General features: G+C 43.3%; 4 protein-coding genes across 21 annotated transcripts; all 4 read right to left on the minus strand.

Annotated features, from left to right (window-relative positions):
• Window positions 1-16,230: 16,230 nt before the first annotated feature.
• LOC118380704 (histone-lysine N-trimethyltransferase SMYD5-like) lies at window positions 16,231-35,168 on the minus strand. Its single transcript, XM_035767687.2, is given in 13 exon segments — window positions 16,231-17,758; window positions 19,820-19,890; window positions 20,209-20,303; window positions 20,462-20,541; window positions 20,790-20,894; window positions 21,037-21,107; window positions 21,334-21,396; window positions 29,197-29,301; window positions 29,747-29,816; window positions 30,507-30,628; window positions 33,185-33,324; window positions 34,102-34,210; window positions 35,007-35,168. Coding segments are annotated over 13 exon segments (1,176 nt in total). The 5' UTR covers window positions 35,100-35,168; the 3' UTR covers window positions 16,231-17,706.
• A 172-nt stretch (window positions 35,169-35,340) lies between these two features.
• Window positions 35,341-77,826, minus strand: sfxn5a (sideroflexin 5a). 18 transcript variants are annotated; one of them, XM_035767696.2, is made up of 14 exons: window positions 77,659-77,826; window positions 64,739-64,807; window positions 64,220-64,297; window positions 56,530-56,556; window positions 56,335-56,389; window positions 56,216-56,241; window positions 55,886-55,939; window positions 55,690-55,746; window positions 54,104-54,169; window positions 53,798-53,888; window positions 43,038-43,153; window positions 42,400-42,485; window positions 42,121-42,238; window positions 35,341-41,904 (listed from the first exon to the last, which is right to left on the minus strand). In XM_035767696.2, the coding sequence occupies exons 1-14, from the start codon at window positions 77,713-77,715 to the stop codon at window positions 41,827-41,829; spliced, it is 978 nt and encodes a 325-aa protein (XP_035623589.2). In that variant the 5' UTR covers window positions 77,716-77,826; the 3' UTR covers window positions 35,341-41,826. The 18 variants fall into 18 exon arrangements, with proteins under 18 accessions (XP_035623589.2, XP_035623596.2, XP_052368631.1 ...); XM_035767703.2 differs by lacking the exon at window positions 55,886-55,939; XM_052512671.1 differs by lacking the exons at window positions 64,220-64,297; window positions 64,739-64,807; window positions 77,659-77,826 and adding an exon at window positions 64,171-64,181.
• A 6,286-nt stretch (window positions 77,827-84,112) lies between these two features.
• Window positions 84,113-90,803, minus strand: LOC118384048 (mucin-4-like). Its single transcript, XM_035770403.2, has 3 exons — window positions 87,690-90,803; window positions 86,567-86,711; window positions 84,113-86,232 (listed from the first exon to the last, which is right to left on the minus strand). Exons 1-3 carry the CDS (start codon window positions 90,041-90,043, stop codon window positions 85,972-85,974), a joined length of 2,760 nt encoding a protein of 919 aa, XP_035626296.2. The 5' UTR covers window positions 90,044-90,803; the 3' UTR covers window positions 84,113-85,971.
• Window positions 90,804-91,426: 623 nt separating this feature from the next.
• Window positions 91,427-93,590, minus strand: LOC127929810 (rab11 family-interacting protein 5-like). Its single transcript, XM_052518255.1, has 2 exons — window positions 92,303-93,590; window positions 91,427-92,049 (listed from the first exon to the last, which is right to left on the minus strand). Exons 1-2 carry the CDS (start codon window positions 92,751-92,753, stop codon window positions 91,427-91,429), a joined length of 1,074 nt encoding a protein of 357 aa, XP_052374215.1. The 5' UTR covers window positions 92,754-93,590.
• Window positions 93,591-120,403: the final 26,813 nt, after the last annotated feature.

Genomic DNA, 120,403 nt, shown 5'->3' on the forward strand with positions numbered 1-120,403 from the left:
ATGAAGGTCCCCAAGAACATAGTGGCCTCCATCATTCTTAAATGGAAGCAGTTTGGAACCACCAAGAGTCTTCCTAGAGCTGGCCTCCGGGCAGCTGAGCCATCGGAGGAAAAGGGCCTTGGTCAGGGAGGTGACCAAAAACCCGATGGTTACTCTGACAGAGCTCCAGAGTTCTGTGGAGATAGGAGAACCTTGCAGCACTCCACCAATCAGGACTTTATGGTAGAGTGGCGGAAGCCACTACTCTGTAAAAAGGCACATGACAGCCCGCTTGCAGTTTGCCAAAAGGCACCTAAAGACTCTCATACCATGAGAAACAAGAGAAACAAGATTGAGAAACAAGATTCTCTGGTCTGATGAAACCAAGATTGAACTCTTTGGCCTGAATGCCAAGTGTCACATCTGGACCCTGGCACCATCTCTACAGTGAAGCATGGTGGTGGCAGCATCATGCTGTGGGGATGTTTTTCAGCGGCAGGGATTGGGAGAATAGTCAGGATCGAGGGAAAGAGGAGCGGAGCAAAGTACAGAAAGATGCTTGATGAAAACCTGCTCCAGAGCGCTCAGGACCTCAGACTAGGGCGAAGGTTCACTTTCCAACAGGACAACGACCCTAAGCACACAGCCAAGACAACGCACGAGTGGCTTCGTGACAAGTCTCTGAATGTCCTGAGTGGCCCAGACAGAGCCCGGACGTGAACCCGATCGAACATCTCTGGAGAGACCTGAAAATAGCTGTGCAGCGACGCTCCCCATCCAACCTGACAGAGCTGGAGAGGATCTGCTGAGAAGAATTGGAGAATCTCCTCAAATACAGGTGTGCCAAGCATGTAGCTTTATACCCAAGAAGACTCGAGGATGTAATCGCTGCCAAAGGTGCTTCAACAAAGTACTGAGTACTTATGTAAATGTGATATTTCAGATTTGATCCAATTTTTTAAAAAAAATTGCTTTGTCATTATGGGATATTGTGACTAGATTGATGAAGTAAAAAAACAATTTAATCAATTTTAGAACAAGACTGTAAAGTAACAAAAACATTTTTTAAATCAAGGGGTCTTAATACTTTTCGAATGCACTGTAAAATTAAAATATTACTACTAATACCAATACTATTACTACTACTAATACTACTAGTATTACTACTACTATTATTACTACTACTACTTCTATTACTTCTGTTACTACTACTACTACTACAACTACTACTATTATTATTAGGGAATGAAGATCTGGTCACATATTATACCATATATATTAGTATAATATTGATAAAACCTCCCACTGCATCTTGTAGTACATTTGTCATTCTGTCTATGACACAATAGGAGTGGATGTAAGAGATCCTGTAGGGATTCAGCTTTGATCTGTCCCATTAGGGCCACCGTAGTCCTCACAACTTATCAGATAAATACGTGTGTCAAACATGAGATGAAACCACAGGCAGTTCCCACTACATACTAGGACATACTCATACTGAAACCCAGGTCTCATGCTACCCTGAACCATTTACTGTGGATTCACTCTCCTCTTTTTTCTGCATAGTAATTCAATGATAGAAAATCAACTGAACCCACTGACCGCTCCTAGTGACTTCTGTTTATATGAACTGCTTGTTTGTTTGTTGAAACCATCATGTTGCTTAGTACAGTCATTTCCTGAGTAAATTGTGACAATTCTAATGACTAAACTTCAGTTACTAAAGGATATGTCATTCAGCTGCACATAACAGTATCAACACAGATTATGCTTTGTCTTGTCTCACTCAAACTGTAAATGTTTGAAGACCCACATTTGACAAAAGCCCAAACTTCAAATCATCAGTATGGTTGTTTGTGAATAAACAGAACATCCATACTCTCCCTCCAACCTGATAATTACAATAAAGGTTTTTAATAAACCTTGATAATTACAATAAAAGTTTTTAATAAACCTTGATAATTACAATAAGAGTTTTTAGTAAACCTTGATAATTACAATAAGAGTTTTTAATAAACCATACTGTTGCTGCATGAACGACAGACAAATAAAGACCTTTGTTTTACTTTTGCGGGCCAAAGCAAAGAAGAGGGATCATGTGAAACCAGTCACCCTATGTGGTCTCTGATCAATGGAAATTGTGGGACCCACGAATAACTGCTCAAAGCGCTGGTATTTTTAATGGTATGAACTTCCTCTCTCCTCCCCCGTGGTGGTCAAAGCATGACTGGAGGGTATGCTGATGGGGGTGTGGGTGCTGCTCACTTTCACTCACAGGCTTTCATTTGAGACCACTGAATATTTACAGAAGAAGGGATCTGTTTCTTTTGGATCCGAAAAACGGACGCCATACATCTTGAAAGGGTCTGTTCCCAGCGGCACTCAAGCCTCTTAAGGGCATTTCCATTCAAGATTGACAGGAACAAGAAGTTCCCATGGGACCCACAAAATGGCAGCTGAGCAGGACTGGGTGATTGGAAAAAGTGAATGGGGGTAGGCTTACACACAAATAACAGAAGTAGAATTTACACGCCTAGTATTAGAATCAATTATTGTGGGTTATTGTCAAATCAACAGGTACTCCTTTCTATATAATCATATTAATTCTGATCCAAAACTGATCCTATATCAGCACTCCTACTCTCATATGCTTCCTGAATACGGGCCCAGATTTCTGAATATTCACATACAAAAAATAATAATAAACAATATTGAATACAAGCAACATCTACATGGTGTTTTCAGTATAATACACCAATTGCATATTGTAGAAATTAATAGAGACCTTTTCTCCATGATGAGCTCTCCTGACATCAGTAAGACTCGCAAACAGATGGTATTTGTCCATGTTGACTAGATCTACTGTCTAATGGAAAATCTAATGGTAAACGACCAAGTCTTCTGAAGTCACCGGCCTGCCTCCATTGTGTAGCTACTGGTTAATATTCGTAACCAGGAAGGAGCACGCTCACATCATAGCACCAAATCAGCGAGACGTCTGAGGGCTTTTCTCAGTCAGTTTCATGACATAAAGGCTTTGGCATTCAATGCCATGGAAACCTTTTATTAACGTTGCTTATCACCACCACCTCTCCACTTGAGCTCCTTGCAACCACTGAGCTCAATCCACAGAACCCAAATCCATGCTAATTAAGGTGACTAGGTGAAAGTTAGAACATTCAGTTGGTGTCATTTTTTTTAGATCACTGAAGTGCAATTAATCAGTGGCAAATTCACAGCAAACACAACGGAATCAATTAAAAAGTCTAAAGTCTACTTCACTACTTTATGTTTTGAAAGTGAGGCTTAAATTGAGTGGCTATTATTTTTCAGCAAGTCTCTCTCTCTAATGAGCTCATAAATGGGTATTAAAATGAGACGTTTTATTGTGCTGTATGCTAGGAGAGTGCCACATTGTTTGGGCCCAAGTATCCTGGTCCAGCTAATGAACATGTTTGATTTTCAAATTCACTTTCTTTTTATTTCAGCCTTTCCTATTGGTTTCAGTTCCAAGCCTCTGGGGTGAGGTTGTGACCATAGAAGAGAGATGCAGGTCTTATCAAAAGATAACCCCAGTGAGCACAATTTGGCATAATAACATCATACTATAGTAGTAAACCTTTTTTCATGATGTCAAAAAATATACATCATATGTCATATTTTTGTTGTTATCTTTCAGTTAACCAGTTAAAGCTATAATTTTCTGGTTTCAACTAGCAAACACCATTACAATGACCACACAAAATAACACATTTTTCCCACTGGGAATTAAGTATCAATAAACTACTAGACTGTAAAGCCAAGTTTTCAATCACCAAAGATCAGATCTATGCATTCACAAGTGCCATAGGCTCATCCTTACTTACACTGTACTGTTATTGAATACAATCATATACAGAGCATTGGAAAATAATTCAGAACCCTTGGATTTCTTCACATTTTATTGTGTTACAAAGAAGTATTAAAATGTATTTAATTGTCAATAATCTACACAAAATACTCTAATGTCAAAGTGGAAAAACATTTCCAAAAAACATTTAAGAGGAATACAAATGAAATAACTAAAATATATTAATCTCAATAGTATTCAGAAACACCTTTGGCATCGATTACAGCTGTGAGTCTTCTTGGGTAAGTCTATAAGAGCTGTACACACCTGGATTCTGCAATATTTGCACATTATTCTTTAAAAAATTATTCAATCTCTGTCAATGGCTAGACAGGCATTTTCAAGTCTTGCCATAGATTTTCAAGCAAATTTAGGTCAAAACTGTAACTTGGCCACTCAGGAACATTCACGGTCTTCTTGGTAAGCAACTCCAGTGTACATTTGGCCTTGTTCTGTAGGCTATTGTTCTGCTGAAAGGTGAATTCCTCTACCAGTCTCTGGTGTAAAGCAGACTGAAGCAGGGTTTTCTCTAGGATTTTGAATGTGCTTAGCTCCATCCCATTAACTTGTATCCTGAGAAACTCCCCAGTATTTGCAGATGTCAAGCACACCCATACCATGATGCAACCTCGACAATGCTTGAAAATAAGGAGGCAGTTACTCAGTGATGTGTTGTGTTGGATTTGCCCCAAACATAAGGCTTTGCATTTAGGCCAAAAAGTGTATTCCGTTGCTGTTTTTCCCCCTCAGTATTACTTTATTGCCTTGTGGCATACAGAATGCATGTTTTGGAATATTTTTATTCTGTATATTTGTATTATTTTCACTCTGTCCTTTAAGTCATTATTGTGGAGTCACTATATTAATCCATCCTCAGGTTTCTCCCTTTACAGCCATTGAACTAGAGTAGCTGTTTTTAAAATCACCAAAATGGCCTCACGGTAACAGCCCTGAGCAGTTTCCTTCCTGTCCTGCAGCTTAGTTCAGAAGAACAACTGTATTTTTGATATGTCTGGGTGGTTTAATACATCATCTCCAGCATAATTATGAACTTGACCATGCTTAAAGAGACACGCAATGTCTAATTTTATATTTTTACCGATCTACCAATTTCCAATCACTGCCATTCTTTATGATTCTTTCGAAAAGCTCCCTGGCTATTTTAGATTAATCTGTGCTTTAAATTCAACACTTGACTGAGGGACCTTACAGATGTTGTATTTATGGGGGACAGAGAACGAGGTAGTCATTCAAAAATCATGTCAACCCCTATTATTTCACACAGACTGAGTCCATAGAACTTATGTGATTTGTAAAGCAACATTTTACTCCTAAACTAATTTAGGCTTGCGTAAACAAAGGGTCTGAGTACTTATGCATCGACCATATTTTAGCTATGATTTTTTTTAGTGTAGATTGTTGAGAATTCTTTGCAATTAAATCTATTTTAATACCACTTTGTAACACAATAAAATGTGAAGAAATCCAAGGGGTCTCAACACTTTTGCAAAGCACTGTATCTCATTGCATACAATGGTGTTCATTTCAATTATAGATGATTCGGACTGGAAACCATGTGCTGGTAAAATAACAGGATTGTCTTATAGAGTTCTACAAGTCTATTTTGTTGGAGTCCCAAAAATTATTCTGATATAATTGCTTCATGAATGTGACCTTTTGTATGATAACCAGCCCATCAGAAAGCTACCCGCAGGATTTGAGGGAAGCTCTTGATATTGAAAAATGTTTTATCTAGCGGAGCCATCTCGCTAGCCTGCAAAATATTCTGACTACTAGCATTGGCTGGACATAATTGGATACTGTTCATCCTTTTGTATCCCAGATTTTTTAAATGCCACAGTGAAAAGAAAGCATCAGCTTTATCCAACAAGGACGTGTAGAATGTCCAACAGAAAAGGATCTGAAATCGAGATAGTAGATAAAGCTGAATAGCTGGAGTGTTTCAAAAGTCTCATTTGCACTTTGTGACTCCAACCACATTTTGGTCTCTATGGGACTGCCTGGTCTGGCCTTCGAGAAACAATTCATCTGGACATCCACGCTTCGCTTCTTTCAAAAGAAAGTTGGGCGGTTTTATTTTGATTGTCTACAACTCAAAATTGGAAAGGGTTGGAGAAATTCGGAAATGTCAACAAGTTCGAAAGGTCCCAAACCACCAGCGGGGAGAAATAATAAAGGAGAACTTCAACTGACCGTGTTGAAGAGTTAAAAACACTCAAACCAGTTCCTAATACAAATAAACACCCGTCATTTTGTAGCGATATCATAGGCCTAATATTATTTCAGGTTCAAGTATGGCTTATTCAGAAGACTTTGACTTAATCACAAAAATATGTCTGTCCGCACAAATGTTAGTTCTCTATTCCTGCAGCCTGTACTCCATCTGCTGCAGAATAAACTAATGATGCAGTAAATATGTTCTTGAGTGATCCCATTCTCTTGCTCTGGGCTAGACCTGTACATGACTTCTGATGGAGTTCATGTTCTCTTGCTCTGGGCTAGACCTGTACATGACTTCTGATGGAGTTCCTGTTCTCTTGCTCTGGGCTAGACCTGTACATGACTTCTGATGGAGCTCCTGTTCTCTTGCTCTGGGCTAGACCTGTACATGACTTCTGATGGAGTTCCTGTTCTCTTGCTCTGGGCTAGACCTGTACATGACTTCTGATGGAGTTCCTGTTATCTTGCTCTGGGCTAGACCTGTACATGACTTCTGATGGAGTTCCTATTCTCTTGTTCTGGGCTAGACCTGTACATGACTTCTCCAGATGACTTTCCACCATGGAAGAGGTTGCTGAACTAAGATTATAAGATCCTAAACACATGACAACCTGACACTCTCCAAACACATGGAGTAAACTGAAAACAAAGGACATTATTGCAGAATGATAACTTTACAAAATGTTGCATTTTGACGAATTTGAATAAGCAGACACTGATAAAAATCAAAACAAACATACCTTCTTTGAACACTCGACCACACTCCAAACATTTCTTCAAAACAGCAACAACACAGCTCATAGCACACATGCCCTTCAGGCAGTGGTGTATAGTGCTTAAGTGAAAATATTTTAAAGTACGTAAATCATTTTTTGGGGGTATCTGTACTTTAACTTGACTATTTATATTTTTGACAACTTTTACTCCAATACGTTCCTAAAAAAAAAAAAAAATGTACTTTTGACTCCATACATTCTCCTTGACACCCAAAAGTACTTTTTACATTTTGAACAATTAGCAGGACAGGAAAATGTTCAAATTCACACATTTATCAAAAGAAAATCCCTGGTTATACTTACTGCCTCTGATCTGGCAAAATCACTAAACACACATCCCTCATTTGCAAATGATGTTGGAGAGTCCCTGGCTATCCATAAATTAAAAAACAAGAAAATCATGCTGTCTGGTTTGCTTAATATAAATAATGTGAAATGATTTATACTTTTGATACTTAAGTATGTTTTAGCAATTACATGTACTTTGATACTTAAGCATTTTTATAACCAAATACTTTGACTTTTACTCAAGTAGTATTTTTCAATTTTCTATTAAGATCCACTATATACAGTGCCTTGCAAAAGTATTCGGCCCCCTTGAACTTTGCGACCTTTTGCCACATTTCAGGCTTCAAACATAAAGATATAAAACTGTATTTTTTTGTGAAGAATCAACGACAAGTGGGACACAATCATGAAGTGGAACGACATTTATTGGATATTTCAAACCTTTAACAAATCAAAAACTGAAAAATTGGGCGTGCAAAATTATTCAGCCCCCTTAAGTTAATACTTTGTAGCGCCACCTTTTGCTGCGATTACAGCTGTAAGTCGCTTGGGGTATGTCTATCAGTTTTGCACATCGAGAGACTGAAATGTTTTCCCATTCCTCCTTGCAAAACAGCTCGAGCTCAGTGAGGTTGGATGGAGAGCATTTGTGAACAGCAGTTTTCAGTTCTTTCCACAGATTCTCGATTGGATTCAGGTCTGGACTTTGACTTGGCCATTCTAACACCTGGATATGTTTATTTTTGAACCATTCCATTGTAGATTTTGCTTTATGTTTTGGATAATTGTCTTGTTGGAAGACAAATCTCCGTCCCAGTCTCAGGTCTTTTGCAGACTCCATCAGGTTCTTCCAGAATGGTCCTGTATTTGGCTCCATCCATCTTCCCATCAATTTTAACCATCTTCCCTGTCCCTGCTGAAGAAAAGCAGGCCCAAACCATGATGCTGCCACCACCATGTTTGACAGTGGGGATGGTGTGTTCAGGGTGATGAGCTGTGTTGCTTTTACGCCAAACATAACGTTTTGCATTGTTGCCAAAAAGTTCAATTTTGGTTTCATCTGACCAGAGCACCTTCTTCCACATGTTTGGTGTGTCTCCCAGGTGGCTTGTGGCAAACTTTAAACTACACTTTTATGGATATCTTTAAGAAATGGCTTTCTTCTTGCCACTCTTCCATAAAGGCCAGATTTGTGCAATATACGACTGATTGTTGTCCTATGGACAGAGTCTCCCACCTCAGCTGTAGATCTCTGCAGTTCATCCAGAGTGATCATGGGCCTCTTGGCTGCATCTCTGATCAGTCTTTTCCTTGTATGAGCTGAAAGTTTAGAGGGACGGCCAGGTCTTGGTAGATTTGCAGTGGTCTGATACTCCTTCCATTTCAATATTATCGCTTGCACAGTGCTCCTTGGGATGTTTAAAGCTTGGGAAATCTTTTTGTATCCAAATCCGGCTTTAAACTTCTTCACAACAGTATCTCGGACCTGCCTGGTGTGTTCCTTGTTCTTCATGATGCTATCTGCGCTTTTAACGGACCTCGGAGACTATCACAGTGCAGGTGCATTTATACGGAGACTTGATTACACACAGGTGGATTGTATTTATCATCATTAGTCATTTAGGTCAACATTGGATCATTCAGAGATCCTCACTGAACTCCTGGAGAGAGTTTGCTGCACTGAAAGTAAAGGGGCTGAATAATTTTGCACGCCCAATTTTTCAGTTTTTGATTTGTTAAAAAAGTTTGAAATATCCAATAAATGTCGTTCCACTTCATGATTGTGTCCCACTTGTTGTTGATTCTTCACAAAAAAATACAGTTTTATATCTTTATGTTTGAAGCCTGAAATGTGGCAAAAGGTCGCAAAGTTCAAGGGGGCCGAATACTTTCGCAAGGCACTGTATACAAAAGTATGTGGACACCCCTTCAAATAACTAGATTCAGCTATTTCAGCCACACCCGTTGCTGACAGGTGTATCGAATTGAGCTCACAACCATGCAATCGCCATAGAATTGGCAGTAGAAGGGCCTTACTGAACATCTCAGTGACTTTCAACGTGGCACCTTCTTCACAGGATGTCACCATTCAACGTGGCACCTTCACAGGATGTCACCATTCCAACAGATCAGTTCATCATATTTCCTCAAAGTGGTAGGCCACACAAGCTCACAGAACGGGACCGCCGAGTGCTGAAACGCGTAAGCGCTTAAAATCAGAATGCTACCTGCCCCAATGCATGGTGCCAGTGAAGGGAAATCTTAATGCTACAGCATACAATTGTATTCTAGATGATTCTGTGCTTCCAACTTTGTGGAAACTATTTGGGTAAGGTCCTTTCCTGTTCCAGCATGACAATGCCCCCATTCACAAAGTGAGGTCCATACAGAAATGGTTTGTCAAGAGCGGTGTGGAAGAGCTTGACTGGCCTGCACAGAGCCCTGACCTTAACCCCATTGAACACCTTTGGGATGAATTTGAATACCGACTGCGAGCCTAATCGCCCAACATCAGTGCCCGACCTCGAATGGAAGCAAGTCCCCGCAGCAATGTTCCAACATCTAGTGGAAAGCCTTCCCAGAAGGGTAGAGGCTGTTATAACAGCAAAGGGGGGGACCAACTCCATATTATGATTTTTGATGAGCAAATGTCTACGTACTTTTGGTCATGAAGTATATCTTTACTTTTACTCAAGTGTGACAATTGTGTACTTTTTCCACCACTGCCTTCAGGGACAAAAGCTCTCACCTGGACAAGTTTAAGGGGTAGTTTTATCAGAGAGGAAGAGGCAACGCAAGAGGGTTTACTCCGACCAAAATCTGCAGCAAAAATAATCCCGGGATCATGTGCTAGTCGGAACTAGGAAACTCTGACATTTCCAGCTTGCTAACTGGTTGAACGAGTCACATGTTTAACTACAACCAGCTAGGAAGTCTGGAATTTCTGAGTTTCCTAGTTCCTACATGAAATACTCTATAATGTAAAATTCAACGAAAATTATATCATTTGTAAAAAAAATATAAATACAAAAAAATACTAAAATATTAAGAATATTTCTTGATTAGATAAGAATTCAACCCGAGTCTCCTTTGGCAACGATTACAGCTGTGAGTCTCGAAGAGCGTTCCACAACTGGATTGTGCAACATTTGCCCATTATTCTTTTCAAAATTGTTAAGCTCTGTGAAATTGGTTTTTGATCATTGTTAGACAAGCCTTTCAGGTCTTGCAATAGATTTCCAAGCAGATTTAAGGCAAAACTGTAACTCGGCCACTTCATTCACTCCCTCCTTGGTAAGAAACAACAGCGAAGATTTGGCCTTGTGTTTTAAGTTATTGTACTGCTGAAAGATACATTTATCTCCCAGTGTCTTGTGGAAAGCAGACAGAACTAGGTTTTCCTCTAGGATTTTGACTGTGCTTAGCTCTATTCCATGTATTTATTTATTTTAAATACATTTTTACCCCCTGTTCTCCCCAATTTCGTGGTCTCCAATTGTTACAAATTACTATCTTGTCTCATCGCTACAACTCCCGTACGGGCTCGTGAGAGACGAAGGTCGAAAGCCATGCATCCTCCGAAACACAACCCAACCAAGCTGCACTGCTTCTTAACACAGAGCACATCCAACCCGGAAGCCAGCCGCACCAATGTGTCGGAGCACATGGCTACCGGCCAAACCCTCCCTAGCGCTGCGATGCTGTCCTCTAGACCACTGCGCCATCCAGGAGGCCCCCTATCCCATTTATTTTTTATCCTGAAAAACTCACAGTCATTAATGATTACAAGAATACACATAACATGATGTAGCCACCACTATGCTTGAAAATATGAAGTGGCACTCAGCAATGTGTTGAATTCGATTTGCCCCAAACATAACACTTTGTATTCAGGACAAAAAGTGAATTGCTTTGCCACATTCTTTTGCAGTATTACAGTACAGTCATAGCCAAAAGTTTTGAGAATGACACAAATATTAATTTTCACACAGTTTGCTTTAGATATTTTTGTTAGATGTTACTATGGAATACTGAAGTATAGTTACAAGCATTTCATTAGTGTCAAAAGCTTTTGACAATTACATGAAGTTGATGCAAATAGTAAATATTTAGTGTTGACCCTTCTTTTTCAAGACCTCTGCAATCCGCCCTGGCATGCTGTCAATTAACTTCTGGGCCACATCCTGACTGACGGCAGGGGAGTTTCCTGGCCATGGACCCAAATATCAATGTTTTGTTCCCCGAGCCACTTAGTTATCACTTTTGCCTTATGGCAAGCTGCTCCATCATGCTGGAAAAGGCATTGTTCGTCACCAAACTGTTCCTGGATGGTTGGGAGAAGTTGCTCACGGAGGATGTGTTGGTACCATTCTTTATTCATGGCTGTGTTCTTAGGCAAAATTGTAAGTGAACCCACTCCCTTGGCTGAGAAGCAACCCCACACATGAATGGTCTCAGGATGCTTTACTGTTGGCATGACACAGGACTGATGGTAAGCACTCACCTTGTCTTCTCCGGACAAGCTTTTTTCCGGATGACCCAAACAATCGGAAAGGGGATTCACCAGAGAAAATGACTTTACCCCAGTCCTCAGCAGTCTAATCCCTGTACCTTTTGCAGAATATCAGTCTGTCCCTGATGTTTTTCCTGGAGAGAAGTGGCTTCTTTGCTACCTTCTTGACACCAGGCCATCCTGCAAAAGTCTTCGCCTCACTGTGTGTGCAGATGCAGTCACACCTGCCTGCTTCCATTCCTGAGCAAGCTCTGTACTGGTGGTGCACCAATCCCGCAGCTGAATCAACTTTAGGAGACGGTCCAGGCGCTTGCTGGACTTTCTTGGGCACCCTGAAGCCTTCTTCACAACAATTGAACCGCTCTCCTTGAAGTTCTTGATGATCCGATAAATGGTTGATTTAGGTGCAATCTTACTGGCAGCAATAGCCTTGCCTGTGAAGCCCTTTCTGTGCAAAGCAATGATGACGGCACGTGTTTCCTTGCAGGTAACCATGTTTGACAGAGGAAGAACAATTATTCCAAGCACCACCCTCCTTTTGAAGCTTCCAGTCTGTTATTCGAACTAAATCAGCATGACAGAGTGATCTCTGACATGATGTCAGCTCGTCCTATTGTGGCAGGGCTGAAATGCAGTGGAAATGTTTTTTGGGGGGATTCAGTTCATTTGCATGGCAAATAGGGACTTTGCAATTCATCTGATCACTCTCCATAACATTCTGGAGTATATGCAAATTGCCATCATATAAACTGAGGCAGCAGACTTTGTGAAAATTAATATTTGTGTCATTCTCAACTTTTGGCCACGACTGTAGTGCCTTGTTGCAAACAGGATGCATGTTTCGGAAAATTTGTTATTCTTTTTGCTCTGTCAATTACATTAGTATTGTGGCGTAACTACAATATTGTTGATCCAACACCAGTTTCCTCCTATCACCAGCATAAAACTTTATAACTGTTTTAAAGTCATCATTGGGCTCATGGTGAAATCCCTAAGCAGTTTCCTTCCTCTCTGGCAACTGAGTTAGAAAGAACACCTGCCTGTATCTTTGTAGTGACAGTGTGTTTTGATACACCATCACCATGCTCAAAAGGATTTCATGTCTGCTTTTTTGTACCAATCTACCACTAGGTGCCCTTCGACAATTAATGTGAGGCAATTGGGCAGCCCACAATGTTTCCACAAGATAAAGTTAGTCCTGATGACTTTGCAGTAAAGGTACTTGTGACACACTTCCAACCCCCTTTTGACTTTGCCAGGGAAATGGTTATGGAAAACTGACCACAGATATCCAATGCATTCTATCTAAATCCTAAAAGTGTTATTTTAATAAGGTACTGATCATGATATTGCTGTCCATCATGTTTGTTTTCATACATGCTTAGCTATGGTGCAACGACCCTCCCTCAGGTTGGCTGGTCACAACTCAAGTGGCCATCTATCACTCAACCTTGGAGTAACCCTCCAAGGCAGTCATGGTATCCATTGCAGTAACCGATTTGGACGGGCCTAATGTAGATTGTAGATTGTTTCCATATGGTACCCATTTCAACCCCAGTGACTCGTTCTGGTCTTGAAACGGCTTCCATTTCAACACTGCCCCGTCAATCATGGTGTGCCCACATTAAACACGTTTTGGAATAAATCTATAATATTGGTAAGTATTAGCAATATCACTCTCCACCTAGAGGAAAGGGACTGACAAAAGAGAAACTGTTGGACCAAAATAAAACAAAAAGTAATCTGATGCCTCCAAGATGAGAACGTAATACAAGTAGGTGCAAATTCAGTCAAATAAGACTGGGAAACATAATGCCTATATTTGTAACTGATGACTTTGAATGTTTGTCATTACTTGTGGGGGACTCCTGGTAATTGAAAATGTCAGTTATATTCAGAAGTCAGTTGGGTAGATGTGGCACTGAACCCCATAAAATAAAAATGTATTTCAGTGTGACAATCAGAGTGGTGCCATGTTTTTCATATTGTGATGCTTATTATGGAATTTGGCTACATGTTAAAATTGATTACATTTCGATTTTGTGTCACTGATCTACACACAATACCGCATAAAGAAAAGTGGAATTGTGTTAGAACATTTTAGAATTTAATAAATGAAAAGCTAAAATGTCTTGAGTCAATAAGTATTCAACCCATTTGTTATGGCCAGCCTAAATAAGTTCTGTAGTAAAAATGTGCTGCAAGGACTCACTGTGTTCAATAGTGGTGAACATGATTTTTTAATGACTACCCCATCTCTGTACCCCACACATACAATTATCTATAAGGTCCCTTAATCAAGTAGTGAATTTTAACAGATTCAACCAAAGACCAGAGAGGTTTTTCACTGCCTCACAAAGAAGGGCCTCTATTGGCAGATGGGTAAAAATACAAAAAGCAGACATTGAATATCCCTTTCAGCATGGTGAAGTTATTAATTAAGCTTTGGATGGTGTATGAATACAACCAGTCACTACAAAGATACAGATGTCTTTCCTCTAACTCAGTTTCCAGAGAGGAAGGAAAATGCTCAGGGATTTCACCATGAGGCCAATGTTGACTTTAAAACAGTTACAGAGTAATGGTTGTGATGTGAGAAAAATGAGGATGGATCAACAACACTGTAGCTACTCGACAGCACTAACCTAAACGACAGAATGAAAAGAAGGAAGCCTGTTCAGAATACAAATATTACAAAACATGCATCCTGTTTGCAACAAAGCACTTAGTAATACTGCAAAAACAATTTAAAAAAAATGTTTTGTCATGAATTCAAAGCATTATGTTTAGGGCAAATCCAACACATCACTGAGTACCACTCTCCAAATGTTAAAGCATGGTGGTGGCTGCATCATGTTATGGGTATGCTTGTCATTGGCAAGGACTGGGGAGTTAAGGATAAAAATAAACATAATAGAGCTAACTATGCACAGGCAAAATCCTAGAGGAAATCCTGGTTCAGTTATCTTTCCAACAGTCACAGATGAATTCACCTTTCAGAAGGACAATAAACTAAAACACAAGGCCAAATCTACTCTGGAGTTGCTTACCAAGACAACGAATGTTCTTGAGTGGCGTATATAGTTTTGACTTAAATCGGCTTGAAAATCTAGCAATGATCAACAACTTGAGAGCTTTAAAAAATAATAAATGGCCAAATATTGTACAATCCAGATGTGCAAAGCTCTGAGACAAATTACAATCAAATCTATTTGAATCTCACTTTGTAACAACAAAATGTGGAAAAAAGTCAAGGTGTGCGGATACCTGTCAATATGAGACTGTATATGAATATTTAATCAGATACTGAAGGTTTTGTATTATAAATCACAGTGTGAACGTCAAACCTGCACATCTAAGTCTGACATGATTTGATCTGATTTTACCGTTTTAAATCATGAGATGCTAATTTTATAATTTCTCTCCATCTGCATGTCTTGGCAATGATTATAATGTACCAACTTTTTCCCCCTTCCAATCTCATTACTGAAATATAGATTGTGAGTGTTTTGGCCTTGGTGAGATAGAATAAAAGCCTCTTTCTCTAGACGCGTATAATTGCCTTTTATTTAGACACCGCCACCGCCCTCAACCCACTTCCTGTCCCCTTCCATCTTCAAATGAGGCTCTGGGTCAGCCCCTTTCTCCTGGGGTGTGACATTTGACCTTCACACTTTCTCCATTTGAAGGGAGTGCAGTGTGTGGAAAACTGCACTCGACCCCTACTGTGGACCGCTCCGCTAAAAGCAGCCACATTCCAGAACTGCAGAGGCCCCGTGGGGATGCTGGCATGAGCTCAGACGATGACGGCCGATGGGTGTTGGACTTCACTCCAAGACGCGTCCAGAGGTCCAGCCTCCCGCCAGATCCCAGGTGTGCATCCTCTCATGGAAGTAAAAATATGTTCCCTTTCATCTCTCATGTGAATGTCCAGCGTAAATTTGCATTTGACTCTTCTAAACCAATCCCATAGGGAAGATAGGCTGACACTGATGATGTCCACAGAGAAAAATTTGCTTCACTGAAAAAATTGGGGGCAGGTGTGAAATCACAAAATAGGTCATTTAGCCACATTTTCTATCAGATTTTTTTCTTCCTATTCTAAAGATGTGCCGTTTTCTCGCTTCCTGAATCGGCATCTTAACATCCAAGCAGAGTGGGAACAGCAAACACATGTTCACTGCTCCAATAAGATGTAGATGTATTTGCAAGGCTGTTCTTGAGTTACAATCTAGTATCAATAGAAAAGAGCCTATATAGCAAAGTCAAGGTCGCTTGAAGAGTCAACAGGCACAAATGAAACGTTCATTAAAATACCCATCGAGGTAGAAAATGTGACTAGGAAGGAATACTTGTCAAATCTTCATGGTCTCACAGATGTTGGCAATAACTCACAAATAAGATTTACTGACTTCCCAAATATCCAGTTATCCACAGGGTATCTGTCTGCTTCAAGGCAATGCTGACGTGGTCATAGTTGGTAAAGACTGCCAGTTGGCTTAACTTCTGCATACAATCAAATTGCACTAAGCAGAATACAAATAAAGAAAATAAGAGAACACATTTTAATCTCAATGGTTTATGCCAGTGGTAAAAATTACAATTGCTAGGATTCTCATACAGTGTTTGCTGCCGTTCTTATGCTGCAGCATGTCCTTGTGACATCAAAAGCAATTTGTTCTCATGCACCAGTGCTCTGAATGCCAACTGAGATAATTGAGGTTAGTCATTTGATGTTAGCCATATTTGTTCGGTAACATTGAAAACATTGGCATTGAAGATTACGGTCATTGTAGTTCTATTGATTCACGAGTGGGCAGTAGCAGCAATTTCACTCATGTGGAAATAACAGTTCTCAATAAACAGGGAAATAGTTAACAGACAATAGCTTTCTACTGCTCAAGGTTATTCTGGCTGATGGTTAACTCCTAGGTTGCAATGTTTCTAACGTTCCTTGATAGATCGATGTACTTAATTTGGCCTGGTTACTTCAGCTACACTGTAGATACTTTAATGTTATCACTACTAGATTGGCCAGGTGCATTATCCTTCTCAGAACATACTCACCGGACAGTTTATTAGATACACATCTAGTACCGGGTCGGACCTTCCTTTTCATGAACAGCAGCCTGAATTCTTAGGGGCATTCTACAAGGTGTCAAAAGTGTTCCACAGGGATTTTGGTCCATGCTGATGCAATGGCATTACACAGTTGACACAAATTGTACTACAACAGTCATGCTGAGAACAGCCTGTGAAAGCTATGATCCCTTATTGATGTCACTTGTTAAATCCACTTCAAATCAGTGTAGATGAAGGGGAGGAGACAGGTTAAAGAAGGATTTTTAAGCCTTGAGACAATTTAGACATGGATTGTGTATGTGTGCATTTCAGTGAGTTTAGTAGTAGGCGCAAGGCACACTGGTTTGTGTCAAGAACTGCAATGCTGCAGTTTCCCGTGGGTATCAAGAATTCTCCCATTGGAGTCAACATGGGACAGCATCCGTGTAACGCTTTGATACCTTGCAGAGTCCATGCCACAACGAATTGAGGCTGTTCTGAGGGCAAAGGTGCAAGCAACACCTAAGGAATAAATTACATCTTGCCTATTTAATGATTTCTACCATTCTAGAGGTACTAAACTGTGATAAATTCAATCTGGGTGTCTTTAATGTAAACGTTTCCAATAAGCAGAAGCTACACGAGAGGTTAGAGACGACGGCTGATACTGCAGAGTCATGTGACCAAATGCTTTTCAACCGGGAGATCCAAAGCTTCAGGCCATTGAGTGACTTTTTCCTTGAAAAATTATATTTTGGTACACAACTGAAGTTGATATGCTTGGAGTTTGATATGTCGTCTTTGAAATTGGTCTTCACTGGGCAGAGATGCAGTTAGCTAGCGTGGCTGAGAATGGGATTGCGAGGGGGTGAGTAGGAGGGAGGGAGCTGGTCTTTGTTCCCCCGCAGACATCCGTTATCTCCTCCTCCATGTCATCTGACGACGACGTCAGATCCAGCTCATCCATCTGAGACACACATTTTGGACACGAGCAGACGAACAGGTAGTTCTCTGGGAAGACAATAACGTTGTTACATAAGTCACACAGTTGCCTGTCTCATTCTGGAGAGCAAGAAAGATGATAATGCGGACTGATAGAATGCATTTGCGTCAATCTATCATTACTTCTCTGTTAAAAAGAAATGCCATTATTCAACACTCATACTGTAAACACTATGTATATAACATAATAAAACAGTATATTTGCATAATACACAGTGGGTCTGAATTGTTATCATTTGCTGAGAAAAAAAAGAGACAGAGGCCAGTCTTTGTTCACGCTTCACTACCTCCAGTTTCTGGGAGTTACGGCATTTCCAAGGTAAAATGCCTTTCAACAGGATACAGTGAATGTGAATCAAAAGTGGGCTTACAGAACAAGCCTGCCCTGGGTTTAAAGTGCGACTGAACCAAAAAAAGCTACTACTTTTGAAAATGGCACATGTGGCATCGATATGAGTCAGAACTACATTTTGACACTAGAATAAATGTTTCTAAGTGTAAATAGAATCATTTTGGTCTTGAAGACGGTCTGAGATTTGCGAGATAAATAGGGAAAGAAATTGTGACAAATGAAGTATACCCTAAATTACAGTAGAGTTGGGTTTATTTCAATCCTGCCCACAGCTGGCAGCACCCAAGTAATCATCAATTCGGAGCTCAGCTGCATACGAGCCAATTGTGACGCACATGGTCAATTTGGTTAGACATTCAATATCCCTATGGGGCAAGTTAAGGACCATCCATCAGTACATTACAAAACGTACATGAGAATTTTTAAAAAAATGTCAATGACTCCAAATTTCATTGATTTAAAAACCTAAAACCAACTACAAATTGCAGAAATCCACACAAATATTGAAAGCATTTAATGAAACTAAAATATTGTCCCATTTACATTATGCAATTTATTGACGGCACCAACTATCTCCACAGATGGGCTATCCAAAGACAAACCAATTTTGCCACAGTCGCCTGAAGCGAATAGGTGAAAGAAATTGTCTTGCTACTTCCAGACACAAGACCCGGTTAGACTGTTTCCAGTTACCTACACTGAACAAAAACAAACGCAACAATTTTACTGACTTACAATTCATATAAGGAAATCAGTCAATTGAAATAAATACATTAGGCCCAAATCTATGGATTTCACTAGACTGGGCAGGGGCGCAGCCATGGGTGGGCATAGGTCCACCTACTTGGGAGCCATGACAACCCACTGGAGAGCCAGGCCCAGCCAATCAGAATGTAATAAAGCCTTTTTGTGGGGAAAAGCTCAGACAGATCCCGCAGGTGAAGAAGCCGGATGTGGAGGTCCTGGGCTGGCGTGGTTACACATGGTCTGCGTTTGAGGCCAGTTGAACATACTGTCAAATTCTCTAAAACGACATTATAGGAAGCTTATGGGAGAGAAAAGAACATTATCTGGCAAAAGCTCTGGTGGACATTCCTGCAATCAGCATGCCAATTGCATGCTCCCTCAAAACTTGAGACTTCTGTGGTACTGTATTGTGAGACAAAACTACACATTTTGGAGTGGCCTTTTATTGGATGGATTATTTTAGCAAAGGAGAAATGCTCAGTAACAAGGATGTAAACAAATTTGTGCACACAATTTGAGTGAAATACGTATATTTTGCATATGGAACATTTTGGGGATCTATTATTTCAGCTCATGAAACCAAGACTTTACATGTTGCGTTTATATTTTTGTTCAGTGTAGAAGGGTGAGTTACTAACTGTACTGTTTTGGCAATGAACGTACAAACGCTTCCAACGTTCAAACAAACACGCCTCCAAAACCCGAAATCTCGTTCTCAGTCGCATTTCCCAATGAGAAGAATTAAAACAGAGGCTAAATCAGGAAGTTCAGCCCCCCTTTAAGGGGGTAAAAAATAGGTAGTGGATTGACAGTTTGCTAATCGATCAAGAGCGTTGTTCGGCACCGGAATAACCACCAGAACCCCTCGGCTGCGCTGGCCAAGGACTGACTGTTATTACCTGGGAGGGTGGCCATTGAACTGGGAACAGTTTGAGTCTGTCAAAGGGACACAGGGGATTTCAGTTGTTTACCTCAGGATTTTCTGTCTGCTATGACAGCTCCGGTCACGCTGACAGCAGTCCAAGTAACTGAGGCAGATCTCCTGGATATGTGAGGAAACAAAAGTTAGCAGATGAGGACATTCACATCAAAAGACCTCCCATTACTGCTACTATATTTACACAACAATGCGCTATTATTTTGGTGCCAGAATTCAATCGATGGCTGGCAAAACATTTCTCTGGCCTCCTCACACTAGATTTACAGGCAGATGCAAGCCTTCTCAATATCTGATAGCTTGACACATCAGCCTCAATCTTCAGTCTCTGACTGCTAAAACTGACTGACAACTGAGCACAAAGTTCTCTCCAGTTTATCCATGGCCAGAATGTATCCCCCCAACCCAGCATCCTCTTCTGACCTCTCCAAGGCTGATGTCACTAAGGGCGCTGAGGTGAAGCAAGAAGTTGTTGTTCGGGAAAGATGCCTCCGCTTTCGGTATGCAGCTGTGGTTACCTAGAGTAGACAACACAACCAAAACAAAAGTATTTGATAACGACTGTAAACATGGCCTTTTGACCAGGGCAGTAGTTCATTTAATTTATCCTGTATGATGTGTGTGTTTGTGGATTATGGAAGCTGAGGTCAGAAGCCACCTGATTGTGACGACTCACATGAGCTCTGAAGTAGGAAGAGCCCAGAACCCTCACAGTTCAGGAAGTCACCGGTCTCTGCGGAGACAAATCAAATTCAGCTCTGACCTCCATTCTCAGTAGCAGAGATGTATTCCATTTTAGTAAGGATTTCAAATATGCTGAGTCAAGCCAACCCAATTCAGAGGCACCAAGTATCCTTTACAATCTATTATAAAATGTGAGCTGCACAAAGCCTTGCTTGGTAATGTAGGTTTAGACAAATATTTTAATCAGACAGCTTTCCCCCAGTATTCCTCAATAAACAGAACAGATGTCTCATGAAGCAGTGTAAGAAGGGAATTGTGACCTTTCGATGTCCTTGTATAGTTGATCAATGAAGGAATCCAATTGCTCCCTCTGCTGGCTAGTCAGCTCCAACGCATCACATGCATGAGCCCATTGGCTGAGAGAGCTATGTAAAAGAAACATGATAAAACAACGTCGGCACTTTAAAGAAAGACTAATATTGGGACTAATGGCACGCCTTAAGTGCATCATTTATGTCCATAACATCAATCATTTATGAGTTGGAAAGATTGAGAGCTGAACCTTACCTGGTACCTATGCCCTGTTCATTGGTGCCTACAAGGGCGAAGAGGGAGCGAAATCCCTCAGGTGTAAACCACTAATGTGAAGGAACACACCTTATATAGCGTACAGTATCTGCATCATAATCACACATGTTCAGCTCAGAGCTCACTCATAGGAAATTATTAAATCCAAGACAGATATTATTTTATATTCTTGTCTCCAGGCTGACAATGAAATAGCCAAGTACCTAGTATTAGCTTGACAAACATGTATGCCCATAAATAAATTGGTAATGTAAAGGGAAATTGTGCCATTCTTACCATATTGAGATGATCATCGTAAAGTGCTGTCGTAAACAGGGTTTGTAGCAAGGTCAAATGTCCCTAAAAAAATGCAACATACTGTAATGACCTGACTAGATCATAAATGAACAATTGTCCAGACAGAGGCTTGAGTTTACGAATTGACGGTTTATTGCACCAACTTTACACAGGCTACTGTTTGGGCCGTAGCACACGCCAAATAGATGACAGATAACCCACAAGCCAATCGTGACCTTCTCTTGTGAAACCCAGACGTAAGAGAGAGAGAACAAAGGCTGAACCTGGTCTTAACTTCCAATGCTCCACCCCCCTGCCCAACCCCCTCCACGCCCTCCGCCAACCACCAGGATGCCCGGCATCAGAACATTCCAGGCATTCCCGTGATTGGCAGATAGCAGGTTGATTGACAGGTCGGACCCGCGAACACCGGGTACTGGTCCGTACAACACAACCACCTCCTAGCCTAACACATAACACACAGCTGTCTGTGCGGGTCGCTACACAGCCCCCCCACCACAAAGTCCCTCGTCCCCGAGGGAACAAACAAAGTCTCTGAAGCGACCCGGAGGTCTCCTTTGCCTGCGTGGCCGTGATGGTCGCAGAGTGCCCCTCTGGGACCCAGGGGATGAAGGCAGGGATATGGGTGACAAGGAAGCGGGAACGGTTAATACAGTCCGTGGCTCTGGGGAACCACGCGGTGACACAGGGGGAGACAGGGGGAGTGGGCTGTCTGGAGCCTTGTCTGCGGCACCTGAGGGTGGGTGCCTGGAGAATGTCATTGCCAGAGAGGGGAATTGTGGGGGTTCCTGGGGTTTGGGGAGAAGAGGCCCCTCTGTATGGGGCTAACCTGTCCCGGTGCAGTGCCACCTTTCTCCCCCTGGGAGGAAGCTCACCCGGTACACAACCTCCCCTACCCTCTCCAGGACACTGCAGGGTCCCACCCATGACTGTCCAACTTGGGGCATCTGCATTTTTTCCTTAGGGGGCTGTAGACCCAGACCAGCTACCCAGCCACAAAGTGCCTTCCCCGGGTGTGCACGTCATAGTTCCTTTTCTGCTTCACACCTGCATTCACCAGCTGCTCTCTGGCGAAGGTGTGGGCTGTCTCCAGGCGGTCCTGGAGTCTCCGGGCATACTCCGGCCCCGGAGGAACATGAGGGCTATCCAGGGGCCGACCAAACGCCATCTCCGCAGGGGTGCGGATCTCTCTCCCCAGCATGAGGAGGGCAGGCGTGCAGGAAGTGGAGTCTTGGACAGAGGAGCGGCATGCCATGAGGACCATAGGCAGGTGCTTGTCCCAGTCACGCTGGTGTTTGGAAGAGACGATGGCCAGCTGCTGTCCAAGCGTTTTGTTGAAGCGCTCCACAAGGCCATCACTTTGAGGATGGAGAGGAGTAGTGCGGGTCTTGTGCATACCCAGCCTCTCACACATGGTGGCGAACACACGGGACTCAAAGTTTCTGCCTTGGTTGCTGTGGATGGACTCTGCAGCTCCAAACCTGCTGAACATCCCCGCTGTCAGGGCGTCGACGATGGTCTCTGCCTCCTGGTCAGGCAGAGCATAGGCCTCGGGCCATTTTGTGAAATAGTCCATGGCCGTGAGCACCCAGCGGTTTCCACTGTCTGTGGTGGGGAACGGCCCAACTACATCCACTCCCACCCTCTCCATGGGAGCCCCACTGGGAACTGTTGGAGCTGAGCATGAGAGCGGCCTGGGGGCCCTTTCTCGCTGTGCAGTTGTCACAGCGGCGACAAAAGTCCTCCACATCCCTCTTGTGCTGCCCCCAGTAGAAGCCCTGACGGAGACGGCGCAGTGTTTTTGTGACCCCAAAGTGTCCAGTCCCCACCCCCATGAGTACTCTGGAGCACAGCCTCCCGCAATGCTTTTGGGACCACCACCTGCCACCTCCTCTCCCGTAGCTGACTCCTTCCATGCCCGCTGTAGCACGCCATCAGCCAGCCGCAGTCTCTCAAACTTCGACCACAACCCTTTGGTCGCGAGTGAGAGCGCTGTCACCTCTTCCCATGGTGGCCTCACCTGCGCCTCTACCCACTGTAGCACTGGCTGTAGGTCTGTGTCCCGTCCCTGCTGCTGCCGCCATTCAGCCACGTCGACAGTCTGCAGCTCACAGCAGACAGGCCCGCTCGCCCGACACACTGTGGCACAGACACCCTCCTCTGCCCGCAGCTCTCTCTCCCGTCCTTCTCTCCGTTCACAGTGGCGGCAGCCGTCTGCAGTACAGGGCCGACGGGACATGGCGTCGGCGTTGGAGTGGCGTGCCCCTGCCCTGTGCACCACCGTGAAGTCATACGGCTGAAGCTCCTCCAACCAGCGTGCCACCTGCCTCTCTGGCTCTCTGAAAGACATGAGCCACTGGAGAGCAGAGTGGTCAGTCCTTACAGTAAAGGGCAGACCACCCAGGTAGTACTTGAAGTGTTTGACGGAAGCCACAACAGCCAAGAGCTCCCGCCGGGTGACACAGTAGCGGCGCTCATGTTTGTCAAATGTTTTGCTGAAGTACGCCACCACTCTCTCCCCTCTGGCCCCACCTGGGCCAGCACCCCACCCATGCCCACATTGCTCGCGTCTGTGTCCAGGATAAAGGACAAGGTGAGGTCAGGGGGCGAGCACGGGGCCTCGATCAGTGCACGTTTGAGGGTGTTGAACGCCTCCTCACACTCCACTGTCCAAGTGAAAGCCTTGTCCTTCGGCAGCAGGCGGTTCAGTGGAGCAGCAACGCTTGAGAAGCCCCGTACAAACCTCCTGTAGTACGAGGCCAGGCCCAGGAAACTCTTCAGCTGACGCTGGTCGGTGGGGGTGGGCCAGTCTCTGACAGCCCCTACCTTGTCCTCCATGGTGCTGATCCCCTCCTTCCCCACTCGGTGGCCCAAGAAGGACACCTCTCTCCTCATGAAGTGGCACTTCTCGGGGTGGAGCTTCAGACCTGCGGCAGCCACCCTCTCCAGCACACGCCGTAGCGCCCCCAGGGCTGACTGGAAGGAGCTGCCATGGGCCAGGATGTCATCGAGGTATACCAGACACTGCTGTCGGGGGATGCCATCCAGCACCCTGTCCATCAAACGCTCAAAAGTAGCTGGAGCGTTGCACAGGCCAAAGCACAGGACCTTGAACTGCCAGTGTCCTCTGTTAGTGGAGAACGCAGTTTTGGCTCTGGCCTCTGGGGAGAGGGGCACCTGCCAGTAGCCACTGCGGAGGTCTAGTGAGGAGAACCAGGAGGACCCCCTAACCAGGTCCAGCGACTCATCGATACGTGGTATGGGGTATGAGTCCTTCCTGGTTACCTCATTCAGCCGCCTGTAGTCCGCACAGAACCTCAGCTTGCCCCCCTTCCCCATGACGACTGGCGCCGCCCAGGGGCTGTCTGAGGACTCAATGAAGTCTGCCCGCTGCATCTCCAACACAGCCTTGTCTGCCGCCTCCTGGCGTGCCAGCGGGATACGGCGGGGACGCATCTTGATGGGTCGAGCATCACCTGTGTCGATCTCATGCTGCACCAGATGAGTCTGACCCACCTCTTCCTCACTCAACGCAAAGCTGTCTCTGAATTCAAACAGCAACTGCCACAACCGTTCCTGCTGCTCAGGGTCAAGACCAACACAGTTCCTCCCCCATATCTCCCTCACTGCAGACAGTGTCCTCTCCTCTCCCATCTGGGGTAGCTGGGCTGGGGGTGCGGCCCGGGCTCACAGAGGGCTGTGTCATGGAGGTAGCTGGGGGAATGTAAACACCGCCGTAGGTGACAGGGGACTGGGGAAAAGTCACACACAGCTGTGGGGGGGGCGCAGCCATGAGTCTCTGCTGCTTTAACTGTTGGAGTAAAGGGTTTGTTGGGTTGAGTGAATGTGACATTAGGGGGGGCCATGGTGACTTCCGTCCCTCCCTGGAAGCTCAGTGTGCCCCTATTTAGGTCTAACTGGCAGCCTGTGCTCCTAAGAAAGTCCAACCCCAGGATACAAGGGTCCTGCACAGCCGCCACCCACACAGGATGACGCACAGTCCTGCCCCCTACTGTCAGAGTCATTATTCCCTTCCCTTTCATGGGTGCCAGCTCACCTGTGACTGTGCGGAGCTGCAGTTGTAGGCTCACACTGAGTCCAACCTGGCACAATATCTGGCCTCACCAGGGTTACTGTGGACCCAGTGTCCACCAGGGCGGAGCAGGGCACCCCCTCCACAGTGACAGGGACATGACAAAGTCCCCAACACAGGTCCGGCCCACCACAACAACAGGCTCCATCCGCTTGCCCTCGTCTGCTTCTGGGGGAAGTGGAGCCTTGCTTCCCGTCTGTGCCGGTGGGCTCCTCCTGAAGATGATGGTGGTTGGGATAGAAAGCCAGGGGTCCGCACTACCCGGTCTATGCGGACCCCGAGCCGTTTCCCTGAGCTCTGGAGGACATGGGGCAATCTCGGCGCAGATGGCCTGGCTGGCCACAACCCCAGCAGACCCTGGGACCAGGGCGTGTGTTTCGTTCCGCCTGTAGCGACACAGCACGAATGAGTTTTGTCATTTCGGCCACCCAAGCAGGCTTTTCCGGCTCCGGGCTGCTCTGCCCCCCAGCTCACACAGAGGGTGTGTCTCCCTGCACCCCCACCAAAGCCCCAGCTGAAGCCCCAGCCCACACCAGCTCCCTCTCCAAAGCCATCTCCAAGGCTGTCTGCAATGACTCAGGATGAGCCAGCTGGGTCTGTATGCGCAGCTCCGTAGGAGAGAGCGCCTGTATGAACTGGTCCCGTGCTAGCTCGCTCTGCACGGAGGGGGGCATGTGAGCATATGCCCGCCGAGAGAGGCTGTCAATGTCATTAGCTAGCACCCGTAGAGGCTCTCCAGGCTGCCTGCGTCTATTACTCAGTTCGGAGCGCAGTAGCCCGGGCTGTACACACTGTCCATAGCGCCTCCTCAGTGCTCCCACTAAAGCCCCATAATCATGCCTGTCCTCGGGGCTAATCAATATCAAACAGGCCAGGGCTTCATCCGTGAGGCATAAAGCCAACTGCAGTGCCCTTTCTTCATCCGACCACCCCCTAAAATGAGCTAACAGTTCAAACTGAGCATGAAAAGCTTCCCAATCCGCCTTACCGGAATACTTCGGGGTCTTAACAGATACGGACGCAGCCGGGAACTGGGCGCCGCCATGTTTGTTTACATCCTGAGCCCCAGATTCCTCGTCACGCCGCGTCGACGTCACCACTTCGGTCAGCCCACCAGAATCCGCGCGAAATACATTCGACGAAGCACTCATGCCCGCTTCAGCCGCCATCGCTCTAACGTCCTCCCTCAAGCGGCCTCTGCGCTCCGACGCCCTGGCGATCTCCTCAGACAGAGCCCCCGACGTCCATTCACACGCACCTCCTTGGCCATAATCGTCCCCTACCTCCACCTTCACTTTCGGATTCCCTCGAAGCATTTTCAATCCCAGTTCTCACCTACGGTAGCTAGCCACATAAGTCACCTAGCTAGCTGGCTAACTTGTATCAACGTTTTTACTTCTGACACCAATGTAATGACCTGACTAGATCATAAATGAACAATTGTCCAGACAGAGGCTTGAGTTTACGAATTGACGGTTTATTGCACCAACTTTACACAGGCTACTGTTTGGGCCGTAGCACACGCCAAATAGATGACAGATAACCCACAAGCCAATCGTGACCTTCTCTTGTGAAACCCAGACGTAAGAGAGAGAGAACAAAGGCTGAACCTGGTCTTAACTTCCAATGCTCCACCCCCCTGCCCAACCCCCCTCCACCAACCACCAGGATGCCCGGCATCAGAACATTCCAGGCATTCCCGTGATTGGCAGATAGCAGGTTGATTGACAGGTCGGACCCCGCGAACACCGGGTACTGGTCCGTACAACACAACCACCTCCTAGCCTAACACATAACACACAGCTGTCTGTGCGGGTCGCTACAATACCATAAAACTTATATTAAACGCAGACTCTCAAATAGCTCTGTCATTTTTTAATATCCGGGCAACAGCACACATTTCAGCAAATAAAGGCTTGATCTAAATTAAATGTTTACGAGGTTTAATGTTTGATTTGTTACATTAAATACACTGAACAAAAATATAAAAGGCACGTTGTTTTAGAATTTTGCAGTATGTCCAACCAGCCTCACAACCGCAGATGACGTGCATGGCGTCGTGTGGGCGAGTGGTTTGCTGATGTCAACGTTGTGAACAGAGTGCCTCGTGGTGGCGGTGGGCTTATGGTATGGGCAGGCATAAGCTACGGACAACAAACACAATTGCATTTTATCAATGGCAATTTGAATGCACTGGGATACCATGACGAGATCCTGAGACCCATTATTTTTAAGGTATCTGTGACCAGATGCCTATTGTGACCAGATGCCTATTGAATATGCCAATTGATTGATATCCTTAAATTAACTGTAACTCAGTAAAACCTTTGAAATTGTTGCATGTTGCGTTTATATTTTTGTTCAGTATAATTTGAAAACTAAAAAATGATGGCACTCATACGTTTTTAATCACCTGTAAGAAACTGCTAGCCATTTGGCTGCTAACAGCTGAGAACTGCTAGCTACCAGGCAAGCACAAAAACAGTCAACTTCGAGAGTACAGAGCCCTCAAACTTAGCCCTCTAGTGGCGAAGGTACGAACTGACAAAAATGCACAGTTGAAGCATAATTAAAAAACGTTTTTAAATAGAGACATACTAAGACAAAAGAACCATCACAGTGTGTAAATGATAGCAGTGCAGGAAATTAAGAAATGTATTAAAATGTTGGAAGAGAATGCTGGAATTAAACAATTAAAGTAAAGATGTGCCCATTTTGAATGTTATATTGTTTTTGTGCATCTGAGCTATTGTCGTTCAAGCAGGCAGAAATTCGGCAAGTGTGACATAGAATTGCGATAAAGACGCCCTCACTAAACTGTTAACAGGAATGTCTATCATGCATGTCAGATTTAAATACTGGCCAATGTCATAACAGGGGAGGTTGTCTTCTTTCGAATGTTCTTTTGTGATGTTCCTACCTCGAGAAACATAATTTAACAGAGGGTCTAACACATTTCTCCTAATTGTCTGCCTCTTCAGTCCAGGGTGCATGATGCAGTTGAGATTGTCAAACTCCACTGTGAGCCACATCAATCTGCAGGTTAAACATGGTGAGATTGTACTCTTAAATTGATAGCGCAGTTTGTTAGAGCCATTTTACAGCTAACTAGATACTTCACATGCTGATATTGACTTTGGTATTATTGTGGGTACCTACATTCACTAGCTAGATAAATTGCCAGCCAATAGAGAGTGTTGCATTGTGGGTTTTGTAGTTGACTTGCGCTGCCACAGATTTCCACATGTTGCTACCAACCTTATTTTAGAGTCAAAATTAAACATTTGTTCACAAAAACTATTTCCCACATATTAGCGTTATGTAACACTAAATTACAGGAATGAGTGGTTTTGGGTGGATTTTTCCTTTCAATATGCAAATAAGCAAAAGCTGTGTGTATTAAGTAAATAGACGCCAGGCTCAAATAGAAGCCTGTCTGTAATAAGCGCCTGTTGTGTTCAGTGATTTAAGCAAATAAACACCCAGGCAATTAATGGAAGTTTTACAGTAGTCTATAATCTATTACAATAACAATGAGTCAACCCTAATAGTTAGCACAAATGTGAAAAAACTCATTTGAAGCTCAATCCCTGTTTCCTCAATTCCTCTCTAAGCACATTGGCGGAGAGGTTCCAAGGTCTCTTCCTCAGACCTCCTCCTCCAAATGAGCCTTAAGGGGAATTGAGGAAGCAAGGATTTGACAGCTAGTAGTTTACATTTTCAGGCATAGCCACTACCTCTATTCTTACCTGGAACTTCTCTTCCAGCAGCTTGTGTGCAATTTCCTCCTCCTCGTTGGCCGCACGGCTGCAGAACTGAAAGAACAACTTCTGCCAGCAGCATTTGTCTTGGGCCTGCATGACAAATTCAAACATTATATAGTGTTTGAGTTACCTATTATGCACAGGTATGCATGCACATATAGTATTATAATAGCAAACTGACAGGTTAAATGCTTCCCCAGGCATTGTAAAGGTCTTTCATCTACACAGAACCAGATTCTCAAACAAGCATTCACTACAAATCATCACTGTCTGATAAACCTTTCAACTCTATTTTTGAAAATGTTATTTTTCCCCCCCACATTTATTGAAAGCAGTACTCTGAACATGACTCTGGGACCAAGAAAACATTAAAAATAGCTTCTGACATTTCATAATTGAATGTTTGTTAAAATGGGGGAATATTTTTTTTTCCTTCAGTTTTCAGCCGACAACAAAATACAGAATGCAAATATAGAGAGCAACTCACTTTGGAATTAAAACAGCTGAAAAAAAAAGGCGGTAGGTGGTAGCTCACCTGTTTGACAGTGGCCACCATCCTGGCCATGAGCATGATGCTGGAGGTCTCAGGAGGGTAGTGCATAGTCCTAGGGGACAGATGGAGGGGGATCATGTCACCTCATGCAATTACAGCCAAAATATCAGTGAGGCTGGATTTGAAAACATTACTAGCTGCCAACTCCTTGCTTTCTCGTCCTCATTTCCTCCAATTCCTGTCTCCCTGTCAAAGCCAATTGAAAGAGGAATTGCAAGGGAGGGATCTTTGAGAGGGAGATAAAGAATTAGAGGAAACAAGGACAGAGAAAGCTAGAAACATTGTTTCAAAACCCAGAGACTCGGCAGACCAGGGTTTGGCAAGTCAATGGGAGAAGTGAAAAATGTGTCCTTAGTTAATTTCCTCAAAATTTAAAGGCAAAACCTAGATTTGAGATAATGTCTTCGGTAGCTGAAACTGTAATTACTACAACCTCGTGAAATTGACATACTGACATGTTTTTATTTTCATCAAAACATTTTATCGAAGTGGTGCCTTTGATAAGTGGTGCCTGCACATAAGTAGTTCGGCGCGAAAACCGTTAGTCCCGATGACGTGTTTCTGCGCACGAGCTTAGCTAGCTAACGTCACCATATTTACCAGCATGATCGGGGATTCTATTTGAGAAGCAGTTTCTAGACATCTTCATAATGTACTGTCTTTGGTAACATTTTCAGATTCAGTGCAAGAGAAATATGGGCCCCATCAATTGGAATTAAATTAAACAGCAAATCCATCTCACCTCCAGGCATCCTTCAGTTTGTTGACGGGATGGTCCGGGTCCTCTTGGGAGTGGCCTAAGCACAGGGCCCGATGGTACTGGTCTGCCGCAGCCTGCCGACACTCGTTGCTACAGTACATCACCTGGAGGGGGAGACAAAGTCTACTTCAGTGAGAGATCTTGTTTGTTCCAATAAGTTGGACCCGTTTCTGACCCGAATAAATTTGTTATAAATATAGAGACCTGGTTCAAATGGACCCAAAGACAACCGGACCCGGCCCCGTATAGACCCTGTCTGATCCGATCCCAGTGAAGGAAGCAGCAGAAAAATCAATATTTTTAGCTACGTTATTAACTGAAGCTGTTAATGCACACACCGGGGAGAGCGGAACGGAGCTAAGAGGGGACTTGCTGTGTTTGTGACTGTGTGGCTCGAGGAAGAGACACAGCAGCAACCAAGTCGACTCGCACCACTAAATTCTAGCTGCAAAAGCTAGATGACTTATTATCCAATCTTACATAGTACCCGTTTGACTGCATCAAACCAAGAAGAGAAGCTAGTTAAGATAGCTAGCTATCTTGGCTAAGCAAGCTATTTAGGATGCGCTTTCTCCCCTGTCCTACACAATAGCTCCATTCAAAGTATTAAGCAGCAGACCATCTGCTGGCTCTTGGTCGTTGAAAGGGAAACATATCCTTCTCATTTAACTTTTAACTCCATGGATCTCCTAACTTGTTTACCAATACACATACGGGGCCAGAGTCTAATGCCGCTTTGATGACTTGTGATTGGCCAACAAAAAAACAAGCGGCACTCCTGTGAAAAATATGCGTCTCTCTCAATAAGCCGAAGCAGCATAAACGAGACAATTTACTCTCCCTCCCTCTACTGCAGCAGTCGGGTCTGTTCCTTGCCTTACCGGCAAATCAGTTCTAATTCCACATACCCGAAACAATTAAATCAGAGCCAGAACAGAGGTCAAATACAGAATTTCAGACCTGACCTGGTCGGGGCCTGGGTAGAGTTTCAGGAGGAACTGTGAATAACTACACTGAAGACCAAAGCCGAAACACTGGACTAGCCTGGAGGAAGTAGCTACAGTATATCAACACATCTCCATATGGAGAACAGGCATTGGGTAGGTATATCACATTTAAGTGGATTCTAATCCTTCATCTCTACAGATCTAAAAAAAAAAAAAAAAAAACAGGCTAGGAAAAAGCATATAGGCATGCTCCATTTTGCTTTCAACAATGTATTTGAAGATCAGTAGTGTCCAGTCCTTAAAGCTTAAATATGTAACTTTTTGGGCGATCCAACCAAATTCACATTGATATATCTATAAATCACATTTCTTTCTCAGTGAAAGCAAGTCTAAGAAGCGAGAGATGTGTTATGTGCACTATTTCTATGCCTCCCATTATTAGGTTTTGTTTTTGCATCTTTTACTTTCGGTTTTGTACAGCAGCTTCAAACAGCTGGATATACAATATTTTTGGTTAGGGAAAAGATTTCACAGTGGTTCAGACAGTACAATGATTCTCTATACTATACTTACTTGTTTGATTTGTCACAAATTAAAGTTAGGCAATCTAATCTCTCACCACCTGGGGGCGGCCCGTGAGGAAGTCCAGTACCCAGTTGCACAGGGCGGGGTCGAGACCCCTTGATGACGAGCTTGGAGGGTACTATGGTGTTAAAATGCCGAGCTGTAGTCGATGAACAGCATTCTCACGTAGGTATTCCTCTTGTCCAGATGGGTTAGGGCAGTGTGGTTGAGATTGCATCATCTGTGGACTTATTTGGGCGGTAAGCAAATTGGAGTGGGTCTAGGGTGTCAGGTAGGGTGGAGGTGATATGGTCCTTGACTAGTCTCTCAAAGCACTTCATGATGACGGAAGTGAGTGCTACAGGGCGGTAGTCGTTTAGCTCAGTTACCTTAGCTTTCTTGGGAACAGGAACAATGGTGGCCCTCTTGAAGCATGTGGGAACAACAGACTGGGATAGGGATTGATTGAATATGTCCGTAAACACACCAGCCAGCTGGTCTGCGTATGCTCTGAGGGCACGGCCGGGGATGTCGTCTGGGCCTGCAGCCTTGCGAAGGTTGACACATTTAAATGTTTTCCTCACGTCGGCTGCAGTGAAGGAGAGTCTGCATGTTTTAGTTGCGGGCTGTGTCAGTGGCACTGTATTGTCCTCAAAGCGGGCAAAAAAGTTATTTAGTCTGCCTGGGAGCAAGACATCCTGGTCCGTGACTGGGCTGGTTTTCTTTTTGTAATCCGTGATTGACTGTAGACCCTGCCACATACCTCTTGTGTCTGAGCCGTTGAATTGAGATTCTACTTTGTCTCTATACTGACGCTTAGCTTGTTTGATTGCCTTGCGGAGGGAATAGTTACACTGTTTGTATTCGGTCATGTTTCCGGTCACCTTGCCCTGATTAAAAGCAGTGGTTCGGGCTTTCAGTTTCACGCGAATGCTGCCATCAATCCACGGTTTCTGGTTTGGGAATGTTTTAATCGTTGCTATGGGAACGACATCTTCAACGCACGTTGTCATGAACTCGCTCACCGAATCAGCGCATTCGTCAATGTTGTTGTCTGACGCAATACGAATCCAGTCCACATGATGGAAGCATTCTTGGAGTGTGGAATCAGATTGGCAGTGCAGATGGGGAAAGACTTGAGACACTCACCTGGCATTGTGGGCAAGCTTGGTGCAGCTCTGGGCGCACCTTGCACAGCTCAGTGTGGGGTAGACTGAGGCCAGGGTTGCCACTCAGTCTTCGGGCATTATCCTGAGCTGTCTCCAGAGCACTCACGCAGTATTCACAGGCTGGAGGAGACACAGGGATGGATGATTAAGTAAATGGGAGATAACTAAGGGTGATTTTATCACTAAACTACATGACCAAAAGTATGTGAACTGCTCGTCAAACATCTCATTCCAAAATCATTGGCATTATGGAGTTGGTCCTCCATTTGCTGCTATTAACAGCCTCTACTCTTCTGGGAAGGCTTTCAACTAGATGTTGGAACATTACTGCGAGGACTTGCTCCCACTCAGCCACAAGAGCATTAGTGAGGTCAGGCACGGATGTTGGCCGATTAGGCCTGACTCGCAGTCACCATTCCCATTCATCCCACAAGTGTTCAAGGGGGTTGAAGTCAGGGCTCTGTGCAGGCCAGTCAAGTTCTTCCACACCAATCACAACAAACCATTTTTGTATGGACCTTGCTTTGTGCACAGGGGATTTGTCATGCTGAAACAGGAAAGGGCCTTCCCCAAACTGTTGCCACAAAGTTGGAAACACAGAATCATCTAGAATGTTGTATGCTGTAGCGTTAAGATCTCTTCACTGGAACTAAGGGACCTAGCCGGAACCATGAAAAACAGCCCCAGACAATTATTCCTCCTCCACCAACCTTTACAGTTGGCACTATGCTTTGGGGCAGGTAGTGTTCTCCTGGCATCCGCCAAACCCAGATTCGTCCGGGTTTGGCGGAACAACAGGAACATAAAAGGACAGGAACATAAAAGGAGGATTTGTTGTAACTTCTGAGTTGTTCAGTCTGTCAACCAACTAAATCTTGAACCTATATGGCACCCCACCTTTATATTTGTACTGGGAATTCCACAAGAACTGGGAAGAGACAAGAGGGCGCTCTACAAAAATGGTGTCTCCCTTCTTGATGGCCTTCTTGGCAAATAATCCTTTGCCCTAAAATAAAAGCAAAATGTTTAATGTTAGTTTGCCATGACAATTTCATTACGCACCTAGCTACATATACTTTACCCATACCAAGTGCACCCTATTGAGTCAGACCAGGATAGCCTTTGACCTTTATTAGCCCCTTCAAAAAGGTATAGTAGGAGACTAATCTGTGCAAAGCTTTCATTAGCTAGCTAGCTATTTAACGTTACATGATGCTAGCTAGCTAGACTAAACGCGTAGCTATCTAGTTAACATTAATCAGTTAGTCACATTGCTGACATGTCCTAGCTAGCTAGCTACAGTAATAAAGTATAATACATATAGGCCATGTGACGCTTTAAATGTATGAATTTCAGTCCTTGACTAACAATGTTATTCTGTACTACTGTATGTATTGTCTATGTGACGTTTTAAATGTATGAATTTCAGTCCTTGACTAACAATGTTATTCTGTACTACTACTATATGTATTGTCATGTTTCATGTGGACCACAGGAAGAGTAGCTGATGCTTTTGCAGCGGCTAATGGGGTTCCTAACGTTAAATATCCCCCCCCCCCCCGCAAAAAAAAAAAAAAAAAAAACAGTAACATGGCTGGTAGCTAAGTAACCACGCAGTGTAGTAGCTAGCTATGGCCAGCCAGTAAACATAAAAATATATTTTTTTACAAGAGATTCTGTCCTCGTAATTTGGGCCAGCCAATTTGACAGCATGCGTGCCACTGCATTTGGCATCAAAACGGTGCTAGAAAACGACAAACTTGAAATTAGCCTTTTCAAAAGAATCCCTGTTTGCACATTACCTTAACCTTGTCAATAAATCGGACTTCCACACAACTGCAAACTTTAGTTGTGTCCACGCAGAAAGAAAGAATGTCATCTTGGGAGGCAGCCATCTTCAAATTAACCCTTGGCCTTTGAACTCTAAAGTTTTTAGAGGAGCCTACGTGTAAACATTTAGCGGCCTCTATTTATTTCACCTTTATTTAACCAGGTAGGCTAGTTGAGAACAAATTCTCATTTACAACTGCGACCTGGTCAAGATAAAGCAAAGCAGTGCAACACAAACACATGGAATAAACAAACATACAGTCAATAATAAAATAGAAAAAAGTATATATACAGTGTGTGCAAAAGCAGTTGATATAGTACTTTTATTTTATTTTCAGTAATACGCTACAGTGAGTGCCTTGTAAAATTACACTACATGATTTCATCTTCCATTAGATGCAATTAATTATATCATGAAGACCAAACTTCCAATAATGTTTGAAAATGTACACACAGTGCCTGATTAATGAATTCAAGACGCTGGAAGCGTACCCTCCGTTGTCACACTCGGGGAGATGGCTCACATTGTCTGTTACACACATATGACTGGAGACAAATTAAAATGTTATATATTTTATCAAACATTATTATTAAACATTTTGATATACCATTGAATCATAGATGACATTTAGTACATTTTGAGTAGCAGAACATCCATTGAAGCTAGAGTCCTTACTTGAAACAATAACAACGTGCAAGCGGTCACCCGTTTCTGTAAAAAGCTGAGGGATGGGCCTGGAGAAATGTAACCACTCTCAAATTCATAGAGCTATAGATGCAAGGACTGACCATACATGATATCAACATTATACACTGAACAAGAATATAAACGCAACATGTAAAGTGTTGGTCCCATGTTTAATGAGCTAAAATAAAAGATCAGACAGTTTCCATTTGCACAAAAAGCGTATTTCTCTCAATTTTTGTCCTCCTTTTTATATATACTTGTTAGTGAGCATTTCTCCTTTTCCAATATAATCTATCCACCTGACAGGTTTGGCATGGGAAGAAGCTATTTAAACAGCATGATTATTACACAGGTGCACCTTGTGCTGGGGACAAAAGGACACTCTAAAATGTGCAGTTTGAAACACAACACAAAGCCACTGATTGCCGTTGGCATGCTGACTGCAGGAATGTCCACCAGAGCTGTTACCCGAGAATGTCATGTTCATTTCTCTACCATAAGCCACCTCTAAATGTTGTTTTAGAGAATTTTCCAGTACGTCAAACTGGCCTCACAACCGCAGACCATGTGTATGGCATCATGTGGGCGAGCGGTTTGCGGATGTCAACATGGTGAACGGGGTGCCCCATAATGGCGCTGGGGGTTATGGTTTGGGCAGGCATGAGCTAACGACAATGAACACAATTGCATTTTATCAATGGCAACTTGAATGTACATAGATACCGTGAGAAGATCCTGAGGCCCATTGTTGTGCAATTCATCCACCGACATCACCTCATGTTTCAGCATGATAATGCACGGCCCCATGTCACAAGAATCTGTACACAATTCCTGGAAACTGAACATTTCCCAGTTCTTCCATGGCCTGCACACTCACCAGACATGTTACCCATTGAGCATGTTTGGGATGCCCTGGATTGACATGTTCAATAGTGTGTTCCAGTTACCTTCAATATCCAGCAACTAAGCACAGCTATCGAAGAGGAGTGAGACAACATTCCACTGGCCACAATCAACAGCTTGGTCAACTCTATGTGAAAGAGATGTGTTGCGCTGGATGAGGCAAATGGTGGTCACACCAGAAACTGACTGGTTTTCTGATCCACACCAGTACATTTTTTTAAGGTATCTGTGACCAACCAATGCATATCTGTATTACCAGTCATGTGAAATCCATAGATCAGGGCCTAATTTATTTATTTAAATTGACTGATTTCCTAATATGAACTGTGCCTCAGTAAAATCTTTGAAATTGTTGCATCTTGCTTTCATATTTTTGTTCAGTATAGTTTTAACCTTGTTTCGAGGCGATAGTGTTTGTTTACATTTACATTGTTTACAAACATTGGAGTAAAACGCGCTTATTGGAATGTGAGGGACTATTGAACTAAGCTCATTGTGCATTTCTAGGTTATATTTTAAAATCATTAATGAGCATATATATAATTAAGTCCAAAAATGTATGTAGCAACTAAGAATTCCAGCTTTAAATACAGCGCATTCAGACACATTCCACATTTTGTTACAGCCTAATTATAAATGGAATTAAAACAACAACAAAAAATCCTCAATCTACACACACACACAATACCCAATAATGACCAAGCAAAAACGGGTTTTAGATTTTTTTTAGCAAATATAATTTAAAAAACAGAAATACCTCATTTACATAAGAATTCAGATCCTTTGCTATGAGACTCAATTGATCTCAGGTGCATCCTGTTTCCATTGATCATCCTTGAGATGTTTCTACTTGATTGGAGTCCAACTGTTGTAAATTCAATTGATTGGACAAGGCACACACTTGCGTATATAAGGTCCCACAGTTGACAGTGCAAGTCAGAGCAAAAACCAAACCATGAGGTTGAAAGAATTGTCCATAGAGCTCCGAGACAGGATTGTGTCAAGGCACAGATCTGGGGAAGGGTACCACAAAATGTCTGCAGCAATGAAGGTCCCCAAGAACATAGTGGCCTCCATCATTCTTAAATGGAAGCAGTTTGGAACCACCAAGAGTCTTCCTAGAGCTGGCCTCCGGGCAGCTGAGCCATCGGAGGAAAAGGGCCTTGGTCAGGGAGGTGACCAAAAACCCGATGGTTACTCTGACAGAGCTCCAGAGTTCTGTGGAGATAGGAGAACCTTGCAGCACTCCACCAATCAGGACTTTATGGTAGAGTGGCGGAAGCCACTACTCTGTAAAAAGGCACATGACAGCCCGCTTGCAGTTTGCCAAAAGGCACCTAAAGACTCTCATACCATGAGAAACAAGAGAAACAAGATTGAGAAACAAGATTCTCTGGTCTGATGAAACCAAGATTGAACTCTTTGGCCTGAATGCCAAGCGTCACATCTGGAGGAAACCTGGCACCATCCCTATGGTGAAGCATGGTGGTGGCAGCATCATGCTGTGGGGATGTCTTTCAGCGGCAGGGACTGGGAGACTAGTCAGGATCGAGGGAAAGATGAACGTAGCAAAGTACAGAGAGATCCTTGATGAAAACCAGATCCAGAGCGCTCAGGACCTCAGACGGGGGCAAAATGTTCACCTTCCAACAGTACAATGACCCAAAGCATACAGCCAAGACAACACATGAGTGGCTTCGGTACAAGTCTCTGAGTGTCATTGAGTGGCCCATACAGAGCCCGGACTTGAACCCGATTGAACATCTCTGGAGAGACCCGAAAATATCTGTGCAGCGAAACTCACCAGCTAACCTGACAGAGCTTGAGGATCTGCAGAGAAAAATGGGAGAAACTCCCCAAATACAGGTGTGCCAAGCTTGTAGCGTCATACCCAAGAATACTTGAGGCTGTAATCGCTGCCAAAGGTGCTTCAACAATGTACTGAGTAAAGGGTCGAAAATATTACATTTACGGAAGTATTTAAGGTTTTTATTTGTAATATACTTGCAAAATTTCTAAAAACATTTTTTTGCCTCGTCATTATGGGGGTATTGTATGTAGATTGATGAGGTGAAAAAGAAATTTAATACATTTTAGAATAAGACTGAAACATTACAAAATGTGGAAAAAGTGAAGGGGTCTGAATACTACCCGAATGCACTGTATGTACAAGAGGATGTGGATAACACACATTGGTTAGTACAATATATTCTGGTAATAATGTTATTATATATACACACAAACATTTTACTGTGCAAAAATAAGTTATTCACCAGTTATTTAACTTATTCGATCAGTCAATACTGTATTGTACCATTTCTCATACTATGATAATTTAAAGGGGAATGTATAAGAATATAAAATGTAGAATATAAAATAAAATAAACATTTTAGCAACCATGGTCCACAAACAGACTTTCCTCTATAATGTCCTAGAATGGCACTTGTCAAGAAACAGATCTAAGCTGCATCCCAATTCTCCACCCTTCTCCCGAAGCGTGCACTTGCACATTATCCATCATAGTGGCTGAAACGTCCTCCAACCAACACTTACAGTAATCCAGTGCTTTTAAATCCATGATGGTGTACACTTAGGGAGGAGAACTGGGATTCAACAATAGCTTGTAGGACAGGGTGTAGAGGCTACAGGCTGATTCTGAACAGGTTCCTTTTTGTTAATCTTTCTATCAGAATCAAGTAGCCTACTGTGTAGCCTAGCCCACTGTGTAGCGTAGACTACTGTGTAGCCTAGTCTACTGAGTAGCGTAGCCTACTGTGTAACGTAGCCAGCCTAATTTTTAACATTATTTGGGGCATCATAAGACATGAACAGCCAATCAGGATCTATCACTCAACACTGATTGATATGCTTGTAAAACTCTTGATTTAAAAAATACAAAATAATTCCGAAAAATCTTAAAAATGTTTGATGTCAGTACATGTGCAGTTGAAGTTGGAAGATTACATACACTTAGGTTGGAGTCATTAAAACTCGTTTTTCAACCAGTCCACAAATTTCTTGTTAACAAACTATAGTTTTGGCAAGTCAGTTAGGACATCTACTTTGTGCAGGACACAAGTAATTTTTCCAACAATTGTTTAAGGACAGATTATTTCACTTATAAGTCAGAAGTTTACATAAACTAAGTTGACTGTGCCTTTAAAAAGCTTGGAAAATTCCAGAAAATGATGTCATGCTTTAGAAGCTTCTGATAAGCTAATTGACATCATGTGAGTCAATTGGAGATGTACCTGTGGACGCATTTCAAGGCCTACCTTCAAACTCAGTGCCTCTTTGCTTGACATCATGGGAAAATCAAAATAAATCAGCCAAGACCTCAGCAAATAAATAGTAGACCTTCTCAAGTCTGGTTCATCCTTGGGAGCAATTTCCAAACGCCTGAAGGTACCACGTTCATCTGTACAAACAATAGTACGCAAGTATAAACACCATGGGACCACACAGCCCTCCTACCACTCAGGAAGGAGACATGTTCTGACTCCTAGAGATGAACGTACTTTTGTGCGAAAAGTTCAAATCAATCCCAGAACAACAGCAAAGGACCTTGTGAAGATGCTGGAGAAAGCACGTACAAAAATATCTATATCCAGAGTAAAACGAGTCCTATAAATCGACATAACCTGAAAGTCCGCTCAGCAATGAAGAATCCACTGCTCCAAAGCCACCATAAAAAACCCAGACTACGGTTTGCAACTGCACATGGGGACAAAGATTGTACTTTTTGGAGAAATGTCCTCTGGTCTGATGAAACAAAAATAGAACTGTTTGGCCATAATGACCATTACGTATGGAGGACAAAGGGGGAGGCTTGCAAGCCGAAGAACACCATCCCAACCGTGAAGCACAGGGGTGGCAGCATCATGTTGTGGGGTGCTTTGCTGCAGGAGGGACTTGTGCACTTCACAAAATAGATGGCATCATGAGGTAGGACATTTATGTGGATATATTGAAGCAACATCTCATGACATCAGTCAGGAAGTTAAAGCTTGGTCTTCCAAATGGACAATGACCCCAAGCATACTTCCAAAGTTGTGACAAAATGGCTTAAGGACAACAAAGTCAAGCTATTGGAGTGGCCATCACAAAGCCCTGACCTCAATCCTATAGAAAATTTGTGGCAGAACTGAAAAAGCATGTGCAAGCAAGGAGGCCTACAAACCTGACTCAGATACATCAGCTCTGACAGGAGGAATGGGCCAAAATTCACCCAACGTATTGTGGGAAGCTTGTGGAAGGCTACCCGAAATGTTAAACCATTTAAAGGCAATGCTACCAAATACTAATTGAGTATGTAAACTTCTGACCCCCTGGGAATGTGATGAAAGACTTAAAAGCTGAAATAAATAATTATCTCCTATTATTCTGACATTTCGCATTCTTAAAATAAAGTGTTGATCTTAACTGACCTAAAACATGGAATTTTTACTAGGATTAAATGTCAGGAATTATGAAAAACTGACTTTAAATGTACTTTGCTAAAGTGTATGTAAACTTCCGACTTCAACTGTATTCCCTCCCCCAAACATTCAAACAACTACAGCAGTTTGGGTGAACAATAAAAACACATTTCATATTAAAGTTAAAGACAAATGGGTTGATCATCACCACCAATTGTAAAATTGCTGGTATAGGCATAACATTATAAAGTTCCATCATAATATATTATTAGTCTATTATTTCCTTAACTTCCGCAATCATTACTGATTGGCCTCATAGGTGGCATATAGCCTAGCGGTTAGAGTGTTGGACCAGTAACCGAAAGGTAAAAAAATCTGCAGATGTGCCCTTGAGCAAGGCACTTAACCCTAATATGCTCCAGGGGTGCTGGACTGGTAAGGCTGACCATGTAAAACAACACAATTCACTGCACCTTTCTGGTGTAAGTGACAATAAAACACATTTTTGTATATGTTGTATTAAAACCATTGGTTAAGACAGCACATGATAATATATGTTACACTATATTAATGCAGCAGAAAGTGCCTGGACCTGTTACCATATTAGGCTATGGGAGAGAGAGCTCTTGGGTGAAGCTTCCCCTAGGTACAGATCTAGGATCAGCTTCCCTTCCGCCAATCCATTAGTGGGGAAACTGGAGTGTCCGTGATAGCCAATCAAAAAGGAGGCTCATTTGAATCAAAAAGGAGGCTCATTTGAATCACTGTTCCCGGGACGGTCCTCACAGTCCCTTGTTGTAGGTCACCACCTTGCTATTGGTTGCCATGGCAATTTCAGGCTCAAGCTGAGACACCTCAATCTATTGAAATTGAACCAGAGAAAGAGAAGTAAGTACACAATACACCTACCAGTCCTCTGCAACACCTAATAGCCCTTCACAGTACCTCCAAACCCAAAACCTTTGTAGTTTGTTCTTAATTAGAAGTGAAGAAGGCAATGACAAGTGAAGTGTGTGTGAGGTGAATTCCTCCCCAGCTGTCCAGGCAGCCTCCAGGGATAGCAGCAGCAGTAGTACCTGAGACATCTGTGGGAATAGGCTGATTGCCAGGGGCAGCGAGAGGCTGAAGGTAGCCAGACACACCAGGCTGTGGATGGGCAGCAACAGTCTCCGATTCGTCTGCAGGAATGGAAGTCTAACAGACATGAAGATTAGCACACATTTTGATATTGCCATTTGTATGGAGTACAATCTCAACACTAATACAATATTTCTTACATAGTAATTGTCAACAAGACAAAAAAATGTATGCCACAGACTGTTGATCTGTGCAGTCTGTTGATCTGCATGACATACTTTTCTAGGTAGGACATGATGATGGGAGGAAGGACAAAGATTGGCATCGGGAGGACCACTCTGGTAAAGGCAGTTTCCATAATTGCCTGGGGGGTAGAAAAAAATATTCTGCACATGATTCAATTCAAAATATTGCAACGTGTTGGATTAAATTCCCCCTTCCATGAGATTAGAAGGATATGGCATATGTGGAAAAAGGCATAAATATGTTAGACTAATAATAAATCATCAAATAAACCTGTTGTTTGTTCAACCTCATATGATGAATCATACCGACTTCAGTAGTGAACAGACTATTCAGAAACGGATTCTCCACACAAAAATACAAATGTCGCATTGAATATACAATATTAACAGTTTACAGACAACATATTTTGTCAGGAACACATCAAATAAAACACTAGAATGGTCATAGACATATTGACAACGTGATAACAGGACGGCCATCTTGGTCAGGGTATCTTTCAGTCTAAAGACCCCTCAAATTTGGAAAAATATTGCATTTGATATATCTTCACAGTATGTTTGATAGCTAGCTAGCCAGTCAGTTTTTGTGGAATGATATCATACATTTCATGGCCAGGAGGAAACAGTGTTTTTATACAGGCTTGTGTGAGTTCCGATGGCCAGCCACTCACATGTTTGGCAGCAATCTTTGAGGAGCCCACCACGTTCCCATTTCCGTCCAGCACGTCGATGCCCTCCGACAGCTCATTGTGCCTCATGAGGCCCACATTGCAAATGTTGGCACTGGCTGAGGAAGTGGAGAAGACTGGTTGTGAAAGTGCCGCTGCATAACATTCAGCTGACATTGAGACCTACCTGTTTAAAGACTGTAAAAATGTGTCTTTCCTCCCACCCATACTTGAAGTAATCACTAATCCAACAACTAGACTACTTTAAAAATGGAAGGAAGTGTAGATGCATTTTAAGAGTATTCCAACATGACCAACGCATGTATTTCACATTAATTTGTTTGGAGGATTCCACTTCAGCAAGTGATTTCTATAGATCAGCCCTCAGTAAGGACATAGGTTACACATGTACAACTAGGGAGAGCTTACAGTATAACCTTGTCAACATTGAACAGTGATCAAGGTAGTAGGAGGATAGCTATTAGCTACACAATGCTAACCACACAAAGCTTACAGAGTGAACTTCCGGCGCCGACAGAGATGGCCGCCTCGTTTGACGTTCCTAGGAAACTATGCAGTATTTTGTTTTTTTACGTGTTATTTATGACATTGGTACCCCAGGTAATCTTAGGTTTTATTGTATACAGTCGGGAGGAACTACTGGATATAAGAGCAACGTTAACTCACCATCATTACGACCAGGAATACGACTTTCCCGAAGCGGATCCTGTGTTTTGCCCACCACCTGGGACAATGTTTCAGATCACAGCCGGCGTACCAATACAATGACGCCGTAAAAGGGCGAAGCAGTCTTCAGGTCAGGCTCCGGAGACGGGCACATCGCGCACCGCTCCCGAGCATACTACTCGCCAATGTCCAGTCTCTTGACAACAAGGCTGATGAAATCCGAGCACGGGTAGCATTCCAGAGAGACATCCGAGACTAACGTTCTTTGCATCACGGAAACATGGCTCACTCGAGACACGCTATCGGAGTAGGTACAGCCAGCTGGTTTCTTCACGCGTCGCGCCGACAGAAACAAGCATCTTTCTGGTAAGAAGAGGGGCGGGGGGGTATGCCTTAAGATTAACGAGACGTGGTGTGATCATAACAACAAAACAGGAAGTCCTTCTGTTCACCTGACTTAGAATTCCTCACAATCAAATGTCGACCGCATTATCTACCAAGAGAATTCTCTTCGATTATAATCACAGCCGCATATATTCCCCCCCACAAGCAGACACAGACGGCCCTGAACAAACTTTATTTGACTCTATGTAAACTGGAAACCACATATCCTGAGGCTGCATTCATTGTAGCTGGGGATTTTAACAAGGCTAATCTGAAAACAAGACTCCCTAAATTATATCAGCATATCGATTGTGCTACCAGGGCTGGTAAACCCCTGGATCATTGTTATTCTAGCTTCCGCGATGCATATAAGGCCCTCCCCCGCCCTCCTTTTGGAAAAGCTGACCACGACTCCATTTTGTTGCTTCCAGCCTATAGACAGAAACTAAAACAGGAAGCTCCCGCTCTCAGGTTTGTTCAACGCTGGTCCGACCAATCGGATTCCATGCTTCAAGATTGCTCCGATCACGTGGACTGGGATATGTTCCGCATTGCGTCAAACAACAACATTGACAAATACGCTGATTCGGTGAGCGAGTTCATTAGCAAGTGCATTGGCGATGTCGTACCCACAGCATCTATTAAAACATTCCCCAACCAGAAACCGTGGATTGATGGCAGCATTCGTGCAAAACTGAAAGCGTGAACCACTGCTTTTAACCAGGGCAAGGTGACCGGAAACATGACCGAATACAAACAGTGTAGCTATTCCCTCCGCAAGGCAATCAAACAAGCTAAGCGTCAGTATAGAGACAAAGTAGAGTCGCAATTCAACGGCTCAGACACAAGAGGTATGTGGCAGGGTCTACAGTCAATCACGGATTACAAAAAGAAAACCAGCCCCGTCGTGGACCAGGATGTCTTGCTCACAGACAGACTAAACAACTTCTTTGCTCGCTTTGAGGACAATACAGTGCCACTGACACGGCCCGCTACCAAAACCTGCGGACTCTGTGAGTAAAACATTTAAACGTGTTAACCCTCGCAAGGCTGCAGGCCCAGACGGCATCCCCAGCCGAGACCTCTGAGCATGCGCAGACCAGCTGGATGGTGTGTTTACGGACATATTCAAGCAATCCTTATCCCAGTCTGCTGTTCCCACAAGCTTCAAGAGGATTGTTCCTGTTCCCAAGAAAGCTAAGGTAACTGAGCTATACGACTACCGCCCCGTAGCACTCACTCCCGTCATCATGAAGTGCTTTGAGAGACTAGTCAAGGACCATATCACCTCCACCCTACCTGACACCCTAGACCCACTCCAATTTGCTTACCGCCCCAATAGGTCCACAAACGACGCAATCACAACCACACTGCCCTAACCCATCTGGACAAGAAGAATACCTATGTGAGAATGCTGTTCATCGAATACAGCTCAGCATTTAACACCATAGTACCCTTCAAACTAATCATTAAGCTCGAGACCCTAGGTCTCGACCCCGCCCTGTGCAACTGGGTACTGGACATCCTGACGGGCCGCCTCCAGGTGGTGAGGGTAGGTAACACCATCTCCACCCTGCTGATCCTCAACACTGGGGCCCCACAAGGGTGCGTTCTGAGCCCTCTCCTGTACTCCCTGTTCACCCACGACTGCGTGGCCATGCACGCCTCCAACTCAATCATCAAGTTTGCAGACGACACTACAGTGGTAGGCTTGATTACCAACAACGACGAGACGGCCTACAGGGAGGAGGTGAGGGCCCTTGGAGTGTGGTGTCAGGAAAATAACCTCACACTCAACATCAACAAAACTAAGGAGATGATCGTGGACTTCAGGAAACAGCCGAGGGAGCACCCCCCTATCCACATCGACGGGACAGTAGTGGACAGGGTAGAAGGTTTTAAGTTCCTCGTCGTACACATCACGGACAAACTGAATTGGTCCACCCACAGACAGCATGATGAAGAAGGCGCAGCAGCTCCTCTTCAACCTCAGGAGGCTGAAGAAATTTGGCTTGTCACCAAAAGCACTCACAAACCTTTGCAGATGCACAATCGAGAGCATCCTGTCAGGCTGTATCACCGCCTGGTACGGCAACTGCTCCGCCCACAACCGTAAGGCTCTCCAGAGGGTAGTGAGGTCTGCACAACGCATCACCGGGGGTAAACTACCTGCCCTCCAGGACACCTACACCACCCGATGTCACAGGAAGGCCATAAAGATCATCAAGGACAACAACCACCTGAGCCACTGCCTGTTCACCCCGCTATCATCCAGAAGGCAAGGTCAGTACAGGTGCATCAAAGCAGGGACCGAGAGACTGAAAAACAGTTTCTATCTCAGGCCATCAGACTGTTAAACAGCCATCACTAACATTGAGTGGCTGCTGCCATACATGTAAAAAAAAATGTATCACTAGCCACTTTAAACAATGCCACTTAATATAATGTTTACATACCCTACATTACTCATCTCATATGTATATACAGTACTCTATACCATCTACTGCATCTTGCTTAAGCCGTTTTGTACCATCACTCATTCATATATATTTATGTACATATTTGTGTGTACATTTGTGTGTATAAAAGGTAGCTGTTGTGAAATTTTTAGGTTAGATTACTCGTTGGTTATTACTGCATTGTCGGAACTAGAAGCACAAGCATTTCGCTACTCACATTAATATCTGCTAACCATGTGTATGTGACAAGTCAAATTGGATTTGAGTGGACGTTATTTATAATAAAAGGGTTACATGGAGAAAATCGGGCTTCTCTGAAATGAAAATGGATGGTCCTCCCTTCAGCAAAATATATTTCACCGAAACTCTCCCTGAATGTTTGAAAAGAAACAAGTGACCATCCCATGTACCCAAAATAATAACTAAAACAAAGTGGATAGCAGAAAACATGTGTCACGTTCTGTCCATCGTTCGTATGTGTTTTCCTTGTTTTAGTGTTGGTCAGGACGTGAGCTGGGTGGGCATTCTATGTTTGGCCTGATATGGTTCTCAATCAGAGGCAGGTTTAGTCATTGTCTCTGATTGGGAACCATATTTAGCTAGCCTGTTTTGTGTTGGGTTTTGTGGGTGATTGTTCCTGTCTCTGTGTTTTGCACCAGATAGGGCTGTTTTTGGTTTTCCACGTTCATTGTTTTGTAGTGTTCATGTTTATCCGTTTTTGGTTAAACATGAGTCAATATAACCACGCTGCGTTTTGGTCCTCCTCTACTTCACCACAGGAAAACCCTGACAGAATCACCCACCAACCAAGGACCAAGCGGCGTGGTAACGGACAACGGCAAAAGCAGCAGCAGGAGAAGGAACAGAGGCAGCAGCAACAGGAGCAGCAGCAGTGGGAGATGCTGCACTATTTGGATAAATGGACTTGGGAGGAGATCCTTGATGGAGTAGGACCCTGGGCAGAGCCATGGATGGAATTGGAGCTGTCGGTGAAGCAGAGTGCTGAGTCGGAGAGTGTGGAGGATGTATTGGACAGAGTAGAAAGAAAGCTGTTGGTTTGGCATAGTATGCACGGCATACCAGTGCCAGCACCACGCATCAGGCCTAGAGTGCGTCCCGCCTGTCCAGCGCTGCCGGAGCCTTCCTCCTCTCCAGCGCAGCCAGAGTCTCCCGCCTGTCCGGCGCTGTCAGAGCTACCGCCCCTCATGCCAGAGGCGCCAGAGCCCCTCATTCCAGAGGCACCTGTGCTCCTCAGTCCAGCGCTACCAGAGCCTTTTTCTCCTGTCTGCCCAGCGCCGCCAGTCTGCCCAGCGCCGCCAGTCTGCCCAGCGCCGCCAGTCTGCCCAGCGCCGCCAGTCTGCCAGGATCCGCCAGTCTGCCAGGATCTGCCAGTCAGCCAGGATCCGCCAGTCAGCCAGGATCCGCCAGTCGGCCAGGATCTACCAGTCAGCCAGGATCAGTTAGATCCGCCAGTCTGCCAGGATCCGCCAGTCTGCCAGGATCCGCCAGAACTGCCAGTCAGCCAGGATCCGCCAGTCTGCCAGGATCCGCCAGTCGGCCAGGATCTGCCAGTCAGCCAGGATCAGTTAGATCCGCCATTCAGCCAGGATCCGCAAGAAGTGCCAGTCGGCCAGGATCTGCCAGTCGGCCAGGATCTGCAGTCAGCCAGGATCCGCCAGTCTGCCAGGATCTGCCAGGATCAGTTAGATCCGCCATTCAGCCAGGATCCGCCAGTGTGCCACCTGTCACCTTCTCTCCATCGTTCGTATGTGTTTTCCTTGTTTTAGTGTTGGTCAGGACGTGAGCTGGGTGGGCATTCTATGTTGTGTGTCTGGTTTGTCTATTTCTATGTTTGGCCTGATATGGTTCTCAATCAGAGGCAGGTGTTAGTCATTGTCTCTGATTGGGAACCATATTTAGGTAGCCTGTTTTGTGTTGGGTTTTGTGGGTGATTGTTCCTGTCTCTGTGTTTTGCACCAGATAGGGCTGTTTTTGGTTTTCCACGTTCATTGTTTTGTAGTGTTCATGTTTATCCGTTTTTGATTAAACATGAGTCAATATAACCACACTGCTTTTGGTCCTCCTCTACTTCACCACAGGAAAACCCTGACAACATGTCTACGTTGTCCCCTCACATCTTGGATAGACCAGAGCCTTAGATGTGCAGGTTACAAAACTGTTCTTCATCCAGTAAGCATTACATGGCAACACAGACATTTTGATAGAGCTGAGGGCCAGAAGGTTGTTGGTACGCAGACCACCATGCACAAGAGTAGGGGTGGAAAGATCTCCTTTAGATTAATGCAATGCTTTTACTATATCATCGTATTTGCAGGTCCAAGAAAAGTGCCTTTTATAAACATTTAATGCAATTCCACGTCATTTTACATATCAGAATGTTTTTCACCCCCACACAAATTACATGCTAAATTAAACTAGGCAAGTCGGTTAAGAACAACATATTTACAATGACGGCCTACTCTGGCCAAACCCGGACTCCCAATCATGGCCGGATGTGATACGGCCTGGAATCGAACCAGGTACTATAGTGACGCCTCTTGCACTGAGATGCAGTGCCTTAGACCATTGTACCACTCGGGAGCCAAAATCAGTGTGCCTTATTTGCAACAAAACTGTCCGTTTGCAAATAATTAAGTCTGAGACGTCATTAGGAATCTTTCAAAAGTTAGGCCTACCTTTCCACCCTAGGCAGAGTAGACCTAATGACGCAGAATAATGTAAGCTTTATCTGCTGGCTACTCTTCTTCTGTGGCTTAACCCAACGAGAGAAGGTCACAAGTGTTTCTCTAAAAGTTGTCTGGGTTTAAACATCTTCTATTTTACAGAAAGTGAATAGCTTAATTAAGCGATAGTGACAGAATTAGATTACTTCCCAAGCAAAGTACATTTGTCTCCTCGGCTATAGAAGGTTGTAGCTCAGCCTCTAAATGTCAAACAAACGAAACAATGATATCCCCCATATGCATTGGAGTCATGGTCTTTCTAGCAGAAAGCAACACGGACGAAAGCTCTGCTATAGATCCATTTATTTTCTTCAAAATTTAAGCTAACAAGGGTTAGGTCTGTGATTTTCTTTAATAAAAAGGTAGGCCTATGGCATACCCTCTCATACCCCCTCAATTCAAGTCTTGGTTTGAACTTAACAGCCCTTCACTGATATGAAGGTAGGCTATTTAAAGAGTGCATGGTGGGTGGAGGATATAGCAACCTATAGCCTAATTTCATCATTCAAACAGATAGGCCTACCTCTTTCTTAAATAGGAATAAATAGGCTCCAACACAAAGCCATTGTTGGTAGTAAAGTGTCATTAAAATGAGGACTGTTGAAATTAATTATGCCTACTCGAATTTGCCGATTTATTGTGCTATGGCTGCTGCTTCAAGGTTCAGAACCACAATGTAAGTTACTAGAATATATTTAAATATATACAGTTGCACGCCCAATTTTTCAGTTTTTGATTTGTTAAAAAAGTTTGAAATATCCAATAAATGTCGTTCCACTTCATGATTGTGTCCCACTTGTTGTTGATTCTTCACAAGAAAATACAGTTTTATATCTTTATGTTTGAAGCCTGAAATGTGGCAAAAGGTCGTAAAGTTCAAGGGGGCCGAATACTTTCGCAAGGCACTGTATATCCACAGTAAAACGAGTCCTATATTGACATAACCTGAAAGGCTGCTCAGCAAAGAAGAAGCCACTTTTTGGAGAAATGTCCTCTGGTCTGAAAAAACAAAAATATAACTGTTTGGCCATAATGACCATTGTTATGTTTGGAGGAAAAAGGGGGAGGCTTGCAAGCCGAAGAACACCATCCCAACCGTGAAGCACGGGGGTGGCAGCATCATGTTGTGGGGGTGCTTTGCTACACGAGGGACTGGTGCACTTCACAAAATAGATGGCATCATGAGGTAGGAAAATTATGTGGATATATTGAAGCAACATCTCAAGACATCAGTCAGGAAGTTAAAGCTTGGTCGCAAATGGGTCTTCCAAATGGACAATGACCCCAAGCATACTTCCAAAGTTGTGGCAAAATGGCTTAAGGACAACAAAGTCAAGGTATTGGAGTATCGAGCAAGGAGGCCTACAAACCTGACTGTTACACCAGCTCTGTAAGGAGGAATGGGCTAAAATTCACCCAACTTATTGTGGTAAGCTTGTGGAAGGCTACCCGAAACGTTTGACCAAAGTTAAACAATTTAAAGGCAATGCTACCATACACTCTAATTGAGTGTATGCAAACTTCTGACCCACTGGGAATGTGATGAATGAAATAAAAGCCGAAATAAATCAATCATTCTCTCTATTATTCTGACATTTCACATTCTTAAAATAAAGTGGTGATCCTAACTAAGACAGGGAATTTTTACTAGGATTAAATGTCAGGAATGGTGAAAAACTGAGTTTAAATGTATTTGGCTAAAGTATGTAAACTTCCGACTTCAACTGTGTGATCTATCTATCTATCTATCTATCTATATAGATACACACACACACACACACACACACACACACACACACACACACACACACACACACACACACACACACACACACACACACACACACACACACACACACACACACACACACACACACACACACAGTTGAAGTCGGAAGTTTACATACTTTAGCCAAATACATTTAAACTCAGTTTTTCACCATAGTCACATGCAAACAAGCATACATACAAACTATTTACATTGCCAGGAATCCAAAACTAAAACATATTCATTAAGAATAAAAGTTTTAATCGCTTTTTAAAAAATAAGTAATAAGTAGTGCCATATTATTTAAATTCAATTATAAAGTGAACTAAAAGTTTTCTGAATTAGACCATTTGCATTTGTGAATATTAAATGTACCTAATATTATTAGCAGTTCAATTAAATATCTTCATCATTGTCAGAATTTCGGAAATAAATCATATCAAAATCTTTAAAATTGTACAACCTGTCCTGTTTTTTTTGTAACAAAGTTCTGTATGTCAATCCCAAACAAGTATACTTTCAATACAGGTAAAAACAAATAATGGTTTCCTTCTCAATTCCAAAGAAATCACAACTTGAATCTTTCCAAAACATGTTTCACAGGATAAATTATATGTAACATTTTAAATGAAACATTCTTTACCTTGTTACTGATACAATATTTGTTAGCAATTTTAGCAAGTTATTTGACTGAAAAAATCTTGCTGAGGGAAATGTAGTATCACAAACAATATTACTAATCTGTTCATTACTACATTTATCTTTGAGGATGTTAATATTGCAAATGAATATATTTGAATGTAAATCTGTTACATCAACCACAGAGAAAAAATAAATATATTGGAGTCGCATAATTTTTGTTGTTGTTGCATATTCTCTCTGGGTTATTGGAATTCTAAACTGATCAAGAAATTCCCCATATGAGAGTAGATATCCATCCTCATTCAGTAACTGACCAACCAAAATAAATGTATTCTCAAACCAGTTCTGGAAAAAAAAATGGCTTATTTTTAATCATATACCTTTGTTGTTCCATAGAAACTATCTGTGTGGAGGACAATTATGTTTATACGCTAACATCCAAGCTAAAAGTGCCTGCTTATGAAATTTGGCCAATTTTATTGGGATTTTATAAACATCAAAATTACACGGAAGCAGAAATTCTAAACCACCACCAGAGTCAAATAAATACATAGGGAAGACATTCCAAATACTGTCCTGGGGGGCGCAGCTGTCTAAGGCACTGCAGTGCTTGAGGTCTCACTACAGATCCAGGTTCGATCCTGGGCTGTGTTGCAGCCGGCCGCGACTGGGAGACCAATAAGGCGATGCACAATTGGCCCAGCTTTGTCCGGGTTTGGCCGGCCGAGATGTCTTTGTCCCATCGCGCTCTAGTGACACCTGTGGCGGGCCAGGCGCATGCACGCTGACACGGTCGCCAGTTGTACGGTGTATGGTGCGGCTGGCTTCCGGGTTAAGCGAACAGTGTGTCAAGAAGCAGTGCAGCTTGGCAGGGTCATGTTTTGGAAGACTCATGGCTCTCGACCTTCGCCTCTCCCGAGTCCGTACGGTAGTTGCAGCGATAGGACAAGAGAAACTACCAATTGGATACCACGAAATTGGGGAGCAAAAAGGGGCAAAAAAAAAGTTTTCAAAAATAAATATAAAATAAATATGTATTATTTAGAGTATTGAAATCGAAAACCCCAAGACCTCCTTGTTCTTGGGTAATACTGAGAATATATTTCCATAGGTAGTGAGGCTTGTTCTGAATCTGGCTTATTTTGAGGTCATAACTCTGATTATTGCCCATGATGTATTTAACATTATTTTTTAATCAAATCTATCAATGTTGACCTCTGGTCCTCCTCATCTTCACGCTCTCCTTCTCAAACTGAACATAGGCTAGTCCACAACGCAAGATTAAAAAATATATATAATGTGCTCTGTCGGTCTAATCACATATTCGTTTCAGAAGCTTTTGACGCTCTTTCTGAACTGCCACCGTAGGCCTACACAGCACAGCCATTGGTTAGGCAGCACACAAAACAGTTTTTGATCAGCAAGAGCAGAGCAGGCCAGGGCTCAGGGTTGGAATATTCATTGCAATGTGTAATGCGGCCTAGTTGTATTTAAACCATCCCAGCAGCTATCTTAGAAATATAACTTTGCTCGGAGCATGCACTTCGCAGTATAGTCTATAGCCTATGAATCATTTGATTGAGACCACACTAAATATTTTATAGACACTTGATATTGCAAGCCCAGCGGAGAATCAGAGATGAGGGCACACATCGATATTTAGCCTAATAAGCAACTAATTCTAAAACACTGAGAAATATAGAAATGTCATCAATAACATGACCATCCCTGGACAATATTTTTTTCAACCCGTCTGTCAATTTTGATCCATCCCTTTTGAATAGAAGTCAGCAGCAAAACATCAGCAAGGACATTTTATAAGCCTGCAAAACTCTGCCTCCTCTGACACCAGTTTATTTGCAGCTCTTGTTAAAAGGTGATGTATCCATGTGAGGGATGCAAAGGGGAAGACCTACATACAGGAGAGGACAGAGAATGAACCCAAACGTAATGGCAGTATTTATTTGCACCTGTAGCTCATATTACATTGTGGTAAACGGGTGTTTTAATCAAGTCTAGATTTTCACATGAATACTGTCATGATAATCACTTAATAAATCATTATTTATAAATACATACCCACAGCTGGGAAAGGGATGAGTCTCTGTATGATTATTTGGGTTGCTGGACTCAACCTGTTGGCTCTCTGAATCAGTACATTCAGTCCCACCTAAACACAGCACAAACTTTAGGATAAACCCACAACTAAATGTGTACTGTTTTACACCTGTCGTATCCTATGCATGTGGCAAATAAACTTTGAAACTTAAACCCATTTAACTTGTAGCACCTATGTTATTACATATAACACAAATAGGCAGGACAGAATCCCTGCTCTGAGACTGAATATTAATTACCATAAATGTATAATAATCAACAACTGACCGCAAGGGAGACAGCACTGGTCACAGCTCCGAAGTAACCTTGCAGAAACGTGGATGTTGGTGTAGGCTAATATAAACAACAACATGAATGACTTAGTATTTCACAGCCTCTCACATAAGTCTAACGCTGGCTAAAATCATTACCTTGAATACTAAAACTCTAAATAGAAAATGGACACTTCGACATCAGCCATATGTGCAAAACACTTCTTTTTTTAGGGCGAACCTTAGCAAAACATTTCTTATTGCAAGTCCAGGTAATTCCTCCCTGTTTCAGTCAATTTTATTCTGTTTGGGCCTAATAAACATGACCCATGGTTAAATAGGTAATTATTAATACAACATCACAATAAGGTGCAGAGAGTTCGATTTGCCTGCTGGGGAGAAGTTAATTGCTGTATAACGCTGATGATGGAACCAAAAGTGCGCAATTGTTTTGCATTGAATAATCTGAAATTTGTAGTTCTGACTATGCTCTTCAAGAGGTGATGATAATACAACAAATAGTTAACATTTATTTAACAATCCCTTGAAAACGGAACGTACTTGTCAATGGTTTTAGCTGAGATGGGGTTCTCCTTGCCCCCCACCAGCCAAATCAAACGTATTGTGACGTTTTAGTGATAACCACACTGAAGGAAATCTACAGTACCAGATGGAGGAGGTGCAGTGCTAGTTGCTATTGAGCAGCACAGTCTGTGGACTAAAAACACTTACACAGAACTGTAATTTAATAGCTTTTCTGGGAATCAAGCCGTAAACAAAATCCATTATCCTCTCATACCCTACCTTAGCAGCAACATCCTACTCTACCTTAGCAGCAACATCCTACCCTACCTTAGCAGCAACATCCTACTCTACCTTAGCAGCAACATCCTACTCTGCCTTAGCAGCAACATCCTACTCTACCTTAGCAGCAACATCCTACCCTACCTTAGCAGCAACATCCTACTCTACCTTAGCAGCAACATCCTACTCTACCTTAGCAGCAACATCCTACTCTACCTTAGCAGCAACATCCTACGCTACCTTAGCAGCAACATCCTACTCTACCTTAGCAGCAACATCATACGCTACCTTAGCAGCAACATCATACGCTACCTTAGCAGCAACATCATACGCTACCTTAGCAGCAACATCATACGCTACCTTAGCAGCAACATCCTACGCTACCTTAGCAGCAACATCCTACGCTACCTTAGCAGCAACATCCTACGCTACCTTAGCAGCAACATCCTACGCTACCTTAGCAGCAACATCCTACGCTACCTTAGCAGCAACATCCTACGCTACCTTAGCAGCAACATCCTACGCTACCTTAGCAGCAACATCCTACGCTACCTTAGCAGCAACATCCTACGCTACCTAAGCAGCAACATCATACGCTACCTTAGCAGCAACATCATACGCTACCTTAGCAGCAACATCATACGCTACCTTAGCAGCAACATCATATGCTACCTTAGAAACATCATACGCTACCTTAGAAACATCATATGCTACCTTAGAAACATCATATGCTACCTTAGAAACATCATATGCTACCTTAGAAACATCATATGCTACCTTAGAAACATCATACACTACCTTAGTAGCATTGCGGTTTGAGTAGTTGACACAGGCATTGTGACTTTGGTTCAGCCACTGAAAGGAGAGAAAAAACATTCAGTGAAATTCAATTACATCAGTTAACCCAACTGGGAAGGAGAACATATCCAATGTGGATATTAACAATATGGTAAAAGGTTATTGTTGAAAAGGTGTCTTGATTTTTTTTTTTCACCTGCCAGAAAATAGTAGATACCACAGTCTGATTTGGAAGAAGAAGGCCCACAACCTAGATGACACCAGATAGGGAGACAATAGCTCAACTACGCTCTTACATTGTGTCTATCAGATCCAGAATGACGGCTTCCATTAGCTCTGGTCCATGTTGTTAGCGCACATTCCTCTACTAAGTGCAGTAAAGCACACTAAAACCCTGGACCAGAGCTAAGCTTCCATCTACCCCAAGAAGTCAGTAAAGACAATGTATAATTAAACAAATAGCCGAAGTTGAATATTCTTTCCATAGATACATATGAAATACAGTAATTTTTCATATAAGACTTACAATTGGTGTTCCAAATGGGACATAACCTGTATAGATACAAAATAATATAAATTAGTGTAAAAATGACAAGTAACAAATTAAAAGTCACTCTGTCGAAAATCTTCATTCGGAAGTCATACCTGACATTCGGAAAGGCATGAAGATCTTCTCTCCTGTGTCAGGATGAATGATGGCCTGCATTCAGATATGAGATAGTGTAACATCATCATCATGCTGCCAAAAGGAGAGGGGGAATGTACCGTATGGCAATAAATACATGGGGTCAAAATGGGGTCAAACTGCTTTATACAAAGCAGACGTGCACCAAAACTTACCTGCTTCACCTTTTGGGCTTCCCATAGCTAGAGAGTCAAAAACAACATCTGTGTCATTTCAGAGCAGTGAGGGAAAATGTTGGGCTGCTGAATGTAAGGAATATGTTACAACTACATATTGCAAGCGTCATTAACAATATGCTTGAAAACAAAAAACCTCTGGAATAGTACAGTGCCTTCAGAAAGTATCCATACCCCTTGACTTACTCCACATTTTGTTGTGTTACAGTCTGAATTCAAAATGGATTAAATAAAACATTCTCATCCATCTACACACAATACCCCATAATGACAAAGTGAACAAAATGTTTTTAGAAATTGTTGCTAATATATTGAAAATGAAATGCACAAATATCTCATATCTCACAGCTGAGTAAATACTTTGTAGAAGCACCTTTGGCAGCGATTACAGCTGGGAGTCTTTCTGAGTAAGATACTAAGAGCTTTGCACACCTGGATTGGGCAACATTTGCCCAAGCTCTGTCAAATTGGTAGACAACCATTTTCCGGTTTTGCCATAGATTTTGAAGTATACTGAACAAAAATATAAAACGCAACATGCAAAACTTAAAAGATTTTACAGAGTTACAGTTAATTTAAGGATATCAGTCAATTTAAATAAATAAATTGGGCCCTAATCTATGGATCTCACATGACTGGGCAGGTGTGCAGCCATGAGTGGGCCTGGGAGGGCATAGGCCCACTCACTTGGCAGCCAGTTCCAACCACTGGGGAACAAGGCCCAGCCAATCAGTTTTGAATTCAGGACAAAAAGTTAATTGCTTTGAGTGGCGTGTATTCATGGCTGCCAAGGGAAGTCAGGCTTCCCCAAAAAATTTCAAGACAAAAAGAAAAAAACATATACATTATTACATTATTATCATTAATATACATTATTTTGTCTCTCTGTCTTCCATACATTTCCATCAATTCAGAAGAGGCTGCTGAATGTATCTCACCGGAGAAAGCATCAGAGCAAACGTAACAGCATTCCTGTGTCTCAGTAAGTGTAGGGTATCTATCTGATGACATTGTTGCCCCCGTAGCATTGTATGCAAGGGAAGCCAGCGAGCATTTGGGCTTCCTTGATAAAAAAAAACTAACAAATAAGCCAATAAGCATTGTGCTAAACTGAGTAATCTCAGCTGTGAATGGTCCTGCAGCACCGAAAAAAAGTGTCAAGGGAAGTCAGTTTGGATTTGGCTTCAGACCAATTACATCACAAGCCAAACGTCATCATTGACAGAAAAAAAATGGAATTGTTGCATCTCGTTGTGTTGTTTGTTGTCTTCTGGTGGCAAGCTAGCAAAAATCATCCCTTTTCTAAATTAACCATGGATGGAGATAGGGATTTGGACTTGTGGTATAACTTATTTCTCTGTAATGGGCAATGATTATAATGCAGATTCTGATCCAATTTTATTTTATTTTACCTTTATTTAACTAGGCAAATCAGTTAAGAACAAATTCTTATTTTCAATGATGGCCTTGGAACAGTGGGTTAACTGCCTGTTCAGGGGCAGAACAGCAGATTTGTACCTTGTCAGCTCGAGGATTTGAACTTGCAACCTTTCGGTTACTAGTCCAACGCTCTATCCACTAGGCTACCCTACCCAAACATAAATTCATACATTGTGACCCTGGCCTGAGAGGATGGAAGTTCCACATGTAGCTAGATGTAGAATACATGAATACACTTTATTTCTTACATTGGTACACCAGGTAATCTTAGGATTTATTACATTCAGTCGGGAGGAACTACTGGATATAAGAGCAGCGTCAACTCACCATCATTACGACCAGGAATACGACTTTCCCCGAAGCAGATCCTGTGTTTTGCCCACCACGCAGGACAATGGATGGGATCCCAGCCGGCGAACCAAAACAACGTCGCCATAAAAGGAGCATATGAAGCGGTCTTCTGGTCAGGCTCCGGAGACGGGCACATCGCGCACCACTCCCAAGCATACTACTCGCCAATGTCCAGTCTCTTGACAACAAGGTTGATGAAATCCAAGCAACATTCCAGAGAGATATAAGAGACTGTAACATTCTTTGCTTCACGGAAACATGGCTCACTCGAGACACGCTATCGGAGTCGGTACAGCCAGCTGGTTTCTTCACTCATCGCGCCGACAGAAACAAGCATCTTTCTGGTAAGAAGAGGGTCGGGGGATATGCCTTATGATTAATGAAACGTGTGTGATCATAACAACATACAGGAACTCAAGTCCTTCTGTTCACCTGACTTAGAATTCCTCACAATCAAATATCGACCGCATTATCTACCAAGAGAATTCTCTTCGATTATAATCACAGCCGCATATAGTCCCCCCACAAGCAGACACAGATGGCCCTGAACAAACTTTATTTGACTCTATGTAAACTGGAAACCACATATCCTGAGGCTGCATTCATTGTAGCTGGGGATTTTAACAAGGCTAATCTGAAAACAAGACTCCCTAACTTCTATCAGCATATCGATTGTGCTACCAGGGCTGGTAAAACCCTGGATCATTGTTATTCTAGCTTCCGCAACGCATATGGCCCTCCCCCGCCCTCCTTTTGGAAAAGCTGACCACGATTCCATTGTTGCTTCCAGCCTATAGACAGAAACTAAAAACAGGAAGCTCCCGCTCTCAGGTTTGTTTAACGCTGGTCCGACCAATCGGATTCCATGCTTCAAGATTGCTTCGATCACGTGGACTGGGATATGTTCCGCATTGCGTCAAACAACAACATTGACGAATACGCTGATTCGGTGAGCGAGGTTATTAGCAAGTGCATCGGCGATGTCGTCCCCATAGCAACTATTAAAACATTCCCAAACCAGAAATCGTGGATTGATGGTAGCATTCACGCAAAACTGAAAGCGCGACCCACTGCTTTTAACCAGGGCAAGGTGACTGGAAACATGACCGAATACAAACAGTGTAGCTATTCCCTCCGCAAGGCAATCAAACAAACTAAGGGTCAGTATAGAGACAAAGTAGAGTCGCAATTCAACGGCTCAGGCACAAGAGGTATGTGACGGATTTACAGTCAATCACGGAATACAAAAAAAAAAACTGCCCTGTCACGGACCAGGATGTCTTGCTCCCAGACAGACTAAACAACTTCTATGCTCGCTTTGAGGACAATACAGTGCCACTGACACGGCCCGCTACCAAAACCTGCGGACTCTCCTTCACTGCAACCGACATTAGTAAAACATTTAAACGTGTTAACCCTCGCAAGGCTGCAGGCCCAGACGTTATCCCCAGCCACGTCCTCAGAGTATTCCTCAGCGCAGACCAGCTGGCTGGTGTGTTTACGGACATATTCAATCAAACCATATCCCAGTCAACTGTTCCCACATGCTTCAAGAGGGCCACCATTGTTCCTGTTCCCAAGAAAGCGAAGGTAACTGAGCTATACGAATACCGCCCCATAGCACTCACTTCCGTCATCATGAAGTGCTTTGAGAGACTAGTCAAGGGCCATATCACCTCCACCCTACCTGACACCCTAGACCCACTCCAATTTGTCCAGACGACACAATCGCAACCACACTGCACACTGCCCTAACCCATCTGGACAAGAGGTATACCTATGTGAGAATACTGTTCAATCATTTCGCTACACTCGCATTAACATCTGCTCACCATGTGTATGTGTGTGACAAATCAAATTTGATTTGTGATAGAATACTAATGTTAACTAGATGGCCTGGCGTATCATTGCCCATGAAAGGAAGTTCGGTTATCGAGCAACTACACTGCTCAGAAAAATAAAGGGAACACTAAAATAACACATCCTAGATCTGAATGAATGAAATATTCTTATTAAAAACTTTTCTCTTAACATAGTTCAATGTGCTAACAACAAAGTCACACAGAAATCAATGGAAATCAAATTTATCAACCCATGGAGGTCTGGATTTGGAGTCGCACTCAAAATTAAAGTGGAAAACTACACTACATGCTGATCCAACTTTAATGTAATGTCCTTAAAACAAGTCAAAATGAGGCTCAGTAGTATGTGTGGCCTCCACGTGCCTGTATGACCTCCCTACAATGCCTGGGCATGCTCCTGATGAGGTGGCGGATGGTCTCCTGAGGGATCTCCTCCCAGACCTGGACTAAACCATCCACCAACTCCTGGACAGTCTGTGGTGCAACGTGGCGTTGGTGGATGGAGCGAGACATGATATCCCAGATGTGCTCAATTGGATTCAGGTCTGGGGAACGGGCGGGCCAGTCCATAGCATCAATGCCTTCCTCTTGCAGGAACTGCTGACACACTCCAGCCACATGAGGTCTAGCATTGTCTTGCATTAGGAGGAACCCAGGGCCAACCGCACCAGCATATGGTCTCACAAGGGGTCTGAGGATCTCATTTCGGTACCTAATGGCAGCAAGGCTACCTCTGGCGAGCACATGGAGGGCTGCGCGGCCCCCCAAAGAAATGCCACCCCACACCATGACTGACCCACCGACAAACCGGTCATGCTGGAGGATGTTGCAGGCAGCAGAACGTTCTCCACGGCGTCTCCAGACTCTGTCACGTCTGTCACATGTGCTCAGTGTGAACCTGCTTTCATTGGTGAAGAGCACAGGGCGCCAGTAGCGAATTTGCCAATCTTGGTGTTCTCTGGCAAATGCGAAATGTCCTGCACGGTGTTGGGCTGTAAGCACAACCCCCACCTGTGGACGTCGGGCCCTCATACCACCCTCATGGAGTCTGTTTCTGACCGTTTGAGCAGACACATGCACATTTGTAGCCTGCTGGAGGTCATTTTGCAGTGCTCTGGCAGTGCTCCTCCTGCTCCTCCTTGCACAAAGGCGGAGGTAGTGGTCCTGCTGCTGGGTTGTTGCCCACCTACGGCCTCCTCCACGTCTCCTGATGTACTGGCCTGTCTCCTGGTACCGCCTCCATGCTCTGGACACTCCGCTGACAGACACAGCAAACCTTCTTGCCACAGCTCGCATTGATGTGCCATCCTGGATGAGCTGCACTATCTGAGCCACTTCTGTGGGTTGTAGACTCAGTCTCATGCTACCACTAAAGTGAAAGCACCGCCAGCATTCAAAAGTGACCAAAACATCAGCCAGGAAGCATAGGAACTGAGAAGTGGTCTGTGGTCACCACCTGCAGAACCACTCCTTTATTGGTGGTGTCTTGCTAATTGCCTATAATTTCCACCTGTTGTCTATTCCATTTGCACAACAGCATGTGAAATGTATTGTCAATCAGTGTTGCTTCCTAAGTGGACAGTTTGATTTCACAGAAGTGTGATTGACATTGTGTTGTTTAAGTGTTCCCTTTATTTTTTTTGAGCAGTGTATTTTAGCCAGGTAGCCTAGGACAACAAAAACTAAAAGCGTGTACTGTATGAGAGAGTCATAGACCGTTTAGGCAACATGAAAAGGATGGCATTGGCGTTAGGGTGAGTAAACATGTTTTCTTCTACTTGATAACACACATAGAGAGAGAAATCAGTACCATGCACAGCCACATCATATTTACCTTACATTGATTGGCCTAATTAGTTTTTGGTATCTTTTCGTTGTCACTGGATTAGACTAAGCATAGGTGATATGAGGATGAAATGTTGAAGTTGAAATGGTGCTAGAATAGTTCGAGGCAGCTCCTGTTTTCTTTGTGACTTCCGGTAACTCTCTGTGGTTCTAAATCAATAGCTGTTTAGTAGTCCGACAATGTCTGAAACATTACCTTGCTTGACCATGCTGTAAGTCATGTAACTGTTTGTTACATGCAACATGTTTTGTGGTCTTCACCGGACAGATTTTGCTCTCCGGTTTTGTAAAGAAACAAATGTGTGGTTGGATTTATTCTACCACTGTCTTGTTATTCTCTCTGCCTTAGGCCTATATATAAAACGGCATCAAGGAATATTAACTATTTATAGAGCAAACAACGCAATTATCACAACACATCAGTTGTAATACACCTTTATTATCCTGAATTAGTTTCCCCTGTGATTTTACCCATGCATCGCTACTGTTGCTTTGCCATTTTTTTTACAGTATTACTTTACTGCCTTCTTGCAAACAGGATGCATGTTTTGGAATATTTGTATTCTGAAAAGGCTTCCTTCTTTTAACTCTGTCAATTAGGTTAGCATTGTGGAGTACCTAAAATGTTGTTGATCCATCCTCAGTTTTTTCATATCACAGCCGTTAAACTCTGTAACTGTTTTAACTCTAACTGTCACCATTTACCTCATGGTGAAATCCCTGAGTGGTTTCCTTCCTCTCCGGCAACTGAGTAAGGAAGGACGCCTGTATCTTTGTAGTGTCTGGGTGTATTGTTACACCATTCAAAGTGTAAATTATAGCATCTATTATTGCACTCAGAGTGGGTCTATGCAACTTATTATGCGACTTGTTCTTGAAAATGTTTACTCCTGAACTTATTTATGGTTGTCATAAATGGGGCGGCAACGTAGCCTGGTGGTTAGAGCGTTGGACTAGTAACCGAAAGTTTGCAAGATCGAATCCCTGAGCTGACAAGGTACAAATCTGTAGTTCTGCCCCTGAATAAGGCAGTTAACCCACTGTTCCTCGGCCGTCATTGCCTAGTTAAATAAAGGTAAAAAATAAAATAAAAAAGGGTTGAATACTTATTAAAATTTCAGCATTTTTTTCAATTTTAATGAATTTTTAAAAAATGTCAAAAATATTTCCACTTTGGTATTAATGGGGTAGTGACCAAAAATCTAAATGTTTAATGAATTTTAAATTCAGGCTGTAACACAACAAAATGTGGAAAAAGTGAAGGGGTATGAAGACTTTCTGAAGGCACTGTAAATAATCTAACACTGACAAATGAATTTTTTATAGAAAAAACCTCACCCGTAGTTCTGTAACTCCAGGTGGTTGTGTTCCATGTTTAAAACCTCACCTGTAGATCTGTAACTCCAGGTGGTTGTGTTCCATGTTTAAAACCTCACCTGTAGATCTGTAACTCCAGGTGGTAGTGTTCCATGTTTAAAACCTCACCTGTAGATCTGTAACTCCAGGTGGTAGTGTTCCATGTTTAAAACCTCACCTGTAGATCTGTAACTCCAGGTGGTAGTGTTCCATGTTTAAAACCTCACCTGTAGATCTGTAACTCCAGGTGGTAGTGTTCCATGTTTAAAACCTCACCTGTAGATCTGTAACTCCAGGTGGTAGTGTTCCATGTTTAAAACCTCACCTGTAGATCTGTAACTCCCGGTGGTAGTGTTCCATGTTTAAAACCTCACCTGTAGATCTGTAACTCCAGGTGGTAGTGTTCCATGTTTAAAACCTCACCTGTAGATCTGTAACTCCAGGTGGTAGTGTTCCATGTTTAAAACCTCACCTGTAGATCTGTAACTCCAGGTGGTAGTGTTCCATGTTTAAAACCTCACCTGTAGATCTGTAACTCCCGGTGGTAGTGTTCCATGTTTAAAACCTCACCTGTAGATCTGTAACTCCCGGTGGTAGTGTTCCATGTTTAAAACCTCACCTGTAGATCTGTAACTCCAGGTGGTAGTGTTCCATGTTTAAAACCTCACCTGTAGATCTGTAACTCCAGGTGGTAGTGTTCCATGTTTAAAACCTCACCTGTAGATCTGTAACTCCCGGTGGTAGTGTTCCATGTTTAAAACCTCACCTGTAGATCTGTAACTCCAGGTGGTAGTGTTCCATGTTTAAAACCTCACCTGTAGATCTGTAACTCCCGGTGGTAGTTTTCCATGTTGAAAATCCTCCAGGAGTTTGACGCATTCTCTCAATCGTTTCTAGAGAGATAAGAGTAATTTGAGTCAACAAGAGAATTAACGGTAGGTAGTTAGGTTTCTTCTTAAATGTGTTATCTTAGAGAAGGACTAGGTAACGGCAGTTCTGGCAAATGTCAGATGGGCTGGTCCATCTTTAGCCCAGGGTGCCTGTCGAAATTGTTTGTTTTTTTACGAATAATTATTTGGCTAATAATGGGGATTTTGGGGGTGGTGGTGGGGGGTGTTGTGTGAGAAATTCTGTTCCAAGTCCGTCCCTGCGCTATCAGATTGGATTCCAGATCTACAGTATAATGTGGACGGCATTCTCCTGTTGCCACAGTTCCCAAGTCTCATATTCAAATCAGAAAGTCAGTGGAAAGCCACGTTTTTTGTATCTCTTCCAAAAACTATAGCTGATTTATTAAAACAGTATGTGGATGGATGTTTTCAACTGTACCTTACCTCAGACACAAAGAGTGTGCTGGGGTCGATGATCGCTACAAAGTGTCTCAGCCGGCCAAGAAAGGTACTCTGGAATAGAGAAAGAGCCTAGTTAATTATTGATGAGCTAACCATGCAGTACTACCAAATCTTAACACCCAATCTCTGTAAATAGGTTAAAGCCATTGCAGACTGTACAATTTTAGCTGTCTTATGTCACGATTTTGCCATCCCAGACAAAATGTCCAAGTTGTGGGCAAATTCTTAGGTCGTTAACGACTGTCAGACATCTTGGCTCGTTCAGTGTGACAGTGTCTAGGTCTGCCGTTTAAGTACTTTACGTGCGGTCGTAGGCTCCGACAGTTCTGGCAGTGTCCGATTTTTGGGGCCTTTATCGTCTAGTGTGGCTGGTGTTACGAGACTATACTGACCAATAGGAACACGGCCGGCACTGAGTATGCACACAATAATATGATCATTGTGAATAGTCAGATTAATAGTTTGATTTAAACTGTGCAAGAAGAATGATTTACCTACTAATCTTGTTAACATGACACATTTGGATTTTGATAAATGCACAAAATAGCCAATCAAAATAAACGTTCTACTACAGCTCGCCATGTTATTTTGGGGAATCATTTTTGATTTCGAGTTCAGACAAATGTATGTGAATTATTTCTACGATGCATCATTTCAGTCGGCTAACCTTGCAAGCCAATTGCAGAATATAGGGGGGGAAAAGAGGGAGAGGACATCTTCAACAGCTACGCATGTTGTCAGTGATGCACAGAGTGCAGTTAAAATAGAAAGACTCAAAACACCATCATTGTCTAGTAAAACCATGAAAAGTAGTGCACCTAAATGGAGATCTGGTGTTTGAATGTAAACCTAATGTATGTGTTATGAAAAACTAAATCTATTTCAAAACAGAATGGGAGAGAGTTGTGAAAACCCTTTCTGGTGACTTTGTGTATACTCCTGAGTGGCGCAGTGGTCTAAAGCACTGCATCTCAGTGCCTTAGGTGTCACTACAGTCCCTGGTTCGAATCCAGGCTGTATCACATCCGGCCATGACTGGGAGTCCCATAGGGCTGAGCACAATTGGCCCAGCGTCGTCTGGGTTTTGCCGAAGTAGACCGTCATTGTAAATAAGAAGTTCTTCTTAACTGACTTGCCTAGTTAAATAAAAAGGTAAACAATACAAATAAATTAAAAAGGCAGCATCAAAACACAAAAACAGACTTGTCAGACTGTCTCTCATACAATCAAATGGTTTTAAAAGCATAACTATTGATTGATGGTGATTCAGTCAATATTTGGATCAACATTTTAAAGAAGAATTTAAAACTTTTACACTAATTATAGGCTACAGCTGCTAGGCTCATGAGATTATAAATAATGGTACAATCAATATGTTTAACATGTGTAAAGTGGGCATTCATGTGAAAAGGTGGATGTGAACCCGGGTCTCCCGTTTGTCAAAACACTGCGTTAGTCGACTCAGTCTTCAGGACTGTTGTGCTGATTCAAACTTGAGATAAGTAGACTGAACATGGACTCAATAAATCACTTTTCATGTCACATCCTTTGTAAACAACAGGTGTAGACTAACAGTGAAATTAAAATATTATTATGGCATTTCGAGTCCTGTGTAGTGCACAATAAAATGCCTTTTGGTGTTGTTTCCTCTTTCTGAGCTCCTAAACACTATTTTGGCGTTTCCAGTCCTGTCACGTGTTTATAAACGCATCAGTAATTCCAAAAGGTCAAATGTACAGCATTATGCTCAAACAAAGGACACAAGAAAATATATTTTTGTGAAAACAAAAATTACGTTTGTCCAGGAAAATAATTAGAAAACATGATTTATCTTTTCAGATTATCAAAAGTACATAGCATTAACAGGTCTTTCACATTTTTATATTGATAAAGTAAGACAGTTCAAAGATCTGTAAGGTATTTATCATATTAATATTCTTAAAAATCTACAGAAATATGGTATTATATCTGCAATGAGTGCTAATGTCAGCAGTAGCAGACATACAAAACAGTCCAGGGCTCAGTGCAATCCACCAGTCATCCATTACGCTAAAGGTTTCGTCTCCTTTACGGTGGTGACAGCTCAGACGTCACTAGTTTTAGTGTTACAAAGCACTTCATTTTTAACAGTGTGGGTGGGTCCAAGAAGAACAAAATTCAAAAACACCCGATACTTTACTTTATTGAATACCATTAATGTTGCATAGGCAGATCTTTAATAATCCGGTCCCGCTCTAAAGAAGATCACTTTTAAGGCTCAAGGAAGCATTCATAAACCCTTTAATAAGGTCTATATGGATGGCCCATGGCTCAGAAATCACCCAGAAGAAAATCCCATGTTATGCAAAGGGTGACAAAAGGGTTATGCTTCATTTTCCAAAGCACCAGATATAGGGACTTTTTATAATCACCCTTTCTGTAGTATGACATTACTCATAGATGCTTTGTAAAGTCATGTAGGGCTTATGAATACATTATGAATGCTTTAATACATTTTAGTCATAGTCATTCAGCAGATGCTTTTTATTAACGTGTTGTTTGTCTAAAGTGGGACACATAATTCAACATCAAATTAATTAACATCTCATTTCACATGACTTGATGTGATTAGTGGTTAACCTGCTAATTGTTGTGTAGAGTTCAGTGATCTAATGTTTAGGGGATACAAAGTAAGACAGAGCAGCTATGTGGGTTGATTCTTAAAACACAGTGCAAAACCTGCTAGCACACGTGCAATCATTGGACGAGTTACTGGAAAGATTAAACTACCAACGGGACATTAAAAACTGTAACATCTTATGCTTCACGGAGGCTGAAAGACAACAATATCAAGCTGGTTATATAATGTACCGTCAGGATAGAACAGCAGCATCTGGTAAGACAAAGGGCGGCAGTCTTTGTCCAGTTGAAGTCGGAAGTTTACAGTCAGCCACCAATTGTGCAAGTTCTCCCACTTAATAAGATGAGGCCTGTAATTTTCATCATAGGTACACTTCAACCATGACAGACAAAATGAGAAAAAAAATCCAGAAAAATCACATTGTAGGATTTTTAATGAATTTATTTGCAAATTATGGTGGAAAATAAGTATAATAACAAAAGTTTCTCTCAATACTTTGTTATATACCCTTTGTTGGCAATGACAGAGGTTAAACGTTTTCTGTAAGTCTTCACAAGGTTTTCACACACTGTTGCTGGTATTTTGGCCCATTCCTCTATGCCAATCTCCTCTAGAGCAGTGATGTTTTGGGGCTGTTGCTGGGCAACACAGACTTTCAACTCCCTCCAAAGATTTTCTATGGGGTTGAGATCTGGAGACTGGCTAGGCCACTCCAGGACCTTGAAATGCTTCTTACGAAGCCACTCCTTCGTTGCCCGGGCAGTGTGTTTCGGATCATTGTCATGCTGAAAGACCCAGTCACATTTCATCTCCAATGCCCTTGCTGATGGAAGGAGGTTTTCACTCAAAATCTCACGATACATGGCCCCATTCATTCTTTCCTTTACACGGATCAGTCGTCCTGGTCCCTTTGCAGAAAAACAGCCCAAAAGCATGATGTTTCCACCCCCATGCTTCACAGTAGGTATGGTGTTCTTTGGATGCAACTCAGCATTCTTTGTTCTCCAAACACGGCGAGTTGAGTTTTAAGCAAAAAGTTATATTTTGGTTTGATCTGACCATATGACATTCTACCAATCTTCATCTGGATCATCCAAATGCTCTCTAGCAAACTTCAGGTGGGCCTGGACATGTACTGGCTTAAGAAGGGGGACATGTCTGGCACTGCAGGATTTGAGTCCCTGGCGGCATAGTGTGTTACTGATGGTAGGCTTTGTTACTTTGGTCCCAGCTCTCTGCAGGTCATTCACTAGGTCCTCCAGTGTGGTTCTGGGATATTTGCTCACCGCTCTTGTGATCATTTTGACCCCACGGGGTGAGATCTTGCATGGAGCCCCAGATCGAGGGAGATTATCAGTGGTCTTGTATGTCTTTCATTTCCTAATAATTGCTCCCACAGTTGATTTCTTCAAACCAAGCTGCTTACCTATTGCAGATTCAGTCTTCCCAGCCTGGTGCAGGACTACGATGTTGTTTCTGGTGTCCTTTGACAGCTCTTTGGTCTTGGCCATAGTGGAGTTTGGAGTGTGACTGTTTGAGGTTGTGGACAGGTGTCTTTTATACTGATAACAATTTTAAACAGGTGCCATTAATACAGGTAACGAGTGGAGGACAGAGGAGCCTCTTAAAGAAGAAGTTACAGGTCTGTGAGAGCCAGAAGTCTTGCTTGTTTGTAGGTGACCAAATACTTATTTTCCACCATAATTTGCAAATCAATTCATTAAGAATCCTACAATGTGATTTTCTGGATTTTTTTCCTCATTTTGTCCGTCATAGTTGAAGTGTACCTATGATGAACATTACAGGCCTTTCATCTTTTTAAGTGGGAGAACTTGCACAATTGGTGGCTGACTAAATACTTTTTTGCCCCACTGTACACTTAGGTTGGAGTCATCAAAACTCGTTTTTCAACCACTCTACAAATGATTTGTTAACAAACTACAGTTTAGGCAAGTCGGTTAGGACATCTAGTTTGTGCATGACACAAGTAACTTTTTCTACAATTGTTTACAGAAAGATTATTTCACTGTATCACATTTCCAGCTGGTCAGAAGGTTACATATACTAAGTTGACTGTGCCTTTAAACAGCTTGGAAAATTCCAGAAAATGATGTTATGGCTTTAGAAGCTTCTGATAGGCTATTTGACATCATTTGAGTCAATTGGAGGTGTACCTGTGGATGTATTTCAAGGCCTACCTTCAAACTCAATGCCTCTTTGCTTGACATCATGGGAAAATCTAAAGAAATCAGCCAAGACCTCAGAAAATAAATTGGAGACCTCCACAAGTCTGGTTCATCCTTGGGAGCAATTTCCAAAAGCCAGAAAGTACCATGTTCATCTGTAAAAATAATAGTACACAAGTATAAACACCATGGGACCACGCACCCGTTATACCGTTCAGGAAGGACACGCGTTCTGTCTCCTAGAAATGAATGTACTTTGGTGCGAAAAGCACAAATCAATCCCAGAACAGCAAAATAACTTGTAAAGATGCTGGAGGAAACAGGTACAAAAGTATCTATATCCACAGTAAAACGAGTCCTATATCGACATAACCTGAAAGGCCGCTCAGCAAGGAAGAAGCCACTGCTCTAAAACTGCCATACAAAAAACTCAGACTACAGTTTGCAACTGCACATGGGGACAAAGATCATACTTTTTGGAGAAATGTCCTATGCTCTGATGAAACAAAAATAAAACGGTTTGGCCATAATAACAACGATTATGTTTGGGGGGAAAAGGGGAGGCTTGCAAGCTGAAGAACACCATCCCAACTGTGAGGCACGGGGGCGGCAGCATCTAGTTGTGGGGTGCCTTGCTGCAGGAGGGACTGGTGTACTTCACAAAATAGATGGCATCATGAGGTAGGAAAATTATGTGAGCATACTCTCAAAGTTGTGGCAAAATGGCTTAAGGACAAAAAAATCATGGTATTGGAGTGGCCATCACAAAGCCCTGACCTCAATCCTATAGAACATTTGTGAGCAGAACTGTAAAGGAGTGTGCGAACAAGGAGGCCTACAAACCTGACTCAGTTACACCAGCTCTGTCAGGAGGAATGGGCCAGAATTCATCCAACTTATTGTGGCCCACTGATGAAATATATCACTCTCTACTATTATTCTGGCATTTCACATTCTTAAAATAATGGTGATTCTAACTGACCTAAGACAGGGAATTTTTACTAGGATTAAATGTCAGGAATTGTGAAAAACTAAGTTTAAATGTACTTGGCTAAGGTGTATGTAAACATCCGACTTCAACTGTATTTTTGTAAACAACAGCTGTTGCACGATATCTAAGGCAGTCTCGAGCTATTGCTCACCTGAGATAGAGTTTCTCATGACAAGCTGCAGACCACACTACCTACCGAGAGAGTTTTCAGCTATCTTCTTTGTAGCTGTTTACATACCACCACAGTCAAGAGGCTGATACCAAGATAGCATTGAATGAGCTGTATTCCGCCATAAGCAAACAAGAAAACGCTCACCCAGAGGCGGTGCTCCTAGTAGCCGGGGACTTTAATGCAGGGAAACTTAAATCAGCTTTACCAAATTAACATGTTAAATGTGCAACCAGATGGAAAATAACTCTGGACCATCTATACTCTACACATAGAGATGCATACAATGCTCTCCCACGCCCTCCATTTGGCAAATTTGACAATAATTCCATCCTTCTGATTCTTGCTTACAAGCAACAATTACAGCAGGAAGCACCAGTGACTAGATCAACAAAAAAAGTGGTCAGATGAAGCAGATGCTAAGCTACAGATCGTGGACTTCAGGAAACAGCAGAGGGAGCTCCCCTTATCCACATCGATGGGACAGGAGTGGAGAAGGTGGGAGGTTTTAAGTTCCACTGCATACACATCACGGACCAACTGAAATGGTTCACCCAGACAGAAAACATGGTGAAGAAACCATTACAGACTACAAAAGGAAGCACAGCCGAGAGCTGCCCAGTGACACGAGCCTACCGGACGAACTAAACTGCTTCTATGCTCGCGTTGATGCAAATAACACTGAAACATGCATGAGAGCACCAGCTGTACCGTAAGACTGTGTGATCACGCTCTCCACAACCAATGTGAGCAAGACCTTTAAACAGGTCAACATTCACAAGGCCGCAGGGCTAGACGAATTACAGGCACGTGTACTGCGAGCATGCGCTGATCAACTAGCAAGTGTCTTCACTGACATTTTCAACCTCTCCCTGTCCGAGTCTGTAATACCAACATGTTTTAAACAGACCAGCATAGTGCCCCTGCCTAAATGACTACTGACCCATAGCACTCATGTCTGTAGCTATGTCTGTAGTGCTTTGAAAGGCTGGTCATGGCTCACAACACAATCATTCCAGAAACCCTAGACTTCAATTTGCATACCACCCAAAAAGATCCACAGATGATGCAGTCTCTATTGTACTCCACACTGCCCTTTCCCACCTGGACAAAAGGGACACTTATGTGAGAGTGCTATTCATAGACTACAGCTTAATGTTCAACACCATAGTGCCCTCAAACTCATCACTAAACTAAGGAGCCTGGGACTAAACACCTCCCTCTGCAACTGGATCCTGCACTTGCTGACGGGCCACCCCCAGGTGGTAAAGGTAGGTAACAACACATCCACCACGCTGATCCTCACCACAGGGGCCCCTCAAGGATGTGTGCTTAGCCCCCTCCCGTACTCCCTGTTCACTCATGACTGCACGGCCAGGCACGACTCCAACAACATCATTCAATTTGCCAATGACACAACTGTGATAGGCCTGATCACCGACTTCAACGAGACAGCCTACAAGGAGGAGGTCAGAGCCTACAAGGAGGAGGTCAGAGACCTGGCCATGTGGTGCCAGGACAACAACCTCTCCCTCAAAGTGATCAAGACAAAGGAGATTATTCTGGATTACAGGAAAAGGAGGACCGACCACGCCCCCATTCTCATCGACGGGGCTACAGTGGAGCAGGTTGAGTGCTTCAAGTTCCTTGGGATCCACATCACCAACAAACTAACATGGTCCAAGCACACCATGACAGTTGTGAAACGGGCACGACAAAACCTACTCCCCCTCAGGAGACTGAAAATATTTGGCATGGGTCCTCAGATCCTCAAAAAGGTTCTATAGCAACACCATCGAGAGCATCCTGACTGGTTGCATCAATGCCTGGTATGGCAACTGCTCGGCCTCCGACCGCAAGGCACTACAGAGCGTAGTGCGAATGGCCCAGTACATCACTGGGGCCAAGCTTACTGCCATCCAGGACCTCCATACCAGGTGGTGTCAGAGGAAGGCCCTAAATATTGTCAAAGACTCCAGCCACTCTAGTCATAGAATGTTCTCTCTGCTACCACAAGGCAAGCGGTCCTGGAGTGCCAAGTCTAGGTCCATTAGGCTTCTAAACAGCTTCTACCCCCAAGCCATAAGACTCCTGAACATCTGGTCAAATGGCTACCCAGACTATTTGCATTGCCCTCCCACCACTCTCTGGCGTCATCTATGCATAGTCACTTTATTTAACTCTACCTATATGTACATACTATCTCAACTACCCGGTGCCCCCGCACATTGACTCTATACCGGCAACGCCCTGTATATGCCCTGTATATATTGTTATTTTTTACTGCTGCTCTTTAATTTATTTTCTCTCTTATTCTTATCCGTATTTTTTGAAACTGCACTGTGGTTAGGAGCTCGTAGGTAGGCATTTCACTGTAAGGTCTACCTGTTGTGCTCGGCGCGTGTGACTAATAAAATTTGATTTGAAGAGCACTTGAGCATATTTTCTTCACCGCAGTCAGAATTGTCATTACTTGGTGGTGAAGCATATCACTTTTCCAGTCCCCTTACTAGATGGGCCTGGCTGAACATTGTGTGCCAACAGTTTGAAAAGGCCTGATGGCAGTGCATGCCAAGAGTCTTTTTGCTAACCAGATGGACTGAAACATTTCAACTTCAGTCAGATGCCTTCGAGCCATTTATCACTTATGAAGGGCAGGTGAAGAAAGGCAAGACAGGAGAGCTAATTTCTCCATCTTCATTATCTTTCCTACATTCGGTTTTCATTTAAAACACGCTCCTCAACCTCTCGTGACATGTAATTGTGAAGAACATAGTCGCTACCATTCTGTAAATCTGTGTATCCTTTCATTATTCAGTGTCCTCACTGCCCATAGACTGTATAATGTCCTCACAGCCCATATGTGTAGCTCTGTTTTGTATGGCTGGGTGAAGAGAACAGGCTCCATGTGAGGAGACCGCTTTAATTATGCATGTGCTTCAGCTCACAAGAGAATACAAAACACAGCTAGCAGAGATGTATCACGTGCGGCTGCAATACGAGACAGGGAGATTTATGCTGATTCACGAGATGGCCTAATTGTAACTGCTTTGATGCAATAAACTGAAAATGTTACTGCATATTACTGTGCTGAAGGTTTTAAGGGCACAAAAAAAAGGTGGATGTTCTATTTGTGAAACAATGAAACTGTCCCTCGCCCACTGATAAATGCAGTGTTTGACATATGAATGGATGCTTGTAATGATGAAATTCCAAATTTTGAAATGCAGGATGACTCAATTTTTGGAACAATTCACATGAACAAAATTGTTTGTGTTTTGCAATTGCATCAGAGGTTGCAAAATGGAAGTCTAAATAGACTGTTATTAAGCCTCTTGGCGCTGAGAATAGACTACTTGGTGCCATGCAATATCCTGATAAAAATGACTATCATCAGTTATCTGTGAGGGATTGGGTTGCTTCCAACGAAGGGGCAAGTGTCCCTTATTGATTGGCTTCTTGTTATTCCACCTCCATGCATTTTGATGAGAAATGCCTATAAAATATATAAAAAGGCAATAGACACGGCCAGACAACAAGAAATGAGACTTTCTTTGGACTTTGTGCTTTACCATTTCAGCAGGTAAATAATTTCCTTATAACATAATATTGCATTCACAGCTGTTTTAAAATAGGCTAGCCTCGAACACTGAATTCCACTACACAGAAGGCCAATTACAAGTGAGGTTACAGCCCTTTTAATCTCATTCATTGCCAGCGGTCGTGAACGGTTTCCAAAAACAGAGTTGCAATTTGAGCCAACGTGAAGGTCACATTATCGGTCTAGTTGACCACTGCAAGTGCATAATCACTTCACAGGACAGACATTTTGACGGATATTCAAAAGAGAAGGACAGACAGAAATTTCAATATGAGATAACCCAGACTCTTCACTGTCTGATTTAGCCAACAGTTTAGAAGATGCATAATATTCTACAAAAATCAGAAATTAAAGTGTTTTTTGCTAAACATATTTAAAATGGGCAGAAGGGGGGAGAAATGATTTAGGAAAATTAAGAGCCTTCTAATACTGAACAAAAATATAAACGCAACATGTAAAGTGTTGGTCCCATGTTTCATGAACTAAAATAAAATAATAAAGATCCCAGAAATGTTCCATACGCACAAAAAGCTTGTTTCTCTCAAATTGTGCACAAATTTGTTTAAGTGTTAGTGAGCATTTATTATGTATATCCATCTGACAAGTGTGGAATATCAAGAAGCTGATTAAACAGAATGATTATTACATGGGTGCATCTTGTGCTGGGGACAATAACATGTCACTGTAAAATGTGCAGTTTTGTCACACAACACAATACCAAAGATGTCTCAGGTTGAGGGAAGCAAGCAATTGACATTCTGACTGCAGGAATGTCCACCAGAGCTGTTGCCAGAGAATTTTACATTAATTTCTCTACCATAAGCCGCCTCCAACCTCTTGAGGTTATGGTATGAGCAGGCAGGCATAAGCTACAGGCAACGAACACAATTGCATTTTATCGACGGCAATTTGAATGCACAGACAGATACTGTGACAAGATCCTGAGGCCCATTTTTTTTAACCTATTTGTGACCAACAGATTCATATCTGTATTCCCAATCATGTGAAATCCATATATTAGGGCCTAATTTATTTATTTCAATTGACTGATTTCCTTATATGAACTGTAAAATCTTAGAAATTGTTGCTCAGTGTACATAAGCTACATTCTTAATTGTCACTTTTTTATCCCTCTTGAAAAAGTTTGACTTTGTGCTAGACATAAACCTGCACAAATGTAGAAATCTATTCCGGATGTCACATAAGAAGTAAGAATAAAGCTATTCTATTTTGGCTGTTCTATTCTATATTAGGTGCAGTCTACTAAGGTGTAATAAATGCTGGGTGCACATGTGCAATAGGTTAATTTAGGACAGAGATTGTAGTTTGTATGCCGTGATTGGGGGGCAGGGTAGCCTAGTGGTTAGAGCGTTGGACTAGTAATTGGAAGGTTGCAAGTTCAAACCCCCGAGCTGACAAGGTACAAATCTGTCGGTCTGCCCCTGAACAGGCAGTTAACCTACTGTTCCTAGGCCATCATTGAAAATAAGAACTGACTTGCCTAGTTAAATGAAGGTAAAATATCAGGAGCTGGCTGCGAAAAGTTTGATTAAACAATTCAGAGCTGGAAACTAATAGATCAGATGACAAATATTTAAGGAATGCGAATTGATATACAATCCCTTAAATCAGCTGTAACTGTCAATAGAAAAAAACAAAACTTAAAATAATTGAGTGAACCTGAATCCTGAAAACGAATGCTGAAGTCGCTTGCAGACAGACTCCTCCCTCTCTATAATTATTATGGCCATAGGATGTCCCAGACTGGTCTCAGACTAGATGTAACATAGTAAACATAAATCCAGGACACTCAAGTTACGATATGTTACGTTTGGTATGGTTACACAAGATAGAAGGTAACTTATGGCAAAAATGAAAGGAGGGTGGATGGTCAAGTTGGATGGGTGGGCGTATAAAGTAAACATCTAGCAACCCAAAGGTTGCGTGTTCGAACCTCATCCTTTGCAACTATTTAGCACGTCAGCTAACCCTTCACCTAACCCTAACCCTTCCACTGATCCTTTAACCTAACAGCGAACCTTAACACGTGACCACTAGAGCTAACTAACGTTAACCACAACAAATTGGAATTCGTAACATATCATACGTTATTCAAATTCATAATATGCTGTAATTTATGCAAATGTATAACATATTGTACAAATTGTAACATCATACAAAATGGATGTCTCGACATCCACAAATGAATACATACCATAAAGTACCACAGTAACAGTCATAATAATACCCATGAAACGTAGCAGTCAAACAAGGAAATGGTTCCAATTGTTTTTCCACCATTCCTTTTTTTTTAAACACTTCAAATAAGGGCTGTGTTTCGGGTGGGTTTACCCTGGCGTGACGTTTTGATAACAGTGCAAAACTCCCTAGAGAACAAGGTGACTTATCAATATATTCTCCTGTATTTAACCCCTCAAAATGAAATTCTAATTAGCTGCTAATGTGGCTATCATAAAGAAAATACTAATGCCATGATCTGGACTAGACTGCCGAATCGAGGCAAAGGTAAGAATCACTGGGTTAACTATATGTAACGGATGTGAAACGGCAAGCTTAGTTAGTGGTGGTGCGCGCTAAATAGCGTTTCAATCGGTGACGTCACTTGCTCTGAGACCTTGAAGTAGTGGTTCCCCTTGCTCTGCAAGGGCCGCGGCTTTTGTGGAGCGATGGGTGGAAGTTTTAAATTGACACAATACCTCTTAGCAAAGGTGTCAGCTTGAGATATGCAGGAGCTTGCCGGGATTTGTAGTCTTGCATGATGTCTACTGTGATGCTAATTAGCATTTTCAATAGAAATAAAGCTGAATATATTGATAAGTCACCTTGTCCGAGAGAGATTTACATGCTTATCAAAACGTCACAGCTGTAAACCTACACAAAATGGACATTATGACACCTCCACTGTGGGGCTCTATGAAACATAGCTTACTAAAATAAGTATCTCGGATATACGTACAGAATAATACGAAATTCTCTGAGACCACGTTGGATGCCCGCAAAGCATTGATGAAGAAGCTTCAGTATCTAGCTACACTGGGGCGGCCAACCCTGCTATCAACTCCGAAACACATCCCCGCTACTTGTTAATTCCAAGAAAGTAGCATACTTTCATACATTTACACAGAGCATAAAGAGAAATTGCACTACAAAGACAAAAACATTTTTCGAGCGGACACCAGAGGCAACTTTCGCAACAAAGTAAAAAGCAGCGAGCATAACGATGCGCTCGCAGGAACAGGTCGGAGATCTGCAAAAATGTTGTTTTGCACCCTTTTCAGAGATAGCAATGTGATTAGTAAAAAAATATCCTTTACCTGATCATATCGAGGTCTTCCAAGTTGGAACGCAGGACAAGCTGCATATTGCGCCATGACAGCGAATCAGATGATTTATTAATGAAGTGAATCATGAAACTGGATTTTTAAGTAGTGAACTAGCTACACTTCCAGTGAAACGGTTGTCACTAGTTACTACAACCACAAAGTCATAAACCCCGCCCATTTCTACAAATTATCTTCATAAAATTGGATTTCAAACCTAATCTTAACCACACTGCTAACCTTATGCCTAACCTTCAATTAACAAGTCCATCAATTTTTCGTTTTCATTCGTTTTTACAATATAGTACATTTTGATTTAGGTGACTGGAAATCCAGTGAAACGACTGAAGCGATTAATCGCGATGTTATTTGGGAGGTGTAGTTTCTGTCATGTCGCGTTACACAGCGAAAGTCAGTCAAGATGACTACACATCCCAAAGAACTGATCAGCTGAGAGGTTGCATAATGGTTCTTGTGGTGTGGTCATTCAGATATGTTACATAGATTCACAGAGGAACCCCTGTTGACCCAATTTTACTTGCACAGTGTTGCACTGTCTGTAACACAGGAGGTTGGTGGCACCTTAATTGGGGAGGACTGGCTTGTAGTAATTGCTGGAGCAGAATCAGTGGAATGGTATCAAACACATGGTTTCAATGTATTTGATGCCATTCCATTCCCTCCTTTCCAGCCATTATTATGTGATACCCTCCCCTCAAGAGACTCCTGTGGCTACACAATGAGCCTAGGAGTCGGCAGAAGACAGCATTAATCACAACACCCAATGACATTTTGTAATGAACGAGCTTGTGTAAAGGACCTCACGCTGCATGCTTAGCCAGTACCACTTCCTTGTGATTTGGCCCATACCTGGTGTAAAGCTGATCAAACAATGTTTGAAAAGGGTCTAAATACAAATGCTGTAGGCTTACTGTACAGTAGGTTAGGGTTACCGCTATTCTGATTTAAGTTTTGCCAGAAATGTTTGACTTCAACCTTTGAGCTTCTGTAATGTGGAAGTTTGAATTAAGTCTTGTTATAAAGTTACTGGAAAGACAAGCCATGCATTTTTACATTCGAGCAATTCATTCAATGTGTAAACTGATACTGACCTGATATTTTTTTTTTTACCTTTATTTTACTAGGCAAGTCAGTTAAGAACTAATTCTTATTTTCAATGTCAGCCTAGGAACAGTGGGTTAACTGCCTGTTCAGGGGCAGAACGACAGATTTGTACCTTGTCAGCTCAGGGGTTTGAACTTGCAACCTTCCGGTTACTAGTCCAACACTCTAACCACTAGGCTAGATCATGTGTAACCTGTTTTATTATTCAGCTGTTCACATCTAAGTAGCTTTTATACTGTGAGACATACATCAATTCAAATCAAACTTTACTTGTCACATGCGCCAAATACAACAAGTGTCGACTTTACCATGAAATTCTTACTTACACACCCTTAACAAACAATGCAGTTCAAGACAGAGTTAAGCAAATATTTACCGAATAAACTAAAGTAAAAAATAATAAAAAGTTACACAATAAAATAATAGTAGCAGCAGTGTAAAAACAAATGGGGGTGAGGGGTTAATGTAAATAGTCAGGGTGGCCATTTGATTAATTGTTCAGCAGTGATGTACTGGGGCCTACACACTACCCTCTATAGCGCCTTATGGTCAAATGCAGAGCAGTTGCCATATCAGGCGGTGATGCAACCGTTCAGGATGCTCTCGATGGTGCAGCTGTAGAACTGCTTTTTGAGGATCTGGGTACCCATGACAAATCTTTTCAGTCTCCTGAGAGGGAAAAGGTACTGTTTTGCCCTCTTCACGACTGTCTTGGTGTGTTTGGACCATGATAGTTTGTTGGTGACACCAAGGAACTTGAAACTCTCAACCCGCTCCACTACAGCCCTGTCGACGTTAATGGTGGCCTATTCGGCTCGTCTTTTCCTGCAGTCCACGATCCGCTTCTTAGTCTTGCTCACATTAAGGGAGAGGTTGTTGATCTGGCACCATATATATAAAAACTAAGAAAATAGCACAGTTGGTTAGGAGCCCGTAAACCAGCAGTCATCCCCTCCAGCGCCATTCTCTCTCTCTCTCTCTCTCTCTCTCTCTCTCTATCTATCTATATATATATTTATATATATATACTGAAAAGTGATTCTACATTTTAAAAAAATATATAATAATTGCTTTGGAAATGTATTCTAATTTATCTCACGCTTTGAAAAGTAGTGCTTTTATTTTTCGAATTAGTACATTGTATAGTCCAGTCCGCACGCTAACCTTTTCAAACTGTGCTCCTATTCGTTTTGATGTCGGAGCATCTGCGCCTTCAATTTAACATCATCACGATCGGAACCTCTATCGTTGTCCTGTCTTGCCACAGCACTGTGAAACGCAGCACATTTAAGAATATGAATGATCTAGTTATGTAAGGGATCAAGGGGATTGGATGCATGTTTTAAAGAAACGCCCCTCAAGATTAGAGTAAAAAGAGCAGCGCGGTAGTGCTGTTTAATGTACAATGTTGTCAACAAAAGTAGGTTAGTCTTACTCCCGTCCCTATTGCTGAATGCAGCCTTTTGACAGCATGTACTGAAATCGATTGAATTTACATTTGCATTAGTCCCCTCGTTTGGTGATTGGCATTTAGGATAAAAACGAATTCATCGTTTGGTGATTGGCATTTAGGATAAAAACTAATTCATGCTTGATCTGAAAGTGTTGTCCGAGGCTCCGTATAGAGGGTGTGACGCAATCGCGAAGCCTCCATAGGCATGCCGTTCCCGTTGCCTCACACATTTTGGAACAATGCGGAGGGCTCCTTATAGCTCAGTATTGGCATGATTGGCTGAGGGTAGGTGGGGGGTGGGAGGTCCTGTTTAACACAAACTCACTTCCTTGACAACCGTTCTACGCAACAGCTCGACGCTGCCCCGCTAAACGCAAAGTGTATGAATGCCCTGACTTCTGCAGAGGCCGTATCACCATAAATGCTGCAGTGCCAATGCAGGCGCCAGTTTAACCATGTGTCCTTTTAGGCTGTGACAACGAACAGGTAGCAGACAGATCTACAGTATGTTTTAGCATGGCTGTGACAAAGAAAAGGTAGCAGACATATCTACAGTATGTTTTAGCATGGCTGTGACAACGAACAGGTAGCAGACAGATCTACAGTATGTTTTAGCATGGCTGTGACAAAGAAAAGGTAGCAGACATATCTACAGTATGTTTTAGCATGGCTGTGACAACGAAATGGTAGCAGACAGATCTACAGTATGTTTTAGCATGGCTGTGACAACGAAAAGGCAGCAGACAGATCTACAGTATGTTTTAGCATGGCTGTGACAACAAAAAGGCAGCAGACAGATCTAGAGTATGTTTTAGCATGGCTGTGACAACGAAAAGGCAGCAGACAGATCGAGAGTATGTTTTAGCATGGCTGTGACAACAAAAAGGCAGCAGACAGATCTAGAGTATGTTTTAGCATGGCTGTAACAACAAAAAGGCAGCAGACAGATCTACAGTATATTTTAGCATGGAAGTTTGGTAGGGTGACCGGATTTGTAACTGAAAATAATTTGGCAAATAGACTGTGAACCGAAAAGTGTATGTTTGATTCTAGAGGGGGACAATAAATAATTTGATTAGGGTGTAGAGGCAGATATGGCATCTTGTCTTCAGGAGATTTTATTATCTATTTACATGATTTAGTCTGATCAGTGGAACAATTCTTAACAATGGGCTAAAATATAGGGTCTTTAGTGTGCTTGTCAGCAAGAACACTACTGTTATTCCCCACACTTATTTCAGTATTCCACTTTTTCCCATTTTTGTCAGTGTCACGTTCTGTCCATCGTTCGTATGTGTTTTCCTTGTTTTAGTGTTGGTCAGGACGTGAGCTGGGTGGGCATTCTATGTTGTGTGTCTGGTTTGTCTATTTCTATGTTTGGCCTGATATGGTTCTCAATCAGAGGCAGGTGTTAGTCATTGTCTCTGATTGGGAACCATATTTAGGTAGCCTGTTTTGTGTTGGGTTTTGTGGGTGATTGTTCCTGTCTCTGTGTTTGCACCAGATAGGACTGTTTAGGGTTTCACTTTTCTTGTTTTGTATAGTCTGTTCATGTATAGTCGTCTTTATTAAAAACATGAATAACCACCACGCTATGTTTTAGTCCGCCTCTCTTTCACCAGAAGAAAACCCTTACAGAATCACCCACCAACCAAGGACCAAGCGGCGTGGTAAACAGAGGCAGCAGCAACAGCAGCAGCAGGAGAAGCGACAGGTGCAGCAGGAGCAACAACAGCAGCAGCAAAGGCAGCAGCAGGAGAAGCAACAGAGGCAGCAGCAGCAGTGGGAGAGGCTGCACTATTTGGATAAATGGACTTGGGAGGAGATCCTTGACAGAAAAGGACCCTGGGCAGAGCCAGGGGAATATTGCCGCCCCAAAGCCGAGCTGGAGGCAGCGAAAGCAGAGAGGCGGCATTATGATGAGCTAGCACGGCAGAGCGGCTGGAAGCCCGAGAGGCACCCCCAAAAATGTATTGGGGGGGGCACAGGGAGAGTGTGGCAGAGTCAGGAGTCAGACCTGAGCCAACTCCCCCTGTTTACCGTAAGGAGCCATGGATGGAATTGGAGCTGTCGGCGAAGCAGAGTGCTGAGTCGGAGAGTGTGGAGGATGTATTGGACAGAGTAGAAAGAAAGCTGTTGGTTTGGCATAGTATGCACGGCATACCAGTGCCAGCACCACACATCAGGCCTACAGTGCGTCCCGCCTGTCCAGCGCTGCCGGAGCCTTCCTCCTCTCCAGCGCAGCCAGAGTCTCCCGCCTGTCCGGCGCTGTCAGAGCTACCGCCCCTCATGCCAGAGGCGCCAGAGCCCCTCATTCCAGAGGCACCAGTGCTCCTCAGTCCAGCGCTGCCAGAGCCTTTTTCTCCAGTCTGCCCAGCGCCGTCTGAGCTACCCGTCTGCCCAGCGCCGTCTGAGCTACCAGTCTGCCCAGCGCCGCCAGTGCCGCCAGTCTGCCCAGTGCCGCCAGTCTGCCCAGTGCCGCCAGTCTGCCCAGCGCCGCCAGTGCCGCCTGTCTGCCCAGTGCCGCCTGTCTGCCCAGTGCCGCCTGTCTGCCAGGATCCGCCAGTCTGCCAGGATCCGCCAGTCTGCCAGGATCCGCCAGTCTGCCAGGATCCGCCAGTCTGCCAGGATCCGGCAGAACTGCCAGTCGGCCAGGATCCGCCAGTCTGCCAGGATCAGTTAGATCCGCCAGTGTGCCAGGATCCGCCAGTGTGCCAGGATCCGCCAGTGTGCCAGGATCCGCCAGTCAGCCAGGATCCGCCAGTCAGCCAGGATCCGCCAGTCAGCCAGGATCCGCCAGTCAGTCAGGATCCGCCAGTCTGCCAGGATCTGCCAGAACTACCAGTCAGCCAGGATCCGCCAGAACTGCCAGTCAGCCAGGATACGCCAGTCAGCCAGGATACGCCAGTCAGCCAGGATCTGCCAGTCGGCCAGGATCTGCCAGTCGGCCAGGATCTGCCAGTCAGACAGGATCTGCCAGTCAGACAGGATCAGTTAGATCCGCCAGTCTGCCAGGATCCGCCAGTCTGCCAGGATCCGCCAGTCTGCCAGGATCCACCAGTCAGCCAGGATCCGCCAGAAGTGCCAGTCAGCCAGGATCTGCCAGGATCCGCCAGTCGGCCAGGATCCGCCAGTCGGCCAGGATCCGCCAGTCGGCCAGGATCCGCCAGTCAGCCAGTCGGCCAGGATCTGCCAGTCGGCCAGGATCTTCCAGTCGGCCAGGATCTGCCAGTCTGCCAGGATCAGTTAGATCCGCCATTCAGCCAGGATCCGCCAGTGTGCCAGGATCCGCCAGTCAGCCAGGATCCGCCAGTCAGCCAGGATCCGCCAGTCAGCCAGGATCCGCCAGTCAGCCAGGATCCGCCAGTCTGCCAGGATCCGCCAGTCTGCCAGGATACGCCAGTCTGCCAGGATACGCCAGTCAGCCAGATCCGCCAGTCAGCCAGGATCCGCCAGAACTACCAGTCAGCCAGGATCCGCCAGAACTGCCAGTCAGCCAGGATCCGCCAGTCAGCCAGGATCCGCCAGAACTGCCAGTCGGCCAGGATCTGCCAGTCAGCCAGGATCTGCCAGTCGGCCAGTCGGCCATTTAAAGTGTAAAACCACCTAAAAATATATTTAAAAAAATATTAGCATACTTTCAATTTAGTAAGCAACAAAGTAGTCAAATTATGAGTGTTCATTTAATGTTCTAAGAATCCTAAATACACCTGACCTGTGGTTTTTATTATAACATTTTCCACCCTGGTCATAGGCCTAAGCCATGTCAAAATATGTGGAATTAGTCCCCCATCTGGGGGTTGTGCCAGGGGGCAATGAAATTCACATAGCAAATCTCACTCCAATCTTTCTTCAAAGGTTGGCAGCCCTGCATCTATTGTTATCTCCAAAGTTTTGGCATATTCCATAAATCGAGGCAGCGATAAGTAAGGAAACCGCTCAGGGATTTCACCATGAGGCCAATGGTGACTTTTAAACAGTTAGAGTTTAATGGCTGTGATAGGAGACAACTGAGGATGGCTCAACAACATTGTAGCTACTCCACAATGCTAACTTAATTGACAGAGTGAAAAGAAGGAAGCCTGTACAGAATACAAATATTCAAAAACATGCATCCTGTTTTCAATAAGGCACAAAAGTAAAACTGCAAAAACATGTGGCAAAGAAAGTAACTTTGTCCTGAATACAAAGCATTATGTTAGGAGCAAATCCAACACATCACTCAGTACCACTCTTCATATTGTCAAGCATGGTGGTGGCTGCATCATGTTATAGGTATGCTTGTCTTCGGCAAGGACTAGGGACTAAGCACAGCCCAATCTTAGAGGAAAACCTGGTTCCGTCTGCTTTCCAACAGAGACTGGGAGACAAATTTGCCTTGCAGCAGGACAATAACCTAAAACACAAGGCCCAATGTACACTGCATTTGCTTACCAAGACAACATTGAATGCTCCTGTGTGGTCTTGTTACAGTTTTGACTTAAATTAGCTTGAAATCTACGGCAAGAGTTGAAAATGATCAAATACCAACCTCACAGAGCTTGAAGAATTGTAAAAAATAATAATTAATTGGCATTAATTTTGCACGAGGGGAGGGGGCAGGTCGGTTTCGTCACTTCAAGCCCAAATATATCATCCTTTGATTAAAACGATTACTTATTGACTTACATCGTTGTGCAACGTCATGCGTAAGCCCTGGCCATTGTCTTTCAGCTCGAAAAAGTGGATTTCTAGTTGTGTGGGAGTTTAAGTACTATACTAAATAATACAGGCAATGTCATACAAAAATTATATAAACAAACCAATATACATAATTATATACATTCGCTTTGCAAATCCAAACCAAAACGTGAAAATTTAACTTAAATAGCATAAATGCCTTTGAATTCATTGTAACACCTATCTTACCACATTAACATTTATTAATTTATTCTTTGCACACACTTCATCCATGAAGAGTAAAAAAAATACATAATTATTTACTAAATATGACACTAGCTCAAGTTCACCTTTCCCCATGTAAACAAATTGAAATTCAGTGGAATTCTCCTCGAGTCGGTCTGTTTTTGAGTCAGTATCTTATGGCAAATAATTACAGTATTTACCATGATGAAGATAATTTGGGTCCATATCAAACTAATTCAGACACTTACATGTTTTTCTGAATTTGAAGCAATGTCATATCAAGTAAGAACAATTTATACCACTGAATATGACATTTTCTGTATTCTTCCTCAATGCACATGTATAATAATTCTAATGCAGTACATTTGACAAAAGCTGTGCCACTTTCATTATACTAAGTAGCAAGTGTAAAGTGACCAGTAACATTTGCTATGACTACAGTTTCTGATTAGTACTTGCAGCCTGACATTTGAGCTATAGCAAGCATGCACAGTGGGCAATATTGTGTCTTCTATCAACGAGGCAGGGTATCAGCAGTGAAACCTGGATGGTTGTGAGATTTACTTTTTGCTTAGGGATGTGTTGAACTACACCTGCCCCTGGAGAAGTGATCACCAACCCTGGTCCGGAAAGAACTACTTGGATGTGTAGGCTTTTGTTTCAGCCCTGCACTATAACTTCTGGTTCAGCTAAACAACTAACCATCAAGACCTAATCAGGGACTGAGCTGGAACAAGAGTCTGCTCCTCCTAGTAGCTCTCTGGGACTAGGGTTTGATGGTGACCATGGCCCTATATTATACTATATTATACTAGCACTAGCGGTCACTTGTGTCGGGAGCGCACTTGAAGGAGTGTGGGTGTCTGCTCCATGATCTGCACCAGCAGCCTGTCGATGTAGTCCTCCAGGTCGCGCACCTGCGCCTTGATCTTCTTCATCTCCGCCTCGTGTTTCTTAAGCGGCACCGCCTGCTGTTCTGAGGCCGCCTTCTGGTTCTCCATATCCATCTGCTGCTGCAGCAGAAGGGAGATCAGCTCCATTTTGGTCAGCTGCTCGTACTGGGCAGACCTGTCCGTTAATGATTCCTGAGAAGACAAACACAGGCCCTGTCAGAATACTTTGAGAATACATCCTTCATTCATATCTTGAAGTAATCACTGATCTGACAAGACTGGATCTGTTACATAAAATGGGAAAACACAGATTAACAAGAGGAGGTACTCAATTGATAAAAATCTATTTCTGTCAGAAGACATTTTATTGTCACATACACCGGATAGGTGCAGTGAAATGTATTGTTTTACAGAGTCAGCCATACATGACCAACAACTTTTCCACTGAATGTTGAACTGCCCAGTTTTTTCCAACGTTTTAGGTTGGAAAGTCATTAATTATGTGAATTCATGGACTCTTTTATACCTCAATCTCAGTCTCAGCCTCAGCCAGTGTCTGCTTGGCGGCGAGGCCTGAGTGGATGGAAGACTTGAGCTTCTCTAGAAATGACCGGACCTCTTTCTTCTCCCCCTGACTGGCTGTGGTGGTCAAGGGCTTCACTGGGTGGGGTCTGCAAAGAAAACATCACCATCAAAGGTTCACTGCATTGGATTATGTGTACATAACACTTTTCACATGAAAATCAATATATAGTACAGTACAATGTGAGGCACTGGCATTACATAGTATATGGTAAAATTCATAACAATGCACCAGCCTGGATTTAGAATTTACTGTATATATCTCTACAAAACAACAAAATCTGTTCAGCAACAGGTTTCAGCAAGAGAGCATAAAAAGAGCTTATGTTGTCTGATTTTAGTATAGCACAAAGCTATATATATCCCTCAGCAGGAATGACAGGCTCCAGGGTGAAGTTTCCTTAGGTACAGATCTTGGATCAGCTACCTTAGTGGGAAAACGCAAATTGACCCACGATCAGTATCTTGAGGAAATGTCACCCTATACCTAATGAGAGTGAAGGAAGGCACTTCCATTTTGCTTTCATTTACAGATGGTCAAAATTTCAGCAGACAGCTGAAGAAGTTGTTTAAATCATCAAGATAAGGCTGAGATTTTCATTGTGGTGACTGTGATTGTGGATGTGGACTCCTAGATGTGATGGGACAGTCAGCAACACAAATGTATGACACAAGTTAATTACACAGAAGTGAGATGAGCAACGTAAAAGATTAAGCCATTTACAAAACCGTAGCAACCAATGGGTTTGCATGGGTAGGTGGTACTGGTAGGGGATATATACTGATTAATTAAGAGAACTTCCTCTTAAGGAAGCTACTTGAATAGATTAAATAAAAGGAACTGAAAATATTAGTTTTGTTTGGAAGAATGAGAATACAGTCTAACAATATGTAGGTTCAGGTTTTCAAGCTATGGCTTATAAACAGCTAGCAGGTGTGCTATGTCTAACTATTTCTAATTATTGCATCCCATTGTTGACTACGACCTGGCAACCCAACCTGATATTTTCTCAAGAGAGGTCAAGTGGCTACACTCTGCAGAGCTTAGGTGTGAGGAGAAGTCTCACCTGCTCTCTTGTCGGGGCAGGCTGCTAGCTGGCTGGGTCTCCTCAGGTAAAAGTGTGTGCCGTGCATCGACCAGGGGCTGGACAGTGGTGGAGGAGGTAGAAGAGGAGGAGGAGAAGGAGGAAGAGGCGCAGGGGGCAATAGCCAAGGTGGCATTGGCTCCGGTGCTGGGTCTCAAGATTGGGGGGTGATGTATGGAGGAGGGCCCGGGGGTGGGGAGTAGCTTAGCCTGGGCATTAGTTTCAGTCACCAGGGAGGGGGCCACAGAGGAGGGACTGGAAGCATGCAGAGAGACACCAGGCCTTAACCTGGCACTCATGGGGCATCTGACGTTTGGGGCTACTTTGGCATGGAGGTCTTCGAAGCTGATGGTCCCGGTATGTTTGGATGGGGAACGTTCCGTTACGCAGTTTTCTTTTGTAATTGACTGAGTGGAACTATTTGTGTTTGTTTTTTGCAAGGAAACAAATAATTTAGCTGCCTTGAACGTTGTCTCTCTATCTGGTGACAAAAAAATTGATTTGGTGGGTTGATTTGAGAAGGGTACTTCAATGCTCTCTGTGAGTACATGCCCAGGAGACAGTGATTGGTGAAGAGGGCTCTCACGCAATCCTTTGCCAGGGCTATTTGCACCACCGTTGCCGTAGAGCTCTCGTATCATTCCCTTGAGACTTCTGTGTGAACTAGCACCCCTTGGTGAAGACTCATTGACAGGCTTGGTTCGTTTGACCAGAGGCTGACTCACTTCCTGTTTATTGCGTACAACTTCCTGTTGCATTCCAATCTGTGGAGAAACTGGAGAAGTTCTAATGTGACATGAAGGGTCTACTATTGAACTGTCTATCTTTGATTTATAAATGTTGCCTTTTCTATTCAGTGGAGATTGTGTGTGTTTTATATCTACAGTGTCTCTAGTGATGTCTTCAGACTCAATGTTAAGACTGTTAGGCGTAAAAATGCTATTGTTCTTATTGCTTGCAGGATCTCTGCCTGATGTAATCAATTCACAACCTCCATCTTGCCAATTGTCTTGACAAAGCAAGGCTTCTGGTAAATTTGCTTTTAGGGCAGAGTTGACGTCTATAGTACTAGGCTTCTGAAAAGTTAGCATATCCTCTGCAGATAGCCGTATATCATGAGCAGAAGATGCTATGTGAGTAACTTGTGGAGGTTGAGGAAAAATGCCACCTAAACTTTTGAGGGTATGCACTGGAATCATTTCAGATGGAGATGGGGAAGCATCAGAAGCAGAGTCAATAAAACTAAAATCAGAGTTACTTAGATTTTTATTTAGATCTTCCAAGGTTAGTGGAGGCGATTCATGATGGATGTTTCTGGACTTGGTAGGCTTATCTGGGTGAATTGAGAATAATTCCATTGTTGGGTCTGGTGTAATTGACGCAATGTCAAGCGTCTTAAGACTGGATTTAGAGTGTTTTGGGGAAGACATATACAGTAGGTCGGCAACAGTCATTTCACTATCAAGAAGCATTACTGGTAGAGATAAGGCTTTGATTTCAGAATGTGAAGTGTTCTTTACAACGGCGTCTTCTCTAACAGTGGGACTGGTGTCCGTGGTATCCTCTGAGGCTAACAATATTATCGAATCCTTTACATTCGGGTCTAGATTGTTTTCTGTTGCATCTGGCCATAAGTCCTGCTCAGTAAATATACATTTACAGCTATCATCTTCATCTCGCAATGGTTCATAGTCAAACTTCTTGAAGTCATCTTCAGACTTGAATGGAGATGGAGACTCTGGAGAAATATTGGCATAATGCTGTGAGTGTTCGGTATGAAAGTCCGACATGTCACTGCTGACGAGAAGGTCTTTGCCTAAGCTTGGGTACAGGTGGGGACTTGGTGTGCATCTCTTGTGCCCGCCTTCTCTTGTGTGCTGAAGGGAAAATGCGCCCGTTTGTGACAGGAGACAGGCCTCTTTCTGCACAGCCAGCTCCTGATCCCTGTGCAACCAGCTGTCAGAAGATCTCTTGTTTACCAAAGGTCTTGTTATGGGCCTCCGTGGAAGCAACGGTGGAGGCTCTGCTTCTTCTTCACTCATCCGCATCTCCTCAATAGGTGGAATAGTGTTACCCTTATGTGGAGGAGTGCTTCTTACTTGAGCTTGCCACGAGGTTGTATTTGAAGGGTGATTGGTAGGAGAGCTCTTTGGCGAATTCAGTCTGCTGGACGCAAAGGCGTCAAAGGACTCGTCGCATTCTCTTCCCAAGCTCTCTGATATGGAGCGAGAGGTGAACGGATTCGGGGGGCTGGCAGTCACCGCTCTCGGGAGTAAGGCAGGGAGGGATGTCTGCCTGGCTACAGGCCTGGGCCGCTCACGCCGTATGGCGGCCATTTTCTTTGGCACTGCGACATCGTGGGCGGTACTGCGGATGCAAGGCAAAGCTGTGGAATGACAGGGGGAGCAGGTGGCGCAAGGGGGGGACCTCCGGGCCTCTTCGGCTATGAGGTCCTCAAAAAAGGGGTTACACTGCAGACGTGGGAGGAAGGGGTTGGAGGGAGAGATGGGGTTGGGTGTCAGAGAGGGGGTGAAGGTGTTAGTGGGATGGCCACTGTCGGGTGAGGCATGGCCAGTGGAAGAAGAGCACTGGGTGGGAATGGGGGAGCGAGGGGGGAGGGGAGGAGGGGTGTCTGAGTCGCTTTCTACCTTAGAAGAAACTTCCAGCCTGTGGAGGGAAGGCACAAGCAGTCCTCTTTGTTAATTTTGTGCAAGCGGACCCATTCAAAATATGGGTGCCATTTTCTAACACACATAGAAAAAGGAAACCCAGATGTCTAAAGAGAAGAAGCATCTCATGCCAACTACTGTCTATTTGAGGACTAGCTTCAAATATTTTCATATGTGAATATGCTACAATTGCCAAAAAATGCAAACAATAATGTGTTATGGAAAACAGCAACAAGAGTGTACTACAAAAAGCAAAATAACATTTAGCAAATTACTGAAGCAAGGTGAGGTGCAAAAATGCAAGATGTACTACATTTGGAACAGTAATAGAAACACTAATACTGCAGATAATTTAATAGCAAAAACAGGTGATTAGTGTATTGGGCAAGTATTCATAAAGCATCACAGAGTAAATTACTAATCTAGGATCAGTTTGGACTTTTAGATCATAATGAATAAGGTTACATGGACAGGGAGGATCTGATCCTAGATCAGCACTCCTATTCTGATATGCTTTATGAATACTGGCCCAGATGTTCCACAACATACCAAACCTAAAGCTTAAAGTGCAGGTAGATATTTCTCTGTATACAGTATCTGACCCCAAGCAAGGTTAAGAGTGAAAGAGTAATACTGTATATGCCATTATTTCCTTTTCAACTCGTCACATGGCCTCTGTCTTTGATTTCCTCTGATTCAAAGGACAGTAACGTTACATATATTCTTATACAAATGGCCTAGATGTTGACTATTATCCTGTGTTAATAGTACAGTATGAACCTTAACATGTTGTGCCTTACATGAGGTGATATGAGATTGCAGCACTTTGTGACAACTGCTGATGTAAAAAGTGCTTTATAAAATACATTTGATTGATTTGAAATGGTAGATGAACTGGCCACATTTCCATTTGAAAGGAACAAGGGGCAGCATAAACACTGAACACAAGGAAATCAAAACCTTCCAAGATGTAGATGTCTGTGTGCTTTTGATGGAAGGCAAAACTGTATGAAGCCCTTGAGTGTGGAGACATCTGAAATGACCCTCCACTCACCTTGGCTTGTTCTGGGAGTCACAGGAGCCAAACCAACCTCGCAGTCTCCCCTCGGTGAGAGGACAACCCTGGCTTGGCGCCAACTTGGCAGGTAGAGAATCACTCTTCCCTCCGGAGAATAACGACTTTCTGAGCTTTTTCCTTTTGTCTGCTGAGTCCACCGTGGTGGTGGAAGACAGCATTGAGGCAGCTGCCAGCACAGGACGACCCCCCACCTGTGCGCTTTGAACCTGGGAGACATGAGGTTCGGCCTCCTCCACGTACTCATCTTCCTTATTCACCTTGTCGAAGGACCAGCACCGTCCCTCACCGGCTGAACCATTGTCCTCGCTCTGCTTTGTGAGGTTCTGCAGCGAACAATAGAGGGGGGAGCACTTCTCAAGGAGGACCAGCTTGGATGGGAGGGTGTCTGAGCCCTTGGGACCCACTGGTTCGGATCCGTAGATGTGGCTTCCGTTGCTGCACAGAGGGGATTGGGAGGGAGTCATACCCTGACCTTTGAGGGATTCCACTGCAGGACAGGGCTGGGGAACGGCAGTAGTGGTGATCCTACTTGCCTCATCGCTGAGGGATCGATTGTGAGTCAGTATCTTTGGGGAAGATTGTGTGTTGTTGAGCACTATTTGGGGGGAAAGAAACGGGGTCAAAGTATTGGCCTGAAATGGATCGGCCTTAATAATAAACTCTCTTCCAAAACAATTAATTAAAATGCATAAGCTTGCTAGATCCTTTAGATACAATACATGCTTTTTTGTGTCTGGTAAAGCTTCTGTCAGAATATAATCTAAATACAGGTCACTGCATATTACAGACATACAGGGCAATTTCTAATGAAAATGAAACACTTGGACAGAGGAAATCTGCATGCTTACCTTTTTTAGCTAGGTCTGTGTCTCTGTGGTGGGTGTCAACTTTGACCTTGTTGCTGTAGATGGGGGAGCTGGGGGGACTGGAAGGGTCCACCAGGATGCCTAGGTCCAGAGGAGGGGGACAGGGTCTCTCACTGGTCAAGGACAACATGCTGCTCTCTGAGGCCAGCGACGAGCACGACCTTGTGTCGGACGAACTCCTCAGCTTTCCCTTCCCCTTGAAGAAATCCTTCACCTTGCTCTGCTTCTCCTCGGCTACCTCCACGGGGTCCTCTCCCCCTTCCCCTCGGTCCCCCTCTCGGAATGGTTTTCCTAGGGAACCTGACAGGGCGGCGAAGCGTCCCGGCACGATGGCTGATGAGGACTCCATGTCGCCGATCTTCCTCCCCGTCACACGGTCCTTAAGTTTGCCGAAGGCAGACCGTGGCTTGTCCTTCATGGTTAGGTCGAACATGCTGGCTGTCAGGTTGTTGCGGGTGAACTGGACCGTCACCTGGATCTCGCCGCGCTCCTTCTCATTCCGGCCGGCCTTGGAGTTGAGTTTGAGCCATCTGGACCCACAGTGAGAGGAGACTGTAAGGCATCAACCATCCCCAGCGCTCCACACATGCATTTTCATGCAACTTAAACGCATATTTTATATTATAAAACGTGTTGTTTGGATCCCGAATGCTGATTGGATGAGCAGCATTCTAAGCTGTGCTGTATTGGCCGACGCAGGCACACCATGCCTGTTAAGAGTTCCATTTCAAATTATCACTGGGCCTCCATAAGACTATCATGTTCATGTTGCTGTCCAAATCATCTCTTGCATTTATCTCAACTTTCACATTATTTACCCTTGCTTCCAGTCTAGCATTTAGTTTGGTACAGCAGGGGTTAATATAGGCACAGCTGTCTGCCTGTCAGACATCTGAAGACATCGGAATTTTTTAAATGTGAACTCCCCTGGAGCCTATCATAGAGGGCCAACGGGTGTCTAGACGCAACTCAACTTTTTCTGGGCCAGGCGAAATCATGTATCAACCTACCTTCTGAGGCACTTCTCAGGTATCAGACGATACTGACAGCTCAAATATTTCTTTGGATATTTGAGAACACATCACCACTGTCCAAATACCTGCAAACAAGTTGGATGGACATCCTGTCTGCCCATCGAATGGTTGTGGCTACACAGGAAACCCTGAAAGGCATGTCAAGAGACTTTGACACCATTTAAGGCAGCTACAGACACATTTGTTCAGTTTGCAAATAAGAAAATCAAAGAACAGGATGAGGACACAGAGCTGGAGAAGGTGGAAGCCACTCTGCCACAGAATAGGGCAAGAAAGAAGAAAATCATGTCTGGAGAGATGGCTCAAGATGAAGCTTTGACAGAGGCAGAGAATGTCTATAAAGTTCAAGTCACCGAGGAGGACATCCTAATGACCCTGGATACTGACATGGTTACTGAGGAGGACATCCTAATGGCCCTGGATACTGACATGGTAACTGAGGAGGACATCCTAATGTTCCTGGATACTGACATGGTTATTGAGGAGGACATCCTAATGGCCCTGGATACTGACATGGTTACCGAGGAGGATATCCTAATGGCCCTGGATAGTGACATGGTTACTGAGGAGGACATCCTAATGGCCCTGGATACTGACATGGTTACCGAGGAGGACATCAAAATGGCCCTGGATACTGACATGGTTACTGAGGAGGACATCCTAATGGCCCTGGATACTGACATGGTTATAGAGGAGGACATCCTAATGGCCCTGGATACTGACATGGTTACTGAGGAGGACATCCTAATGGCCCTGGATACTGACATGGTTACTGAGGAGGACATCCTAATGGCTGGCTCTGGATACTGACATGGTTACTGAGGAGGACATCCTAATGGCCCTGGATACTGACATGGTTACTGAGGAGGACATCCTAATGGCCCTGGATACTGACATGGTTACTGAGAAAGACATCCTAATGGACCTGGACACTGACATGGTTACTGAGAAGGACATCCTAATGGTCCTGGATACTGTCATGGTTACCGAGGAGGACATCCTAATGGCCCTGGATACTGACATGGTTACTGAGGAGGACATCCTAATGGCCCTGGATACTGACATGGTTACTGAGGATGACATCCAAATGGTCCTGGATACTGACATGGTTACTGAGGAGGACATCCTAATGGCCCTGGATACTGACATGGTTACTGAGGAGGACATCCTAATGGCCCTGGATACTGACATGGTTACTGAGAAGGACATCCTAATGGCCCTAGATACTGACATGGTTACTGAGGATGACATCCAAATGGTCCTGGATACTGACATGGTTACTGAGGAGGACATCCTAATGGCCCTGGATACTGACATGGTTACTGAGAAGGACATCCTAATGGTCCTGGATACTGACATGGTTACTGAGAAGGACATCCTAATGGTCCTGGATACTGACATGGTTACTGAGGATGACATCCTAATGGCCCTGGATACTGACATGGTTACTGAGAAGGACATCCTAATGGTCCTGGATACTGACATGGTTACTGAGGAGGACATCCTAATGGTCCTGGATACTGACATGGTTACTGAGGAGGACATCCTAATGGCCCTGGATACTGACATGGTTACTGAGAAGGACATCCTAATGGTCCTGGATACTGACATGGTTACTGAGAAGGACATCCTAATGGTCCTGGATACTGACATGGTTACTGAGAAGGACATCCTAATGGCCCTGGATACTGACATGGTTACTGAGGATGACATCCAAATGGTCCTGGATACTGACATGGTTACTGAGGAGGACATCCTAATGGCCCTGGATACTGACATGGTTACTGAGAAGGACATCCTAATGGTCCTGGATACTGACATGGTTACTGAGAAGGACATCCTAATGGTCCTGGATACTGACATGGTTACTGAGAAGGACATCCTAATGGTCCTGGATACTGACATGGTTACCGAGGAGGACATCCTAATGGCCCTGGATACTGACATGGTTACCGAGGAGGATATCCTAATGGCCCTGCATACTGACATGGTTACTGAGGAGGACATCCTAATGGCCCTGGATACTGACATGGTTACTGAGGAGGACATCCTAATGGCCCTGGATACTGACATGGTTACTGAGGAGGACATCCTAATGTTCCTGGATACTGACATGGTTACTGAGGAGGACATCCTAATGGCCCTGGATACTGACATGGTTACTGAGGAGGACATCCTAATGGCCCTGGATACTGACATGGTTACAGAGGAGGACATCCTAATGGCCCTGGATACTGACATGGTTACCGAGGAGGACATCCTAATGGCCCTGGATACTGACATGGTTACCGAGGAGGACATCCTAATGGCCCTGGATACTGACATGGTTACTGAGAAGGACATCCTAATGGTCCTGGATAATGGCATGGTTACTGAGAAGGACATCCTAATGGTCCTGGATACTGACATGGTTACTGAGAAGGACATCCTAATGGTCCTGGATACTGACATGGTTACCGAGGAGGACATCCTAATGGCCCTGGATACTGACATGGTTACCGAGGAGGACATCCTAATGGCCCTGGATACTGACATGGTTCGTGAGGAGGACATCCTAATGGCCCTGGATACTGACATGGTTACCGAGGAGGACATCCTAATGGCCCTGGATACTGACATGGTTTCTGAGAAGGACATCCTAATCGTTACTGAGGAGGACATCGTAATGGTTCTGGATACTGACATGGTTACTGAGAAGGACATCCTAATCGTTACTGAGGAGGACATCCTAATGGTCCTGGATATTGACATGGTTACTGAGAAGGACATCCTGTCGTCGTTAAAGAGGAGCACATCCTAATCGTTACTGAGGAGGACATCCTAATGGTCCTGGATACTGACATGGTTACTGAGAAGGACATCCTAATCGTTACTGAGGAGGACATCCTAATGGTTCTGGATACTGACATGGTTACTGAGGAGGACATCCTAATGGTCCTGGATACTGTCATGGTTTCCGAGGAGGACATCCTAATGGCCCTGGATACTGACATGGTTACTGAGGAGGACATCCTAATGGCCCTGGATACTGGCATGGTTACCGAGGCGGACATCCTAATGGCCCTGGATACTGGCATGGTTACTGAGGAGGACATCCTAATGGCCCTGGATACTGACATGGTTACTGAGGAGGACATCCTAATGGACCTGGATACTGACATGGTTACTGAGGAGGACATCCTAATGGCCCTGGATACTGACATGGTTACTGAGGAGGACATCCTAATCGTTACTGAGGAGGACATCCTAATGGCCCTGGATACTGACATGGTTACTGAGGAGGACATCCTAATGGCCCTGGATACTGACATGGTTACTGAGGAGGACATCCTAATGGCCCTGGATACTGACATGGTTACTGAGGAGGACATCCTAATGGCCCTGGATACTGACATGGTTACTGAGGATGACATCCAAATGGCCCTGGATACTGACATGGTTACTGAGGAGGACATCCAAATGGCCCTGGATACTGACATGGTTACTGAGGAGGACATCCTAATGGCCCTGGATACTGACATGGTTACTGAGGAGGACATCCTAATGTTCCTGGATACTGACATGGTTACTGAGGAGGACATCCTAATGGCCCTGGATACTGACATGGTTACTGAGGAGGACATCCTAATGGCCCTGGATACTGACATGGTTACTGAGGAGGACATCCTAATGGCCCTGGATACTGACATGGTTACTGAGGAGGACATCCTAATCGTTACTGAGGAGGACATCCTAATGGCCCTGGATACTGACATGGTTACTGAGGAGGACATCCTAATGGCCCTGGATACTGACATGGTTACTGAGGAAGACATCCTAATGTTCCTGGATACTGACATGGTTACTGAGGAGGACATCCTAATGGCCCTGGATACTGACATGGTTACTGAGGAGGACATCCTAATGGCCCTGGATACTGACATGGTTACTGAGGAGGACATCCTAATGGCCCTGGATACTGACATGGTTACTGAGGAGGACATCCTAATCGTTACTGAGGAGGACATCCTAATGGCCCTGGATACTGACACGGTTACCGAGGAGGATATCCTAATGGCCCTGCATACTGACATGGTTACTGAGGAGGACATCCTAATGGCCCTGGATACTGACATGGTTACTGAAAAGGACATCCTAATGGTCCTGGATACTGACATGGTTACTGAGAAGGACATCCTAATGGTCCTGGATACTGACATGGTTACTGAGGAGGACATCCTAATGGTCCTGGATACTGACATGGTTACTGAGAAGGACATCCTAATGGTCCTGGATACTGACATGGTTACTGAGAAGGACATCCTAATCGTTACTGAGGAGCACATCCTAATCGTTACTGAGGAGGACATCCTAATGGTCCTGGATACTGACATGGTTAATGAGAAGGACATCCTAATGGTCCTGGATACTGACATGGTTACTGAGGAGGACATCCGAATGGCCCTGGATACTGACATGGTTACTGAGGAGGACATCCTAATCGTTACTGAGGAGGACATCCTAATGGTCCTGGATACTGTCATGGTTACCGAGGAGGACATCCTAATGGCCCTGGATACTGACATGGTTACTGAGGAGGACATCCTAATGGCCCTGGATACTGACATGGTTACTGAGAAGGACATCCTAATCGTTACTGAGGAGCACATCCTAATCGTTACTGAGGAGGACATCCTAATGGTCCTGGATACTGACATGGTTACTGAGAAGGACATCCTAATGGTTCTGGATACTGACATGGTTACTGAGGAGGACATCCTAATGGTCCTGGATACTGTTATGGTTACCGAGGAGGACATCCTAATGGCCCTGGATACTGACATGGTTACCGAGGAGGACATCCTAATGGCCCTGGATACTGACATGGTTACTGAGGAGGACATCCTAATGGCCCTGGATACTGACATGGTTACCGAGGAGGACATCCTAATGGCCCTGGATACTGACATGGTTACTGAGGAGGATATCCTAATGGCCCTGGATACTGACATGGTTACCGAGGAGGACATCCTAATGGCCCTGGATACTGACATGGTTACTGAGGAGGACATCCTAATGGCCCTGGATACTGACATGGTTACCGAGGAGGACATCCTAATGGCCCTGGATACTGACATGGTTACTGAGGAGGATATCCTAATGGCCCTGGATACTGACATGGTAACTGAGAAGGACATCCTAATGGTCCTGGATACTGAAATGGTTACTGAGGAGGACATCCGAATGGCCCTGGATACTGACATGGTTACTGAGGAGGACATCCTAATGGCTGGCTCTGGATACTGACATGGGTACTGAAGAAGACATCCTAATGGCCCTGGATACTGACATGGTTACTGAGGAGGACATCCTCATGGTTACTGAGAAGGACATCCTCATGGTTACCGAGGAGGACATCCTAATGGCCCTGGATACTGACATGGTTACTGAGGAGGACATCCTAATGGTCCTGGATACTGACTTGGTTACCGAGGAGGACATCCTAATGGTCCTGGATACTGACATGGTTACTAAGGAGGACATCCTAATGGCCCTGGATACTGACATGGTGATCCATAGACTTACAGAGAAAAGCCAGCTGTTGAGAAAATTGTTCCTCCAATAAGGTAGTTGCGACATATTTCCTATAACTTGCTTACTTACCATTATTTTACTCCTACATTTCTAATTTCTAATCTCTTTTTCCTGCCTAATATTGCTGTCCAGTACTTTGACTGAGTGAAGCCAGCCAGCAGACCCTGAGCAGCAGTTAGACAGTTCTATATTTCAGTGAGTATTGTGAATATTAGGTAGTTCAATCATGACAAATTCAGTGTGTGTTCTGTCGTTTTATAACAGCGTTTATGTGTGTGTGTTCTGCAGCCTTTTTAAAGTAGTACTGCAATAGTGATCAATGGTTGTGATGCAGCTAGGTGGTTGTATTAGGGGCGGGTCGTGTGTGAACATGCATGCATTAGCAGGGTGGCCGTGTGGAGTATACGGGGCCGGTTCTGCTGGGCCGGTCTGGATAAAAGTCCAGGGCTGTTTTTTACTCCCAGTCCTTCCCTGCCATAACCCCACCACCATCATGGTGCACTCTGTTCACAACCTTGACATCAGCAAACAGCTTGCCCACACTAAGCCATACACATGGTCTGTGGATGTGAGGCTGGTTGGACGCCGGGCTCGAAATTAATGGTGTCCCGTCATCCTGGGGACGATAAAAAATATGCCTTGGAAGGTTCAAAACAGACTTTGGGACAGTTGTAGGCCAGAAGAATATAAAATGCATACAAGAGTGATTCCATACTAAAATGTTTAAACGCAAAGACAAGGCTGATAAAACAGATCACAACATTTAGCTTAAAAGTTAATAAAACTATGAATAATTTACATTACAAGCGCAGCAATGTGTTCACTCGTCTCGGCCATATGCGTGAATGTTCCAAAATGCTATTACAGGACAATGGCATTCTAATGCTACAGAATGATATACAGCCTAATGGAAGAAACTTAGAAAGAGGGAATATCTGAAGATGTAACAATATGATTGTGCCATACTGCCTTTGGATAGTAGAAGAAAACTGCTGTTTTCAATGGCATATTAGGAAATCTTTGCTTTTTTTCTATGGTAGGATTTTGTCTGTAGGCTGTCAAAAGAATGGTAAAATAGGCTATGTAAAAAGTCCAGGTTTCAAACAATATATGGTTTGCTAGGCATCGCATATGTTATTATTTAGGTTATGGAAATGTATAAGATTAAAATATCATTCCAATTATGGGCAAATAGCTCTTTCAAAATACACATCTGACTCTCTCCCAACCGGTCTGCGGACCGCCGGCCCGGAGCAGAGGTTGCCTGTTCAGAGTGGAGGTTTCCTGTACCGGGAGTTGCTGTGGCATTTGGGAGCTGAGGTTGCAGGGAGTTGCTGTGGCATTTGGGAGCTGAGGTTGCAGGGAGTTTATGTGGCATTTAGGAGCTGAGGTTGCAGGGAGTTTATATGACATTTAGGAGCTGAGGTTGCAGGGAGTTTGTGGCATTTAGGAGCTGATGTTGCAGGGAGTTTATATGACATTTAGGAGCTGAGGTTGCAGGGAGTTTATATGGCATTTAGGAGCTGATGTTGCAGGGATTTTATGTGGCATTTAGGAGCTGATGTTGCAGGGAGTTTATGTGGCATTTAGGAGCTGATGTTGCAGGGAGTTTATATGGCATTTAGGAGCTGAGGTTGCAGGGAGTTTATGTGGCATTTAGGAGCTGATGTTGCAGGGAGTTTATGTGGCATTTAGGAGCTGAGGTTGCAGGGAGTTTATGTGGCATTTAGGAGCTGAGGTTGCAGGGAGTGTATATGACATTTAGGAGCTGAGGTTGCAGGGAGTTTATATGGCATTTAGGAGCTGAGGTTGCAGGGAGTTTATATGACATTTTGGAGCTGAGGTTGCAGGGAGTTTATATGACATTTAGGAGCTGAGGTTGCAGGGAGTTTATATGACATTTAGGAGCTGATGTTGCAAGGAGTTTATATGACATTTAGGAGCTGAGGTTGCAGGGAGTTTATATGACATTTAGGAGCTGAGGTTGCAGGGAGTTTATGTGGCATTTAGGAGCTGATGTTGCAGGGAGTTTATGTGGCATTTAGGAGCTGATGTTGCAGGGAGTTTATATGGCATTTAGGAGCTGAGGTTGCAGGGAGTTTATGTGGCATTTAGGAGCTGATGTTGCAGGGAGTTTATGTGGCATTTAGGAGCTGATGTTGCAGGGAGTTTATATGGCATTTAGGAGCTGAGGTTGCAGGGAGTTTATGTGGCATTTAGGAGCTGATGTTGCAGGGAGTTTATGTGGCATTTAGGAGCTGAGGTTGCAGGGAGTTTATATGGCATTTAGGAGCTGAGGTTGCAGGGAGTTTATATGGCATTTGGGAGCTGAGGTTGCAGGGAGTTTATATGGCATTTAGGAGCTGAGGTTGCAGGGAGTTTATGTGGCATTTAGGAGCTGAGGTTACAGGGAGTTTATATGGCATTTAGGAGCTGAGGTTGCAGGGATTTTATGTGGCATTTAGGAGCTGATGTTGCAGGGAGTTTATGTGGCATTTAGGAGCTGAGGTTGCAGGGAGTTTATATGACATTTAGGAGCTGAGGTTGCAGGGAGTTTATATGACATTTAGGAGCTGATGTTGCAAGGAGTTTATATGACATTTAGGAGCTGAGGTTGCAGGGAGTTTATGTGGCATTTAGGAGCTGAGGTTACAGGGAGTTTATATGGCATTTAGGAGCTGAGGTTGCAGGGAGTTTATATGACATTTAGGAGCTGAGGTTGCAGGGAGTTTATATGACATTTAGGAGCTGATGTTGCAAGGAGTTTATATGACATTTAGGAGCTGAGGTTGCAGGGAGTTTATGTGGCATTTAGGAGCTGAGGTTACAGGGAGTTTATATGGCATTTAGGAGCTGAGGTTGCAGGGATTTTATGTGGCATTTAGGAGCTGATGTTGCAGGGAGTTTATGTGGCATTTAGGAGCTGATGTTGCAGGGAGTTTATATGGCATTTAGGAGCTGAGGTTGCAGGGAGTTTATGTGGCATTTAGGAGCTGATGTTGCAGGGAGTTTATGTGGCATTTAGGAGCTGAGGTTGCAGGGAGTGTATATGGCATTTAGGAGCTGATGTTGCAGGGAGTTTATATGGCATTTAGGAGCTGAGGTTGCAGGGAGTTTATATGGCATTTAGGGAGTTTATATGACATTTAGGAGCTGAGGTTGCAGGGAGTTTATATGACATTTGGGAGCTGAGGTTGCAGGGAGTTTATATGACATTTAGGAGCTGATGTTGCAAGGAGTTTATATGACATTTAGGAGCTGAGGTTGCAGGGAGTTTATGTGGCATTTAGGAGCTGAGGTTACAGGGAGTTTATATGGCATTTAGGAGCTGAGGTTGCAGGGAGTTTATATGACATTTAGGAGCTGAGGTTGCAGGGAGTTTATATGACATTTAGGAGCTGATGTTGCAAGGAGTTTATATGACATTTAGGAGCTGAGGTTGCAGGGAGTTTATGTGGCATTTAGGAGCTGAGGTTACAGGGAGTTTATATGGCATTTAGGAGCTGAGGTTGCAGGGATTTTATGTGGCATTTAGGAGCTGATGTTGCAGGGAGTTTATGTGGCATTTAGGAGCTGATGTTGCAGGGAGTTTATATGGCATTTAGGAGCTGAGGTTGCAGGGAGTTTATGTGGCATTTAGGAGCTGATGTTGCAGGGAGTTTATGTGGCATTTAGGAGCTGAGGTTGCAGGGAGTTTATGTGGCATTTAGGAGCTGAGGTTGCAGGGGATGGCATTTAGGAGCTGATATGGCATTTAGGAGCTGAGGTTGCAGGGAGTTTATATGGCATTTAGGGAGTTTATATGGCATTTAGGAGCTGAGGTTGCAGGGAGTTTATATGGCATTTAGGAGCTGAGGTTGCAGGGAGTTTATGTGGCATTTAGGAGCTGAGGTTGCAGGGAGTTTATATGGCATTTAGGAGCTGAGGTTGCAGGGAGTTTATGTGGCATTTAGGAGCTGAGGTTGCAGGGAGTTTATATGACATTTTGGAGCTGAGGTTGCATGTGCCAGGAGTTGCTGTGGCATTTAGGAGCTGAGGTTGCAGGGAGTTTATATGGCATTTAGGAGCTGAGGTTGCAGGGAGTTTATATGACATTTAGGAGCTGAGGTTGCGTGTGCCAGGAGTTGCTGTGGCATTTAGGAGCTGAGGTTGCAGGGAGTTTATGTGGCATTTGTGAGCTGAGGTTGCAGGGAGTTTATGTGGCATTTGTGAGCTGAGGTTGCAGGAAGTTTATATGCCATTTAGGAGCTGAGGTTGCAGGGAGTTTATATGGCATTTAGGAGCTGAGGTTGCGTGTGCCGAGAGTTGCTGTGGCATTTAGGAGCTGAGGTTGCAGGGAGTTTATGTGGCATTTGTGAGCTGAGGTTGCATGGAGTTTATGTGGCATTTAGGAGCTGAGGTTGCAGGGAGTTTATATGGCATTTAGGAGCTGAGGTTGCAGGGAGTTTATATGGCATTTAGGAGCTGAGGTTGCAGGGAGTTTATATGGCATTTAGGAGCTGAGGTTGCAGGGAGTTTATATGGCATTTAGGAGCTGAGGTTGCAGGAAGTTTATATGGCATTTAGGAGCTGAGGTTGCAGGGAGTTTATGTGGCATTTAGGAGCTGATGTTGTAGGGAGTTTATATGGCATTTAGGAGCTGAGGTTGCAGGGAGTTTATGTGGCATTTAGGAGCTGATGTTGCAGGGAGTTTATATGGCATTTAGGAGCTGAGGTTGCAGGGAGTTTATGTGGCATTTAGCAGCTGAGGTTGCGTTTGCCAGGAGTTGCATTGTCTGACGGCTATGGCTAGATACTATAATATTCTAGAGAATATGGTTGTATCTCCCTGACCTGAACCAAATGAACACTGTAAAATGTGCAAAATATTTCTGTCTCCCGCTGCAACACTGCCGAGGCTGTGCATGCGCATGTGAAGACAGATTCATTTTTAGAAGCACTGTTGATTTTTTAATCTACCTGCCATAGTGGCCAGTGTACCAAAAAGTACATTTTAGACCCTGGCTGTTAGCAAGTGAGTCAAGGTTAAGGCGAACATTCTTCAGTAACTGAAGAGGGAGGGTGAAGCAGAGAACGTGAAGGCCGGGGAACACACGTTCTTTATATTGTATATTGTTGTGTTATATTGTTTAATGGGGCAGCTGGTGATGGAATGTCTCTAACTTACATTTCTTCAGTAACCAGTTCACAATAACATTGTTCTCTCTTAACTATATTGTATACATGTGGTTAAAATGTTCAAATAATACATTATAATTCATAATAATGTCATGGATGTTTGTCTGTTTTCATTAAGATGCTGAACTCTTTTTTCTTAAGAAATTAAGTTGATGTAATATAGACTTTCTGTATCGGTCTTAGAAAAATACAGAAATTACTTTAAAAGCATTACAAATGATCTAGACCCATGTTGGCATATCAAAACATTAAAAATATATATATATTAATTTTGGGACAGTTCAAGTTCAGTTTGGGACAGTTGACATTGCTCTTCCATGATGGTACCAGGACGGTAGGACAAAATTTAGTTGCGAGCCCTGGTTGGATGTACAGCTAAATTCTCTAAAATGAAGTTGGAGGTGGTTTATGGTATAGAAATTAACATTCAATTCTCTAGCAACAGTTTAGGTGGACATTCCTGCAGTCAGCATGCCAATTACACGCTCCCTCAAAACTTGAGACATCTGTGGCATTGTGTATGTTGTGTGAGAAAACTGCACATTTTAGAGTGGCCTTTTATAGTGCCCAGTGCCAGGTGCACCTGTGTAATGATCATGCTGTTAAATCAGGTGGATGGATTATCTTGGAAAGGGAGAAATGCTCACTAACAGGGATGTAATCAAATTTGTGTACAAAACTTGAGAGAAATACGCTTTTTGTGCATATGGAACATTTCTGGAAACTTTTATTTCAGCTCATGAAACATGAGACCAACACTTTACATGTTGCATTAATATTTTTGTTCAGTGTAGTTTATGCGGTTACTAAAATAGCTATACATTTTGATTGGTAGAAGACAATTCTGTTCTGCAGAGATCTAGACCAAGATGTCATACCCATACAACTTGTTTTTGGGAAAGTTGTCAAAGTAACTGATTTTTTGTCAAAAGTTACATTGTTTAAAGTGAATAGAAAATAATATATGTTGGAATATTGCTGCGGGAACTTGCTTCCATTCAGCCACAAGAGCATTAGTTAGGTTGGGCACTGATGTTGGGCGATTAGGTTTGGCTCGCAGTCGGCATTCCAATTAATCTGAAAGGTGTTCCGTGGGGTTGAGGTCAGGGCTCTGCGCAGGCCAGTTAAGTTCTTCCACACTGATCTCAACAAACCATTTCTGTATGGACCTCGCTTTGTGCACGGGGGATTTGTCATGCTGAAATAGGAAAGGGCTTCCCCAAACTGTTGCCACAAAGTTGGAAGCACAGAATTGTATAGAATGTAATTGTATGCCGTATCATTAAGATTTTCCTTCACTGGAACTAAGGGGCCTAGACTGAACCATGAAAAACAGCTCCAGATCATTATTTGTCCTTCACCAAACTTTACAGTTGGCCCTACACATTGTTGCAGGTAGTGTTTTCCTGGCATCCGCCAAACCCAGATTAGTCCGTTGGACTGCCAAATGGTGAAGCGTGATTCATCACTCCAGAGAATGCGTTTCTAATGCTCCAGAGTCCAATGGCGGCGAGCTTTACACCACTCCAGCCGACGCTTGGCATTGCGCATGGTGATTTTAGGCTTGTGTGCGGCTGCTCAACTATGGAAACCATTTCATGAAACTCCCGACTAGAACAGTTCTTGTACTGACTTTGCTTCCAGAGGCAGTTTGGAACCCGGTAATGAGTGTTGCAACCGAGGACGGATGATTTTTACGCGCTACACGTTCAACACTTTCCGGGCCCGTTCTGTGAGCTTGTGAGGCCTGTTTCGCTCCCCTCCCCCGACGTGCGGGGTGTCACAGATAAAAACATGCCGACAGGCAGGGGCGATCATCCCTGCCTCTCGCTAGCACACAGTGTTGATATCTTGATAGTTAGCGAGCCAGCCCACTGTGCCACCCCAGCCTGCTGTGTACCAGAATTTTCCTTAGGACTAGCGGGCTAAGATGGCAAACAGCGCCCTTCGCTCCCACCTGCTGAACAACTGCCCTTGCCTTCATTAACATAACTGCAGGAAAACAGTGTCTGTGGGTTTTATCGGCGGCTGGCATCCAATGTTATTGTGCATTAACGCCACCTTCCGTACTGGAGAAACCACACCTCCCACCTGTTGTAATTTCAAATTTGACCAATAGAAGTATAAAGACAGGTTCCAGCAGATGCAGGAATGCCGACATGCAGGAGCACCCCAAATTGCGGGCCGCAATTGCACCCTTCTCCATAGTTGGGCCTGCCCCAGTATCTGTGCATTAGAGATGATGAGTATGATGTGTCATCGTTGACATCTCTAATGCACAGATACTTGAGCAGATTGGGCTTATTCATGTTACTGTCAATCATGGCAAATTACTATGGCCATAATGGCCTATAAAGTGATGTGATATTATAATTTAGCCTACATTTCAATGTAATCAGTGGAAATGAGTTCATCATTAGCAAATTAACTTAGTAAGTCAGAGGAACCTACTCATCTCTCGGGCATATTCCATCTTGAAATATTTTATCCAAAGGGAGGATTGCTTGACCAAGAAACACGTCAAGTCCGATAAGCACCCGGTGCATAATGGTGAGGACCAAGTCACCGCTCCCTGAGGGAAAAGCACTGCGAAGCCCATCCTCCAGTATTCCGGGTAGAAGTTCGAAACAGCATTCCTCATTCCACTCTGGCACAGTCGCCTTCTCGACCAAACCAGTGGTGTATTTCTCCTTCCCCACCTGAATGATTGTGTAAACATAACGGCTACCCCCGTGCTTGCCCTTAGTCCGCAAACCCCTTGCACGAAGGACAGTTACATTCACATGTGTAGGCACCCATCTCTGGTCATCATTTAAGTCTATAAAGGACATCTTTTTAAATTACGTTGCATGGAGTGGGGGAGCGTGACTGCATAGAAAGTCCAAAATAGCCGTCCCTTGACGCTTATTTTTCTTGTAGCCTCGCCCTTGCATCTGTGTCCACCGGTTTGCTAGCACAAACAGACACAGGACCTCTGCAGAATTTCTCCAAAATGCTCCGGCATGTCTCAGACTTCAGTTTGTGGATGTGCAGGCTATCCCGCGCTTGCGGCGCTCGCATGCCATCTTCAAAGCTGCGTGCGATCTGTTAATTAGAATACTTGCTACTCGCTGCAGGCTGGTCAGTCCTCATCACTAGTCTACTGTCCGAAAACTCAATGTACTGTCGGCCCGCCCTCCTTAACAAAATAGGTCCGCATACGGTATAGGTAGCACAACATTAAATAGACCCCCCCTTCCCCCCAAAAAAGATGGTGGAAAACAATAGGCCTCTCTCATAAGCCTGACTGTGACATGATTATGATACTACTATGTTACAATCATGCATGCAATAACACAATGCGTTTTTCTTTGTCAATATTGCAACAATTGGATAATAGTAGCCTGGGACTAATCAAAAAAAATACAACCCACACAATCAAGTTATAGTCTGGTTGAAAGCGACAATGAAGGGCCCCTCTGTGCAATGTAGGCTCAGCTAAATATTAGCCTATCATAATGAAACTGTTCTAAATTGAAAACAAGTGCTTAACAAGCAGTTTTGAATGCTTCTGACAATGAATCAAGATGACAAGTAGTTATGTGATCATGTAAATATTTTATTTACTTTTGTTTTTTAATCCAATTAACAGTAGCCTAACATGCCTTTCTCATGTCATATGTTCAGATGATGAGGGGTGGGCAGGGCGGCTGTCTGTGGAGGATTAGAGTTTAACAGATGTTGTAAACATGAAACTGTGTAATCCCAAACTTTATCCGCAACATTATATTCCATTTGGTTAAACTGAAGCAATACCTCTGCCATGTACTTAATTGTAACATGGATAGCTCATTGTATTGTTTGAGGAATTGATTATTAGTTAGATATGCAATGCAACTCATGCAGCAAATGGCAGTTATCACAATCCCCACATCAGGAATGATTCAAAACTTCCTCCCTGTGATTTACTTGTTCCTGCTTTGTAAAATACAGAAGTTCAATAGAACCTTCAATGTTATTTATGCATTTCCATTGGCAAAAGACATAAGTATTGGCAAACATGTATAGGCAAAACACATACAGTAAGCAAAAGACATGTATGGACAATAGAACAGGTTCGTATTATTTCTCATTAATAAATTCAAACAATTGATTGTTTTTTCAATATACAGCATATGTTTTTTGGGGGGGGGAATTACTATAACTTACATGTAAACAAAAATTATTTTATTGACCCAGCTAAATGTTGAACAGGTAGAGGACAGGCTAACTTTTTACAGAAACTTTTTTTTTATAGCAATTTTACTTCACTTACATTTTGAGAAATGTACTCCACTGGCGATAGACTTCCTGATGCACATTCTGCAGTTGCAGGTGCACCGATAAAACATGAACTCTCCAAAATCATCTTTTTAGAAACAGAAATGCAGGTCTTTAGATGGTTGTACACATGAAATTGTGCCATTCCAAACTTCATCCGCAACTTTATATTCCATTTGATTGGGCTCCAGCGATACTTTTCTGTGTGTGCATGCACAGGCTACACATGCAGGATATGTGGATATGGGCAGTGGGGATTTTAGCATGTAAATCTTGGTGGGGCAAACTCTCCCCAAAAATGTTAGATGCATGCCAGCAAAGCCACAACACTAAACAAAACATTAATTGCACTATAACGGTGAAAAGTGGTGCCCAGAAACATTTAGGGCCTACATAAAGCTGCCCCAACAGCAGAGCCTTCTTTTCAGCACCATGGAGTGAATCCTTACCACCGCTACACTTAGCTATCAGTGAAGCCTTGTGTTACGGCTTTCTTCCTGGGAAGGAGAGGCGGACCAAAACGCAGCGTGGTTAGAGTTCATGTTATTAAAATAAGGTAACTCAACATGAACAGAATACAAAACAATAAACGTGAAAACCGAAACGGTCCTAACTGGTGCAGAAAACACAAAGACAGGAAACAATCACCCACAAACCCCAACACAAAACAAGCCATGGTTCCCAATGACCAATGACTAACACCTGCCTCTGATTGAGAACCATATCAGGCCAAAACAGAAACAAACTAGACATACAACATAGAATGCCCACCCAGCTCACGTCCTGACCAACACTAAAACAAGGAAAACACACAAGAACTATGGTCAGAACGTGACACCTTGTCTAAGAGCGAAACAGTTAATTCAGCCTCATTTACTGCCTTTTTAGAAAACATAGCTGATATGGCTGACTTGCTAAAACAAATGTGGTTTCTACTGACAATTGAGCTGTACAGTCGTGGCCAAAAGTTGAGAATGACACAAATATTAATTTTCACAAAGTTTGCTGCTTCAGTGTCTATAGATATTTTTGTCAGCTGTTACTATGGAATACTGAAGTATAATTACAAGCATTTCATTAGTGTCAAAGGCTTTTATTGACAATTACATGAAGTTGATGCAAAGAGTCAATATTTGCAGTGTTGACCCTTCTTTTTCAAGACCTCTGCAATCCACCCTGGCATGCTGTCAACTAATTTCTGGGCCACATCCGGATTGATGGCAGCCATTCTTGTATAATCAATGCTTGGAGTTTGTCAACATTTGTGGGTTTTTGTTTGTCCTCCTGCCTCTTGAGGATTGACCACGTTCTCAATGGGATTAAGGTCTGGGGAGTTTCCTGGCCATGGACTCAAAATGTCGATGTTTTGTTCCCCGAGCCACTTAGTTATCACTTTTTCCTTATGGCAAGGTGCTCCGTCATGCTGGAAAAGGCATTGTTCGTCACCAAACTGTTCCTGGATGGTTGGGAGAAGTTGCTCTCGGAGGATGTGTTGGTACCATTCTTTATTCATGGCTGTGCTCTTAGGCAAAATTGTGAGTGAGCCCACTCCCTTGGCTGAGAAGCAACCCCACACATGAATGGTCTCAGGATGCTTTACTGTTGGCATGACACAGGACTGATGGTAGCGCTCACCTTGTCTTCTCCGGTCAAGCCTTTTTCCGGATGCCCCAAACAATCAGAAAGGGGATTCATCAGAGAAAATGACTTTACCCCAGTCCTCAGCAGTCCAATCCCTGTACCTTTTGCAGAATATCAGTATGTCCCTGATGTTTTTCCTGGAGAGAGGTGGCTTCTTTGCTGCCCTTCTTGACACCAGGCCATCCTCCAAAAGTATTCGCCTCACTGTGTGTGCAGATGCACTCACACCTGCCTGCTGCCATTCCTGAGCAACTGGTGGTGCCCCGATCCCGCAGCTGAATCAACTTTAGGAGACGGTCCTGGAGCTTGCTGGACTTTCTTGGGCGCCCTGAAGCCTTCTTCACAACAATTGAACCGCTCTCCTTGAAGTTCCTGATGATACAATAAATGGTTGATTTAGGTGCAACCTTACTGGCAGCAATATCCTTGCCTTGTGAAGCCATTATTGTGCAAAGCAATGAGGACGGCACGTGTTTCCATGCAGGTAACCATGTTTGACAGAGGAAGAACAATGATTCCAAGCACCCCCGTCCTTTTGAAGCTTCCAGTCTGTTATTCAAACTCAATCAGCATGACAGAGTGATCTCCAGCCTTGTCCTCGTCGACACTCACACCTGTTTTAACGAGAGAATCACTGGCATGATGTCAGCTGGTCCTTTTGTGGCAGGGCTGAAATGCAGTGGAAATGTTTTTGGGAGATTCAGCTCATTTGCATGGCAAAGAGGGACTTTGCAACTCATCTGATCAATCCTTATAACATTATGGAGTATATACAAATTGCCATCATACAAACTGAGGCAGCAGACTTTGTGAAAATTAATATTTGTGTCATTCTCAAAACTTTTGGCCACGACTGTACATTTGAACGTCGTCTTCTTGGATGTGAACTAATATGGTCAGATTGAATTTGAACAGCTAGCCTTGCACTGGCCAGACAGGTCTGTTACATGCTCCAACAAGGGTATAAACATTGCCCTGAGCCTGACAGTGTTACCGTAGGTGGAGTTATGCACATTATGCACATTTTTCCCCAAGTGCGTGAACAATGAGGACATTTACTGCGATGCCGATGAGAACCTATGCCCAAATGCTCAAGACAGGCTTGATGCAAACTAATGCCTACTAAACATTGTTAATTTCATTCATTTCATTTGATTACAGTACACTTATGTTGTAATTATATCAGAACAATACATTTATTTTTCAGGTCAATGATTGATTGTGAAAGATGTTTTCAATGATCACACCTTTGATCACAAATGGGATAGAAATGATGGATAAAAATAAATAATTTAACTGTTCCGACATAATTACAACATAGGTGTACTGTAATCAAATTAAACAAATGCTGATGACTGGTTTCCCTATGCTGGACAGCTAGCATCGACCTCCCCTAAATAAATAAGTTACTCACCAGGGAGAAGGGACATGGCCGAGCAGTGGTTGGATCTCAAGATGGAATGCAAGATAAATAGATGTAAAAGAGACGCATGTGAAGAATAGAAGTGCAGTTATGCTGTAATGGAAAGTATCATATGGAATGTTTGATTGAAATGACACGTCTGCGTACATGTCTACCCAGCCATGCATGCCGTATAAGATGTGCATGATTAACACGAAACACTAATCGAGCGTTGAACCCAACAGTGCATGCTGTAATGCTATATGTATGATTGACATGAAACGCTAACCGTGCACACCAAAATGCAGGAAGATATGGGCACCTAACCGAGTTTAGCCCAATGCTGATCTGCTGAGTGATTCTTATTGTTACGCTAATTTATTTAGATGAAACGTTACGCACGATGGTACGTAGAACCCGACCACAAATTCTGTAATGCAATTTGTGAAACATGATACGCTTGCTCCTTTGAACCCAGTCGTGCATGCAGTAAACGAGGGATGGTGATGCATGCCTAAAGATGTGTGACCCAAAAGCCAGGTGTAATATGAATGACTGCCACATACATGCGTGTCATTGAAAGCTCGCCAACTAAATTAGCTATTGATAGTTATGGTAAGGAGCCATTGCTGAGGAGAAGTCAAAAAGATTTGGCCTAACAAGTGAGGTGTAGCAGCACATAGCCAGCAACCTAGTTGCTGGAGAGTGATGGTGGAATAATACCTAATGTAGCTGCAGTGGTTACTGCTCCAGTTCTGAACGAAAGACCAGTGTATCATAGGACCTTTATATTACTTAAGAAATGAGAGGAGTGAAACAGAGGGTTGAATGGGAGGGATATAAATCAAATGTAATATGAGGAGCAGAGCACGGTCCAGTGTTGAAAAATATAAGCATAAAGCAAGAGAAAGGATAAGTGTAGGTGCGAGCTCTTATGATAGTACCGCAGGAACCCAATTTAAAATGCTTGAGTGAAGCTAGTGATTAAGGTGAGGAGACCGGGTCAGAATCCCTAAATCACGTGAAGAAAATGTCGTAAAAATGTCGTAAATGCCATTGAAGGGACCATGAAAAAGAAAGACCTTACGGAGACGTCAAGCAGAGGGAACTGCCTTGTCTGAGACTGCAAGCATATGCTGCAAAACAGGTAGCAAGTAGCTTAGGGTAGAGATTAAAATGGTTGTGTTGCGATGAAAAGTTGTTCTAATTGGATATAAATGGGAAAAGATGGCATGAGACGTCAACTAGAAGTAATGGCTAATGTGATTTGCCGAGTGTGCGACATGCTGACGCTAGCCCTAAGAGGCCCACTAAAGATGAACCAATTATCCGTAATGTAAAAAACGATGAACTGCAGACTACTAGCCTGAAAAATTCCACAAAAAGGAAACAGATGGGAAGCGTCCAAGTAAACCCATACCCAGACCCAACTGTGTAACCCATAATGATATCTGAAACAGGCGCTATTGCAACATGACCATAGAAACTGTGGGGCCAACCCCAAAAAGGGCACTTGAGTAAAAGTGTCATGAAAAACTGAGTGCTACCCAAACCCGTGCAGGTACCAGATGAACCTTGTATGCTTGTAGTAAAGGAAACAGTGTGGTAAACCCATTGTTAGGCAGCCTTAATTTGCAAGCAGAAGGTAGTGGCTGTGGGACCAAACTGTTTTAAGTAGGGTAGGATGTTTGAAGCTTCTATAAAGAAGCATTTTCCCGGATCTGTTCGGCAAGATGTCACCCGATCTTAAGATTGAAGCTCCACCTGTAACAATAACACATTATTAGAATGATGACAAAACAATTAAAATACATGAATAGCTACGAGCAACAGGTGAAGCTGAAAGCCACAATTCTTGATTGACATACAGTTGAAGTCGGAAGTTTACATAGACATATACATTTAAACTCAGTTTTTCACAATTCCTGACATTTAATCCTAGTAAAAAGTCCCTCTCTGAGGTCAGTTAAGATCACCACTTTATTTTAAGAATGTGAAATGTCAGAATAATAGTAGAGAGATTTATTTCAGCTTTTATTTCTTTCCTCACATTCCCAGTGGGTCAGAAGTTTACATACACTCAATTAGTATTTGGTAGCATTGCCTTTAAATGATTTAACTTTGGTCAAACATTTTGGGTAGCCTTCCACAAGCTTCCCACAATGCATTGGGTGCATTTTGGCCCATTCCTCCTGACAGAGTTGGTGTAACTGAGTCAGGTTTGTAGGCCTCCTTGCTCACACACACTTTTTCCAGTTCTTCCCACACATTTTCTATAGGATTGAGGTCAGGGCTTTGTGATGGCCACTCCAATACCTTGACTTTGTTGTCCTTAAGCCAATTTGCCACAACTTTGGAAGTATACTTGGGGTCATTGTGCATTTGGAAGACCCATTTGTGACCAAGCTTTAACTTCCTGACTGATGTCTTGAGATGTTGCTTCAATATATCCACATAATTTTCCTACTTCATGATGCCATCTATTTTATGAAGTGCACCAGTCCCTCGTGCAGCAAAGCACCCCCACAACATTATGCTTGCCACCCAGTGCTTCACGGGGATTAGAGTTCGACCGATTATGATTTTTTTAACGCCAATACCGATTATTGGAGGACCAAAAAAGGCAGATTAATCGCAGATTTTTATTTATTTGTAATAATGACAATTACAACAATACTGAATGAACACTTATTTTAACTGAATATAATACATAGATAAAATCAATTTAGCCTCAAATAAATAATGAAACGTTCAATTTGGTTTAAATAATGCAAAAACAATGTGTTGGAGAAGAAAGTAAAAGTGCAATATGTGCTATGTAAGAAAGCTAACGTTTAAGTTCCTTGCTACGAACATGAGAACATATGAAAGCTGGTGGTTCCTTTTAACATGAGTCTTCAATATTCCCAGGTAAGAAGTTTTAGGTTGTAGTTATAGGACTATTTTCTCTATACCATATGTATTTCATATACCTTTGACTATTGGATGTTCTTATAGGCACTTTAGTATTGCCAGTGTAACAGTATAGCTTCCGTCCCTCTCCTCGCTCCTCCCTGGGCTCGAACCAGGGACACAACGACAACAGCCACCCTCGAAGCAGCATTACCCATGTAGAGCAAGGGAAACAACCACTGCAAGGCTCAGAGCGAGTGAAGTTTGAAACGCTATTAGCGCGCGCTAACGAGCTAGCCATTTCACTTCGGTTACACCAGCCTCATCTCGGGAGTTGATAGGCTTGAAGTCAAACAGCGCAATGCTTGACGCACAACGAAGAGCTGCTGGCAAAACGCAACAAATTGCTATTTGAATGAATGTTTACACGCCTGCTTCTGCCTACCACCGCTCAATCAGATACTTGTATGCTCAGTCAGATTATATGCAACGCAGGACACGCTAGGTAATATCTAGTAATATCAACCATGTGTAGTTAACTAGTGATTATGATTGATTGTTTTTTTATAAGATAAGTTTCGTGCTCGCTAACAACTTACCTTGGCTTGCTGCATTCGTGTAACAGGCAGGAGTGCAACGAGAGAGAGGCAGGTCGTTATTGCGTTGGACTAGTTAAGGTTGCAAGATTGGATCCCCCGAGCTGATGAAGTGAAAATCTGTCGTTCTGCCCCTGAACGAGGCACCCACAGTTCCTAGGCAGTCATTGAAAATAAGAACGTGTTCTTAACTGACTTGCCTTGTTAAAAATTTATAAAAAAAGATGAAAAATATATTTTTTAAATCTGCCAAATCGGTGTCTAAAAATTCAGATTGTTATGAAAACTTGAAATCGGCCCTAATTAATCATCCATGCCGATTAATCGGTCGACCTCTAGTTGGGATGGTGTTCTTCGGCTTGCAAGCCTCCCCCTTTTCTCCAAACATAACAATGGTCATTATGGCCAAACAGTTCTATTTTTGTTTCATCAGACCAGAGGACATTTCTCCAAAAAATATGATCTTTGACCCCATGTGCAAACCGTAGCCTGGCTTTTCTATGGCAGTTTTGGAGCAGTGGCTTCTTCCTTGCTGAGCAGCCTTTCAAGTTATGTCAATATAGGAATCGTTTTACTGTGGATATACTTTTGTACCCGTTTCCTCCAGCATCTTCACAAGGTCCTTTTGCTGTTGTTCTGGGATTGATTTGCACTTTTCACACCAGAGTATGTTCATCTGTAGGAGACAGAACGCATCGCCTTCCTGAGCGGTATGACGGCTGCATGGTCCCATGGTGTTTATACATGCATGCTATTGTTTGTATGGATGAGCGTGGTACCTTCAGGCATTTGGAAGTTGCTCCCAAGGATGAACCAGACATGTGGAACTCTAAAAAATGTTTTTAAAAGGAGGTCTTGGCTGAATTCTTTAGATTTTCCCGTGATGTCAAGCAAAGAGGCACCGAGTTTGAAGGTAGGCCTTGAAATACATCCACAGGTACACTTCCAATTGACTCAAATTATGTCAATTAGCCTATCAGAAGCTTCTAAAGCCATGACATAATTTTCTGTCATTTTCCAAGCTGTTTAAAGGCACAGTCAATTTAGTGTATGTAAACTTCTGACCCAATTGAATTGTGATACAGTGAATTATAAATTAAATAATCTGTCTGTAAACAGTTGTTGGAAAAAATGACTTTCGTCATGCAGAAAGTAGATGTCCTAACCGACTTGCCAAAACTATAGTTTGTTAACAAGAAATTTGTGGAGTGGTTGAAAAACTAGTTTTAATGTGTTTTAAGTGTATGTGAACTTCCGACTTCAACTGTATTACTGTCAATGGCCACCCTGCCACATAGTTTGCTGCGGACATTATTCGAGATAGTCCCTGCAATCAGTTCTGACACTACATCAAGGAAATGGAAGACATTTTGTTTATAACGAGATTAAATACAAATAAATTAAATAAAAATACCAAGAGTGATGAGAGTTGAAGGCATTAGTAGCTCAAATCATGGATGAATTATTCAATTTGAATCGTTGACGAATCAATTGAAATTGACTAATGTTGCAAAGCACCTCTTGTGCAAGGCTACGATTGATTACGTAAGCAAACTTAATATCAAATATAAATTAATAGGTTATAAACTTAAACATGGTCTCTGATTATTATACAATACGATTGCTGCGATGGTTTTTTGTCGTCGAGGCTGTTCGACAAACTCTCTCGAGTTCACTTTAGTCGTCCACTCCAATGCAACCAAGTAGCTCTGAACAGCAATCAGCCTGTGTTGACCAGTGGACAGGAGTGCTCACAGCCAGTGGGGTACGACCATGAAAGACGTGCGGATATTATATAGCATTCCATACATTGTAATATAATTAATAGAGAGGAGAGAGTAATAGCGAGGAAGAGGAAACAGTAGTGATGGGAAACCGAAGCTTTCTGAAGGCGTCGGCGCTTTCACCAAATTGTGCCGAAAAACTGTCCATTACTTCATTATCTGTTCACAATGCACATTAGTGGCATCTGCTGGTCAACAATAAATAGCAGCATGTGATCAAATAGATTTTTCTCCACGGTTTTCATGAAAACTCTGGCGCAGCGGTATGTCGTTGGCTTTAGTAACCTATAATTAGTTGGAATACAGGTTTGCGTCTTACATTGCTTCCATTTTTTTACCTTCAAGTTGACTCTTTTCAAAAGCTATGGCATTATTTAGGATGCTTAAGACAGAAGCTTATACTATACTAAATAAAGCAAATGATTTGAACAGTACAGAAAGTGTGCTTTCAAAGGGATTCAACTTCACTATCCTCACATCCCTGAACGTTCCATAGTTCCCTATGCAACATGTAAAGTGTTGGCCCCATGTTTCATGAGCTGAAATAAAATACCCCAGAAATATTCCATACAGAAAAAGCGTATTTCTTTCAAGTTTTGTGCGCAAATTTGTTTGCATTTCTCATTTGCCAAGATAATCCATCCACCTGGTGTGGCATATCAAGACGCTGTTTAACAGCATCATCATAACACAGGTGTGTCCAGTAAAGGCCGTTGTTTGAAACCAGCAAGCAGCTTGAAATCAGTGGGATCTCACATTTTGCAACATACGCTTTGAAAAAGCGTATGATCAAAAGATGCTTCGGTCATCATTGATGAAGTACTTCTGAAATTTAAATAAATTAAATAAATTAACCTGAATTAGGGACAGACTAGTTACCATACTTTTCTCACATTGCCATTGACAGTTTTTTCTATTGTCTCTTTTTGGTCCATTTAGATTGTTAATGTAGATTGTATACAAAAAAAAAAAGTATGTTGTTTAAAAATGTATTACTGTGACTTATTACTGTGACTTGCTGTGACTTGTTGTAGGCTCCTAAGTGGACCATAAGGTTAAAAACCAAACCAAATTAAGATAACAAAAAACAAAAATGAAGTAACTCCGCCAGAGTCTCTCTTTTGGGTCACTTTTGCTGGTCCCAAGCCCGTATAAAGGAGGAGGGTTGGAATTACGACATAAAAAAAACAAGAATCGACAGAAGAAAGTTCACTTTTTGTCTCTCCCACGACATTATTCCTCTCTCCTACAACGTCCATCACAAGTACATGCACATGGCCAATTATACAAATTCGGTGATGACGTCATTTGGCAACTCTGATCAGAACAAGGCATTTATTTACCTGCTTAGTGATTTCGACACATGCCCTGGTATCCAACATAACATCACTAGGAAACAGCACAACATGTTAAGGGGAAAGAGTGTTAAGGGAAAAGTGGGCTACACACCTGAAACCAAACAAGCCTTCACTGCAAATGTACGCTAGATCAACATGATCTAATAAAATTGGCCTACACCATGTCTATCCTATATGACGATACAATCTGATTGTATTGATTTGTGCAGTCACAATATCCGCTACAAAGGCTATATTATAATGACTATGATAACTCAAGAATGAAGTGACAATGAGTAGTTGTTTTATTTGATATTTAACTAGGCAAGCCAGTTAAGAACAAATTCTTATTTACAATGACGGCCTACAACAGCCAAACCTTAACCCAGACAACGCTGGGCGAATTGTGTGCCGTCCTATGGGACTCCCAATCGCAGTCGGTTATGATACAGCCTGGAATCGAACCAGGGTCTGTAGTGATGCCCCTAGCACTGAGATGCAGTGCCTTAGACCGCTGCGTCACTCTGGAGCTCTAATAATGATACATATCTTCAGATAAACAGGCTAAACAGGGATTACACTTGCGAACCAATATAAACAAAACATGTACCTGTCACGATCGTTATAAGGAGTGGACCAAGATGCAGCGTGGTATGTTTCCAACCTTTTTATTTGGAAGAGAAACCCAAAGAAAAAACAATAAAGCGAAAAAACAAAACGTGAAGCTCAAAGTAGTGCTCGCAGGCAACTATACCGAGACAAGATCCCACAAAGCACAAAGGGGATTTTTTTTTTTTTAGGCTTCCGTCGTGGCCGTGAACCTCGGTGTCGTCGTTGTTCCTCTCTCGCTGCCTCCGTCTTCTCCCATGGAAGGCGATCCTTTCCTGACAGGATCTCCTCCCACGTCCAGGATCCCTTACCGTCCAAGATATCCTCCCATGTCCACGATGTCTGCTCCTCCTGGCCACGCTGCTTGGTCCATTTGTGGTGGGATCTTCTGTCACAATCGTTATAATGAGTGGACCAAGATGCAGCGTGGTATGGTTCCATTCTCTTTATTAGGAAGTGAAACTCAACAATAAATCGCTAAATGAAACGTGCTCACAGAAACTATACATAGTCAAGATCCCACAAAGCACAAATGGCTGCCTAAATATGGTTCCCAATCAATCAGAGGTCGTGAGCACTATTGTTGTGTCATGACGTTGAATGTGTCATGACGTTCCTTTTCCAAATGGGCGGTAATTTAGAATGCATAAGATACTGTATTTATGATAGCACAGCTTCTTACCTTTGTTCCTCAGTCTTCCCACTCTTTCAAACCCAGCCCCTTTTCTTTTGTGTAACAAGCTGTCATTTCTGTTCCGCCCGCTAGGGACGTTTTCCTTTATGTCGTAATTTGTAATCAAGTTATGATTTAATTATGTGTAATTCTGTGTGATTAGTTAGGTATTTAGTAAATAAATATTTAAACCCAATTTTGTATTACTGATTCAACTTGTGCGCCAGGGTTCGTGCAGATAACTAAGAATTTACAACTTTAAGATGAGACTGAATTAAGATGACGATTAATTGCTATTTTTATTATTTAACTGCTATTGATGTAAAATACTACTAGGTCATTAAGAGTTTATTCGGAAGATAACAGCTCTATAAATATTATTTTGTGGTGCCCTGACTCTCTAGTTAATTATATTTACATGATTAGCTCAATCAGGTAATATTAATTACGGAGAAATTATTTTATAGAATAGCATGTCATGTCACTTAATCCGGCATAGCCAAAGACACGACAGTTGCTTCACGTTTCATTTTGTGATTTGTTTTACATTTAGTTTTCTTTGAGTTTTGTACTAAATGTCGTAAAAATGTAACACATACTTGTGAAAATTGCACCAAAGCGATAAAAAAACATCTGCCATTGAATTAATGTAATTCAGCATGGCAACCTTCAGAATGGCGATATTCTCACATCAATGGGCGAATCTGTCTGCACTGGTTCATGGTAACGAGATCGCAATAGAAGGACGCCATCTGTCGAAAGACAATGGCAAACGGCTTTGTCTGGGTTATGCCAAAGGAACTACAGACGAGTTTGCATGGTTCCCATTCATGTACGGGTTGAAGCAAAATTTGGCGACATAATCTCTGGACAAAGAGTTGACTAGATTAAGAGATGAATCAGGTGTGTTATCTGTGTCAGCAGGCTCAAACCTGAGTGTGTGTGTGTGTGTTTGGAGAGCAAGTTTAAGGAGTTTCCCAGCAGACAGAAGCACTTGGAAAGCATGAGACCAGCTTGTGAAAACAGTGAGGTGTGTGGAGAGAAAGTTGGTCCATGCATCCAGT

This window comes from Oncorhynchus keta, chromosome 4, assembly GCF_023373465.1.
Source record: "Oncorhynchus keta strain PuntledgeMale-10-30-2019 chromosome 4, Oket_V2, whole genome shotgun sequence".
Taxonomy (NCBI): domain Eukaryota; kingdom Metazoa; phylum Chordata; class Actinopteri; order Salmoniformes; family Salmonidae; genus Oncorhynchus; species Oncorhynchus keta.

What these genes read in the sequence shown, in the direction of transcription:
- sfxn5a (XM_035767696.2), bottom strand. Translation starts at nt 77,715, where the DNA reads ATGGCGCAATATGCAGCTTGTCCTGCGTTCCAACTTGGAAGACCTCGA. An exon ending in TATCTACTATTTTCTGGCAG is followed by an intron (nt 55,747 to 55,885) that starts GTGAAAAAAAAA and finishes CTCTCCTTTCAG; the next exon opens with TGGCTGAACCAAAGTCACAA. An exon ending in CAAAGATTGCTGCCAAACAT is followed by an intron (nt 42,486 to 43,037) that starts GTGAGTGGCTGG and finishes TCTACCCCCCAG; the next exon opens with GCAATTATGGAAACTGCCTT.
- LOC118384048 (XM_035770403.2), bottom strand. Translation starts at nt 90,043, where the DNA reads ATGGCCGCCATACGGCGTGAGCGGCCCAGGCCTGTAGCCAGGCAGACA. An exon ending in CTGCCCCGACAAGAGAGCAG is followed by an intron (nt 86,712 to 87,689) that starts GTGAGACTTCTC and finishes TTTTCTTTGCAG; the next exon opens with ACCCCACCCAGTGAAGCCCT. An exon ending in AGGCTGAGACTGAGATTGAG is followed by an intron (nt 86,233 to 86,566) that starts GTATAAAAGAGT and finishes TTGTCTTCTCAG; the next exon opens with GAATCATTAACGGACAGGTC.
- LOC127929810 (XM_052518255.1), bottom strand. Translation starts at nt 92,753, where the DNA reads ATGTTCGACCTAACCATGAAGGACAAGCCACGGTCTGCCTTCGGCAAA. An exon ending in CACAGACCTAGCTAAAAAAG is followed by an intron (nt 92,050 to 92,302) that starts GTAAGCATGCAG and finishes CCCCCCAAATAG; the next exon opens with TGCTCAACAACACACAATCT.